Source organism: Balaenoptera acutorostrata, chromosome 5 (genome assembly GCF_949987535.1).
Source record: "Balaenoptera acutorostrata chromosome 5, mBalAcu1.1, whole genome shotgun sequence".
Taxonomy (NCBI): domain Eukaryota; kingdom Metazoa; phylum Chordata; class Mammalia; order Artiodactyla; family Balaenopteridae; genus Balaenoptera; species Balaenoptera acutorostrata.
This window is the reverse complement of record NC_080068.1, coordinates 118,711,483-118,855,661: the sequence shown is the minus strand read 5'-3', so window position 1 is coordinate 118,855,661 and position 144,179 is coordinate 118,711,483.

Here is a 144,179-nt window from a genome sequence, read left to right as displayed (position 1 = left end):
AATCCAAGGTGGTCCCTAAAGCACTGGTCCCACTACAGAAGAAAATGCAGAGTAAAAGCACTCTTAGTCCAGCAAAATAGAATGGTTTTATCAGATATTTATGATAGAAAGGGGGGGGTGGTTCTCAATGTTACAGCATTGCTAAGATTTAGAGAAGTAGATAAAGACTGTGGTTGCTTCAAACATAATCTTACATTGTAATTGTAGACTTTCTCTAGTTTATCTTTGAACTAGGAAATTTCCAAGCAGCAATGCTGATGTACAACTTACATATATGTATATGTAACTTTCGTAGAGTTGGAATAGCTTCTTCTTACATTGGTTGGCTATTTCATTCAAGAATGTATGGTCAACAAAAAATAAGATAATTTATTTTTTGAAATTAAAAAGAAATATCTAAATAAGAGGACATCTCCACAATTCAGTAAAATTTATTTAATTACCCCCTGTCCCTTCTCCATGTCTCTTATTCTGGTAATAATTCTTGCACACAATGTGGCTACTTCCAAAAATTCTTGCTTACCCGTAGTCGAAATTTCTCTGACTTATCTCTGGACTCTTCCTCTGCCTTTCCCTTCCTTTACATTTTCCAATGTAATTCCTCTAGGCTTTCAGTTGATCTAGATCTCCTCTCACTCATTACTTCAACCTACCTGATGAGGCCCTGAAAAAGTAAAACATGCCATCCATATTTGAAATTTTGGGGTGGGATGTTTGTGGAGAATTGAAAGGTAGAAAAGCAATACCATCCTCCTGAGTATGGGGGGGTGGTAGGCAGAAGCTGTGATCAAATGTACTCACCACTAGCAGTGTTCGTCTTTATGTTTTGCATTCATCAACTCATTAATCTCACAACGATCCAGTGAGGTATGTATAATTATTACTCCTATTTTGCAGATGAGGAAACTCAAGTTTACAGAGGTTAAATAACTTGTAGAGGACCCACAGTAAGCAGCAAGACTTACCTCAGGCCTAACTCTAGAAGCCATGCCCTTAAATGCTAAATTATGGTCCTGTGTTAAACTCACCTGTGCTAATATTTTTAGTCCCTGTCACACATGACTGACATGAAACTGAACCAGAACTGGGAAAGAAGAGAAGCATTTGGAAGGGAAGGGTATATGCAGACACTTCTCCCTTACTTAAAGCTGAATGAGGGCAATAAGATACCTACTTAGCTCATATCCTTTACAGTCTGATGTTCTGTGTGTCTTGTCTTAAAGGTAAATATCAAAGTGATTTGCTGAAACCTTAGACTATAAGCATTCTTTCAACAAAAAGTCTCTATTTTGAAAATCATAATAAATCTCTACCCACTCTTCAATAATTGGCAATCAGAAAATTAAAACAATGATTTTAAAAGTTTCTTGATGTGCTCTACCATAGAGAGATTGAAAAAAAAAATTAAGACTTTAGAAAATACATTTAGGATGTTACAAAGAGCCAAGTACGTTAACTCAATGTTTGTATTGGTTTAATTACCACCTTAGAAATAAAACATTCACATTAACCAAATAAGACATTGCAACAATATGCCAAATATTTTTATAATTCACCACAATTTCCTTATACCCAGCTGTTCAGCTTATATTAAAAATTTCTCATGACCATTGAAGCATTTGTTTTAAGGATATTTTTCTTTGTTATGTTAGAGAAATATCTGCCAAGAGTTTGTTCAATTTTGGAATTTTTAAAAAATAAAACCACAAGTGTTAGTGAAAAATATGGTACTTTCTTATTTTAGTAAGAAATACTACCCAAGTGCTAGCCATTCACCTGGCAAAATGTGGGTATTATTGACACTATCAGCTGAGATGGTGAAATTTTGATGTGAAACACCAGGCCTTACTGATGACTAGTAAGAACTGTAAGATCATAAAGGAAAGTAAATATCTATTGATTTGGAGATCAGAAGGTTCTTCCACACTTAGTTAAAGTTTCAATATATCTGCACAGATGGATAAATCTGGTAAGAATTATTACTTATGATTTTTTACCAGTTACATGTTTTTCATGTATCCATTTTTTTTGAGCACCTGTTATGTGGCAGCCTAAGGAGCTCATAATCTATGAAATAAATTCTATGGCATGATGGAAGTAATTACAACATTCCATGAAAACATATCAAAAGGGTACCTAACTAAATTGTTTGATAGATGAAAGCTTCACAGAGGAGAGGACATCCCAAGTGAGTAAAGCGAAATTAGCCATGCTCAAGTCTGAAGTTTGGAAGGCTATTCCAGGCAGAGTCAGGGACATGTGAAAGACAGAGGTGTCTCTGAACATGGGTGAGTGGTAAAAGATGTGGCAAAATAAGTAGAGTTTGATCATGATATTTTTCAAGTCATACTTTGTTTTTTGTGTTTTTTTTTCAGGGAACAATAAGATGTCATTGAAATATTTGCAGCTGAAGAATGAGATGATCAGATTGGCATTTGAAAAAGCCTGATTCAGTGTAAAATGACTGTGAGAGGATCAGCTTGGTACCTGGGAGAACAGGTAAAAATTCTTACAGAGAAGCTTATTCACCTGGAAGAGTTACCTGTCAGTATCTGTCCCTGAGAGGGTTCCAGCAGGTTCCTAGATGTGTGTGTTAAATTAGATTCCATGCTCCTCAGGCCGACACTGTAATATAAGCAGGTGAACATCCATCACTTTAAAGTCTGGGTGCAATCAGCTGCCTCTGAGCTGGGCCCTGGGCCTGGTGAGTCTGAGGGCAAAAGCCCTTTAAGAGCAGCTTCTAAGATCACAAGAGTCTGGTGGGTCTAGGAACATGAGCCCTTTTGGTTTTCAGAGTTAGATATTTGGGGCGCTTATCTCTCCAGTGTATGTCTTAAAAGTTGAAATGCCTGAGGAGCGGGCTTGAACCCTTCAGTCCTCAGGGAGAGGCTCCAGAGTTTGAGTTCCCTCCTGCCTGTGGGACACCGCACTGGGAGTGGGGTATATGGTGAGATTGTTTCCTAGCCTTTCCTACCCACTTTGATGTGATTTTCTTCTCATTTGCCTAATGTGTAGTTATTACTCAGCCAGCCTTTAGGTTTTTATACGAGGAAGTTGTTCCATGTGTAGCTATAGACTCTTAGGAGGAGGTGAGTTCACAGGCATCATATTGGGTTGGCCAAAAAAGTTCGTTCGGGTTTTCGCGAACACTTTATGGAAACCCCGACCGAACTTTTTGGCCAACCCAATACATAGCTGTCTTGAACAGCAACTGCTATGTGTTGTTCTTAAGCAATTTCTTCTTCATTTTCAAATTAACTCCAGGTATCTAAGGGCCTCTTCAAAGCAGTACTTGGCTGGGTTAATTTAGATTGGCTAATGCATATATACATAAGTTGTTTTGTAGCTCTGTTAAGCGTATTTTATAACTTAGACTTAGCTGATTTAGACTGGCTTTGAATCAAAATAAATAAAATGTATTTTATCAGGTTAGTTTTACTAAAGTTGTCCTCAGTTAATTTTCCTCAGAATTAACTTACACTTTTTAAAGAAACAAGTTTATACATGAACTGTGATAAATATACACCAAAAATGTCTCTGTAGGTATTTATTTTGTTTACGTGATGATTATTAACATGTAATAATACCATAATCTTATGTCATAAAATCAATAATGTTTTAATTAATCATTAAATATACTTATATATATATAGTATTGCTAATTATAAGAATTGATAATCCTATTGTAGATTTTATGAGAAGTTTATACCTTGAATTCTGTTAGAATCCTAACATATAAATCCAGAACACAGTGTTTCAAAGCTTTTATCAAAAACTTTCAAGTCTGCATTGCTTTTTCCAAAGACTGCAGATTAATCACCTGGGAAATATTTTTTTAATGTCCTTTAGGTTGTGTATAAATCTTGTAACAAAGTAAAATCCCTATAATTCAAAGAACCAAAACTACTTTCACTTCAGCATGCTGTTTTCCCCTGCAGCCCTATTGTTGCTGATTAATATCTCAATTTAAATTTGGGATAGAAAAATAAGCTTCCCAATTTTAAGATCAACACTGGTGTGGTGAACTCTTCTTACAGGAAAACACAATTTCAGTGAAACTCCAGAGGTTGCTCTTCATTGAAAAAAAAATTATTCTCTCTCTTTCTTTCTTTCTTTCTTTCTTTCTTTCTTTCTTTCTTTCTTTCTTTCTCTCTCTCTTTCTTTCTTTCTTTCTCTCTTTCTCTCTCTCTCTCTTTCTTTCTTTCTTTCTTTCTTTCTTTCTCTCTCTCTCTCTCTCTCTCTCTCTCTCTCTCTCCCCCTCTCTCTCTCTCTCTCTCTCTTTCTCTCTCTCTCTCTCTCTCTCTCTCTCTCTCTCTTTTTCTCTCTGGCTGTGTTGGGTCTTCGTTTCTGTGCGAGGGCTTTCTCTAGTTGCGACAAGCGGGGGCGTCTCTTCATCGCGGTGCGTGGGCCTCTCACTATCGCGGCCTCTCTTGTTGCGGAGCACAGGCTTCAGACGCGCAGGCTCGGTAATTGTGGCTCATGGGCCCAGCCGCTCTGCGGCATGTGGGATCTTCCCAGACCAGGGCTCCAACCCGTGTCTCCTGCATTGGCAGGCAGACTCTCAACCACTGTGCCACCAGGGAAGCCGGAAAAAAAAATTATTCTTAAATACAGGTTAGAAATGAGAATGCATGAAATATTTTTTATTCTGTCAGAAAATACATGTAGAGTATATATTCTTCTTGGGCACTTTAGGGGTAACAGTCATGGCTGTGCATAAAGAACACATTATTGGGAAATAGGAGACCTGAGTTCTAGTCCTATTTCCTTTGGATGGTAGAGGATTAAATGTGGATATCAAGATCTGTGAAGGGTATGAGGTTTGCCTACTCGCAAGCTAACGATATAGCTGCCCAGTCTTATGTATGTTGGCAGAAAATATGAAATGTTTTGGTCTAACAAAGACTTTTACTCAGAACACCAGACAGCATGAGCTTCATGTTGGCATTGGTTGCCCTAACTCCCAAGTTCCATGGGGACGATGTGGAGTTGTCCGGGTGGATGCTGTACATGCAGTGAGTTTACATCACAGCTGAGTGACTTCCAGCTAAGAAAACCTCCCAGTTGTATAGATGGGCTGCTAGCAAACATGCCAGTCAGTGCCCAGGAGGGAGACATTGTTTTTATTAGTTTCATTAGGAAACAAATCTGTCCTCTGTCTGGAGAGAAACACTATTCACTATCCTACTAAAATGTCTGCTCTACAAAGATCCTTGAAAAGATAGTCCAGAAAAAAGCCTGTGCTTAGAAGAAGAGCAGAAACATAAGAGACTCAAGGAGAATTATCTTCCAAGATTAACCACCCCATGTTTCTACACCATCTTGGCTTTAGGTAAATTTTGCCATGAGCACGCTACTCTCTCAGCTACTTTAATTCATCTGTGGAACAGGAGCTGAAATCAAAGCTGATCAGTTTGCCTCAGGCAACATTGAACTAAGGTTGCAATCAGCAGGACTCCAAGCAGCAGGATGAGGCCAGTCCTCAGTACTGACTTCAGCCATGCCCTTCAGAGTCCTGGCTGAGCAAATCTGTGAAACCCTTAACATCCACCATATAAACCCACAGGAGTGTACTGAAAATTTCCACTTGTTCTGAGGATTGTACAGATTCCACCTTGACCTGCAAGGAGGAAGTCTAGGGCAATTCCACCATCCATTAGAACTTTGGCCAGTGAGTTGAGGCTGCAAAAGTGCCTTCCAAGGTTGAGGTGGTATTTCCTTGAACACTTAAAGATCTCTAATCCACGTAAGATGAAAGTCAAGAGAGGCAATTTAATGCCTGATTTTCACACTGAGAGTGCTAAGGAGGCAAAGAGTACCCTTGAAATGAAAGTGCTGTTCACACTTATTGGGGCTCCCCAGGTAGGACTTGCAAAGGGGAGGCATAGGTTGAGAGTACTTGCCACGTGGTCACCCACTGGCTAAAATGCATTAAAAGCTTCAGTTCCTTTTAGAATAGTGAGTCTAATTCTTCCTTTGGGGAAGAAGAATTAGACAGTCAGGCCCACCTGTCAGTCAGGCCCACCTGTTCTGTTTGTCTATGCCACCAGCCAGGTGGCATTTGTGCACCCAAAGGAATGATGGAGAGTGTGGTTGGAGAAGACCTCCATAGGTACTTTAAGCTGGACTATCTCTGCAGTTTCTGATTGTCTTTTCTGCTAAGATTAATGGGAATAGCAATCAAACTATGGTCAGAATTGTATGGCAGGATGGCAGACATAGCAGTCAATTAAATTTACTGCATTTGTACCAGTTTGAAAAAGCTGCGCCATCCACAGAATTTCTTTCTCCATCCACAGAATTTATTAGTAAATTATCACAACAGTTCTCAGGCAATAAAATGTCCCCCATACAGTGTGACTGGCCCATCCAGGAGAGGGTCTGGGAGCACATCCATCCACAAAATAGTAGGTGGCAATGTTTTCATCCTCTAGAGCCCAGTGCCTGTTCCACAACTCTGTTCCACAACTTTTATAAGTGAGCAAGATGACAGGTCCCTTAGAGGATGTGTAACAGTTAGCTCAGAAGGTCCTTTCATCACAGATCCCGTTACCATTCTGATGAAGTCCAGGAGCTGGGAAGAGTCTGTGCACAAGCCTCAGACACAAAAAGGGTTTAACTGCTGCACTGTAATTGGATCCACATGGCCATACATGGTAATGACAGTGCAAATAAACCTGGGAACTCAAGAACTGCTAGATACTGCATTCTTACAAGCATTGATTGTCTTCCTCAGGGACAGTTCTCAAAGACAAAATAACACTAATGGCCTTCCCTGTCCCATATTTCCCAGGGTCTAAGATGTTCCCTCTGCAGGTTTAGGGTTCTTGCTCTACCTCCACCTCCACAAAATCTGGTATTCCATTCTAGCAGGTGTAAATTCACAATTTTTCCAATTATCCTTTATGTGAGCCCAGACCTTTTGTCTGGAAGGGTCACCTTCGAGAGGGACACAGGAACTTTTATAAAACATAACCAGAAATCTGTTTGAATTATCTGTTCTACTTTCAATGAAGCTACCATCTGGGACATGTGCCTACTTGATGCATCGAGTTTGCCAATAGTGGATGAAAAGATGCATTATGCCCAGAAATGGTCAGGATAGTCTCCTGAATGTTCAAAATAGCTTTATAAAGTCCCTCTAATCCCCCACCTTTTTTGTTGTGATCATTATTTATGAAGCAGCCAAGAGAAAATAATCCTGTTATGGGAACAGACACACTCGTTGACTAAATGCCTTTCTAAGGAGTATGTGGACAGGAGAAGGTTAGGGTGGTAGAGTCAGACTATCAGATCTTTGGCAGTTTACGGATAAAAGAGCCATCATTGTCATATTGCAAGTGATCCAGAAAGTCAAACACATGACACAGATTAGATTCAGGGATCACAGTGATGTGATTTGGGTTAGGTGGTCAATTATCTGAAAAAAGTCAATAGTGGTGCTGCACCCCTGACGTCCCCAGAGGACGTCCAAGGTACGATTGGTCAACCTGCTAGGAGGGGAATGGGCAGTGCTCATGTGATGTGTGTCTTTCCCCACCCCACCCCCAACACTGGGAGACAAGGAGGCCAACTTTTGGAAAGGGCCACAAGTTAAGCATACAGTGGATATCTCTGCATTAGAGACATAGAGTCAGGCTTCATCAGTAACTTGATTCCAATCTCATCAGAGAACAGGCCCTTACTGAGTGATGCGGACAGTTCAATCACTAGCCATAATTTTTTACACAGTTTATGGCTCCCTGAAGGGGTTCTTTAATCTACTGGTCTGTGGTTTTCCCAGTGGGAGACCAAACACCTAGACTTTTGGCAACAGCCCAACTGACTATTCAGTTTCACTAAAACTCTGTGTAGCTTTGTTGTAGACGGTAGGGTGGGGATGCATTTTCCCCAGAAGGAGAGTTGCAGTTTTTCATGTAAAGCACTGGTGTCATCAGGACCAGACCAACTGCATTCTTAAATATACTGTCTCAGTCTGGGTTCAATTAGGAAATAGAATCCACATAGTGGGTTAAATATGCAATGTTTAATATAAAGAATTATTAAATACTGACAAACAAATAATGATAAGATATAAGGAAATTCTATCAGGTACCCTAGGAATGAGGGTCAGAACCCAAGGAAGGACAAACTTGGGATGGGACTTTAAGGCTAGGATTTTGACCAAGGTCTGGTCCAACCCACTGGGTAGCAGAGAAATTCACTGTATTTCTCAGATCAGAATTGGTCAGCAGTTGCTAGGCAAACAGGACGCAATCCTCCAGAGTACATACAAGGTGTCAGGGGATCAGGAACTGTTAGTGTAGGTGTGCAGAGAGAATAGGGTTTTGGGGCACACGTGAATGTATACTGATCTGCAGAGATTGGGGTGATGCGTGCAATAAGTTATGCACACGATTCTGCAGAGGGATTGGCTGCCCACTGGGAACTCCTCAGGATGCAAGCCAGCGAGTGGTAGCAAAGTGGTAACAGTGGGGGCCCGGTGATGACCCTCTGGGCCTTCGTCTGCATTGGGAATCATGGTGCTACTGTATCCAAGAGGCTCTCTGTATACTGGTTTCCATCTTGAGAGGGTCACAGGAAGGTTGTTGCTAGGTTAGGCCATAACGGCAAGGTCGCCTAGGGACTGAACATTCTGGATGTGGCGCTGGGGGAGAGCTCCACCAGATGTCCTCACATTCACACCCTGGCCCACTGAGCAGCAGCTGGAAACAGCTTCAGTGTCCCTCCAGTGCCCTTTAGCCAGAAAACTTAGCATGATACACTCTGTAAAGAAAAATATACTGTAGGATGGATTTAGAGCTGAGAGGCAATAAATTGATAACTGCCACATATAACAAGACTTTTGAGACCCTTCCTCCTCTTTTAGTCATTAAGTACAAGCTGACTCACCCCAATATGGAAATATCAGGCCAGAGAGTCATGAGGTCTCTACGGTTTTGGTGTTTGATTTCAACAAGAGCTCAGTAGAAAGCTAATAGCTACATTTCAAAAGAATAGCCATGTCAGTGAGGCTACAAGTCCTAAACACCAAGGGATGGGTCTGAAAGGGGGAGGCCACTTCGATGGAGTCTCCAGTTTGCAAAAACGTCACAGAGATTTGTGTAAATAGTACAATGCACTGCTGGGTCTCCTTTGTGGTTGCTGGAGCTGAAGAGACAACAGTACTTCTACCACTGCTAGAAGGATAGAGTGTGGTGAATCAACCTACATATTCCTAAGAAACTACATGGCAATCAGGCCCCTAAACTTTTCCAGGGTTACTTAGGCACCCTTTCTGCTAAAGCTGTGATAACACCACAGTCAGTAACTTTCCAACCAATAGGATATCATCTATGTAGTGAAAACTTTGGAAATCACAAGGTAGAAATGTTTGCACTAAATCCTGACCCATCGCTCACTGGTGGCAATAGGAAGGGCAGTTTGTCTTACTAACACCTCTATACCTGTAGCTCTTCCCTGGGAGGAATAATTTCCTCTTTCACTTATGGGATGAGGAAGTAAAAGCATATAACACATCAATTCCTACTGTATATTCAGACCTAGAAGCAACAAAAAGAGAACATGGAAGTAGCTTAAAGGGCTCAACCCTCAATGTCATGTTAGCTTCTTCCCATACTGTGAACCCTGCACAAACTCACTGTGTTGAAACCGGTAAGCCCTATACACATGGAGCTGAGTAGGATCATCTGTTGGGTACTTGTATTCAGCAAGGCTATCCAAGTTTAAGTCCTTCCACATACTTGGACAGGCATATATGTCCCATCTTTAATCATCTTTTTTCTTAAAGAAGCTGATGTTGGAATGGAGGGAAAGAGAGAGTACGGTGTACAGAAGGAGGGAGTGTTCTTGTTCCACAAGCAAGATTTTACATTTACTTTCTGTTTTGAGCAGCGCATTGTCTGCCTTGACTTATGTAAGCAAACTTTTCAATCCACATCCTCATTGCTGGTATGATTTATTTCATCTTTGGGGACCCCTTGACCCTTCCTCCTCCTACCAAGAGAATGTGTAATATCTAAAGCACCCCTTGTTTCAATACTCACTAGCAGGTAGGACACTGGAGAGCCCCTATACCAATCCTTTTGTCAACAACTTGGGCAAGATCCTTTGCGCCACGTCCCAGGGAGTTTTCTCATATCTCCTATCTCAAATGGCCATTATTGTTTTTGTTTGAGAAAGCCATTTCTCTTTTAGCAGCTAATGTTCATCACCAAAGCTGTCAAGGACCGGAAAGGGTCTGAGATTTACCCTATTTGCTAGCTAAAAAGTTAGCTTCCCACAGTTTTATGGGCACTGGCAGAGGATACAATAATGTTGGGGTGGAGACAAGGAAGAATTTATTACTCATAGCAATAACTGTAACACTTGCAATTTAATGGAGCAATGGTGTTTATACAGATTTTTGCAGTTGCTTACACTTTGTTTACTTCAAAAAAAAAGAGTGACAGATTCAGGTCAATCAGCTATCAATTCAAGGCATATCTCGGAAGCCAGAAAGTCTTTATGACAACATATATAGAGAGACGTACATCATCCACAGTTAAAGGTCAGATTATGCTAAAAATCATTTATGATTATAAGGATTATAGAACCATGAAACAGACTAAATGCCCAGCCTCAGTATGTCTTCAGTGCTAAAATCAGGTTGTAGTTTCTCCATATCTTATCCAAAACTTGGTACTGTCAGTGTTTTCAATTTTATTCATTCCAGTGAGAATGTAGTGAAATCTCATCCTAGGCTGCTTACTATACAAAATCCTTGAAAAGAGTCTATAATAAAACCCACCAACGCTTTGCTCGAAAGATGAGCAGAAATGCAAGAGACCCTTGGAGAACTGGTTTCCAACAGTGGGCAAGTCATTTTTGCTTTCAGTGAACATCAGTAACTCATTTATCATAAGCTTTAAAATCCCAGCGCTATTTACATCAGAGGGTTGTTCTGAGAAACAATCTAATGGATAATGGAAAGGAAATGACTTTCTTTTACTTAAAGAGTTATTAAAAGGTTTAGAGTAATGATAATATATTTGTATAATGCTATTTAAATATATGAATTCTTTTATTATAAACTTTGACTATTACCCTTAATTTTTAAATTAGCTGCCCCAATCATTATTTTGGCAAATACTAATTTGTGCTGACAGATAAAAGGGAAAAATAAAAATTTCACATAACTTTTGACATGGCTTGAGCTTCATGACTAGGAAAGATATTTAGAGACTTTGGAATAAACTATTTATACAGCAATTTTTCAGGTGCCATAACTATTCACAAAATCTAAGATGGGTGAGCATTGAATGTTCCATCTACTTGTGATAAAAACTAAAATACATAAATATTACATTTATGTTAGAGATTAATAAATAATCACCCAGTTGGATAAGTCACTTTCATGTATTTATGTTAGTAAATACACAGAGTTCTTTCTTTTAAATATTATTCTTTTAAATAATAGTTATCTGGTTTCTTTCTGTTTAGAAAGCATGAAAGTTGATGTGGAGGAAATAGAAAACATTCAAACACAGGAAACAAATCTCTGTTTGAAGCAGCTTCTCTTTTCAGAACAGTTTCACTGTTTTCAGAACAGTGTTAACTCCGTACTTGTTATTTTTATCACAGTGTGATCAAGGAGTGAGATTTTTCATGGCCAAGGTGTTAAATTGACTTGTAGTATCATCTGTCTAGATAATGAAAAATGTTCCCAAGTCAAGATCTGCACCAGTGTGTTGGAAACAGGCTTTAATATGCCTGTGCTGTGGCTGTAGGTTATGAGTGATGGTTTTCTTGCAAGTTTCCGTTTATCTTATAGATTTGCGGAATACTCTTCCTTGCCTGTAGAAAGTTAAATAGAATGACTTAATTTAGATCCAAATATCACAAATTGCAAGAGATTATAAAAAGTATTTTCCTTCAGTATTTGTATTTATTTATTAGATTCTATGTTCATGTTAGATGGAATTACTGACTTTATATGGCATTTTTATTTGGAATATGTCTAGCCCTCATATTTGTATCTTGGACTATGTAGTGAGTAATGAGCTTTAACCTTATGCCTTTTGGCTTTCTTTTCTATAATCTTCCCTGTGCTACTCAAGTTTGGAATGAAATAGCATTATTTAAGAACACTTCCCTGCTCTGTATTGGCTTATAGGCTTAATGGAAGAAGATGAGGTCATACTTATTTCTTTTTAAAATTTTCTTACTAGTCTTGAAAAAATATATTTTCATAAAAGTGAATCATTTAGGAACTATGCTACAGCAGAGCACGATGATAGCACAATTATGGTTTCTGTCTTCTAGAACTGTGAGGTGAAATACGATATGATGGCTGCAGCTTTTCTTCCAGACGTTTTCATGATGAATACGGTAGGTTTCTTCCAAGAATGTTAAATAATTTTTTATAATTAAAATAACAAAAAGCAAGAGTAGACAATGGACTAGTTCCAGAAGGTAAAGTAATAGGAGGCAGATTACTACCTTATAGGAGAATCTTTTTCAATATAGGTGCCTTCCTGCCAAAAGTTACATATTTAAAATGAAAAATTAATTTAGTGTATAGTCATAAGATTACCGGCAATCGAAATAGATAGAAAACAGATTCCAAGGTATATTCATGTCATATTCAAGTAAGGAAGAATACTGTGCCCCTAACTGACTCCTTCTGGTAGCGTAATGCTGGACTCCTAGGACACCACTGGGAAATTCAGTACCTAAGACTTCACCTTTCTTTCTGCTGAGGTTTAGAATGCTTGTATATCACCAGATATATAGCAAGCGTTGCTTGTTTCTTTATTCAAATGATTTGCTACTTAATATTCTAGGCTCTGAAGAGCAGTATATATTTTTAAAAATCCACTTTCAATGCAAATTATTTATAATGATACATTTGTGGAATATATTAGTTTTAGGTATTTCTCTGTTTTTTAGCTCCTTAATCTCTAAAATAGAAAACTAAATGTAGCTGCATCATTAACCATTTGTGACAATTAGAAGATTAAAGTAAAATTTAAAATAGTTTATACACATAAAGCACTTAAAACAGTTCAGAGTGTACAGTAAGTGTTCCATAAAAGCTTGTTATTATTTATAGTGTGATTCAGGAGGGAAAGAATTAATTCTCAATAATAAATATCAGATAGCTATAGTTAGAGTTATTTTTTTAATAATGATGGTTGTAGTAGCAGCAGTGGTTAATTCAAAGTTATGTTTTAAATGGCAGCCATAATAACTAATTGTAGTTATAACCAAATTTATAAATATTATTGAATCTACTACAATAGGTATACATTAGCTCTGAAATGTCATTCAGATGTGAAACCACACCCTTCCTGCAATAATTTAAATGACACTGAAAGGCTAACTTTCTGCACCACAGGCCACCTCCAGGACTAGAGAACACTGAGACTCTTCTAGCTAAAAATCATGTTTATACCTCTCTCTCCTGTAAGACCCCTTGAGAGCAAGAACTTTTCTGATTCAATTTGTATAGCTTTTTTTTTTTAATCAAATTAAGGAACTGCAGTTGCTTATTGATTGAACCAATGACCAACTTTTATTATTTTAGAGAGGAATCAGAAGGATACTTTCAATTGTTCACACTAGCTGAAGGTTTAAAGGTCATTTGCCATTGCTAAAGATTCCCTCCACCATGTCTGCTAGTCTGGGATCCAGTCTCCTCTTCTGTTGTTGGGGCATTTTGCTCACTCCTTTCCTGCTCCCTTCCCTTATTCCCTCATTCCAGGCCTTGTTTATATGAATCTAACTTTCCCTTTAATATTATTGCTTTTTGTAAACTTGAAACAGGAGGGAAGGGGGCAGGGCACAACCTTTAAAAGAATGACATAGCTATAGTACATGATGAAAACTAGTGAGAACCAACTAGGTCAAAGATGGCAGAAGATTCGACTTCCAGTGGACCTTGAGCCTCATTATATGCTCATAGTAATACATTTGCATGTGCTAAATTACACACCCACAGTCGCCAGGACAGTTCTGAGGCTAACCATAAAAGGCCAAAAGGTGGGCAGTGGCCCAATTCTTGGAAATCCCTGCCCCTTCCCCAAAATAATTGGAATAATCCTCCCACTCGTTAGCCTATGAAATTACCCAGCCCATAAAAGTTAACCATGTCATATTTTGAACACTCTTGCCTCTTGCCTTCCGAGATGGCCCACACTCTGTCTGTGGAGTGTGTTTCTCTCTACATAAATCTGATTCTTACCTGTCACTTCATCTCCGAATTCTTTCGTGACGAAGAAAGAACCTTAAATTCACGGGGAACAAACTCACTTAAGATGTCTCACTTGAGATGAAAAGGATAAAAATATAAATGCACAGCACAATAAATTATCACAAACTGAGCACCACTCAGTTCTAGAAATAAAGTAACTCGAGAAACCCAGAAAGTTGCCATCTTGCCCCTTCTCAATTGCAAATTAATATTTCTTTCCTTCTCCCAGAGGTAATCACTATCTTGATTTTAACATTACTTTACACATAATATACATACATATTTATGTGTTATATAATACAGACTATAAAATATACATAGTGCATTTATTATATGTATACGTACATATATACATAAACACATTTGGTGTAGTACTTTTGTGTAATTATACATAAACTACAGAATATACATATACATAGATATAGATATAGCTAATATCTAGCTTTTATGCAACATCATGTTTATGAAATTCATCTCTGTTGTTAAGTGTTGAGGTAATTTTTTCATTTTAATTGTGTTTTAATATTAAAATGAACAAATTTATCAAATTTTATCTATCCATTTCAGTAATAATGAATAATTGGGTTTTCACCAATAGTTCCTTATTGGTTTCCTTATAATGTTGCTATGAACATTCTTGTACCTGTCTGTAGGCGTCTATATACACAAATGTGTTGTCTACCCAGGGGCAGAATTGCTAAGTCATAATGCTTTTATATTTTCAAATGAAGTAAATTGAGTTCAGAAGTTTTCAGTAATAGTTGAATAAATTGCACATTTACATTTCCTTTATCTGTGCAAGAGAGTTAACATTGCTACATCTTTGGCAACACTTGATAATATCAGTTGGTTTATTTTGTTTTGTTTTCATTTTGCCATTCTTGGGGGTTCGTATTGTTATTTCTGTGCTTTTAATATACATGTCCCTGATTACTAATGAGGTTGAACAATTTTTCATATAGTTAGTGGTCATTGGTGTACTCTTATATAATATGTTTTCTCACGCCTCTTACTCTTTTTTCTAAGTTCTCTTTTACTTAATAACATGTTTGAGTTCTTGAATATTATGGAAACCAGTAATTAGTGTAAATATTGAAATAAATTCTCTCACTTGATATTTGCTTCTTCACTTTATTAATGATGTCTTTTGATGAACAAAACTTTGTAATTCTTAAGGTATTGAATTTATAAATCTTTTTATTATTGTTAGGTCTTTTTATGTCGTATAAAGAAATCCTTGCTTATATAGTGGTTATGAGGACATTATCTTGTATTAACTTCTTGAAGCTTTCTTTTACAATTTACATTTAAATCTACAATCCACCTAATTAATATTTTTATACAGTATGAGTTATTAGCTGAAGATTTATTTACTCCTTCATAGGACTATTCAATTGGCGCAGCACTCCTTATTGAAAAGATCATATTTTCTCCACTCATCTGTATTGATAAATTGTCTATATATGCACAGATTGAATTTGCATATTCTTCTGCCACTATCATACTATTTATTATTATAATTTATAATAATTCTTGTTATCTTGTAATGTGTCCAGTCTGATAAAGGATACCTACCAAAAAAAAAAGCAAGTAGCACACTTAATAGTATAGTTCTGAAACCTTCCTTCTAGGATTGGAAATGAGACAAGTAAAGTCTCACCTTTACTTCAAGAAAGCCTTTCTATTCATGGCCCTGGAATCACTACGTAAATACTGTACTAAGTGTGTGCATGTGTATATAAACATGTATACATATGTACATACACACAGAGGTATTTGTATTTTAATAACTGGACAAAGCAAAGTTTTTATACTTATTTCAAAGTTAATTGCATCTTCTTTTGTAGAATGCATATGCTCTAGATTAATTTAAATGCTTGAAATTTAGTTCCAAGAAAATAAAAGCACATGTAGAAACACTGACTTCATGATAAATGGATTTGAAAAATATTGAGCTACCTTATACATATCTGCCCAAACTCTGTTTCTATAAACTCAAAACACTTATACACAAAATATGACAACCAACAAAAATTTTTGAAAGAATATCATAACCTGCTTCAAAAAACTCCTCTGGCCTTACCTTAACAAATCTTAATCATATGTTTTTCACTAAAGCCCATGTTTCTTATCTTTTTATCTCACTGAATTTATAAATTTTGGACCTTTGAAATGATTTTTGATAGGCTCTGAACCCTTGAATTTTCTGACCAATTTATAATTCACTTTATGGCTTAGTGGACTAGCATTACTTCTCATCTTTCCTTCCCATCACATGAATCACGAGCTTTGTCACTGAGATGCTTAACAACTGGAAGAGCTGCAATAAGCTCAATTCTCAACGATGTTTGGGAATTCAAATTATATACAAGTACTTTAAATATTGATTTAATGACATACTAGATATTATCAAAATTAAGTGATAAAAATCCTTGGCAAGTGTATGTCCCATGGCTTAATTCTAAAAGAGTAAATATGTGGAGTGTATATCTTCATTTTGACTCATCAAATGCTTATGCCCTTAACTATCAATATATAATGTAGACACCTATTTATGTCTTGCAGTTTTGATCTTTTCATCTGGTATATTTTTAATTTTTATTTCTATTTTATGATTAAAGTACTGGAAAATTAATCATATGTTTTATAACTCATGGAAACAAATATTGTCAGTATAATTGGTGGAGCCAGATGTATTGATCTATAGCATGGTAGAATGTTAGTGTGCAACCATAAGCATTGGCAAGAGAAAGTAAGCAGAAATGAAGGTTCATAAGTGGCTTCTGAATTAAAACTAAGGAGGAAAAAAAATCAAGAAAATTAAAAAGAATCAAAAGCATGGTATCTAATTGGCATACTTTATAGACCATAATGAAAAAGAAATAAGACAAAAATGTGTATTATTTAGTCATTTTAACAAGGATAGAACCCTTTGAATATGTATATTACGGAATGAAAGAGAAAATTTGTAGATAATAAGATATTGCTTATTCTTTTTGCAGTTTACAAATGTCTGGTGAAACTTTAATTACTGTAAGTTAAAAATAATGGGGGCTTCCCTGGTGGCGCAGTGGTTGAGAATCTGCCTGCCAATGCAGGGGACACGGGTTCGAGCCCTGGTTTGGGAAGATCCCACATGCCGCGGAGCAACTAGGCCCGTGAGCCACAACTACTGAGCCTGCGCGTCTGGAGCCCGTGCTCCGCAACAAGAGAGGCCGCGATAGTGAGAGGCCCGCGCACCGCGATGAAGAGTGGCCCCCACTTGCCGCAACTAGAGAAAGCCCTCACATAGAAACGAAGACCCAACACAGCCATAAATAAATAAATAAATAAATAAATAAAAAATTAAAAAAAAAAAAAAAAAAAAAATAATGTCCCTCAAATCTGAGTCAATAATCAGTGAAATTTGTAAGTGTCTCCTATTTTAAAATGGAAATAGAGTGCATTCTAAAGATTTTTTAGTGGCTTGTTTACCTAGTCATACATAATGTACATATGTGAAATACATGTGTATTCTTGTTTAAGTATGCATAATTATATTCTAAATATAGATTTATACATCGCCCAATAGGTATAAACACATTTGCTATAATAATATATAATCCAATCGTAGCTTTGATTTGAGAAATGGTGAAGCAAAGTAAATGTTTTGATGGAGGTAGGTTTGTATACAAAGGAGTGGTTACAAGCTAAAGTAATAGGTATAATTTGCTAGAATATGGTCATTGCAGTGGGAAATAGTTTATGGCATGCAGATTTGGGTTTCTAATTGTGAAAGGAAGACATCAATGGATCACGTAGCTTAATCAGAGAAAGTCTTCAGAGCCAAGACCCCTCTGGGGTAGAATTTACTCTCATAAAATGGAAGGCTATACTGAATATATTTATCAACAGAACAACAGACTTATTCCTCTACAACATTCTTGAGAGAAAGTCTTCAGAGCCAGGACCCCTCTGGGGTAGAATTTACTCTCATAAAATGGAAGGCTATACTGAATATATTTATCAACAGAACAACAGACTTATTCCTCTACAACATTCTTGTTAAAATATATTCTAAACATATTACTATATAGCCTAGAGTTTTTAATCCTTGGGCCAAATAATAAGGTTGAATACTCTACCCTGATGTGGGTTTCCACACAAGTGGCAGTGACATTGAGAAAAATTTGTCTTCCTTATCAGCTTGTCTCTCTTAAGTCAAGGATTAGATCTTGGTTAAAGGCAAGGCTGGAAGCTGACTATTTTGATGCCTGCATACATGCTCTTTGTTTTTACTTATTTTTCAAATATACTAAGTCTCCCCAAGAGCTTAAACATTTGGAAAGCAAAAACTAGGAAGACTTGCTACTTTTACTTTTTGATCTGCCCTACATTTATCCTGAGGAAATTAAATATAGAGATGGCCAACTTCTTAAATAAGATAAGAGAAAATTGACATTTTTAGGAAAAAAGTAAAGTCCCCAAACAGTATTCATTCTGCCACAGTCATATTTCCTCTTTCCTGAGAAGGTACAAAAGGTATGTCTTTCTGCATGATATCACACTCTTATTCAGTGCTTCCTTATTGCAAGTTTAGGGTAGTTGCAATAGCCAAATATTTTCTGAATACGTTCAGATGTCAGGGATCATATCAAACCTAGTTGCCATGCAGAATTGGAACATGATATATTTTTATATAAATTATATTAGATATAATACTTGTCCTTACCTCCAAGAACATCTAATCAGAGTTTAATTCAAAGGTATAGCAGTAGATCCTATGATTCTTCATTATATTACAGCACTTAAGCACAAAAGATATTTTATTCTTATATTACTTCTTCAAATATGCATGAGTGGTGGGTTGGAGGGTAGGAGACTCATTTTCATTGTCTCGTTGAGTATACTGTGCCTGGTTTGTTTTACTATTTTGATTTTGAAAATCAGAAGCATGAGTACCATTTTCATTGCCATCTTGACATTTGGAATCCCTTTGATTCCAATGGGATTATCTATTATAGTCATTGTATGTGGTGTGTCTGCCAGGAGTAGTAAAGGTCACTTACCAAAAATTCAATTAAAATTTAAACTTTGTTAATAATATGTTACCGAGAAATCCCAACATTTTCAGAAGTTACTTTTCTCAAATCAGGTAGCACAGCATCCAGATAATTAACAAACAAGAAATACAATTTCAATTAATGAGACTGTCTTTCCCTTTGTCTCCATGGCCTCTCCCCCATGACACCTTACCTAATTGTGCCCCCTTCATGAACCAAAAAAGAAAATGAATTAAAACTAAGGAAGAAGAGGAGATGATTTTTTATTTCCTCAAAAGAATATGAACAGTTCCTTTTAGAATTTGAACGTGTGCACTGTGCCAGTTCTGTCTCCTGTGAAGGCTACTACTAGAGAAAGAATTAGACCCACTAATGAGTATTTGTAAAAGACCAATCTAATTTCAATGCCTAAGTCAAATAGTGAAAGGATAGAACAGTAATTTTATAAGATAATTTCTGAGAAATATGTGGCTTCTCCAGCAGTTGGATAAGCCAACTGCTTTAGGAAAAGCCACACTGACATGCATCTGAAGAAAGATATGAAATAGCTACCTGAAGGAGGATGAGAAAAATAATGTCATGCTCTCCTGACAGGAATCAAGTTGTTAAAAAGTGAGAAAGTGTCTCCTGTTAATTTTCAAAGAATGAAGAGCTTTATCCTATTTCTACATTAAGAGTATGATGCATTCACACATGTTCTATTAAATAATTTCTTCTAGATATTTCTTCATATGTAAAGTACAGTAAAGGTTTTGTCCTATTCCTTAAATTTTCTAGAAACCACTTCTATGAAACCTCTGGTTTTAGATCATTTATGTTTCAGATGTAGTCTTTCAAACACTATCCACTAAGGATGAAAGTCCTTATTCATCGTCAAGGCACTTGTAAAGAAAAAAAGTATTGGAGCTTTTCAAGAGAGGCTGTTTACATCATTAGGACAAGTTTAGAGACACAGATGGTCAAGCCTGTAAAGCTTTAGCAATACTACAATAGTCATATTACTCTGAAAAGCAGTGCTCGTTTCATTCTCTGCAAGAGAATGACCAAAGTGCGTCATTATTAAACCACATTTTCCAAAATTGTTGCAGTGAATAGGCAGGGCTTTCAGAGTGTTGCTACTTCATCTACAGTCTCTAAAAAGAGTTCCCAACTCTCCTCAGTAATTTGTTGTGAAGTCTTAAAAACTCCACATTTTTGTCCATGTTTCACCTTAATCACCATGCAGTAATTAGAAGCTATTGCTATACTTAGTAACCTTACTTTTGCATTCAGAAAGAAACAAAAACACTATTTACAGGGTCCTGTTCGCAAATATAATTTATTTTATTTTTAATCTATAATTTGGATTCTTCAATACATATTTTAGATGATTTAAAACACACATACGGTGGAATTTACATATTTTTATGTAAAAAATATTAAACAAAATTTAGTGTCCTCAAGAATAGTTTTATGAAATCTACAGAAAGCTTCTTCAAGTGAGCATTTCTAATGTCTATCATTGATAGAAGTTGAGTTTGTAATATCAAAATGTAAACCTATAAAACCACATCTTGAATCTGAAATACCCATAATTCTTATAAGGAGGATTTAGTCAAGAATGCAGGCTAGTGTAAAAATGAACTGAAACTGAATCTAAATTGACCAGAATGGAAGAATGGTTTCAAATTCAGGTTGATTAAATCACCGTTTTTCTCAAACCAGTTGTGATGAAGCCACACTGCTCTCAATACAGTAAACATGTTGCCTCTCCACCTAAGAACTACCCCATGCTTAAGAAAGAATGCAAAATGAGCAAATTTGTGGTAGAGAAGCAAATAGTAATAACTATTAATTCTTTGGTATTTTTATGTCTGCAGTTGGCACAATTCTAATAATTATTGTATTTGCTGTTTCCATACAAATTTATCTCAGAAGAGCTTAAAGTGTTTTCCTAATGTTGTTTTACCTTTAACAAATCTGGCTAGTGACAATTGCAATGATTAAAATATTCTGTAATTAGAAACAAAATGCCATAAATATAAATATTTTTTCCAAGGTGAGAAAATCTGCAATTCCATAAGGAAATACGGTAGTGGTTGATTTGTCCATCCTTCTTCAATGTCTTATATATTATAGTTCTTAATAACTAAATTAAAAACTAACATCTTTCTATATACTAGATATTAACATGTTCCTGACAATAAAGTCATATTACAATTTTTTAAATATATTGATGATGTCAAAATTATACAGATACAGCATTTTTGTTCTCATATTTTGGTACTTACATCTGGAACTGGGAAGGAAAGGAGGTGAAGGAACTGACACTTAGTGAATATTGGCACAGATTTTACATTTATAAAAAAAATATTCCCATTACAAGAAAGTGGTGCTCATGGAAATTAAATAACTGAATCAAAATCACATTTTAAGAAAATGGTAAGCATTCTGAATCAAGTGCTTCCCATCCCAGGACCTGTACTTTTTCAACAATAGTGCAAAATGAGAAAAGTGCTTAAAGCAGCAATGTCAAGCACTTACCCAGTTTCTTTCTAATCCCTCCTTTGCTTCTCTGATATTAAACATCCACATATGTGGCCCACTATGCCTGAAGATGATGTCACAATTTTCATAAGTGTTCCATATCAATTTATTATAATAGACCTATGATTTGAAACCATTCTTTGCCTAAGAATTGTATAGGTACTTGGAAATTTGAGAATCCATGTCCACCAACGTTCTTGGATATAGGAAGAAAGTTGAAGGAATTTAGAGATGGAAAATCTATCTGATATAACAAAATGATTCAGTCTGATAGTTATGGGGGAAAATGGGGTGTGGGACTAGAATATGAGTTCTTTATCCAGATGGAAGCATCAGATATTCTGGGATTTCAGAGCACCAGATGTTAGCTCTGAAGAATCTGTTACTGAAAACAATTATAGCACTTCACAGATGTTTGTACACTTCACAAATGTGTGCATCACACTAACACAAATGAGTGCAATTTGTAGGGAAATGATTTAAAAAACACTAATAAAGTGTTTGTATTTTCTTATTAATGAAGCTAATCATTTCCCTCTCCATTTTTTGGAGGTTTGAACTAAAGATAAGAATATTTTAGGGAAAATATCTAACTATTCTCCATATCCCCATTACCTGGTGAAAGAACATACAGAAAGTTGATAATTTTACATCTTCGTTTTCCCTTTATTGCTTCTCTTTTGATTAATCATTGAAGCACCTATATTTTGTCTCTCTCAAAATCTTCAGGTCCTAATTCAAGACTTTCTGTACTGTTATCACATTTTCTTGTGCAATATGTCTAATAAATGCTCAGTCACTAGAATTAACTTTAGGAAAAAACTTTATCCCAGACATGGTGTACTAAAATAATTTATAGATACAGTATAGAAACTTTATAGATACATTCTTTTTTTTTTTTTTTTTAATTTTTTTAAATTTATTTTATTTATTTATTTATTTATTTTTGGCTGTGCTGGGTCTTCGGTTCGTGCGAGGGCTTTCTCTAGTTGCAGCAAGTGGGGGCCACTCTTCATCGCGGTGCGGGGACCGCTCTTCATCGCGGTGCGCGGGCCTTTCACTATCGCGGCCCCTCCCGTTGCGGGGCACAGGCTCCAGACGCGCAGGCTCAGCAGCTGTGGCTCACGGGCCCAGCTGCTCCGTGGCATGTGGGATCTTCCCAGACCAGGGCTCGAACCCGTGTCTCCTGCATTAGCAGGCAGATTCTCAACCACTGCGCCACCAGGGAAGCCCTATAGATACATTCTTAATTTACATATATTTGGAGCACTTGGTTTCACTGCTCTTTCATATTTTAAGCTGTGTTCTTGGTAAGTTTTCAATATAATGCAATGCTTAAGACAAGTTAATTTTGTCCTAATGTTATACTGACTTCAATGAAAGACCATGTAACTTAATAAGACTGCACAAAATAGCTCATACTCCATTTACTGTCCTATTTCCCTTATCATCTCCATGGAGTGCCATCACAACTAACTGCAGGGGGCAAAAACCCTATTTCCACATCAAAACCATTTCTAGTTCCCTCTTACAAGCCATAAATTCCACCTGCATTGAGGTATCAGTTATTGAGCCATTGTCTGCTGGCACAACATCACATGTGCACACAATCACATACACACACAGTCTATATATCGCACTGAGATGTGATGTAGCACAGACTTGGAGTTGATCGCTCTGTCACACCACTTTTGCAATATCCCCTGGGTCTTGAGGGGTAGAACAAGCTTGCAGAAAAAGACACTACTCCCACAGGGGTGAGAATTGCAATTTTCCCCACCCCCTGTGTAAACCTGTGGATTAGAGAATTAGGCTTATAATGTGCAAAATTAAAAGAACAGTAGGAAGGAAAAGGCACGTTTTAAAGAGAATTTTAGACTGAATGCAGGCTTATTCAGTGACACATGTAAGAAGACTAAAGTTTAATATTATTAAAAGGAACAACAAAATGCCTCAGATTCTACCATTGTTCAGGTTGTGGGAAAGGACAAAGAAGACACATTCACTTTTGAATGTACTATATTTTTAAGTAGATTTGGTTCCATGTGAAACTGACATTTATGAGTAATAGTTATTGCATTTAAGAATCAGAGAAAAAAGGGGGATTAAAATTGTGATTTCCAATTTTAATTTAAAAGAGTGTCACATAAAGAACCATTCCTTACTTAATCCGTAATTTTCAAGCTGTAGGTGTTAGCACTTTTGGAAGAAACCAGATGAAGAAAATGATAATAAACATCCAAATAGCCTTTAGAACCAAACAATCCTACCTCTGTGTGTGTATGTGCATTAACATTTTAAGGTGCCAAGAGTGAAAAAGAGTAATGACCTTTCCTCCTCATTCAGTTCCAATGAATAGAATAATTAGCCATCAGTCTTATTATTAAGATGTAAATCTAGATAAATTACTTCTTCTAAAATTGCCTTTTTTTTCAGAATTTCCATCTATTCTTATACTCCTAAAATTGAATTTCTTCTAAAACTGTATTTTTGTCTTCCTTTATGTTAAGTGGGCATATATTTGATTGTGCAGTGTAAATATATGTATATGTATAAATATATATTGTATATATTGTATGTATATATGCAATGGAATTATGCTTTTCCTCCTTTAAATTTCTATTCAGATAATTATCTGTATAGAAGTTTGGTTCATGCTTTGGGAAACATTGCCCAGAAAAAGTCTTATATTTTAAGTTCATTCATTACATTTATTTAGCACTGACAGATTTTGGAATAAACTTCTGATTTTTGATATATGGTAATCTTAACCTAACACAACTGACAAAGTGATATGTGGGTAAATTGTATACTTGTTGCATTTGGAATTTTTGACAAACATAATGCAATTAGTTACAATATTTCATACCCACAAAATGTATTCTTCCAAAACATAGGATACAAGAGCACACAAATTCAAAACTGACCATGCATGCAGTGAACTACATAATTTTATCCTTTCTTAATGTTAATCTAGCATGTTCCTTGTATATGTGTTAAAAATGTGAATAATTCAATGATTTTTCACAAGTTTCTCATAAAAAGGACTTTAAAAGTCTGACCCATTTCATGTGTTTTAAAAATTTGAATGATCCATAAAAACAGCTACTGAAAGAATCTACTGAAATCATGTTATCCCTTCACAATGAATAGTATACGAATTTCAGTCATGCTAACAAAATTTTCCTTTCTCATTTCCTATAGATACATATGGAAAAGACTAACTCAAAATAAGTTGAAAAACACTTATCTGGCCTACTAATATGTTTGAGAGTCAAAAGATTTGTTGAAACTACTTTTAGTGGATAAAATATAGGTTCTTCAAAAAAATTTGCTGGTAGTAGCTCCATTGATAGTAAGTTGCTTAAATGTAATTCTGATTCAGACATTTCCTCTTGCAGCCAAGCTAACAGCTGCCTATTTTATTATGTAACCTCATAGCAGCCCTGCTGTTACAGATGAGGGAGAAATTTGCAGGCTCAATTCATAGTTTTTTAAAGAAACCCAAATTGTTATAATGAGGAGTTAGAATAGCTTATCACCCACTATGTGCCAGGAGTACAGCCTTGTGGTTTTCCTATCATTCAACCTCTGGCAAGCAAGAATCCATATTGAACCTCGTAGGACAATTGGGAATTTATTCTGCTGTCTTTATGTATTTTAAAGGCCTGCCAGAGAACTGCTCTCTACTGCTGTCTGAAGTTGGAAATCACTGACTAATTAGTCAGATTTTTCAGAGTAACAGTTGGTCATCTAAGCAAATATACTGTGACCCAAATTCTTTACTTTCACAATTTTGTTAGTGTATATGGCACATGAAATAAAATATAAGAAAAATATCGCATATTTGAAGAAGTCTAGTTTACTGTCTCATGAGAGTTGTATACTGTTTGATCAACTCTTCCAAACTTGGGTTCCAAGAAAGCTAAGATGCTATTAAAACTGAGGCAGTATTAATGATGATTTTATACATGGCACCCACAACTTTAGGTTAGATTTAAGAAAAGTTGACAGAAAATCATTTTCCAATATATATAAATTGTGCTAGCTATAGTCTTGTGGATTTTGTTTTTAATCCTATTTAAGATGACTCAAACAATTTTTTTCTGTGATGTAACTTTATTAGTCATTTCCATCTTCAAGATCCTTTTGGAATGATAATAAAACCTTATTAATCCTTACATGTGTGCATTCAATTGGTATATTAGTCGTAGCCTACATACATTGTGATCTGAAAAAGTCTACAGTATGATGAAATTGCCATCGTTTCTGTGAAAATATTTATGAAATATTTTGTGTAAAAATTAACCATCAAGAATTATTATTTTGTCATTTATTTTTTCCTGCTAATGTAATACTTTTTCCAGGCTTGAACTGAGATAAGCCTAGGATCACCGACATTTTTATGATTCCTTCTTATACATCTATTATTCTAGTTTTCCCACATTTTCCACTGAGAATTGTGTCCATTGCTTCTGCATTTTCTTACTACAATTTTCTCTGGACTCTGTGCAGTGTAGCTTCTCTTATGTTACTTCATTAAAAATTAAGGCGATTGTAATACACCTCTTCTTCAAATCATTATTTATTAAAATTCAGTTCTCCCTTTTCTCCTCTCAGTCACATTTGATATTTTAGCATGTCTTTTAAAATTTTCCCCTCTTTGGTTTCCATGCCAAAACAATCTCTTGGCTCTCTGTTACATCTCTGAAAACTCCTTATCAGCCTCCTTAAGATAGTTCTTTGAAGAATATCATTTATATTTCCCAAACTCATTCTAACATTCTGATCTATGCTCTTTTGTATCTCCACTCAGTCCCCATGTGTGAACAATTTTTCGTTGTTGTTTCCTCTGTAGACTCTCCTCTAATTATTCCCTACTGCATAGTCTTTATATAAAAAAGCCACAATGTCTACAAATTCAATCCAATCTCCTTATTTAAACTACAATCCCACACCATCACAAAGAAACAAAGAAGAAGAATATCTCAAATTGAACATATTTATAAATAATAACATTTTTTCTCTCTTTACACTTGAACTGCCTGTGAGAATGATAGCAGTTCTTTCCTAATAAGCTGTTTCTTTTAGAAGAAATATAATTTCCATTCTTCATATTTGTTATCTTAGAGGTATTTTAAAATCTTTTATTTCTGTTTAACATTAATATTCAAACTTCACATATCTTTGGTTATTTCATTGCCTTTTCCTTCTTATAATCACCATTGCTACAATAGTATAATTTGTGAAATAGTTATTAAGGAATTAGGAATAATGATATTAGTGCCAAATATCAGACTGAACTTTAATTTGAAGTAGAATAAAGTAGAAATTAGAAAGTATGTTAAGGTCTTGGGAAATGATTGGTAGAAAATATTAAAATTATAAATTAAGCTAAATGATAACCCCTTAATATATACTTTACAGATTGCAGTGGTCTTTACATCATTCCAGCTCAATCTATTTGATTAATCTTTATTAAAATATAAGTGAGAACTTCAAATTATATATAATGCCATTGATTTTTTTCCAGAAAATAAGTAGTTTTGGTACAGATTTTTAAAGTCAGAAGAAATGATCTGCACATGTAGCTCAAATCTTGGATTTTTTACAATCAGTTGCTCTGTTATTTGGTCTCTCTGCAGTATTTCTACAAACATTCCCAAGGCTTGGAACCATGGTCCTTAATTGTTTTGTCACAGTGACAGAATTAATTCTACAACAGACACAATATTCCAGCTAAAAATGACTGAAAATGATGTCTATGTAGACACATTTATCAAATAATTTGAGCTGCCAGAAAAAAAAAAGAGAAGATATCTATAAACATATAGGAAACAAAGAAAGTTACCCAATTAAAGAAAAATAAGAGAACAAAAGTAGAACCAGACCTTTTTGCAGTACAGATATTGAAAAAGCTAGAAAAAAATTTTTTTGAAAATGTTTAGACCTAGTGTATCATTTTCACTGCCGTCTTTTACCTGTAAGCCTAAAGGGGAGTTTTAAATAATTTGAAAATATACAACTCATATATTGTTCTTGAAAAAAAATTACTTAAAGGTGTAATCCAACCGACAGAATGAAATAATCAAAATACATAATTACAAAATGAAGAACTGCTTGGCTAAATATATTGGTGGTGATCAGTACACCAATTAAATTTAGAATTTCCTAAATCATTGAAAAGATGGAGACCAGAGGCAATGCAAATATCAGAAATTGCACTTTAAAGGGTAAATAAATAATGCTAGAAACAATATTTTAATTTTAAACTCTAGTACTAAACACATAGATTTTTATTACCAAGACAAATAATTGGTGATGTACAGAAAAAATTTAGGGAATTAGCATGTGTTAATCTCTTTATCATTCATCACAGTTTATAATAATAAAAAGAATATACATTAAAATATTTTAAGAGGAATATACTAGTAAAATTCTAAATATATATAAAGTACATCAAATTAAAGCAGTTATGTCCAAGGTGTTGGAATTAATATTCTTGCACTTTTCTTTATATATTTCTGTATTCTGAATTTTTTATTTTTTATTTTTATTTTTTTTTTTTGGCTGTGTTGAGTCTTCGTTTCTCTGCGAGGGCTTTTCTCTAGTTGTGGCAAGCGGGGGCCACTCCTCATCGCGGTGCGTGGGCCTCTCGCTATCGTGGCCTCTCTTGTTGCGGAGCACAGGCTCCAGACGCACAGGCTCAGTAATTGTGGCTCACGGGCCCAGTTGCTCCGCGGCATGTGGGATCTTCCCAGACCAGGGCTCCAACCCGTGTCCCCTGCATTGGCAGGCAGATTCTCAACCACTGCGCCACCAGGGAAGCCCTGAAATATTTTGAAGATGAACACAAAGCACTTTTATAATTAGAAAACATATTTTTGAAACTAAGTACTAATTTTAATAACTGCTAAGAAGCAGTTATATTAGAAATCTACTAACAGAAAAAATGTCTATTTATATGTCTTTTTTTTTATGGATTAACTTTAAAGTGAATTAATCTGGGCAAAAATTTATGAACTACTCCACATGCTTCCCTAGAATCCAACCACAATGCTCAAATAATGAAAAAGGGAGGATGAGTATTTACATCAAAGCAAAGAAAAATTTACAATTGTAAAGTCCATGCAATAAAGCGTACCTGACAAGTACTTGAAATCTATACTAAATACCAGAGTGGCTGCTGAGAGATAGAAAACTACTCCCTAGATCTTGAGTAAGAAAGAGATTTCTCTAGAAGGAGGTGTCACAATAATAAAAGTCTATTCAGTGATACTTTGACTAATTTGAGAACATGGGCAAAGGTGGGAGCAAGAAAACACCTCTAAAATATCCTCAGAATATATTCCTTCTATTAAAAAAATAAAATGAATCCATAAAACCTAACAGGTTGCTATGAAAAAGAATCAGGAAGAAAGAAAGATGTCATGGAAAATAAAAACACAATTGTCTAGAAAGAAATCAATATGTTACGAGAAAATAAAGCCTAGGGAATCTACCCACATCTGTCTAATAGAAGTTTCTGAAAAAGAAAAGAACGAGAGTGAAATAAGGGAAATAATCAAAATAATAATAGAATACATTTTTACAAAGCTAAAAAAAGGCTTTGTACTTTATTTAAATGGCCCTGTCAAATGTTAGGGCCTTTTAAATAAATATATAGACCCATTCTCTTGAAATTTGGAGATTCAGAGAATAAAAATAAAATCATAAAATCTTCCAGAGTGAGTGGGGAATCATACAAGCTGACAGTGTATGTACACACGTAAGATGTAGCATACACAGCTGGAGACCATGTACTATGTTCTCATTCATACCACTGCCATACACTGCCTCATGCCCAGCTTCCAACTGCCAGTACTGGACCTTCTTTGCCTGAGAACTTTCTCAGCTCATTGCTGTCCATGCCAGGAAATTCAATTCCATATCCAGTGAATTCCACATCTGATGCCTGTCAAAAACTGGGGTATAAGCTCCCTAGTCCTTCACTCCTCAGATGGAATCACTTTGAGCAACATCATCTACACTGAATCCAAGGGATCCTCCGTGGGATTACGCTTCAGTTACCCACAGTGATACCTCACATGATAACAAAGCCTCTATTGGCTGCCTTTCCTTCTCTGTACAGCTTACTCCCTACCCTTCAAGTGTTTTTTAGGTTCACCTCTAAAATCAACTATTTGGAATCAAATTCTTACCTCAAAGGCTGCATTGAGGAAGCCCAAACTAAGAAAAAAGTCTTATAGACTTTTATCAGGCTTTTCATTAGTAATTTTAGAAAAAAAACAAGGCCTGCAGAGTTCTCAGGAAAAACAGTTTTCCACCTAAAATGCTATGCCCCATCAATTGGTATAAGGATAAAATTTTAAAAACTGATACTATGCAAGGACCCAGATACATTTCTTAAGTGGTGAAAAATGACTGAAAAAAAAAAAAAAGCAGAGCTAAAAGGAGGAAAAAATATTGGAATTAAAAATAGTCCAGATATGTATTGAAAAGAGATCCCAGGACAAGAGCCGAATAACCCACTTAAAAGGAAGTCAGTAGAGACTTATCTGTTTTATCAAGTAAAGATGTTTGAGATTTATTATTTTTTTTCTTTTAATAACAAAATTATACGAAATACGTAGGAAACTGGTGAAAGAGGGATTTGGAAGAGAATACGTACAAGAAAGTGAAAATTTTTAAATAAAGTAAATTAAACATTTTGATTGGTTGAAAAAGTATAAGAAAATATACTGCATCTGATTTTGAAATTTGAAACAGTATGCTTTGTGACATACAATAATATTTCCTTCTCTATGGTTAAATCATATTACTGGATTTAGACAAAATGTTTATATAATAGGGAATAATATCTGAAACTGGGAAGATTTAATCAGGTTTACCAGTTTACTACATATAACTGCCTTGACAATGTAAGTGTAACAGGAGAGCAGACAGGTTGAGAGATAAAAAGAGAAAAGAAAGTTTTTTGGGTTTTTGTTTGTTTGTTTTTTAATTTTTTAATTTATATTTTATTATTTAATTTTTTTTTTAATTTTTATTGGGGTATAGTTGATTTACAATGTTGTGTTAGTTTCAGGTGTAGAGCAAAGTGAATCTATTATGCATATACATATACCCACTCTTTTTTAGAGTCTTTTCCCATATAGGTCATTGGGAACTCAAACTCTACAGAGCATTGAGTAGAGTTCCCTGTGCTATACAGTAGGTCCTTATTAGTTATCTGTTTTATATACAGTTGTGGGTATATGTCAGCCCCAATCTTCCAATTTATACCTCCCCAACCTTTACCCCCTGGTAACCATAAGTTTATTTTCTATATCTGTAACTTTATTCCTGTTTTGTGGATAAGTTCATTTGTAGCCTTTTTTTAGATTTCAAATATAAGCGATATCATATGATATTTGTCTTTCTGTGTCTGACTTACTTCAGTCACTATGACAATCTCCAGGTCCATCCATGTTGCCGCAAATAGCATTATTTCGTTCTTTTTTATGGCTGAGTAATATTCCATTGTATAAATGTACCACATCTTCTTTACCCACTCCTCTATTGATGGACAGAAAGGAAAGTTTGAAGGAAGTGTAGAGATGCTATTTTCTTAATTTTATATAGTGGGTAGATAAGAAACAATGTCTAAAGTTGAATGATTGCAAAATAGAGGTCTAAATATAGTATTTTTTAAAAAAGCTAACCAATAGAAAATATTAGATGAAAATTAAGTAATAAATATTGCAGGTTATGGTAAGAGAGATTATTTTAACCAAACAAAATTTTACAAGCTTTTTAGTGGAAAGTTAATTACAGTTAGCTGAGTCTTAAGAATCAAGAAATCAGTGTCCTGTTGGCATGGTTAAGCAAGTAACCCTGGCAGCATACTGACTGTAACCTATGGAAGAGGACTTCTTTCCTCCTTGTATTTTGTTCTTTACAAAATGGGGCTAATAGTACTAGGTACCTATTAGGGCTGTGGTGAGTATTAAATGATATAACACATTTAAAGAATTTAGATGTGGCCAGGGCATAATAAGAAATCAATAAATATGACAAATCATGAATTAGCTTGCTAGGGCTGTTGTAACAAAGTACCACAGACTAAGTGACAACATCAGAAAATTGTTGTCTTATTAGTTCTGGAAGCTAGAAGTCCAAGATCAAGGTGTTGGTAGGGCTATGCTTTCTCTGAAGTAACTAGAGAAGGATCTGTTCCAGGCCCCTCTCCTTACTTCTGCTAGTGTTTCGCTGGTAGAAGCATAACTCTGATCTTGACATGATGTTCTCCCTCAGAAGTGTCTGTATCCATATTTCTCCTTTGCATAAGAACACCAGTCATAGTTGGATTAAGCGCCCATTTTCCTTCACTATGACCTCATTTTAATTACATCAATAACAACTCTATTTCCAAGTAAGGTCACATTCTAAGATACTGCAGATTAGGACTTCAACATATGAATTTGGGGAGGGGGACACAATTCAATTCCTAATAAATCATTTTGAAAGAGTCACATAATATATTATTTAGAATTATGGATTGAACTGTCAGACAAACTAGAAACAGAAAAGGACAAAAGTGAGCTGCAGTTATGGCAATGGCATAAAAGGAGATTTTACTTTTAATATTATGCCCACATAGGTGGTTTAAAATTTAAACATTTAAAATGTACATGCATCTCTTCAATAACTATAAAAAGAATAATATGAAAAATTATTCTATTTAACCAACTAAAGATTAGTGGTAATTATAACATAATCTGAAGATAAACACAATCTTAAGATTTTAACAGCATATTTTTTTTTTTTTTTTTTTTAAACTGGGAAATTTGAGTCTCAGATTTTTTTTTTTTTAATTTTATTTATTTATTTATTTATTTATTTATTTATTTTTGGCTGTGCTGGGTCTTTGGTTCGTGCGAGGGCTTTCTCCAGTTGTGGCAAGTGGGGGCCACTCTTCATCGCGGTGCGGGGACCGCTCTTCATCGCGGTGCGCGGGCCTTTCACTATCGCGGCCCCTCCCGTCGCGGGGCACAGGCTCCAGAAGCGCAGGCTCAGCAGCCGTGGCTCACGGGCCCAGCCGCTCCGCGGCATGTGGGATCCTCCCAGACCAGGGCTCGAACCCGTGTCTCCTGCATTAGCAGGCAGATTCTCAACCACTGCGCCACCAGGGAAGCCCTAACAGCATATTTTTACTCATTGAAATGGTTTGCTTTGCAACTTGATCTGAAAATCTTGTTAAACTAAATCTAATATTACAATCTGTGGCATCCCCACAACTCATATTTTGAAGTCATAGTTTATATTTTGTTTTAAATTTTGACAAATGGCTTTGAAACAGAAGCACCAGGATAGAAGCATCAGCCTTTTCTACTTGGAAATTTGACTGAACAGTTATTAGATAAGTTCAATTTATCTGTCAGACATGAAATATATTTGTAACAAAATTTTTAAGTTGCAACATGGTACTTTTATCACTTACGCCAGTCAAAATTATGTGTTCAAAGGCAACTTACAGTTTTCAAATGATCTTAGCACAATTGGCTTTTCTCATCATCACACAGGCTTTCCTGACCTAAACTGTGTCCTTAATCTAAAATGGTCTCCCCAAATATTTGCAAAGGAAGCAACTGACAAAGGATTAATCTCCAAAATTTACAAGCAGCTTATGCAACTAAATATCAAAAAAACAAACAACCCAATCCAAAAATGGGCAGAAGACCTAAATAGACATTTCTCCAAAGAAGATAATACAGATTGCCAACAAACACATGAAAGAATGCTCAACGTCATTAATCATTAGAGAAATGCAAATCAAAACTACAATGAGATATCATCTCACACCGGTCAGAATGGCCATCATCAAAAAATCTACAAACAATAAATGCTGGAGAAGGTGTGGAGAAAAGGGAACCCTCATACACTGTTGGTGGGAATGTAAATTCATACGGCCACTATGAAGAACAGTATGGAGGTCCCTTAAAAAACTAAAAATAGAACTACCATATGACCCAGCAATCCCATTACTGGGCATATACCCTGAGAAAACCATAATTCAAAAAGAGTTATGTACCACAATGTTCATTGCAGCTCTATTTACAATAGCCAGGACATGGACGCAACCTAAGCGTCCATCAACAGATGAATGAATAAAGAAGATGTGGCACATATATACAATGGAATATTACTCAGCCATAAAACAAAATGAAATTGAGTTATTTGTAGTGAGGTGGATGGAGTTAGAGTCTGTCCTACAGAGTGAAGTAAGTCAGAAAGAGAAAAACAAATACTGTATGCTAACACATATATATGGAATCTAAAAAAAAAAAAAAAAATGGTCGTGAAGAACCTAGGGGCAAGACGGGAACAAAGATGCAGACCTACTAGAGAATGGACTTGAGGACATGTCGAGGGGGAAAGGTAAGCTGGAACAGACTGAGAGAGTGGTAGTGTATATATGGGCATATAAACACTACCAAATGTAAAATAGATAGCTAGTGGGAAGCAGCCGCATAGCACAGGGAGATCAGCTCGGTGCTTTGTGACCAGCTAGAAGGGTGGGATAGGGAGGGTGGAAGGGAGGGAGATGCAAGAGGGAAGAGATATGGGGATATATGTATATGTATAACTGATTCACTTTGTTATAAAGCAGAAACTAACACACCATTGTAAAGCAATTTTACTCCAATAAAAACGTTAAAAAAAACAAAAACAAAACTCAATTGAGAATGAAAAATGATCCCATAACCCTGAAGTTTTTTTTTCCTATAATGTATTATTGCTTCAATAAAAATCTATGTTCTCCAACTGACCTATTTTTCCTTTGGCGGAAATTTTGTCTACTATATAAGCAAAATAAAATTAAAGCCTGGAAAAGGAAAATAAATAAATTAATTAATCAATTAATTTAAAAAATGGTCTCCTCTATCCATCCCCAGATATTTTTTCCCGTTATCCTAATTTTATTTTTAATTTAATTTTAATTTTTACATAACACTTATCACTATTTAAAGTACTGTTACATATTTTACTTAAGTGTCATTGACTGTCTGCCACTAAAATGTAAATGCAACAGGAGAAAGGAAGTAGCTTGTCACATTTCTGTTGGTATCCTCAGATCTCAGAGTAGCATGTCATGTGTACAAGGGCACACAACTATAAAGCACAATAAATAGCTGTTTAATAGATGAACGTCATGCAAAAGAAAACAAATCCTAAGGATAGTTTTAACTAATTTTTCTTTTAATATCCTTATTTTTGTTTCAGTTTTAAACAGATAAAAAAGACAACTTAAATGGCAATATTGTAAGAAAAGATCTTGCTTAATCTCTAATCAAATGTGAGTTATTCAGGTTATTTCAATGATAATTTTAAGTGACGCGAAATCTTTTTGTGGAAATATAAAACTTTATGTTGCTTCTACTTATTAGTTTTAAGCTTATTTTTAAAAACTTTTAAAACTGTTAAGAAAAACTACCACTACACTTGAAAACAAGCCAAAAATCTGAGCGGTACATCTTTACAATATCATATGGGGCAAAAGCCCACTAAAGGATTATGCTTTATAATATGTAAATCCCCTATATGTCATTAGCTAAATATACATCTTACCCTGAAAATCTTATTATAACATTCCTTTATTAAATACACAGCTTCTCAAATACTTTGAATTGATCTGAACATATTTCTGAGTCTCTCCTTCATTAATGAGTTGAGTAAAATTTTTGACACATTTTCAAATTTTATATTAGCATAAAGGTCACAATTTTACCTTTTTTTGAAAATTATACTGCAACAAAATTAGGTAGATATTAAAGAATGTATATATAATATTTATATTAATTTTGAAAGAAATAATGAACACCTATTAAGCCATTACTCAGTTTAAAAATAAGAACATTACAAATAGCATGAAGATCTCTCATATGCTTCTAAATGATGGCCTCTCTCCATCTCAGAGGTATACGCACTACTCTAAATTTTGATTTATGTATTTTCCTGTAATTTCTGTTAGTTAATGTTTGGATGTCATAAGGTTTATTCAAATGAACTCTAAAAAAATGCTTGGTATAAATATTTTTTTAAAAATACACCTTTAACAACATAAGTAAGGCCTTTCACTATTGTACCTAACTTTCACAAACCCCTTAAAAAATGAAAAATACTAAAGACGTCGAGACATGTAATGGAATTCGGTGCTTTAAGAGAAGCCTGGACTAACGTGGACCAGTCAAAAGTGAGCTAAAAGAAGATACAACATGATGTAGTTGCCAAGAATACATACGCTTAGACTGCATTTAAAAATATATCATCAACAGGGTAGGAAGTGACATTCATTTTGTGCTAGATGAATTTTAGTTCACTAAATTTTCACTAGAATAAGAAAAGTAGAACCCAGTCAGGAGCAATGATAATTTCTATATCACTCAGGAAGATTTAAGTTGGAAAATTTATAAGGCAAGAAGATCTCTGTAAAATAATAGCTAGAGAACTACAGTTTAAGAGAGCAGTTAGATTTCTGTAATAAACACACAGAGAATAGAACTGGGAGAAATGAAAGATAGATTTAGGATCAACTTATAGAATAACCCTCTAATAGTGAAAAAGGGCCAACCATGAAATGGCTTGCCTTGGGATTTACAGAATTCCCTATCTCCATATGTTTTCTAGAAAAAGATTGGAATTTCATTGTTGAGCAGGTTTTCATACATTTTATGTAATTAAACCAGATGAAAATTATAAGCATATTAACTCTGAAATTTCCTGTACTTTTGTATGTTTTTAACTTCCTGCCATTGAAGGCAATGTGCTAGTAGGAAGATGAGATAAATTGCAACAAATATATAATAATTTTTATAATATGGTAAAGAAATACATATGAATCCCCACCATTATCAAATAACATGAATGTATTATTCAGAAGTTTAAAAACAGCCTTGTTTTTACTTAGCACTTATCACACACACAAAGTACTAATGTGTTTGCTACGCACACAAAATAATGGATTGGAGACTAAAACAAACAGGACATTTTTAACACAACATTTATAGTAAGCAATCATGTTTTATAAAACGTACATAAAATGGCAGGTGAGCAAACTATAAAATTGCCTGTGGGCAAACTAATGTATATTGCTTCTACTGCAATGACACAATGGCAAAAACACATACAGACATTTTTCTAATTGCATATTGAATCTGTTGATAATAAAGAATTTCACTTAGCATAATGACCTCCAGGTTCATCTGCGTTGTCACAAATGACAGGATTTCTGTCTCTTTCTTTTTTTTTTAAAGACTGTTTAATATGTATATTACAATGGAGCAATTGTTTGAAGTGATGTATAAATCGCATTTCTCGATCCATTCGACAGGCACTTGCATTTTTCATTAGTAATGTACTCTGGGTTTAGGTAAATACATGATGAACCCAAATAAACCATAAAATATTTAAATGTCTGTTTTATCCAGATATGACTATGTGATTATATTCTGGCTAAGGAGATACAGACAGAAGTGGCTTTGCACAACTTCTAGGAAATGTCCTTAAAGGGAAAGGTTAAGGCCCTCTTTCCTCTTTCTTTTTAGCAGCCACCATGGATGTGAGTTGAGCTATTGAATGGCCATTTATGGCAAAGCAATAAAATAAAAGGGAATTGGGAATCTGACTTCATGGAGAACTGATCATACCAGCTCTGACCCTATCACTTCTAGAATTTCAAAACATGAGAAAAAATTTATCTTTTTATCCATGGTTATTCTGGTTTAATCTGTTAAATGCAGCCAAACCTAATCTTAGCTAATATAAAACCCTTTTTAAAAAGGTTTTTAATACTAGGTTTTAATAGAACGCCAGTGATTGTTAAAGAATTAGTACCTCATGACCAAGTAGGGTTTTCCCCAAAGATAGATGGAAAGTATAATGTAAGAATATCTATCAAGAATATCTATCATATCTATGTAGGCCCTTATTAATAGGTTAAGCAATTGTCCCAGATTGCCTGAGTTTACAAGGTTTCTTGAGATGCTGGATTTTCATGCTAAAACTGGGGTAGTCTTGTGCAAAATGGGATGGTTGGTCTTGTCCATTTATTCTGCACAATGTACAAAAGGAAAAACTAGATGATCAGTTCAATATATTTAGAAACAGCATTTACTATAAAACACTCATTCTTTTTTTTTTCCCCAGAGTTTTACAATTATCCATTTATTTTTACTTTTTTAAATTTTTAACATCTTTATTGGAGTATAATTTCTTTACAATGGTGTGTTAGTTTCTGCTTTATAACAAAGTGAATCAGCTATACATATACATGTATCCCCATATCTCCTCCCTCTTGTGTCTCCCTCCCACCCTCCCTATCCCACCCCTCTAGGTGGTCGCAAAGCACCAAGCTGATCTCCCTGTGCTGTGCAGATGCTTCCCACTAGCTATCTGTTTTACATTTGGTAGTGTATATATGTCCATGCCACTCTCTCACTTCTCCCCAGCTTACCCTTCCCCCTCCCCGTGTCCTCAAGTCCATTCTGTACATCTGCATCTTTCTTAATTAAAAATAAACGTCAGTTCTTCTGGCTATGGCAGATTAGTTTATTTCAGACCTATACACTCACTAATAATAACTAGAAAAGCTAGAAAAACAAACAAACAAAAACTTAGACAAAAACACCTTGTTGAAGACCTCAGAGGATGAGCAAAGTGTCAATAACTTGTAAGGCAAGAGGAGAGAGAGAGGGAAATCCCAGAGAAGTGGGCCAACTGGGGCCTCATGCCTGCTGGAGACATTAACAAAGGGTCCAGAAACTGACCCACACTTACACAGATGTGTTATTTGCCACCAAGGTGGCTCTGCTGAGAGAAAATAAGGAAAGGAAGGCCTGGTCACCTGTATAGTCATATGCAAAAATGGTCTGGTCCCAATCTTCTACCAGACACAAAAATCAGCTCTACTGGACTCAGATATTAATATAAAGTAAAACTGTAAAGCTTCTCAAAGATAATATTGTAGACCTTTAGTTAAATAGACATGTCTTAATCACAACCCAGAAAATAATACTTACAAAGGTAGAAATACCATGTTTGGTTTATTGAAAGATACCATTAATAGAGTAAAAATGTAAACCATGACTGGGAGAAAATATTTTCAACACATAAAACTGACAAAAATACTTCTTCCCCCAAAACAAAAAAGAAAGTCAATAAAACAGGGTGAAAAAAGACAAATGATGTGAGTGGACATGTCACAAAGATATCCTAACTGATGTTAAACATTTAAAAAGATGTTTAAACCATTAATCATCAGTGAAATTCAAGTAAAAGACACAGTAAGATATCACAACCCACCAGCAAAATTTCCAAAGTGAAAAAAAGTATGATAATACCAAGTGTTAACAAGGACATTGAGCAACAGGAAAGGAATTTGGTAAAATCATGTTGAGGAATTTCTTGTATGTTATGGCATATAATACTAGGAAATATAATTTCCATTACTAGGAAATTACCTAGTAATTTTTATTACTAGGAAATTGTAATTATTATTTTTAGATATATACTTAACAAACACTTAAGTGTCAAAGGATATGGACAGGCATGTTTGTCTACAATATTTCATTCAAAACACTACTGTTTTTATTTTTTTATGTTCCTTTAAAAATCTTAATCCATATATCTCATAGTTTTAAATATTTAAAACATTGCCATAATGTTATCAGTGTCTTTCCAATACATTAAAATTCAAAAATATATATTTTGGTCACAGATATAATTCCATGTTTAGTTAACAGGGGCTTGCTTTTTCTAGATAGATAAATACTTGTTTGAATTGAAACTTGGCAATTTATAGAATGCATCAAGGTGCTATTATGATACATAAAGTCACAGAATTGTAACTATTTTTACTGGAATTTGTTAATAAAAATTGCTTGCACTCAAAAGGGCAACATGTGATGTTTCCTGACATTATTTTTGGGGGACTTTGTTAATTTAGTTGAAATTATGCTTGTCATTAATTCAAATAAAAAGCCAGCTTGAAAATAGCCTCATGAAAAATGTATTCTTTCACTTGATCAATCATTTACATTTAATGTCTGTCTCCAAATATACTCTGTGTAATTCTACTTGTTTATCTTGGAAATGACTATACGTACTCATAACATTTCATAGAGCCCTGAAAGTCTCTTGTGATTGAATTAGTATCCACTGAAATATGCCAAAATTTGTATGTTTGGGTATCTCCTAAAAAACAAAAGCTTATCATGACCTATTGTTGCTGCCTTTGTTTGAGAAATCTGTGGATTATTACTAACACCTGCCATGCCTTTTCAAAGGTCATGCAGATGTCTGCTGGGGCATTATTTGATAATAAACAAAACTGCAGAAACAATTCAAAATAGTTTTCACAATCCTATCTGCTTCCTGAAAATAAGTAAACATTTCACTGTTTTCCAAGAAAACACAGGTGTGATTAAAATAAGAATATTTGTACCAACACCTTTCCATCTATTCTGGTCCTAAGTTTCAGAGTTCACAGTTCTTCTACAATTCTTCAAATCCTTTAATTAAAACTATGGTATTTTTGTGCATCTGCCCTTATCTGATTCTTTCAAGCAAGCTATCTGATAACTCTCATGCATTTTAATTATTCCACAAATGTTTGCATTAAAAATGTTTATTATCTTTTATGGATCTTTATTTGGTTGCCTCTCAGGTATCTTAACTAAATCACCTTAGAAAATTCAGACTTTTGCACGGAGATATTTGAGAAAGGATTCAACACTTCAGGATTCATTTTATTTTATTTTGTCATTAATCAACTTATAGTCAATTTGTCTTTAAAGGAGAGTGATTAGAACTTCTGGTTTAGTTCCAACGTACAAAAACTGAGAAGTCATCTCTCTCCTCCTCACAACAAGAAAAAGCTAGACAAACTTACATCAGAGACTTTTCTCAAACCCATCAGGGAATTTAGGTCATATGACAAACTACCACCCCAATATCTAGAAAGACAGGTGCAGCTAGAGAGATATAGCAACTGAAATCTACTTACCTGGAGCAAAAGTGACTGGAGCCATGAAATAGTAGGAATACTTACATGGTTATTTTGATGAATTGGTGGACGCTGAATGTGGATTAGCCTGAGAACGATAAGCTCCTGGAGGCTGTCACTTCTTCATGGGCTTTCCCTCCAGGAATCCTCCACCATCTCCTGTGCACCCCAGTTCCTGGTTTCCATGGTAAAGATCCTGCAAAGTTTCCTTCATGCCTCTGACAGTAACCATTGTGATACACTACCAGAGCTCTCTCTTTATTACTATGAAGGTCTACTCTCCAAGGAAAAGAACTTTGTCAGAGAGCAATTCTAAAACGTTATTCCAGGTGAGGGAAGGGAATTCTTTTGCTCTCCAGCTCCCTCCAGTCTTCCTGACTCACCTAAGAGGAAAAAATTAAAACATATCAACAGGGATCAGGGCCTCAAAAAAACAAATTGGGAACATGATAGCCAGGGAAGGGAAAAAAAGGTGTACCACTGGAAAAACACTTATGAAGTACACAACCTTGAGACACAAACCCCCTAAAACTGAGATTTAACTAAAAGGCTATAGAATACTACCTCTACCCCACATCTTATATCATACTCACTGGGTTCCAATGTGATAATAGTGAGTTACAGAGGAAAGAACTGCAAAACACAGACCATCGCTGAAGAAGAGTTTTTACAGAAGCTTAAAGTCAAAAGGGGAGACAAAAACAAGGACATAAAAGGAATTTAAAGTTTCTGGTACCTATCTGGGTCTTTATATTTAAAGTGGATTTCTTGTAGTCAACAAAGAGTAGGGTAAAATTTTTTAATCCACTCTGACAGTTTCTGTCTTTTAATTGGTGTATTTATCCATCCACATTTAAATTGATTAGTAAAACATTTGAATTAATATCAACCATATTTGTAACTGTCATCTATTTGTTACATTTGGTCTTTGTTTTTCATTCCCCCTCTTTATCTGACTTTTCCAATTTTAATTGAGCACTTATATGACTCCATCTTATCTTCTCTCTTAACATATATTATGCTTTAAAAAAATTTAGTGACTGTTCTAGGGTTTACAATAGGCATTTTTAACTAGTCTAAATTCACCAAGAAATAACATTATATACCATGTTATATGTGATACTATCATTTTAAGAAAGTACTCCCAATTTTTCTCTCCTGTTCCTTGTGGTATTGGTATAATTTATTATATTTATCTATATGCCGTAATTGCCCAGTGCATTTTTCTTTCATTACTGTAAGCAAAAAGTTATATTTTAGATCAGTTAAGAATAAGGAGTAGAAGATCTTTTATTTAATCTTCATTTATTCCTAGTCTGATACTCTTCCCTTTTTTAGGTAGATCTGAATTCAAATCCATATCATTTTCCTTCTACCTGATTATCTCAGGGAGGGTGTGCTAATGATAAGTCCCTTCTGTTTTTGTTTGCCTGGGAATTTCTTTATTTATTCTTTATTACTGAAGGATAATTTCACTGCATATAGAATTCTAGGTTGGTGGTTTTCTTTCAACATTTTAGATGTTTCACTCTACTCTCTTCTAGTTTGTATGGTTTTGGATAGCAAATCTATAATTCTTATCTTGTCCCTCTATAAATAGGTGTCTTCCAACTCTCTGGATTGTTTCTTCTAAGATTTTCTCTTTATCTTTCTGCACTTTGAATATGCTATTCAAGATTTCACCTTGACTTCTACTTTGTCTGATAGTGTTTACACACTTGCCCTCTATTTCTTAATATTTGCTTGATACATATTTTTTCTGGTTCTGTATTCTTAACCTTTCTGGGTCATTTTGTTTGTCTCATATTTCTTAAATATAGCATAGAGCTGGATTTTGTCTGTTTAGTCATTTTTAACTTTTCTTGTATTCTCAGAATGTAATATGAAAATATAACCAATTCACACATATTATGATGTTTTTGAGATTATTTTGGATATTTTTCTTATTTTTTTCATGTTTTTCTTCCACCACCTCCCATACTTATTCTTTGAATTTTTCAAGATGTCTTTTTCTCAGTCCTTCTCTCTCTGTGTGTATTTTAAAATCTGTATATATCTATTATTATGCTTTGAGTTATATGTGTTTAAGCTTCTATTTTCTTCCAGTATTTTGAATTAGTAACTATAAACTATAGCCTCTTTTTACTCCATTTTCTCCCACTCCACCACCTACTTCTTTGTCATAAACAGTGATATATTATTGTTTTTAATATTTTGGACTGCTGTGCAACTGGTAATCTTAACTATATGTTTTGATTTTTTTCCATGGTATTTTCTCACCACAATTTCTTATAAAACACATATTTTGGTTTTAGGTTTTTGTTTCTTTGTTTCAAAATCATACTCCTTTAAATATTTTAAATTGATCTGGCTTTGAACAAAGAATTCTATATCCATTATAAACTAGAATTCAAGAGTGAGGGCAAAATAAAAATAGAGAAATAATAACCACTTGAATATGTCTGAGTCTATAATAATAATGCTTTTTGTTTTCTTTAGTTACATTTATAAATTTATTTCCCATTTTATCTATTCTTCTGATTCAGTTGTTTTACTTTTTCAATACTATTTCACTTTTCTCATTGTTGGGATTTTGAGTTTGGAACCACTTTTTCACAACATTGACTTTTCCCAAACATTTGTATTAGTAATCCAGTGTGAAAACATAAACCACACGAGTTACCATCATCATCATCATCATTGTTTTTATTATTTTATTTTGTCTTGCTTTTGTGATATATATATATGATGAGTGCATAAAGTCTAAGAATTATAAACAGAGAGCACAATGGATTTTACATAGGAAGGTACCTGTACAGCTCCATGCAGATAAACATAGAGTATATTTTCAGAACACTGGAAGTTTCCCACATGCTCTTTGCCTGACATGACTTGTAGAAGAAAACACTATTCTGACTTGTCAGCATAGATTATTTTTTGTCTGTTTCTGAACTTAATACAAATTGAATAATCAAATAATAGATTCTGGTTTCTTTCACTCTAGGAAATGTCTGTAAGATTTATCCATGTAGCAGTTGTTCAACATTTTTAGTTGTTGTGTAGTATTCTGTTGGACGTACCTACTGCAATTTTTAATCCATTCTCCTAGGGGTGGAGTTGGAGGAGGATTTCCACGTTGGGGGGATGCAGATCACGGAGGAGGAAGTGCCGCCTTGGTGGCTTTGTTATTTGTGAATGGACATTATGCTGCTGCCAGAGTGGAAAAAAATTGGGTGACAAGGACTGGAGTAAGAAACGCAAAGGGAATTGCATGTTGTGTAATGTCTGGCATTACAGTGTCTTTTCAGAACTCCATATTGGAAAATCCTATAAGGGAACTAGCTGGCAAGGGAGCTTTGTCATTTGGAGAGCCCTAGCCCCAACATCTTAAAGCACAGGATAGTGGATTGGGTTTCAGGTTGAGACAGAAGTATTTAATATCCAGCACTGATGTCAGTAGACTGCTTCTAGTCATTGTTGGGGAGAGATAAGATATGGGGTTGAACAAGCTTGCTTCCCCATCTCTCAGAGTGATTGTAAGTGACTTCAGTGTCTCTCCTAATGTCTCGTTTGTCAGTACAACCTCTCTGGGGAACAGAATGCCATTCTTCTACCTCCTTTTGTTCTTCCTTTTATGGATAGGGTGTGATTCACAAAATTACATCAAATTGTGCTCTTTTATTTTCTTGAGCCTGCAAAACTTATACTACAACACTTCCCAGTAAGTCAGAGAACTTTGTTTGGAAGTCGGGATTGGTTTTACTCTGAAGACAAATGTCATTGCTTCTTCTGCTCAGTGTTAACAAAGGAAGAAGAATGGTTTGACTGACATTCTGTTTAAATTGCTAAGCTTCCTCCTGCCTTGTTTAATTGATGACTTCTGGATTAGAAATTTTCAGGTTATACTTTGGAAGAAAATTTCTTATCCTTGGTCTTTTGTACTGGGATTTTAGCTACACCAGTTTCCATCCTCTGTCTCTTATTTATTGGAATATGCAATTCCCTTGAAATCATCCATTCTTGTCTTTTCAATATGTTCATGCATACACCCGTATGCATATTAAAATATTAACGGATTTTAGTAGGCAGGGGAAGTAGACATTTTGATTCAGATTATCATCTTGATGCATTTACTCTTCCTTAACTTGAAACCACAAATTATAGCTACAAAGGTTTTCCAAATCAACAGCTATGTGAGTAGACTTCAACAATAAGAGCCCATGGATAAGAGAACACAGTGCTATTTGAATTATGGTATATTTCAGATTACGTTGGGTAAGTAAGGTTCTTGATAGAAATAAAAGCTTAAATTGAAAGTTTATAAATTAAACAAAAGCAAACTTCTTAGAATAAAGTAAACATGTTTTCAGGTATATTTATAACTGCCTAGGGCTTCTAATGCTTTGGGCTGATTTTATGCCATAGATTCTCAAAGCTACATCTCATAAAAGAGATTATCTTCTATTATACATGACTTCAGAGGATAGAAAAAGCAACCAAAAGAAGATTAATGATTTTCTTCATTGAAGAAAAGCCTTGATAATTTAGGATAACATTAAACCAGTGGTTCTCAGTTTTTTTGCATCAGAATAACCTGGGGGGCTTGTTAATACACACGTTGTTGGGCACCTGTCTGTGGGTTTTCCATTCCATTCTGAGGTCGGGAGTGACACTGAAATTGCATTTCTGAAAGTTCCCTGGTGATACTGATGCTGCTATCTGGGGACTTCACATGGAGGACCACTGCTGTAAAATAATCTTGCAGAATATATAATGTAAAACTAAACATAAAAGGTTTTGTATACTTAGAAATATGTTAGATATTATCTAATTAGGCTTAATATTACCCTACCTACATGTATACCTATGTGCCTGTTCTCTAACTCTGTAAAGCTATCACGTCAGGATCATTCCCTGATGACCTTTTAAAGTTTCAACCTTAGAAAGCATCTGAGGGAGATCCAATGATCAGTTAGTAGACTGAATAAATGAAAACACAATCCATACACTCTAAAACTATAGAAAATATAGCGAATAAAAAAGCACCATTATTGTTTTATTCATATACAATCATTTTTTCTCTCTCTAATTTTTTCTGTGCCTAGAATCATTATTTATAAAGTCCATGCACATGCCACTTCCGAGAGTCTGAAAGGAGGAAAGATTAGGAAGTACGTGCAGAATGCAAACAGCAACCATGAAAAGAGTGGACATTAATTCAAAGTGGTCTATTCTTAATAGTTTTACTAATAGAAGTAAAGGATTTTTTTTTATTAAAAGGGATCTTTTTCATTTTAAAATGAATGTGGATATTATGTTTTATGTTAAAAATGTCAATGATCACTCATGAACGCTTAGAGAGAAATGTTTTAAGACCTATTGTGGGACAAATCAGGTTAATTCATAGCTACCCTCAAGGGCTGCTTTTAGAGCCATGCATAACTATGAGAAGATTTTTGTCTGTGCCAGTTGGGGTCCAGTTACTTGATTATCCAGTGACCAGAGAAGGGGGAAATCCTCAGGTTTGGAGAGCAAAGCTTTATGTTTTGAGGAAGAAGGACAAAGCAAAAACTGAGAGGAGAGGAGATGGAGAACGAATAACTTGTGACTGGGTGGCCTTAGGTAGGAAATAGTATTATCTAGTAATAAGTATCACTTGAGAAATTAACAGCCTCTTCCACTCTTCTTCCAAAGAGGGATTTGGAAGAAATTAATAGAGATCGTCATTCCTTTTAACAAAGAATGTCACCACTACAACTTGTAAAGTTCTTTTGTGTCCCTGTCAACCCCCAGAAAGAGCAGGAAGGCGTGATTGTCTCAGTTAAATAAATCTGTTTTTCTTCATGTAAGTACAGAGTTTTACCAAAAGAGAAAATTTGGTTTCGTTAATTTATTAGCTTTTATTCCTGCAGGAGAAAAGGAAGTGGTTTTAATAAGTTAACTTATAAAGCAATGTGGAGGGCTTTAGTACTCAGTGGTAGAAATATTGGGAAATGCCAAAGAGAGACTCATTAATATACCCCATAGAACTGGGGCGTAACAACCACTATCTCCATATTTATGCTTCTCATCATCCCAACACCTGACCTCTAACTAAAAGTGAAACAAGGTGACAGTAATTAGTTTTTAATTGAGACCGCATTTTAAAAAATGAAACTTTGTTAAGGGAAAAGAGGAAGAAAATTGCTTAAAGAATATGGTATCTTCCCGTGGAAGAAGTCCAGTTTTCCCAAAGGAGAGCAGTAAAACTGGTGGTCTAAGAACTGAAGGAGATGTTATTGGTGAGGCAGGAAAGTGAGTCAGGAATGAAAGGAGGAAATGTCCGTCCGCCAGAGACTTCTTCAGCCTGAAAGTGTAGGCATTTAAAAAGGGATTAATTCCTGTATAGTTGCAAGTGAAATTCCAAGATACCTAGTATTAAATTGTCCTATCTATATGAGAATTAGTTTCTTTTCTTTAGAAAAGAGTCTTGCACAGTTAGCCCTGAGGAGGCTAAGGGGAGAAAGTAGAGAAGATAAAGGGGAGCAATATATTCAATCCTCCCAGCTCCAGGGACACAGAGGGAGGTCTGTGCCTCTATTACTGTCACAGATTGTGATTACTAAAAGCAAGAAGACTGAGAAAGATCCACCGAGAACAATCTGTAGTCTTAAGGGAGTGCTCTTTTAGGGAAAACATTCATGGGAGATAGTGAAAGAATGTCTTTTGATTGTCCCAAAAATGTATCCAAGGGTTCCCCTGAGTAGGGCCTCAAGAAACTCCTGGGAGAAATAGAGTTTTCCAAGATGTATGCGTGAGTGTGCATGTGTCCTGCATTCTTTCCTGGACCTGGGACACACTTTATCATGGATCTTAGCCTAATTGGGGAAATACAGAAAAGGAAGTTAGGGCACTGCAATACAGAAAAATGAAAGTTAACTTTATTGGGATAAAAAAGAAATGGGAAACATTCTGCTTCTATTGTTTAAATCATTGCTAAGTTGGCAAAAAACAAAACAAACTAAAAAGCCAAGACCTGAATTGTGAACAATAAGCAAACATAAAACTAGAGTTACAGCTTTGCAGGATATAAGACTAAATCTGGGGTCAGAGGCAATGTGTAAGAGCCAGTTCTCAGATGCCTGCATTAACTAGGACCCATGTAGCATGCTCAAATGCTTCCCATCGGTGCCCATTCACTCCCAGTCAAAAGCAAACCTAAAGTGCTCTTGGAATAAATTTAGTTTCTTAGCAGTGCCACAAATTGGGTATAATCTAATATATAGTACCAGTGTAAAAAAATAGATATATCTACCATTTAAGAATATGCCTTATAAATGAGTTTCAGCAAAAACTATAGATTTAGATCTTTAAAGACTTTAGATTTTGGAATTATGTAAAGAATATAAGAAAGCTAAATCCAATGACTTAAAGATAGAATTAAAATAAGCAAGCAAAAAGAGAATTGTCAATTGGAGCACAGAAGTGAAGAAATAAATCAGAATAGAGGGCAGAAAGACGGTGTGATAGAAATATGACGTGAGCTTAGCAATATGGAGGATAAGCAGGGAGATGGGACCTAGGATTGGGAGGAGCACATGGTGAACTTCAAAGTCATCATTGATGTTCTAGCTTTTACACTTGAGGGTTCACAAAGGTTCATGATAATATTATTATCACAGAATATTCCATCTGTAACAGCACAGTATTCTCTCTCTCTTGCTTGCTCTCTTGCTCACTCTCTCCTTCAATCATAATAAAGCAAGAAGGCATAGACATGCTTTTTAAGGAATCTTAAGATTGTTCATTGTTAAATGCATTCTTAGAATATATGTGTAAGACAAAGGAGGAAAAATGACCATAAAATATTAAAAGTTAAGCCAAAAATTTGATTCTGCAGAAGGTGGTTTAAGTTTCTTGATTTTTCATTGATTTATTTCACAAGAATTTATTGAATACCTACAGTAGCCAGACAGTATTCTAATTACTCAATATACAAAAGTAAATGAAACAAGTCCCTAGAAGATTACCTTCTAGGTTAAAAAAAAAAGAGAGGGACAATATAAAAAGGATGAAAAAATGTATAACGAGCTATAAGAGAGTGTAAGTGTTAGAGAGAATAAATAATTATAAAATGAATTGGGTATTGAGAGATATATTAGTCTGCTCAGGCTGCCCTAACAAAATACTGAAGACTGGGTCCTTAACGAACAGAAATTTATTTCCCACAGTTCAGAAGGTTGAAAGTCCGAGATGAAGGGGTCAGCAAGGTAGGTTTTATTCAGAGCCCTTTTCTCTTTGTTTATAGGCAGTCACCATCTCTCTGTGTGCTCACATGGCCTCTTTTTTGAGCACTTGCCAAGGGAGAGAGAGGGGGAATGCTCTCTGGTGTCTCTTCCTATAAAGTCACTAATTTCATCATGAGAGTACCACCCTCATGATCTCATCTAACCCTACTTACCTCTCAAAGGTGCCATCTTTAAATATCATCACATTGGGGGGCAGGGGGAGGGTTAGCATTTCAACATAGAAATTTAGGGGAGATACAAACATTCAGTCCATAACAGAGGGGAACATCAGTAATGTTACTTTAGGAAAAATGAGTCCTCTGGTTCTTTCAGGATTCAACCAGATGTCAAATAATATATTACAAGATATTATTTCTCAATTCCACCATAGAAAAAGTATATTTACTCTAACATGTTAGGAATAAATATTTTTCTTTATTTCTTTATTATGTTCAGAATGCTTAGCAAACCTAATGATGGTATCTTCCAAAAATGCCTCATCATAAAAATAAATATATTGATATATATATATATAAATATATATACACACATTCATTTTTCTTTATGTTTTCATTTTAAAATGAGGAAGAAAAGAGTACAGTTAAATTTAATATGAATATATATGTTTTACTTCATCACACCTATGATTCTTATGAAGCTGTCATGACATCTGAGATTTGTATATCTATTTACTATAATTTACTAAGTCATCAAGAGTTACACAGAAATCAGTGATAAAGTAGACTGAAATCAAATTGTAATAGATGTTCCCTATTTAAAAAGTTTTATAATACTTACCATAAAATGCTGCTTACAGCACAGAAATATGTTTTTCAGATAATGACATTGAAAAGAAATAAGAGAAAAAAATTTGGCTAAGATGATGTTACTTGTGTGGTTGTATTAGATTTTGGATTTCCTTTAATTTCAAATTTCAGATTTGGTGTTCAAGGACCTTGAAGTCCGGGCAAGGAAAGGCCAAATAGTCTCCTGCTTCAGAATGTAACTAAATCCTCTAAAAAATAGAAGGTACCATCCCATGATCTTAGATCAGGAAAAATAAGACAGAGAACAAGACACCAAAAAGGTAGATGAAAGTAACTTGTCAGCATATAGGCAGCCAAGAGTGGATTCACTCTCCCTTGCCTAGATCTTACCAGCAGGATTAGTTCTATTTTTTTCTCCCTGACAAGAACATTTCTCTTCAGTTTAGAGAATCCTATGTTTGCAACAGTAAAAGAGCAGGGCAGAAGGGACTTTTTTTAAGAAAAGTTTTTCCTAATTTTTAAAATGTATGTGATGTTGAAGCGTGATTAATCCCTAAGAGAGCACTTCTTTTTGTGGCATCATAAACAAATCAATTAGGTAAGTACATTATCTTGATAATAGACCTGGCTACCACTTATTGGGCACTTGGTATGTACTAGACACAGCATCACATATTTTAAATGCATTTGCATTTAATTTTCTCAAAAATTCAATGTGTAAATATTATTATTCTCATTTTGAAGGTTATGAACCAAACAATTCAAGATTTAGGGGTGTTAATTATAATGCGCAAGATCACATCGCTAATAGTGCAGTTGAAATTCAAATGCATTTTCAAAAAACCGACTTTATTTTGGGGACATTTTAAGTTTATAGAAAAATTGAGCAGAAAATTCTCTCCCAGTTACCACTATTAACTTTTTCATTAGAATGGTATACTTGCTATAATTGATGAGTTAATATATTACTAACTAAAATCCATAGTTTACATTAGGGTTCACTGTGTTGTACATTCTGTGGGTTTTGACAAATGTATAATGAAATATACCCATCATTATAGTATCATATAGCCTAGTTTTACTACACTAAAATCCTGTGTGTCCCACCAATGCATACTTCCTTCCTTCCCGTGGAATTCCTGGCAACCACCTAAGTTTTTTACTGTCTCCATAGTTTTGTCTTCTCCAGAATTTTATGTCGTTGGAATCATACAGTATATATCCCTGTTCAGATTGGCTTCTTTCACTTAGCGGTATATATTTAAAGTTCCTGCATGTATTTTCATGGCTTAATAGTTCATTTCCTTTTAGCAATGAATAACATTTCATTCTCTGGATGTATTACAGTTTACTTATTTATTTATCTATGGAAGGACTCTTAGTGCTTCCAAATGTTGGCAGACATGCATAAAATTGTTATAAACATCCACGTGCAGGATTTTCTGTTGACGTAAGTTTTTAGTTCATGTGGGTAAAAACCAAGGAGCATGATTACTGGATCATATGGAGTTTGTTTAGTTTTGTAAGAAACTGCCAAACTGTCTTCCAAAGTGGCTATTCCATTTTGCGCACCCATCAGTAATGAATGGGAGTTCCTATTGCTCCACATTTTCACCAGCATTTGGTGTTATCAGTGTTTTGGATTTCGGCCCTTCTCATAGATGTATATCTCATTGTTTTAATATGCGACTCCCTGATGACATGTGATCTTGATAATTTTTCAGATGCTTATTTGCCTTCTGTCTATCTTTTTTGGTAAGCTCCCTGTTCAGATCTTTTGTCTATTTCTTAATTTGGTTGTTTGTTTTCTTATTGTTGAATTTTAAGAGTTTTCTGTATAGTTTAGATACTAGTCCTTTATCAGGTATATGTTTTGCAAATATTTCTTTCTCAGATTTTGTCTTGACTTACTCTTAACAGTGTCTTTTGCACAGAAGTTTTAAATTTTAATATAAGTCCAAGTTATCGATTTTTTTGTTCGTGGTTGTGTTTTTGGTTTGTCTAAAAAGTCATCACCCAACACAAAGTCACATAGATTTTCCAAATATACTTTCGTTAATGAATCTATAGATTAAAAATGTAAATAAGTTATTTCTATCCGTCTTGAATTTTTTTAAATTTAGTTTTTATGTGCTGTTTCTCTTTGAAGTTTATATTATATATTTTAGGCTGAATTGAGAAATTTGAGCGTGTATAAAATCTTCTACAGATGATGTGAAAATATTTCAACTAAAATTTTGGGAACATTCCTACCAAAATATCAGAAATGTGGTTTATATTGAAGGACTGAGAAAACACATAAAAGAATAGAGAAGATTCAAAAGAAATATGTTAAAATATTATGATTTTCTTTCTCTAGAGCTATGTTTACCAATCTATATGAACTGGTGTTTTCCTGGTATATTTCAATCCAGGGTGTGCATTAGGAAGAATATCACCTTCCCAAACTCTCCTGGCTTGGAATAGCCTAAGCTATCTGTAAGTACATTTCTGACAAACACTTGGAGAGTTGATCCCAGCATATACATTGAAGTTTTGGGATGTTCACAATTGACTGTGAAAGTTCACAACTCCTACAATACAAAGGAAAAATAATTAAAACTTCAGTCCCCAGCTTCCCTGGTGGCGCAGTGGTTAAGAATCCACCTGCCAATGCAGGGGACACAGGTTCGAGCCCTGATCTGGGAAGAACCCACATGCCATGAAGCAACTAAGCCCGTGTGCCCCAACTACTGAACCTGCACTCTAGAGCCCATGAGCCACAACTACTGAGCCTATGTGCCACAACTACTGAAGCCCGCATGCCTAGAGCCTGTGCTCCGCAACAAGAGAGGCCACTGCAATGAGAAGCCTAAACATGGCAAGGAAGAGTAGCCCCCACTCGCCGCAACTAGAGAAAGCCCGTGCACAGCAACGAAGACCCAATGCAGCCAAAAATAAAATTAAAAAAACAAAAAACAAAAAACTTCAGTCCCTACTGTATCTTATATATGGCGTAGATATTCCATCACCTTCCCCAAAAGATAAACAACTCAATTCCAGTGAAAACTGTGTTCAAAGAAACTGAAAAAGAGGTGATGACTTATGGAGGTGGTTCCTCATAAGGAGAAACTGATTTTTTTCTCGTAATGAATATGTATTATTCAATTACCAAACTGTTCTGAACAAAACAATAGCTATGAGGTAATTACGTACTTGTGGTTTTGCAATACAGTTTGAAATGTCCTCTAGGTTCTCAAATAATTTTCTCTGTAAGAAGAAACAGACTTATCTAGTGTTCAAGTCCAAAGCCCTCTTCAAATACTACATACTGTACCATTTAGAATTTATGTAATATTAAGGGATCTTACTGAGCTGGAAAATAGAGAGATGCTCTTTTTTTCCAATTTGTTCTTCACTCATTTTCCAGTCTAGTAGCAAAATACTGCTCAGAAAGTGAAAGTCAGTAAAAATGCTGTAGACTGTTCATGGTTTCCATTGGGAAGAACTAGTAGAAATACTTGAAAAAATTTATAAAGTTCTGAGGCGAGGGCATCTTGGTGTCAGAAGTAAAATCTTTTTTAAACTGCTTTTGCAAAGTAACTGTAAATATGCTCTCTCCAGATTGAAAACATGTGAGATACGTTGCATAAATTGATTGAAAAAGCACAATATTATGCAAATTTTTCTAAATTAAGTTCATGGTTCAGTGATCTAAGCACCCCACCAAAAAATTAAAAGACATTCTAAGGAATTCTGAATCTAATGATATATCAGCGAATAACTGCTGGATAGGGCCTTGGACATGTCAGATAATCTTTCTAGGATCTACATTTCTTTACAGCTCAATTTCTTTTCAGCTATAGCCGTGCTCTGACTTAATGAAACAGAATTAAGTGAACATCTTAGTGAGCAATTCTAGGGAGTGGGAAAGTGTGCTTCTCAAACAAAGCATACTTTGTTTGGAGAGGGGGACTCTTTGCCCCTCCCCATCTCCCCTGTAGTACAGCCATCTACTGCAGACAACTAGGCAACTCTGTTCTCCAGACCCAGAACATACTCCAGTCAGGATATCAGGACAATCAATTCAAAAAGCACTCTGCATTACTTGGTACTGAGATACTTAGGGACTGCATAAGTTATTTTTCTGAAAGAAACTATTTTATTGAATAAAGCTGAATTAAGTAGTATGTCATTGGTAGAAAGAGTTAAAATAGCTAGGAAAACCACTTAATTTATACTTACGGGGCAACTTGCATTAAACAAAGATCAACATTTTAAAAAGTCATATGTTTTAACACAGTCTCTAGTCTGCATTTTTCTACACGGTTTATATACTGCAGTGTATTTTTGTAAGTTCAAGTAGGTTGAAGGGTATTAATCTTTTTGTTTGTTTTGATTTGTTGTAATTTGTTAAGTCAAGGTTTTAATGCATATTTCTTGTGACTTAATTAAACATAAATGTGAATAACAGTGATTCCAATTTCAGAATCGTTTGGTCATCAATCCAAACCTCAAGCTTATATCCCTATATAATCACTCACCAAAAACAGAAAAACAACAAAAGGAAACCTGTTTCTATGAAAACAAAATGAAGTACAGTACAACACACCTTAAGTTATCTTTACCCAGTTTAAGTTACTGTTTTCCACCACCTCCTATAAGACTGAGGAGACAGGTCACATATTGATCTTGGATGTATGTACAGTTCTACTGATAGAGCTTAAATGCCATTCTGTGAATTAGCTAAGACTTATTAACAACCCCTCTTTCTGCCTATATAGAGCAATTATGTATGATACTATTAGCAGTATCAATTAAGACAGATAAAGTAATAGCCTAATTGAATGCATGAGGAATCTAATGGCTTTGCTTTCCTTGATAATGGATTGCACTCTATCCTGAAGTACAATAAGCCAGACACAGGATCAATAGAATTTTATGCTTAGGAAAACTACTAGCCTGAAAGATGCCAATACCTAATTTAGGACTCATCATACAGATTTTTAACTTAATGGAAATATGCATAAAATTAAACAGTTATTTCTGAAACCAAAGTTCATGTCATTTCATCCCCAAACACTGAGGCTTTAATTTTTTTTTATTTCTATGTATGAATAGTCCATCTTATAGCTGTAATATTCAATTCAAAACTTTTGTTTTGTGTCTTGCTCTTTATGACGTTTTTTTAGTTTCTATAAAATGAACTTGGGCATGGGCAAGTCAGTGCACCAACATTCCAATAGTTGCATAACTCAATTACCCATAAAAAAAATCTGAGGAAAAATGTGAAGTTATTGTAACTTGCCTGAGCACTCCCCTGGTGAAAGTTAAACTTATTTTGGTGGAGAAACAAACTTTATTTTGCAGAGCTTGTGAGAATATAGTGTCTCATATCAATCACAGCCTTGCATTCAAGTATAAAGCAGCCTTGGGAAAGCTTCGGGCTTCTAGGTATTTTCCAATAATCTTGATAGAGGCAATTCTGGGAAAGCAGAAGGGATGACAAAAGGAATTCAAGTGAAATTTATGTAAGGCAACGCACTCAGATGAAGCTAGAGTGTTTTTAAGCAACTGTAGAGTGAACGAGCTTTGCCTCAGTCCAAGCTTTAACGAAAGCTTTGTAAAACTCATAAGCTTTGCTTCTTTTTTTTTTTTTTTTTTTTAATTTTGTAGGCTGGCAGTCTGAGATTAGGGCGCCAGCATGGTTGCATTTCAGTGAGGGCCCTCTTTTTTTTTTTTTTTTTTTTTAACTTTGGGTTTATTTATTTATTTATTTATTTATGGCTGTGTTGGGTCTTCGTTTCTGTGCGAGGGCTTTCTCTAGTTGCGGCAAGCGGGGGCCACTCTTCATCGCGGTGCGCGGGCCTCTCATTATCACAGCTTTGCTTCTTATACTTCTCTCACCATCTCAATGAATAACAGGATACACCAGCATGGTAGTGATTGCACAGGAAAGAAAGATAAGAGGCTCCTTGTGAGGATAGGTTTTATTAAGCAGTCACAGTCCACATGTGTACCGAATAATGACATGGGAGACTTTTGTTCTCCAAGCACAGAACCAGTGCTCTCACTTAGTGTACTATAATTTAAATTTAGATATTCATATTGTAGTGGACTGGGGGGTAATGCGCATAGTCAAACACTATTAGCTGGGAGTGAAAATTGGTACAAACTTTCTGGAGAGCAATTTGGTACCATGTACTAACATGCAAAGTGCACACAATTGTTGACACAGCTATTCTATTGTAATTACTTTATGTGATTTACTTTTATATATTCATAAAAGTTTTCCAAGATGTATTATAATGTAGATTAGCTTGAAATAGCAAAATTAGGATACAGTTGAAATGCTAATAAGTTAACTGAGTGATTAAGTAAACTATAGTACATGTACATGAGGTATATCTGCATGTGCTGATATGGAATATATATTCAAAATATATTGTTATAATTAAAAACTGAAGTACAGACAAGATATAGTGTATGATCCCATTGTAAAAATAAAAGTTATGAGCAGAAGATAAAAAATAGAGGGTGGGGGACTTCCCTGGCGGTCCAGTGGTTAAGACTTCGCCTTCCAATGCAGGGGGTGCAGGTTCGATCCCTGGTCGGGGAGCTAAGATCTCACGTGCCTCGCGGCCAAAAAAAACAGAAAGCATAAAAAAAAAAGAAGCAATATTGTAACAAATTCAATAAAGACTTTAAAAATGGTCCACATTAAAAAAAAAACAAAAAAAGAGGGTGGGAAGATGTGGTTTATTTTTCTGGAGATAGATGCAGGAATCATTTAAAGCAAGTGAACTTTATTGCTAAGGATTATATTCTCTTCTGGTTACCTTTGTAATTACATCAATATGCAACTTTTTAACAATATTACAACAATATTCTCATGGGATTGTGGGCTAGTATTTCTAATGTACACATCTTTTTGAAAAAGAAAATAATATATAAGTATTCATAAAGTAGCTATGTTAAGATAAATGTTTATTTTCACATAATGTGATAAAATAGATTTTTATCTATTTAGTATGTTTTGGTAACAAAGCCATCTTTAATTATGTAAGCATCTTTGTGAGCATGATTCTTACCTAGTTTAGAAAATTTCAATCCTGAGATATTTGACCATCGTGAGTCTTTGAAAAACAGAAAATAAATCCTTGTTTATCAAAAATACAATAATAACTATTAGGATTATTTTGTTAAATAATTTTAATAAAAATCAATGCATAACATTGTTATACTAATCAAATAATCATTTGGACCCCTACATATTGTAAAATATGTTATAGTAGTGTTATAAAATGGATTTAAAGATATATAAGTCAAATGCATTTTGAAATTACTTTAAAATTATTAGTAGTAATTTTGAATGTTAAATCCATAAAAAACATTAAATGAGATGATGATACTACTACCAAAAATAAATATTTAAGCATTTATTGAGTTGTCAATCAGACAGTGAGCTACACACTTTAAACACAACACTGTGGAACTAAGATGGAAAACATACTCAAAGCAACCTGGTAGAAAGAAAAACTAGAACTTTAAGAATAAGAGATGCTAAAATTAAAATAGGGATTAAAACCTCATGGAATTAGTGTTCTTTTCATTAGTGACATGTTCTGCATCTGTTAGCAATATATCATGTTTATTGAGGTTCTTTCAGCACATGAGGCAAGCAGCATAGAGGACAGTCTTTGATAAAAAGCTGACTAGCATTTCTGAATCATCAAGTCTATCAGGCAGAGTACATTACAGACAGTGTTTCACACAATTAAATCCTCAATTAGAATCTGAAAATCATCTCTACTACCTTAACGTGGAAGATTTAATGCTTTCATAATGGAATAAGTTTTTATATTCTTTGCCTTTCCTCTTTTATCATATCCTAATTAAAAAAAAACTTACTTGATCATTGAGATTAGCCTTCCTTATATTTCAAAATATAATAGTGCCATTTTTAGAACTAGAATATGTATTTGGAAAACTCTATTAACTGTGTTGACCTACCTGCTTTAATTTGTCAGACTGATAATATAAAGCTTAAGTGAGTATTTTAATTTCATAGAAATTTTAATAAAAATATTATCAGAAATTTAATCTTGATAGAAAAAAAGTCTCCTTGTAAAAAGATATTTTATTGCTGAGCACCCAGTACAAAGGACAATACACAGAATAATTATATAAGAGCAATTTTGTTCCCCTGTTATAGCACTTAAGCACATAGCACATATATAAAAATGCTCTTTTTACATAAGAAGTTCTTATTTAATGTTTAAGGAAATTTAAAATATATGGCAAACCATAAATAAATAAAAATTTAAAAATTACTCTTCAATCCATTCTGAAAGTCCTGTGAATTTTTAGCATTAATCTTGACAGAAGAAAAAGTCCTTCAATATTAACTAAAAGTTTTGCAACAATCTGAGGAGTGTTTATTCAAGAAATATGGCTGAATCTCAGAATAGTGATCTTCATGGCATTTTAACCTGCCCTAATTCTATCTTTCTGTCCCCAACTCTGTGATAGCCTTAAAAACCAAGACCTCCCAACAATAACTTTGAAAACCAGTTGTCAAGCAGTCCCTGAAAGGGGCAGAACAAGTTTGGAGCTCCACAAAAGCTCTACCCTCAGATTTTTTTCACTGTTTTACCTATCCAGCAGCTTGCTGAAAAGCTTCCTTCTCAGGACTTGTCTTTATTTCATCTGGTTCAGAGCTTACTCTGTGCAGAAATCTTATTCCAAAAGCATTTGCTGAAAACAATAAGTGGCAATTGTTTAACATCACAGCTGCCTGAGGCATCTTTACCAGCTGGGGCTGTCAAGAGACTGACCAAAAAACTTAAAAGGAAAATCATGGGAATCAGATATCCATAGGACATTCTGAAAAGATAAGGCAAATTCTAGGGAATATCTAAAGGGCCATGTATAGACAGAGGGTATTGCACTTACCCAGGAAAGACTTGTAAAGCCTTAATTTAATATCTCTAGCCAACTTTATCTCAATGCAAGCAGAAAATGAAATATAAGAGAGAAATAAAAGCTGCCTGCTGGAGTATTGAAGACATAGCCAAACACACACACACAGCCCCTTATCAAAGACCAGAAGTCTTATTAATTCAAGGTATTTAAGGAAATCTCTGTCTAATAATTATGTGACCATTAAGCTAATCAGACGGAGACTTCAGTGACCACATATGACAAAGTATAAAGATTTAAAGACTAGTTTAGAAAAGTCTCTAAATAAACAAACAACAAGAATAACAATGATAATCCTTGGGTGAGATAATGCGATGGGGAAGTATCTGATTTTCAGAATTGCTACATTGCATTTTTAATACATGTATCTGTTCCAGAAATGTATAAAGGACACTCACAAGCCAGAAATAGCAAAAAAAAAAAAAAAAAAGAACATAAATAGACATCCTCTAAATAAGATATAGAAATGGCCAATAAGTACATGAAAAGAAGCTCAATATCATTAGCCACCAGGGAAATTCAAACTGAAACAAGATACTGTTTACATGCACTGGCATGACTATAATTAAAAAGACATAATAAAATGGGTTGGTGGTATTGTGGAGAAATTTGAAGCCTTATGCATTCTTAATGGGAATACAAAATGGTGCAGCCTCTTTGGAAAATAGTTTGACAGTTCTTCAAAAAAAAATAAAATAAACATAATTATCATATGATCCAAATACTCCATTTCTAGATAAGAGAATTGAAAGAATATGTTCACACACATACACACAGCTTGCATGTAAATATTCATAGCAATATTATTCATAATAGCCAAAAGTTAAAACAACTCATATGTTCATCAACTGATGAAAAGATAAATAAAATGTGATATATCAATAAATCAATTTTTTTGGACATAAAAAGGAATGAGAATGGTATTAGAAACCGAAATCTAGATATCAGGAGTGTCATCATTATTGAGTTGTTGCTATTTATCCTTTCAATACACAGAGCTTGGAAATATATATAACATGTTGTGCATGTGTGTGTGTATGTGTGTGTGTACATACACATATTTATTTCTATTATCTCTATACCTATACCTATAGCAATATACTAAAATCCATAAGTTCAGGCAAATACCTTCAATGTCAGTCCAGTACTACAGGGTTCATTTCAGTTTATTCTCTTCTCTTATTTGTAACTCTTTTATCCAAAAGTGAGAAATCCGTCTCCTATAATTATCCATTATTTATACTTACTTGATCAATGACTAAAACGATGTTGTATAGGTGGCAGCCATCCACCCACCAATCCCAGCATAAAGATGTTTCCCACTTCACTTTTGTTCTAACATCATTGCTGGGCCACTACTATCTTCACCTCCTGCCCAAATGACCTCTTCACCCAAATGATGCTTCAACCCAGCATGACATGCTGCCAACACATCCTCCCTACCCACAGAGAACCTTCTCACTCTACACAAACTTCAACACACTGTTCAGCTTTAAATACCCCCATGGTGCCATCTTTCTCACCTTACTGGTGTTGCCCTATCCCATGCCAGGCCTTCATTGTCACCTTGCTTCATAATTGCTCTCCTCACCCCACTTAGGCTCCAATGTCCTACTGTAGGACTCCTACATACCATAGATGCCTTTCTCACACTCCTTGATCTCTGACACACAAGACTGGTCATTCTCCCACCCAAATGTTCCCCTCACCCTGCTTTGGCTCTGAAATTTCCCTGCAGATCCATCGCTGCTCCCCCACCTACTGAATGGCTATTCTCCTTACTCTGTTCCAGTTAAGACAGTCCCCACTGGGTCACCATAGCTGTCCCTCACTCTTCTCACACGATAGACATCTTCCTTGGTCTCCGTAAAACAGACTTAATCTATAAGGAAGGGAAGGGAAAAAAATGGAAGGAGAGGTGAACAAAAAGGCAAGTAAGAAGAAGAGCTGTAACTTCATTACCAAATTTTCACCATATATTTGGAACATCTTATTGTGTTTATAAACATGTGTCAACATATTTTAAATATTTTTATAATATTCTGACATATTGACCTATAATAATTTAGTAATTTTCCAATTTGAGGTATGTGTTTATTTCCAATTATTTTTCATAATTAGAAATTCAAAGAGGTCAAATAATTGTATTGTTTTTAGAGCTTTAAATTGTTTTCCTGAACTTTTGGGGTTATTTGTATTTCACCACCTGTATGTAAGAAAACATTTTCTCCTTGTCTTCGCTTGACATTTTGGTTTGGGATATTATTTATTGTATAATATGAGAGATAAAATGTAGCATCTCATTTTATTTTGTCTTTGGTTACTAGTAGGATTTGTTATTGTTTTATATGCATATTTATCATTTGCATTTTTAGTCTTGTGAATTTATTGTGTATATCCCCAAATCATCTTCCCAATTTTGTTTTATTCTATTCATTAATTTTCATGTGTTCCTTAGACAAGATAGATAGATAAATAGGGTTATAAGATTAACAAATGCTTAACTTTTTCCTACCCATGTTTAGTGTGAATATTTTCTGAATTCAGTTTTTGCCATTTCTATAAGGCTTTGGTTATAAAAATATTTTATTTTTTAAGTAAATATTTAAAAGTAATATATTTTATGATTTATATCTGTGATTTAAATTTCTAAAATCCTTCTTTATCATATGAACTTATATAGACATATATATATTGCCTAAAGTTTTTCTAGTTCTTTTATCATTTCTTTTCAAAATATAATTCTTATTGATCTAAAATCATTTTGGCATTGAGTACAAGTAATTATTCATAAAGCATTTATCAACTAATGAATTACTTAAATTGCAAAACACTGAGGCATATTTCTACTATATTTCGTTTGTCAATTTCTATGCCAGTTTAATGTGTTATTATAATGCATATTAATATGCTATAGAAAAAATCCTCTTCCATTAATTTTTTCAGAATTTTCTGATATTCTTATGCATTTACTTTACAGATGAATTTTAGAATGATTTAGTCATTAAAATATTGCACTCACAACTTGATTGGAATTGTGCTAAATATGCATATCAATTTTGGGAGGATGTATGATTATCCTCTGTAAGACATTCAGCCAAAATTTCACTTGTGGCCTTCAATTTTTATTACTTTTTAAATTTGTAAATCCTGTGGATTTCTTATTAAATTCAGCCCTTGTTTTATGTTTTTGGTTACTTTAATAATAGACTGCTCATTTTTCCTTTTTAGTTTTTACCACATTTTTCTTAGCATATTAAAAAGACATTGATTTTTTTGTACTCCTTTTGCAATGTTACAAGTCATCTTAAATTCTAAAAATTCTCATGTTTTTTCAGTCAGATCTATAAATGTCTATTTTAAAATGAAAATATGCTTGGTATATATGATTTTTCTTTTGTTTGGTAACCTACGTTTTTAAAAAATTGTTTCATTATTGACTAAATAATATGTAGTATTTTGCATAATTTTATCACAAATAAAAGTGATCTTTTCACTTCTGAGTATATTTTAAAAAAAAACTTTTTAAGTGCATTCTCTTTACTAGTAACAATCTATCTTACAGAAGAACAAACTTCATGATTTCCCTAGTTTTCAACATTTGGTTAATATCCTTTTGTTTCTTTTCTCTTTAGCTATTGAAATAATTATGTAGAAGATAGCAGTGAAGATTGTATCTTTAAAGTTAGATAATTCTGAGCATGAAACCCAGAGCAATAATTTACTTGTTGTGTGATAGACACATTCTTCAATTAAGGATATTAAGAAGGAAGTACCCAATAGGATGCTTGAAAAGATTAAATGAGGTCATGCATGTAATGTGCTTAGCAGCATGCCTGCCACGTAGTAAATGCTAAATAAATACACACACACACACAGGAAAAGACAAGAAAAAAGTGAAGACCACATGGAGACAGCTTCCTAGAAGTTAAATTAAGGGGTAAAACTTCATAAACATATTTAAGGAATTGAAATATTACTTTAAAAACAAAACTTTTTGAGATAATTTAAAATGTTTTTTGATGTAATGCAGTTATAAGAAATAATGCAGAGAGATTCTGAGAAACCTCTACCCAGTTTCCTCTAATGGTGATATCTTGCAAACTATAGTACAGTATCACAAAAAGTATATTGACATAGATTCAGTTGAGATACAGAACATTTCCATCACCACAAGGACCCCTCCCATTATCCTTTTTGGCTATACACAAATTATTCCCCACATGTCTGTCAACTGTTAATCTGTTTTTCATTTCATACTTTTGTAATTTTAATATAAATGGAATAATAAAGTATGCAGCCTGTACTAAAGCCTGATTGACTTTTTTTTCACTCAACATAATTCTCTAGAAGTTCATTCAAGTTGTTGCAAACATCAATAGTCTGTTCCTTTTTTAATTGCTGAGTAGTATTCCATGGTATGAATGTAGCACAAGTTGTTTATTCACCCATTGAAGAACATCTGGGTTGTTACCTGTTTTGGGATATTACAAATAAAACTTCTAAAAATATTCATGTACAGGTTTTTAAGTGAACATAACTTTTCATTTCTCTGGTATAAATGTCCAGAAATGCAACTTTTGTGTTATATAGTAACTACATGTTTAGCCTTATAATAAACTGTCAAACCATTTTTCAGAGGAACATAGTCCCATCACCAAGACATGATTGATCTATTTTCTCCACCTCCTTTAGAGCATTTGATATTGTCATTATTTTTTATTTTAGCTATTCTGATAGGTTTGTAGTAATATCTCATTGCAGTATTATTTGTACTTCACTAGTGATTGGTGATATAGGACATGCTTTTATATATTTATTTGTATTTGTGTATTTTCTGCAGTGAATATCCAAACATTTTCTTCTTTGGTTGCTACGAAAAGTTCTATAGTTTTGCATTTTAAGTCCATGATCCATTTTGAGTTAATTTTTTATAAGGTGTGAGGTTTATGTCAAGGTTCTTTTTTTTTTTCTTCTTCTTCTTCTTTTTTTTTTTTTGCTTATAGATGTCCAATTTGTTCTAGCACCATTGTTCAAAAGAGTATCCTTTCTCCAATGAATTGTTTTTACATATTTGTCAGAAATCATTTGGTTTTCTTCCCACTGGACCCCTCTGACAGTACCCTGGTAGGGAAATCAGAGCACAGCCTGCTCTGCCAGAGAAGGGTTGCTTTATTCCAGCTGATAGGGGAGGGAATATATTCTCCCTCCTTGAGTCATGGACACTACCAGGCAGGGGAATTGGAGTACTGTCTGCTTCTGCCAGGTGGGGGATGGACAGCCCCCTGAAGATGTGTGAGGGAGGTGGTTTCCATTGGTATTAGTTTGGAGAAGGATGGGTATTGGCAAAAAGGTTTCCTGTCCTTAGGCCATCATTATCCTAGGCATAGGCTTCTTGGAGATTTTTGCCTGTGTCTGTTGGCAGTTCTTGATTGGGGACTTCTGCAGCTTTCTGTCTGGGATATATGGGAGGCAATAATTCCAAGGAATTCATCACCAATATTGTTTATCCTCATCCTGCTCATTCATGTTACTGTCTTTTCATTCTGTATTTTAGAAACATGTCTCAACTTTATCCTTTATATATTTGATTGGACTCTGCAGTGTTAATTCTGTTTACCTGGCTTCTATGTGGATAATTTTTTCTTTTTTATCCCTCCAATATTTTTTCCTGGGTCCTCTTCTTATCAGTTAATTTACTTCTCTCTTTCTTGCTTCAGCACATTATGTTGTTTATTCATTATTCCTTACCTTGTTTAGTAGAGGTCATATCTTTAGTCCTACTTGGGAACATAGAACAGATTATATACATATACACAGAATTTTTTCTTCATTATTAAAGTGCTGTTCTTTTTAGTTTTCAATATAATATTTCCTTTCAAATGTCAGCATTACTTATAAGCCCAATTTTTGATATTTTTCTAAATGACTAAAAGTTTACTGTTTGTCACCAGGCATGGTGCCTGGTCTTATCCATTGCTTGGTTTTAGAATCCTTCCATCTAGTCTTTAGTTTCTGTTGCCTCTAGCAGAGAATCATTAATGTAGTTCATCGGAATAAAAGGTTTTCACCAACCCTTACTGCTCTTTTCTTTAACTTTAAACAGAAGAATGTATCTTCCAAAATATCTGAAAAATCTTAATTTTTTTCAAACATGCAGGAAGTGAAAAGGACTCTTTCTTAATCAGGCTCTGCCTCAACCTACCCAGACCAACAACACCTTATGCTCTTTGATGACAACTTTCAACATGCAGAGTGCTAACATCACTCTTTAGCTATAACCTGGTGATAGCCTAAGAATTGCAGTACCTGGATGGATGATAAAAATATGGATGGCACATAAGACGAAGAAAAGAGGTGAGAAAGAAGCTTAAGAAACGATACTATCTTGGTTACTCAGTAAAGACTGATAGAGTAGGGACAGTGTCACGTTTTTAATTTTTTCATCAAAATCTTCATCTTAATGGAGGGAGAAAAAAGTAGTTAAGGCCAAAATCGTATTATTTCTACTTCCAATGTAATAATGCTGATCTCAAACGTATATATATCCAAATGGGTTAACATTCAAATCCTTCAACACTTTGCTGAAATTTTATTGCATAATCTCACTCTTTTTCTATGGTAGTATTACTTATAGTTTTGTTGTGCTCAAGGACACTGTGATGTGGAAACAGGAGTAATTAAATCAGGATCTGCCATTCTGGTGTTATATTAATTCAGAACTTAATGCACATTTCAAAAGGAATGTAAGAAATATGTTAGAAGTTAGAATCTTTTATAAAAGTACATTACACAAATTCAGATGCATGATTGATTAAGTTATTCCTTACAAATACAAATAGGAGCCAGATTTTACTCTCCTCCAAAAAAACACATATTATTTAATAGCTCATTATGTTAGATTTGTTTATTGCTCTAGAAAATGTCATCATGGTAGTGGAGTCAGGCAGATAAAGCAAAAATTAATTTAAAACCTATCATATACTGACAAATCATATCAATACAGGAAAACTCTTAAGAGACAAAGAAAAATGTAAGTTTGGATATTGTACTGCCATGCTATCAAAATTTGGCAATAATTTAACAAATATCTCAACAGGGAACTGAGGTTTACCTATTAACAGTAAGGTACAAATGCGAGAAAATGCACAGTGTGTGAATGAATGCATAAATAACTGAAAGAGAGGGAGTCTGACATGAAACAAAAAATAAGAATGAAAGTTTTGGTGGGTCCCAATACATATTCAGTATGACAGCCAAAAAACTGTGTCCTTACAAGTTGCCATTTGAGGGCAGTGAGTAAATACCATTATTATTTTATGTTAATGAAAAAATGTGAAGTGATTGGAACAAATAGAGTCCTGGTATAAATAATTGCCAAAGGTTTTACACTTTAGGTTTAAGCATAAAAATAAAATGCTAATTGCACATTTCATTACTACATGATTGCATAGTCTTGGCATTTTAATCTTATTCATGGAATTAGGCAGATAGGCAACTAACTTCATATATTCTAGTAACTTTGAGGAATTCTTTTTTAGATTGTTTTTTAGATAAAAAATGAAAATAGATTTAAAATGTGCATTTTGGAAAAATATATGATAAAATACTGACATATCTGTAGGCAGCATGACACTCCCTAGCAAACTACCGACAGCTGGAGAGCTTCATCAACCCAGTTTGCAGTCAGCTGTTTCAAATGGCATAAATTCTCCACAAAACTGCATAGATACATTTATCAATTTCTGCAGGTTGTGAATTATAGATTCTGTTTAAGACTGTGTTAGGCATGCAAACTCAAAGAAAAAAATGAGCCAACAGTTGAAAACTACTAATTTTATAGTATCTAGAATAGTTGTTAAGCATTCCAACTTAGAGCTAATTTATTCAGTGTGTCAAAGATAACAATAATGAGAAATAGCTTTTATAATATATAAAACCTTAATAAATACAATTTTATTTTATATATTTAGGAGGTTGATAACATGTCATTCTCCATACTTTTTGTTGTCTGGCTAAATCATGAGAGGAGAATATTATGATATCAATTTTCTGTATTTTTCTCACCAAATTCTGTGTGGTTGTGACAGAGATTGCTTGTTTTTCACCAAAATCCTTTTTCTACTCTTTCCATTAAAAAAAAAAAAGAAAAGAAAAAAGAAAGAACTGTAGCTGGATATATACTACTGCTCAGCTAAACTATCCTTTCCAGCCTTCCTTATAGTTAGAAATGGTGAATAAATTTTTGCTAATTGAATGTAAACCAAAGTGATACCTGTCACTTCCATGTTTGGATGTTATAAAAACAGTATGCTAATTCCATACTTCCTTTCACCTCCTTGCCAGTGAAACTCAGACATGGCAGTGACCCAGCTTCAACCATGCAATAACAACATGCCCTAGTACAGGGGTTGGCAAACTGTAGCCTACAAGCCAAATCCCTCCTTCTGCCTGTTTTAAAAAATGTTTTATTGGAACATAGCCATGTCCATTCATGACATAGAGCCTATGGCTACTTACCCACCACAATGGCTGAGTTGAGTAGCTGCACCATACACCGTATACCCTGGAAAGCCTAAAATATTTACACTCTGTCCCTTTGCAGAAAACGTTTGCAGGTCCCTGCCCTAGAGAATGGCAGAACATGATGGAAGCAGTCTGAGTCCCTGGATGAGCACCCTGATTGAGCAGGGCTGCACCACTACCCTGAACTCATCACTCCAGGAGTGTTACAGGAGACAGAAATTTATTTTTTTTAAAACCACTGTATTATTGGGTCTCCTAATTACCAACAGCTTGCTATTTTCCTAAATCAAGCCACTCTGAAAAGGATATGAAAATGAACAGCAGTAAGAAAATAATATAAGTTCCCAAAATAAAAGTTAAATATCTAATCAACACTGTCCTAACTCTACAACATAACATACTTCATTCTGGAAATTTTTTCTCTTTAATAATAAGCATCGTAGAGACAAGTATACTATTTTACTATAATTAATATGCAGGTAGTATAACTAACAAGTTTCATGGAGGATATCCATTTTGCTAACAAATGTTTGTCTTCAGTACCATATGAGAATTAATACACCTTTTAAATTTAATATCCAAAAAATGTATGTGTGCAATTTTAACATAACTGGTCTTAAGTTCTGTAATCAACATCTTTTCATTTGTTCAAAGAGAATATCTGACTTATCTGGTATATAAACCAAGTTATTATTGTCAAAGTTATTACATTAAATGCTCTCAGATCTTGAGAACCATATATCTAGAGAAGGGTCATTGATATTTTTCTAGGTTTTAAGAATGATATAACAACAGAATATGCTGTATTCTGAAAACAATGCAAAAACATGAATACTGATTACTGGAATATCCTGCTCATCTCTTCTAGCTATAGCATCTTCTACAATGAAAGCATGAATTCTAATTTTATCTGTGTACTTGCCAGGTTTTCTATCAATTTGTAATTATACTATCTGTAGTAAAATTTCAACAAGAATAATAGTGTCAGTAACTTCGGCAAGAGAAACACAATGGTGCATGGCAATCAAGGTGAGCTTTTTCTAAGGTACCTAAAATGAAGAGAAGTTATACATTTGAAATTGAGCTAAAAACTAAATATGAGCATTTTACATTAAAAATAGTACACAAAGTTATTTATGAATGTGTGTAATTCATTTGAAGTGTCAATAATTTGCAATCAATATGACTACTCTTCATTTTCCAAATTTAAAAACAATGCTGTAACCAAACATAATCGTACCTTGTTTAAATTTCTAAACTTTTTTCATGTTACTTGAGAAGCTTTAGGAATAGCCTAGCAAATTGACCTCAAGAAAATCTAAGGCCTAAGAAAAATAAAAATTAGCCTCCAGGATTGGATAATAATGAAGTAAGAGACCCTGTTAGTTTTGCTTAAATACAAGGTGATGTTCTTCTCTCTTAAAGCGTGGGTGCTCCTAATCTGGAAAAATAGATACTGAGTTCATCTAAATATCCCCTATTTATTTTTTTTAACCTTTCAATTATAATTTTTTAAAAACAATTATCAACTGAAAAGGACATTTTGCTGGAATTTCTTTAGATGTTCTACTGTTTTGCCACATATTCACAAAAACAGAAAATGATGAAAACTCTACTCCACATTTAAAACTAAAAGTGACAGATTAAAAATGTGGGAGCAATTGATATTAAATGTAAGACAAATAGAACTAGAATAAGAAAAATCTGCCAGCTCCCAACATAGTGCTGATTTGTTTTGTGAAACAGGAATCAGATGAGGAATCTAGAATCTCCTCAATTTTTCCATGTTTTCAGTATGTAGGACTTGGCAAGAACATTACCTTGTGAGGTTAATTAAGTATTCCTCCCAATTTATAACCCCTCCACCTTTTTATATGATATTGTTTGCTGTAACACAAGTGATTTTGCAATTCAAAAAATAAAAATGAAAAGAGTTAGTAACCATGGAATGTTTTTAGAAAATTCTGGGACTCATAATCTCCAAAAGTAAATTTTAGAGCATGATAGCATGCCAATAATAAGCTTTGAGTGCTGGACCTTTTGTGCGGAGAATTGTACTTGTACATACATTGCATTCAGAATATCAGAAAAACAAAACTAGAGACAGCAGAAAAGAACATTACACTATTTTATAAAAGGTATATTACACTGTATTATAAGAGTTATAAAGGTATAAAAATTTAATGGCTCTAGAGGAATTCAGTTCACCTTGCTTGGCTTCTAAAAATGATAACAGAAAATCACAAGTATTCCTTATTAAATAACATAAACTGTTTACTTTAGATTCAAAATCTCATTAGCACCATTATAATATCATCTTGGCAACACTAAGAAAAAAATGATACCGCGAAAAACAGAATGTGTAATACAGAAGACCAGAGAAGATTTCACAGATAGACAAAAGACACAGCCAATAAAAATACTGATTGAAATTAAAAGGAAAAAAATGCAGTGTTATGATATGGGTAATATGTACTCATGACCCAAATAAATTGACCATATACAATGATCAAAATTTTAACAAAAGTCCATGTACCTACTAGTCATGTTTGTTGCTTATTTGTGAACAACATAATCAGACTCTGATTGAATTAAGCAGAAAATACTTTATTGATACTAATGTTGACAGTTCACTGGATCTCTAGAAGGAGGGAGAAACAGGCTTAGAAAGTCAGCAGGAGGAAAAGAAAACTGGCCAGCCAGAGCTGTTGGTCAATTATCATTCACCAAACAGTCTAGTGAAGGCACCAGTTGCCAACAGCCCTCAACACCAGATGGCACACCCTGCGCCATGGAGACCATTTGAAATGGATATTGGATGCTACCATTGGCAATGATGCTGCTGTCTCCCATGAAAACTACACGTTGCTCCTTCCACTAGTGGCAGCATTTGGCTCCAAATGCATTTTTCATGGTTCTGCTTCTTTGCTTCATTAAATCCTGCATACAAGTCAGAGGTAAGAGTCTGAGGCTAAGCAATTTCTGTGTGTTCTAGTTGAAAGGGCAATTAGGGAAGTAAATATCTAGTTTTTTTTGGTTTCATATTATTAGAGTCAAACTCTATGCTTATATGTATAGACAGTTCCCCAGAGAAATGAGGTTATGTGTTGGGAAGCCAAAAAGAAAAAGGAAAAAAAAAAAAGTCCTAAGTAATTCCAACTTTGGTTTCACAATGTCACTATAAACCTTTCTCCCTATCATTTCACTCTCCCCAACTAGTTCCCACTAACATAATCCAATTATCTTCAAGCAATACAAATTACATCTCAAGGCTCATTAGTTCCACATTTATCTCCAAGCTAAATACATCTAGGTGATGGCCATTCTTTTTTTAGTTTCCTAGACTCAGAAATGAAGCTGGAAAAAAAAAAAAAAAAGAAAGAAAGAAAAGAAAGAAAGAAAGAAAGAAATTTCACTACATAAATAGATATAACATATAATAAGATTAAATATGCATCAGAATAATATGTATGTATATTATACTTATCTATGTATGTATTACATCTGTGAAATATATGTACATCCATCTATATGATATATATTGCTACAACAGGTTATATACGATATATATATGCTATACATATATGTGTGATACAACAGGAAGAGATGCTGGCATAGGACACAGTTCTCAGTTCTCACTTCACCTTTCTAACTGGCACTAGGGCATGGCTGTCACAAATGATTTCACTCCTTCATTATTCATTCCTTTTTCTTTTTCTATATCTTCAACTATTGCTTTAGTGCAATAATTTTTTTTATCCTGAGAAACCTAAAATTTTGTCTCATGGATGTAAGCTCTTAATTACATGCACATGAAATTATATTGGTGGTCTTAAACTAAACAGGAAGCACCCAAATGCCCCTCCATATATAGTAAACATTTACGTAACTTTATGCCAGTGTGTTTGTTAATGAAGGATGCATTCTAGGTTCACATTCCTGCCCCTTTCTTCCCTCTTGTCCTCCAGCAAACACTACAATTTCCTGTTTATTTTGAAAACTGATTATTAATTACAATAATCAAATAATCTGTCCCACTTTGGCATCGCAGAGACAAGATATGTGCATTTTGGCATTGGGAAAAATCATCTCATCTGTGGATCATTGACCTGAGCATATTTTGAATGCTTACTTGCTTAGTGTTGGCATCCCTTATTCTTTAAGCCTAGGTATTACATTTGGGTAGTAGGTTATATATAGTAACACCAGCAAATCTATTGAACAATTCTTTCATTTGCTCTCAGATAAGTTCCCAAATGTGAAGCAATGTGGGTAGGCTACCATGATGTAATCAAAGACATTCAATATAACCACAAAAGTCTTCAATAATTCTGCAGAAAAAAAAGGCAGGCATGGAAAGCAAAAAGAAATTCAACATAAGTGTATATTTTCCTGAGAAATATTATAGTCCCATTCATAACAGAAAAGGTTCCAGGGTAATCAACTGCTGTAGGGAATAGGCTGGTCACATGGTGTATATTGCCACAGTGGGCTTGGCTGGTTTCTACTGGAGGGAAATTGGTTCATATGAGGAGAGAAACTTCATATGAGGAGAGAAAGATGTTATTGAGGTCCTTTAATAACTTCCATCCTGCCATTCAATCCACAAATATATGAGTTCTGCTCAGAGTCCTTTCCTGCTGTTCTAATCTAAAACATCACCTGTCCTCATTTCATCTCTATCCCCTTACTCTGCACACAGCACTATCTGACAATATCATATATTTATGTGGTCTATTTGATTCTCTAGATTTTAAGTCAAGGATTTTGCCTGATTTGTTTACTTCTCTATTTCTTGCACCTAAAATAGCTCCTGGCACATTAGAACTCCCCAATAATCCTAATATTGGTTGAGTGAGTAAATATACCCACTGAACAAACATGGCAGAAGATAGGAAAAAGTGTTGAATTAATCATCTGTCAGTTTTTCTGGTGATTTCCAAAAACCTTTTCAGCAAATAGTCACTTTAATGATAACTCATAGGCCACCTATATTTTTGCGCTATAGACTATTAAAATGCCTTTCGCAAACACTCTTGACACCAGTTCAAAGTCCATAACCATCTAACAAAAAAGAAAAAAAAAATGACAGCTTGTAAATAAATGCAGATACTTTTCTCAGGCCTGATCTTCTAGGCAAAGAGGAAACAAAAACAAAAGTACTCCTTGAAGTTCTGCCTACTAGAAAGATTTCCCATCCTAACCGTCCTTCTGGACATTTTTCAGAAGATTTCAACATATTGGAAAAAGGCGTTTGTGGGTACAATAGGAATCAACACTCTGGTATTCTTTAAATAGTTTATTTTACAAGTATTTTTCTAATCTGTGTTAGCTTTTGGCTTATTCTATAATAATGGTACTTACATTCATAGTAAGAAAATAAATGGAATAATTCTACCTAAAAATACCTTTTCCAACTATACTACCCAACTTAGGAACTTTGGAAATAAGCCTGTGATTATTATGGGGTCTAATGAGGTTTACTTGGAGTTAGACTTGTATCAAAACTCCTTTTAATAACTGCCCTACATAAGCCATCACAATGAGCAGCAAAGGATCTTTCTGGATCTGCAGGAATTAGTGTTAGTCTCCCATAATTCTGGAAACACCTGGGTATTTCGGTTTCCTTAGTGCAAAGGTAGCCTGGTAATTATTCCCAGAACCCTAGAGAAGGCTATAAAGAACATTCACCACATACTCTAATGATGTTATTGCAGGGTCCTTCCCTGGTTGTACTAAGATTTTTCTTCATTAAAGGTTTCCAAGGTATTTTTACTGGCTCAGGTCTTGGTAATGGCTTATTACCATGTCAGACCAGTTGTCTCTATGTCCACCTTGCTCCTGCTTCTTCTTAAGTGTCCATTTTGGTCTCTGCCATCCTAGGATCCTAGGAGCCAATATTATGTGGCACGTGTCTCACAGATACCTCCAGGCTATAGGGAATATCCACTAACAAACTTTTTAAATATCTGGAGATCCTTTCTAAAAATGTTTAAATGTTTTAAATAGACTTTATTTTTTAGAGTGGTATCATGTTTATAGCAAAAGTGATTGGAAAGTATGTCGAGTTCCCATATATCCTCTATTCCCACACATGCACAACCTTCCCCACCACTGACATCCAGAATCGCCATGGTACATTTGTTACAAGTGATGAACCTACACTGACACATCATTTTCACCTAAAGTCCATTGTTGATACTAGGGTTCACTCTTGGTGTGGTACATTCTATGGGTTTTGACGAATGTGTTATGACACGTATCCACCACTGTAGCATTTTACAGAATATTTTCACTGCCCTAAAAATTTTCCGGGCTCTATTCATCCTGCCCCTCCCCAGTCACTGAAAACCACTGACCATTTGCCATTTCCAGAATGTCATATAGTTGGAGTAATACAGTATGTATCCTTTTCACATTTGCTTCTTTAACTTAGAAATATGCACTTAATTTCTTTTTTTTTTATTGTTGAATTTTAAGAGTTCATTGGATGATAGTTCTTTGGATAACAGTCCTTTATCAGACATGTGATTTGCAAATATTCTCCAAGTCCATGTTTTGTTTTGTTATGCTCTTGACAGTGTCTTTTGAAGTTTTTGAATCTTAATGAAGAACAGATTATCAATTCTTTCTTTCATGGGTAGTGCCTCTGGTATTGTATCTAAAATGTAAATGCCATACTCAAGGTCATCTAGGTTTTCTGTTATCTTCTAGGGGTTTATAGATTTGTATCTTACATTTAGATTTATGATCCATTTTGAGCTAATTTTTTGAAGCATATGTTTCTAAATTCTTTTTTTCTGTTTTTGCATGTGGCGGTCCTGTTGTTCCAGCATCATATAGATCATCTTTGTTCCATGGTACTGCATTTCCCCCTTGGCTGAAGATCAGTTGACTATATTTATGTGAGTACATTACTGGGCTTTCTATTTTTTCCATTGAATTATTTTTTGCCAATACTATACTGTCTTGATTACCGTAACTTTATAGTAAACCTTGAAGTCACACAGTGTCAGAGTTTTGATTTTGTTCTTTTCCTTCAAAATTGTGTTGGCTATTCTGGGTCTTTTGCCTCTCCATATGAACTTTAGAATCAGTTTGTCAGTATTATCAAAATAACTTTCTGGGATTTTTATTGGGATTCATTGAACATATACATCAAATTGGGGAAAACTTACATCTTGACAATCTTCCTATCCGTGAACGTGGAATACCTCTCTGTTTATTTAGTTCTTCTTTGATTTTGTTGCTCAGAGTTTTATAGTTTTTCTCATATAGGTCTTGTACATACTTTGTTAAAATTTTATCTAAGTATTTCTGTTTGGGGGGTTTTAACATAAATGGCATTGAATTTTTAGTTTCTGATCTACTTGTTCATTGCTGATATATAGGAAAGTGATTGACTTTTATATACTGACCTTGTATCCTGCAACATTCCTATAATTGTTTTTTTAGTTCCAGGAATTTTTCTGTTGATTCTTTCAGATTTTCTATGTATGTATTATCTGTGAACAAAACAGTTTGTTTATTCCTTCCCAGTGTGTTTATTTTTATCCTTTTCTTGTTTTATTGCATTAGTTAAGACTTCCTATATGAAGTTGAAAAGGAATGATGAGAGGAGACATCCTTGCCCTGTTACTGATCTTAGCAGGAGAGCTTCTAGTTTCTCCCTGTTAAGTAGACATTAGCTATAGTTTTATTTTAAAATTTATCAAATTGAGGAGGTTCCCCTCTATTCTGTTTTACTGAGAGTTTTTAATCATGAATAGGTGTTGAATTTTGTCACATGCTTTTTCTGCATCTATTGATATGATCATTTGATTTTCTTCTTTAGCCTGTTGATATGATGAATAACTTTAATTGGTTTTCAAATGTTGAGTATGCCTTGCATAACTGGGATAAATTCCTCTTGGTTGTGGTGTATATTTTTTATAGTTTTATGGATTTGTTTTAAAAAAATTTTGTTGAGAAGTTTTGCATCTATATTCATGAGAGATATTGGTTTGTAGTTTTCTTTCCTTGCAGTATTTTTTGTCTGTTTCTTTGTGTTAGGGTAATGCTGATCTCATAGAATGAGTTAGGAAATATTCCCTCTGCTTCTATCTTCTTAAAGATATTTTAGAGAATTTGTATCATTTCTTCCTTAAATGTTTGGTAGAATTCACCAGTGACTCCATCTGGGCTAGAACTCATTTTTACAAATATATTCTCAATCTTTGATAAAGATAATTTTGTAGATCTATTCAAGAAAACTTAAGGTGCTTAAAAAAGATTGTACATATTAAACATACTTCCACACCCATACTTCCTTACATCTTATGATTTTTTTCCTCTATATAATATCAAGCAATATCTGGAACTTTATGTACATCACCATTCTGTCACTACTGAATCAAAGTTTCAGTCATTCATTAAAGCAAACAGCCTCTAAAGTAGCCCTTTCTACTAAAACTTTGTGCAATGAAAGAAATGTTTTATATCTGGGAAGCCTGCAAAACAAAAGCAAAATAAAGTTATCAATGGCCTCTAGAAAATCAAATAGTATCAGAGACTTACGTTGTTATAATACTCAATATGTTCCAGACACAAATAAAAATTACTCAATGTTAAAAAACAGGGAACTCTGCTCAATATTACGTAACAACCTAAATGAGAAAAGAATTTGAAAAAGAATAGATACATATATATGTGTAACTGAATCACTTTGCCGTACACCTGAAACTAATACAACATTACAACATTGTTAATCAACTATACTCCAATATAAAATAAAACACTAAAAAAAAATAAAAATAAAAAACAGACAAACAAAACTGCTAAACATACAGGAAAATTGAAGAGTCTGGGTCCAGGCCAAATCCTATGTGTGGATTTTCAAGCCCTACCCTAGCCAGTTACAAAGGCTTTACCTGGAAGATCTCACTGGAGAAAACCGCCCTCCCTACACCAGACTTTGTGCACAGTGAGTACATTGAAGTCTTTGAAAGGAATTGCAATCAAGGACTCAGGAGCTAACAGCCCATGGCCTTGCACATAGCTGCATTCTGAACCCAGGTGCTGCCATTTTGAGGCCTCCTTATGAGTGTACTGGGGGTAAGGGAGTCCTGAGCCAAGGCCTTTCCCTAGTACCTCTGCCAAGATCTCCTTATCTGGAGGAGGAAGTAGAGCTTTGAAAATATCTTCTCATCTCTGACTCAGTACTTTTCCACTTCTGGCCCTTCTCCTCTCCCTTCTCTCAGGTCCATAAAAGGGCATGAGCCTTTGTTTGGGACTTCCTCAGCAGGGAAAAGAATCCCCAGGTCTGAGCTGGTCCACTTGCACCTCACTCAGTGCTGTTCTGTGTGGGAAAATGGGACACTGGGAGAACCAATGCTTTTTCCTGTTTGGCCTCTTTGTTTACAGCATAGCAATAAGCAATTAAAGGCTTGACTGTTACCTTCATTTTGCTTGTTGTTTTAATTGAACTTCTAGATACCTGGCAGCTCAGCACTCTCCAGTTCAGCTCTTGACAATTCTCTAGAGAAAATACAATCAACAAATGCAAATCCCATGATGACAAGGTCTTTAAAGTAGCTGTTATAATCAATTACTGTGAGATAAATATAAACACTCTTGAAATGAATAGAAGGATAGAAGTTCTCAGCAGAGAGGTAGAAACTATAAAAAAAAGAACATGATGGAAATTTTTAACTGAAAAATATAATATCTGAAATACTAACATTTTTGGATAGGCTGAATAGCCTAACAGAATGGAGATGACAGAGGAAAGCAATGGTTAATTTGAAGATGGATAAAGTTAAGTGGCATTTGCATGATCACAGTCCCAGCAGGAGAGAAGAAGGGGCTGAAAAATATTTGAAGAAATGACTCAAAACTTCCCAGTTTGGGGGAAAAATTATACATTCAAAGAACAGAAAAGTTCAAACACAGTAAACTCAAATAAAACTACACCCAGTTACATCATAAGTAAACTGCTGAAAATCAAAACTAAGGGGAAAAAAATGAAAGTAGTCAGAAAAAAAAATGATACAGTTCATATAGAGGAGCAAGTGTTAGAATGATTGCAGTTTCCTTTTGGAAACTATGAAGTGTAAGGATATCTTTAGTTGAAAGAAAATAAGTAGCAACCAAGAATTCTATATCCTTCAGGCATGAAGGGGTAAAAAAGGACATTTTCAGAAGCATAAAAACTAAGAGAATTTGTCAACAGCAGACCTGCTCTGAAAGAAATACTAATCTAAGTTCTTTAGGCTAAAGAGAAGCTATCAGAGGGAAAGTTGGAACTTCAGGGATGAAAAGCAAAAGAAATGGCAAATATCTAGGTAAATACTAATACTATTTTTCTACTCTTACTGGTGAAACAAAATTATAATATTTTCTAGTGACATTTTCAGTGTATGCAGATGTAGTACATATGTCTACTATAACACTATGTGGGCAGGGGAAAGGGATTATATGGTTGTAAGTTTCATATATTTTATTTGAAGTGGTAAATATAAACTCTAGGTAGACAGTAGAGGGTTAGATGCAACAATCTACACAATCACACAAGAAAGAAAAATAAAAAGAGATAGAGCTTGAAATCCAAGAGATAAAACGGATTACTAAAAAAACATTTAAATAATCCAAACACAGAAAGTGGAGTAGAGGGAAAAAAAGAAGGGCAAACAACAAATAACTAATACAAATAAAGACTTAAATCCAACCATATCAGCAATTACATTAAATGGAAAACAGTTTTACAGTTTCTTATTAAGCACATATTTACAACATGATGTAGAAATCCCACTCCTAAGTATTTAACTAAGAGAAAAAACTATGTTTACAAAAACCTGCATGTAACTGTTGATAGTAGCTTTATTCGTAATTGCCGAAACCTGGAAACAATTTAAATGTCCTTCAACTAGTGAAGATATTAAAAAAGAAAATCTAGTAATTTGTATAATTCAATATTGATAGATACAACAATATAATTTATCATGCTAGTGAAGGAAACCAGACTCAAAAGGCTACATATTGTATGATTACATTTATCTGACATTCTGGAAAAGGCAAAACTATCGAACCATTGGGTAGTTACCATGGGTTAGGAGTGAGGGGATGGGTTGACTACAAAGGGGAATCACGAGGGACTTTTGGAGGATATTAAAATTGATCTATATCTTGAGTGTGGTGGTGTTTACATGATTCTGCATTTGTCAAAGTCAAATGAGCCATATACCAAAATAAGTGCATTTTACAGCATGTAAAATAAAAACAATATTTTGTAAAGTGCCCCACAGAAATAATTAATAAATGTTAGCTATAACTGTTATAATTATTTCATGTTAGTAATAGTGTTTTAGTATATTTGAATACAGAATGACATGTAAGTCCAACCATATCTATAAATTTACCTCCATCTAAAATTATGTTATTTGCCTGTACTTCCAAAATCCATTCCCACATATATTTGTCCAAATTTTGTGTATATAAAAAAAGTCTTGAAATACTTTTGTGAGGCAAGTCTCCTACTTTTGCTCTTAACTTTATAATTCGCCCATCAGAGCGCTGAGATCCTGACTCTAGTTGTGTGTGCAGAGGTAATGGGGCAGCGTTGGAAGAGGAAGGTTAGAAAGGGAGATTTTTCGAAGAAGGAAAATGGGCTTTCCCACACATGTAGTTTGCTTACATTAAGTTATTGAACAAACTTCAAGGAATGCAAGAAACCATTCCTGAATAATAAGGAATCAGTCCTTCAGGTGGCAATCCCCCACGGGTTTTGGGAGATGAATTACCAAGAGTTCCCTTCCAATTTTTAGTACCCCCCTCTATCTTACCCTCATTTTGTTTCTAAAACCTTGTGAGACAGTAAATCCTACTAACAATTACAAATTGGCAAACAACCAATTAGGACTTTACATATGGATTTTGGCAGCTCTAGCCTTATGGCTGCATGAATTAAAAGAGTTATAGGAAGCCCCTGGATTCAGTCTGTTTTGAGATTAAATTGTAGGTGTTTGAGCTTGTCTTTCTCTTTCTTCTGGTTATTTGTAAATATTGAAATTTACCCCCAATCTTTATATTCTCCTCCTCTAAAACAGGTGTGTTATGTTGTTTTATTGTTTATTAGTTTTTATCAATTTCTACTTGATTTTTCAGTGTTTCCTTAATGTACCCTTCAATTCTGGATGATCATATATTATTATTTAATTAGTTGTTTTACTACTGCATGCTCTATGCTGCCAAATTCTAATTATGCAATACCTGCTGGATTTTTAATTGCTCTCAGTTCCAACTGGGGCCAGATAATCAGTATCATATTACCATATTTTAAAAAAAATGTCTGTCTACAACCAGCAAGTATTCCTCATACTTAATCTCTATATCTGTTTTGGTAATGTCAAGAAGTGCAAGCTAAATCTGATTTGAAGCAGAAAAAAAAAGTCAGTGAGTGTCTGGGAAATCTGGAGAAGTAGGCTGCCCTATTTTCTAGAGTTGAGAAGAATTTTGGAACATATGTACTAAATACCTAAGATGTACAGAATACAGATAAAGGGGCCAGAGAAATGAACAAATATGAAAAAGATATCTATATAAGAATTTGGTCAAAATTGCAATTTTGATCAAAGTCAAGGAAGTATTTCAGTCCAGATTTTGCAATTTTTCTACTACTGACTATTTCATGATAAAAGGACAAAAATACACAGTTTTGAGACATTTTACCTAGTAAGGCTTTTTAAGCACTGTTTCATCTGTATTTTATATTTCATTTTATTTAGGCAGTTTTTTATTTTTTGACTTTTTTTTTAATTAATTTATTTAATTTTGGCTGTGTTGGGTCTTCATTTCTGTGCGAGGGCTTTCTCTAGTTGCGGCGAGCGGGGGCCACTCTTCATCGCGGTGCGCGGGCCTCTCACTATCGCGGCCTCTCTTGTTGCGGAGCATAGGCTCCAGACGTGCAGGCTCAGTAGTTGTGGCACACGGGCTTAGTTGCTCCACGGCATGTGGGATCTTCCCAGACCAGGGCTCGAACCCGTGTCCCCTGCATTAGCAGGCAGATTCTCAACCACTGCGCCACCTGGGAAGCCCCTAAGCAGTTTTTATAAAGCTTTTTCTATTTAGAAAAATTAATGAGGTAAAAGAGTATTTGTGGCGAGAGGTGGGTGGTAAGGGTCCCAAGAACGTCTTTCAAATTTTAAATGCTGCTGATACTTGATTATGGAAGAGGTAAATAATACTTGACTGGTGTATTTCACATATACAAAGTATTACAATAAAACCTCAATTATTACAAGAACAAAAGTAGAAATGTAAAGGGTATAAACACTACATTGAAAGGAAAAGTATTTTTGGCCATAAGGAGTTAGGATACTTCCTAAAAAGACTACTCTTAAGCTGGAGCTGGTAGTTAGAGATAAGATGGTAGTTAAGGGTATCAATTCTGGAAGCTTATTGTTTGGGCACAGATATTAACTCTGCCACTGTTATGAACTGAATGTTTGTGTCCCGCCAAAATTTATATGTCGAGATTCTCACCCCAGGTATTATAGTATTAGGAGGCGTGGCCTTTGGAAGGTGATTAGTGTCCCTTTAAAAGAAACCCCAAAGAGCTTACATGTCCTTTCTCCCATGTAAGGGCACAACAAGAAGATGGCCATTTATGAACCAGGAACTGGTCTTGCCAGACACCGAATCTGTCTGGTGAGATCTTGAACTTCCCAGCCTCCAAAACTGTGTGAAATAAATGTTGTTTAAGCCACTCAGACAATGTGTTGTGTTTTTTTTTTTTTTGCTTTTTGTTTGTTTGTTTGATTGTTTGTAGCAGTACAAATGGACTAAGGTAGCCACTACCCAGCTGGGTGACCACCAGCTGTGATTTTTCACTGTGCCTCAGTTTTCACATCCATAAAATCAAGGTGGTGATGGTAACTATTTCATCAGTTTCTTTGAGGATTAATGACTTAACAAACATAAAGCACTTAGAACAGTGCCTGGAACAGAGTAAGGGGAAAATATTTATTATGATGAAATAGAAGAGGAACTTGTATTTTGGCGTGGGCATGATGGAAGAAGGGATGCTATGAGCCATATCACAGGCTGAGAAAAGCAGGCCAGTTTGGAGAATAAGAATCATGGAATCATTGCTGTTTTGCTGTGATGACGTGCAGAAAGGTAGTAATAAAAGATCCATGAAATACAGGGAATACAGGGAGTATGTTAACAATCACAAGGAACGCTTCATAGGTGCAGTGGGAAGCCACTACAAAGGTCCTTAGGCTTGCAAATTGTGACGTGTTTAGTTGCGATTGTTGTAAGGCTTTTAACGTCATTTTAAACATATATAGTAATTACAAAATAAATGTTGTTCCACTCACAAAGTTTAAGCATAATAAAAACTGATTATTTGTGTACACAAAAGTATCTAAAATATAGGGTACCTTGCAAATCTAACTACAGAGCCACAAATAGAAGAAAATTGTAAACTTTTTAAATTAATATTAAAATATCTAGCTGAGAAAGAAGTAATTCAACTTCCTCACAATACAAAACGCAAAGATGCCCGATATAAATAAATAAATAAATAAATAACACCTAAATGCATATAATTTATATTATATATTTATATATATAAATATAATGCATATTTAAAAGATGATATCATTTCAAGGGACATGAAAAAACCTAGCATTTAGGAGATCCCAAATTTAAAGGCAAGAAGATAATACAAGGAGTTGAGACAAATAGAGAAAAACACATTAGAACATAATATAGTCTTTTAACAATAGATCTAAGATTCTCTGATTAAACCTAAAAGACTGTTTATTTCTCGAATGTCATTTTAAAATTAATAATTGAATGTTTTTTCCATATCCTGAAGGAAGACTAGGTCCACATTAACCATAGTCAATAGGAACATCTATTATTTATTAGGCATATTGGATGTTCCAATCACTTGGTAGCCTTCAGGCATATTTCTAATGGAAAGAAGGATACTATAGGGTTTCAAAACGGTGTTAATTTGCAGATTTAAGTATAGAAATGCAAAGGTTAACTTGCCTACAAAGACAACATTTTTATTTACAGATATATCTAATAACACTGAAAGTGGCACTTGCAAAAATACATTTATTTCTGTGTTATTCTGTTCATATAGCCACATTAAAAAATAGTATGAGCTCAGAAAATTCAATGCCCAATTACATCGTGAATGTCACTCACCTGGGAGAGCTGAAAGTTATAGCCCTGCAGGGTAAATGTCAAGTGAATGTGTTTGGAACGTGGCCATATCTGATTAGCAAAGCTGTTTTCAGCATATTCAACTGCCAGGCATGTGTAATTTGCCCTATGTTCCTGAAATATAATGGGAGAAAACAGGGTATTCTGTGAACTCTGGACAATTAAGGCACTGGGGGTGAGGATTCAATTCCAATTAATAACCATTTATTGAATATCTAAAATTGTCAATAAATGGGCTAAATTTTGTCAAATCCTTTTATAAAATGTCCTTCAAGCTGCTTCAGCTCTCTATGCAAATATTTGAATTTTTTCACACATATTGCCTATTTTATGATCAGATACTTGACATATTGAGTTAGATACAAGTTGTTTATTGATACACGTCTTCTCTCTGTGACTGGATTTTAAAAATGCCTGTCAGTGAGGTCATTACTAGGGTCTTACATGTTTCCGTTCGCCTTGTGCAGTGTAATACATATAATGTAGATACTAAAATAATTCTTAATTAAATGAATTAATAGACAAATAGATTTCTAATTCTTGCTTTTAAGTATGAAGCATCACTTACACAATAAATAACCTCAAGAAAAACACCTAGAAATTTTTCTGGACTCAGAAAAGGAGAGTAGGATTTGGATGTATTGAAGGAATGCATATTAATAAGCTTTTCAAAGGAACCAATGTGAGACCTACGAATAAGATTGCTGTTGTCCAAAAGTGACATTGTTAATTTGGCTGAGAAAGTTTGATAGCCTTGAATTAAGCAGTAAATGATTGACTCTTTCCCACTAATAGTGATAATGAGAAACGCTAACTCCAGAAGTCAAGATTTAACTTTTCATATGCTACATTGCTGAATGATCTTTGATGCAGTATCTCTGGGGACATCTTAGAAATGTAAAGAGATCGCTGTGACCTCCTGGAAATACTGTGTGGAGGGCAATCTAGTTATCTATGCAGAATTAGTCTAAACTGTGAATCACAAATGGTAATCTAATCCCTGACATTAAACTCTCTAATGAATGCTATTCAGTTTTATAACTTCTCAAAAAGCTAGTGAATTTGTATTCTGATATTTATGGCTCAGGAAAAAAAAATAGAATAATGCACAAAACGTACTTAGTATGACCATAATCTGTTTGATACTGAAATATTTTTATTATTTTTTGTAATATAAATCATCCATAAATGGCATTTGTTAGGGTGTTTCACAAATATCTTTTATCAGTTTTTCTATAGAAAAAGAAGAAAGGGAAAGAAGAGGAAATGCAATACAAGTGACATTTCTAAGACTTCATTTTTCAGTGTCCACTGAAAGATTGGCTCCTGCCCTGAAGTCATGGTTGGGCTCATGAATATATGCCCATCTTGCAACATAAAGCATACCCTAAAATGTAAAGTCACAACTTTATCTCTACAATACTTTCCTCCTTTTCTCCCTATTTTAGAGAGTGTAAATTTAATTTGGGTAATCTTCTGTTTACCCTCAATGTAAACATATTTTTGAAATAAAATATATTCAAAAATTTACATTTTCTTTAAACAGTCTATGCTTTAAGCATTTTAAAGTAATAAAGGCCATGCCTAGGACTGTCAGCTGTTTCTTTGTGATTACAGAAGCCACTTCCCAGTGGTAAATGAGGGCAGCTACTCCTAGTGTACAGTAGAATACATTTGCTTGACCTATCTATAATGTCTATAATCAACAACTTCCTAAAATATATACAAAAACTGGCAAATAAGAATCTTCATAGAAGAAATATAAGCTAAATATAATTAGTATGATCAGTTGATGAGTCAGGAATAATCTAATTCAACCTTAGCAAGCCTATTCATGACTCTTTCCAGGTCTCAAAGGTAATAATTGTAAATTAATTCTGCCAAGATCCTAGCACTTGATAGGAAGAACTGTTCAGCTTTACTTAGGAAGACATAGACATAGAAACATCGATTTTTAAAAAGACTCATTCAGAGAACTAAGAAGAGCAAATTAAGACTGAGGAACAGCATTCTATTCATATTTTTAAAATAGAAAAAAGGTTTTTGAAAGTACGAAGCAACCTCATAAATTATCCTACCTTTTTCCTATGAGTGGACCTGGTGTTGTCACAACTAAGTCTTTGTAAAAAGATGAAACTGGCCTAATTTCGTACTTTATTTTTTATTTTTATTTTTTTTTAAATTTTTATTTATTTATTTATTTATTTATTTATGGCTGTGTTGGGTCTCCGTTTCTGTGCGAGGGCTTTCTCTAGTTGTGGCAAGCGGGGGCCACTCTTCATCGCGGTGCGCAGACCTCTCACTATCGCGGGCCTCTCTCGTTGCGGAGCACAGGCTCCAGACGCGCAGGCTCAGCAATTGTGGCTCACGGGCCCAGCTGCTCCGCGGCATGTGGGATCCTCCCAGACCAGGGCTCGAACCCGTGTCCCCTGCATCGGCAGGCGGACTCCCAACCACTGCGCCACCAGGGAAGCCCTAATTTCGTACTTTAAAAAAAAGAAGAAAGAAAATTCACCAGAAAAATCTCATCATATGTTTAATTAACCTTTTCATGGCTATTGGGTTTTGCTTTCATGTATCATGAAATCATATTCCTGGTGCGTGATGTGCCAACTCGTATAGGACGAAATCATATTGATGGTACCATTTAGAAATTAAAGAAATGTCATCTCTCTCTTCTTTCTCCGTAGAAGTAAATGGTTTATCCATCGTTTTCATTGATTTAATTCAGCTTACTTCCTGCGCAATTAACATTTTCTAGCGCTCCCTTGAGTTTTCTGTGCCCTGGGTAGTGTGTAAAGGAGATTTTCTATAGCCGTGATCTCTCCTAACTTTATAACTGGTTAAATATTAACTTACATTTAAATAAATGTTCAGTTATTTATTTATAAATTATATACCTATATTATTATATCAACATATGATATACATATTACATGTAGATAATAATTGAAAGAGTAACGGAATAAGACAAAATAAATGTGATAAAAGTTCTAATACTGTATTTTCTTCTCACACCAACATTGAAAATCCTCTTGGGTGTACGTGTTTTAGAGTCAGTAGACCATGAATATTCATGTACTTAAAGAAGTACTTAAATGCACTTAAATCACACTATTTTTTTTTTTTTTTTGGTTCTTTTTCTGTAATTGATGATGCCATCCTGTGAAGAAATTAAATTTCAAAATATAGACATCATTATTACTTTCCTTCAAATACTGCCAATTCTCTATAAATCTTGTGTTGCTCAGTCCCAGAACTAGTAGTAATATTCTAAATAGTATCCTATCAGTGGTCAGAGTAGCCTAACAAAATAGATCTTAATTTTATTTTGAGAATCAAGGTTCTTAATTTCTTAACAGATATACAGAACTGAATTATATGTAACACAAAATCTTTTTAACAGCTTGATTCCTTTTTTTTTCACATCTTTATCCATTAACAATCACATTTATAATGGAAACAGTTTTAATATTCTTTTATATTCACAATGAACTATATATATTTTTTTTCATTTTTTGAAACTTGGAATAAATATCTTTTTAGTGATTAAATGTGAATGGCATCTCTAATTCTTTTTTTTTTTTTTCTTTTTTAAAGCAGAGATTCATTATAATAGTGATAGGTGGAATTTCCTTATATCAGGGAGTTAAAATGAGGAAAGGTAATCTGATAATATGTATCCTCTGAAAAGCAATTCAGAAGCCACTCTCCATAGAAAGAGGGAGGGAAGCTGTGGGCAGATGCGAAAGACCCTCCCCTGAGGGCAAAAAATGTATACAGTGTAAAGGTAAAGAAAAAGCAGAGTGAAAGGTATTCCCAAGTGTATGTTCCCCATCCACTCGATGTATCTTAAACAGTTTGCATTATATGGATATTATTTATTTATGTGTTATGTTATATTAAGGACATATGTTATGTTTTGCAATCAAAGTACTTTACTGGCCATAATTCTAGGCCATGTGGATTGACAATACTTTCCTGGTAAATGTGTCTGTGTTTTTTGTTGTTGTTTTGTTTTTTGGTTTTTTTTAGTTCAGAATATAGGATGCCAACTTTCCCATATTAAGTTTCAAAATATATCTAAATAGCATTTCTAACCTGTAACTCAAAATTATTAGTGTTAATAATTAATTATTAATTAGCAGAGCCTGGGGACAAGTGTGATACAAGGTAAATATTATTCAACACATTGTATAGATGAGTAAGCCAGGCCTAAGTGTAACTGTTGATGATCAATATCAATCCTTATTCATAAAAATGAATAATTTCCAAACTTGTAAATTCTAGAGGGAAAGGGGGGCAAATTAAGATCACGAGTCCCAAGCCAATTAACAAGTAAGTATTTTTAAATTGACCCAATTACTGCACTTCTCAATGTATGCTCAGGATTTAAATAATGATGAAAAATCAATTATTTTATGATTAACCTCTCCCCCAATGGCTTTGTCCTCTGTTGTTTCCCATTATTGCCTTACAATAATGAATGCAGTAGAAAATGTGCATTTAGCTGTTGCATTCAGCATACTAGCATGCAAGGACCATAGTAGTATTGAATGTCAGTATGTGAAAGATCCTTGGAATGGAATAATTGTGCAAAGTGGCTGCATGAAAGTGGGAAAATGATGCAGTGGGAACAACTGTTCCTTTTCATTGTAATCCTGAATTTATTAAGAAAATGTCTCTTGAAATACATAAGAATGTGTGTGTATGAATCAAGTGTAAAAGCAAATAGAAAGCGGAATGACAGGCTCTCCTGGTGGTGCAGTGGTACAGGCCCGCCTGCCAATGCAGGGGACGTGGGTTTGAGCCCTGGTCCGGGAAGATCCCACATGCCACGGAGCAGCTGGCCCCGTGCACCACAACTACTGAGCCTGCGAACCACAACTACTGAGCCCACGTGCCACAACTACGGAAGTCCACACGCCTGGAGCCCGTGCTCCGCAACAAGAGAAGCCGCCGCAATGAGAAGCCCGCGCACCACAACAAAGAGTAGCCCCCGCTTGCTGCAACTAGAGAAAGCCCGCGAGCAGCAATGAAGACCCAGTGCAGCCAAAAATAAATAAATAAATTTAAAAGTGGAATGACTGTAAGGCAAGTAAGTGGAAGTCACTATTAGGTCTTTTTATTTCTGTCCAATTTTATAAAGTGTAAATTTGGGAAATTAATTATAAGCTAGAATTTTACCTACACGGGAAGTATATTTAAAGTGCACTTTTGCAATCTCCTTTCTATTGTTGCACTTGAGAAAGCACGTGGAAGAATAATTATAACTTATGCTAACATCTATGAACAATTTCCTCCTCTCACAGTCCTTCTGAATTCTTGCCCCCCCCCATTCCCTCTGCCTGAACTATCCTCTCTTAGCCCTAATGTTGCCATTAAAAATACTAATATACTTTTGAATCACAGATTCTAGTCTTCCCTGACCTCTTCAGCCCCTAGTAATCTCTTCTCCCTTAAAACTTCTATATCTTTTATTTCTATACAAGAAAAATACAGCAAAACGTCTTAGATTCTTGTTTTAAGTATTTAATTAGTTTTTTTCGTATACTTTTTCCTTTAAGTAGAATTGAAGCTCTCTTAAGGTAAAAATGCTGTCTTGTGTTTGCTCATATACATACCAAAGAGTACTAGAGCTATAATTTGCTAAATTAAATTTTAATTTTGCTTTATTTATTAGTTTTTGACAAATAATATCACATCTCTGAGCTCCAGTTTTCTCATCTATATTTAGAGAGTATGTTGCTCACTGGTTGGTCAAAGGTTAAGCAACAGGGTAATGAGTTAGGATAGCACCTTAGTATTAAGCTGATCTTCAATAATTATTACTTAAGTCAAAATTCACATCCTATAGTACATATAGAACATGGTAGATATTCTATATATGTATGGAAAATACAGATATAGATATGTATATTTATATATAGGAGTTATAATAACAGGACTTGATTTATATATCACATTTATATATATATATATATTTTTTAAATTATTATTTATTTATTTATTTATTTTTGGCTGTGTTGGGTCTTCGTTGCTGTGCGAGGGCTTTCTCTAGTTGCGGCAAGCGGGGGCCACTCTTCATCGCGGTGCGCGGGCCTCTCACTGTCGCGGCCTCTCTTGTTGCGGAGCACAGGCTCCAGACGCGCAGGCTCAGTAGTTGTGGCTCACGGGCCCAGTTGCTCCGCGGCATGTGGGATCTTCCCAGGCCAGGGCTCGAACCCGTGTCCCCTGCATTGGCAGGCAGATTCTCAACCACTGCGCCACCAGGGAAGCCCCACATTTATATTTTACAACCAGAATTGTATATAATATCTCATTTGATATTCAAACTTCAAAGAAAGGTGAGACAGCTATTTTTTCCATTCTGCATAGTGCAGCTGAGAATTTTGTGTGTTGAAGTGATGTCCTCACGTACTTCTGTAGATTCTGAACTTGATTCTAGATCTTTTGATTCTTAACTCCGACATTTTCTTACGTAGATGTTGAATTAAAGCATAAATAGGTTTTATGTAAAAATTTCCATTTTCTCATAAAATGAAATGCAGAGCACTTGTTTACGCTCACCCACTATGAGTAAACAGCACACCTTACAGTGTATTTACTCTGTTGTCCCTGACCCACATGTGGCTCCAAATTAGAATAAATAAATACTTGCACACTGTTAGTTCGCTTAAAATGAAAAGGTGAAAAAAGCTATATTTCCTTATTTTCTTATTTGCATATATTAACAGAGGAAGAAATATATTATCAAAGTAAAAACTTATCTAAATGCCAAACTCTCTTAATTAAAATGGCCTGCTTTGACTACCCCTCTATAAATCATATACATTTTGCATTTTGCTTGTGATTTAAACAAATAAATGGAAATGTATTTTTGCTTAGTCAAAATGTGAGCAATTTGTATGGTACAATGTGGGTAATAATAAGTAGAAGTTATGATGTTATTTTGTTAAGAAGCAAGACTATATGTTTATGGCTTGTACTTTTCATTTGCCTCACTTTCTCACAAAAGTGGCGTGACAGACACTGAAAACAAAATAAGGGAGAACAGATTTCAGCATTTGCTATTTGCTATTACTGCTATGAGAATGCAAAGGAAAAGCTAATGAGAAGCTGGGGTAAAGAACTGCCTTCCTGGTCCTGAATGTGGCATTGGTTTCTTTGTGCAGTAATGATTATACTAAGCATTTTTGTTTCTCTCACTGTGCTGACAGGAACACTATGTAAAAATATGCTTGCTTCTAACCTGCAATGTTCCTTGGTGTTAATATCCAAAATATTCAGTCATAGGAAACATGGAACTGGGTTACACAAGAAAGTGTGGGGACTAATGTGTTTTTATAACAGTGTAAAGATTATTTTCTCATGCATTGAATTATTAATGTGAATAATTACAGGAGTTGAGAATAGGATTATAAAGAGATTTATGAAGTTAAATTATGCCTTTTTTCTTATTTAATTTAAAGATGGTATTATGTCTTCAAAAATATAATAAGAGATGGTGGTTATTAAATTATACATGTTTAAAAAACCAAATATTTCTAATGAGTTAGAAGTAGTCAAGTCCACAATAATTATTCTGTTAATCACACCTAAGTTATCAAGAACATAACTTGGTTTCCATGAATGTGTATGTGCACATTCCACCCCTGCTCTTTAGAAAAGGCCAAAGCACTCTTCCAAAAGATGGATCCTTGAGTATTGAGGAACATACTATATTCTCTTTAACACTTTGCTGTTTCATTCTAAGCATTCACATATCCTTGCATAATCATTTATGTGTCACAGATTCCAGACACTGCATCTTTTTTTTTCTTCATCTGAGTCCCCTAGTTAATCAGTATAACATTTAAAATGGATTCTCAAGAAATGAATATGGTAATTCAAATGTGTGAACTTACATTGAAATTATCACTGTTCTTGACTTTTGTAATACAATAGCAGATACTGTTCACTGACTGTTTAACACTCATTTACCATTTTAAATTGCTAAGAACCTTGACTTTACTAATAGTATCCCTCACATATAACTCACTGCTCAGGGGTAAATCCTGATGTGTCTAAACCAATTATAATGGTCCCATCCTGTGGTGCGCTGATAAATATTTAACAGTCATCTCTATAGATTAAGGAGAGAGAGAGATCCTGATTTTTAGTGTGTACTGAATATTTTGGTGTAAATATTGTCAACATAGAGTATGATGTTTACCCATCCTGATCATTAGGAAGATAGATGATAGATAGATAGATAGATAGAAATAGATTACAAATTTGAATTTCAAACATGCATACTTATAATTGTGTGACCTATAATTAAGATATTTTCATATTTACTGAGAGCTATTTATATTGTCCTATAAACTTAATTTTTTTAATCAACACTACATCTTGTTATTAAAGATTCTTTCAGAGGTGGCAATCTGTTGTTTAAAAAAATCTCATGTTTAAAAATGTGCTTGACTTGGAGCCTCTTACTTTAATTACACATAAGTCTTCATTTACCTTTCTCTTTTGGTAAAAAAAAAAAATATTAACTGCATTTTTATTTCTTATTTGCTGTTGGGTTCCTGCTTATGTTAAGTTATAAACACTTTTGTTATATAAAGGATGTAAGCCCTCCAACATATACAGCAAATATTTTACCTAGTTTATCTAAAAAAAGGCTACAATAGTTAATGTTGCATTTTTCTCTTCTTATGTTACTAGCTTTTGTGAAAGTACTTCTAACATCAAAGTTCTTCACACTAAAATAATAAAAAAAGCCACACATATTTCTTAATATTTTGTTAACAGTTATTCTTCCAGGGTTTGAATAATTATGCAAAAAAAGAAAAATTCTCTTCCCATGGTCTCTACTCATCAGGAGGGAATAGGGAGGCTCTGAGAGATGGCATGAGACACAAGCTTGAGGTAGGGTTGGGGATGTCTCCTGAGTTTGTACTTGCTTTTTTCCATTTTGAGTTGTCCTTCGCATCTCTTAGGCACCCCATATTAGCTGTATCAAATTGTCTGTGGCAAAAATGTTCTTTTTTATTAAAGTGTATAGCACCTCGGGGCATTTAGAATTGCACAGAGGAAGCTGGAGACCTTAGAAATAAATTCCCCCTTCTTCAGAGATTTTACATAAATTTAATCTTGAATCGTAGTTTTAGATGGACACTCCCCAGTAATGATTGTTTTCTCCATGGGAAGGTGATCTCAGAAACATATTCTTTTCTGTCTATTAAAGGCATTATCCTTGCTGTTTCTCCCGCTTAGCACACACCATTTATTCGTAGTATTAGAACTTGGGAGAGAGCCTAAAATCCACTCTGCTAACCTCAGGCTGACTTTGTGCTTTTACTTCAAATTAAACCACCACATCTACTGGTTACACAAAAGCATAATCAGCTAAGCCTGCTGCTCCTCCAGTAACAATGTCATGGTTATATGTTCCAAAATAAAATTTCTACCTTCCTTGGCTTTCAGCTATCCCCGTTGTTTGAGTTTATTGGTTCTTCTTCAGTTGTTCACACAAAGTGCTATTTTGGCATAATGCCTGTTGATCAAATTGCCATATTAACTCCTCAAGTTCCCTCTCTTAGTTATTCTTCTTGACACATTCACTTAAAAACAAAGAAGAGGAAAAGGGAACTTCTGTGAATATCTGCAGACTTTTCCACACCTACTCTTGGCTTGAATTAAAAACGTTCATTGTGAAGAATTGCCATAAAAATACAATTAAGTGTATACATTTTTTAAATGTCCATAGCTCTTTTGCTTTCATTTAGCACGTTGTACCTTTTTAATGTTCTAGCTTCATGAAGACTCGAGTCCTTCTTCTTATAGAATGAATGAATGTGATTTTTTAAAATGTACATGAGGGCAATTATAATATATACAAGTACATCTTTTATTGTCTTCAAATAAGCATATTCATAAAATGGCTATGGCAGACAGGTTCTCTTTAATCGACTTACATCTGCGCTTAAAATAATCTCTAAACTCTGAGTGAAATGTTCTTTTGTCCATCATGTATGTTTCTATCTTCCTTTTAAATAAATAAGTTTAATTTTTCTCTTTGGGAATATCCATTTCCCTACGGAGACCCTATGAGTGTCCATTCTTCTTGGATGCTAGGAAGACACCAAGGAGATTGGGGTTCCCAAAGCAGAGACAGTATCTATTCTTCTTAATTTCCTAACACCTAGCACGGTGCTTAGTGTATACATAAACATTCAATAAATGTTAGTAAAGTGAATTAACATAGATTTGCTGGTATGCTACAAATATTCCAACCTCAGCCAATTTGTGCAGTTCTTTGTAAGAATGTCCTTGGAGAGCTTTTAAATAAAGCTCCAGTGGGTTTGTGGCAAGAAAATGTGATCCAACCAGTGAACAGGTTTATGAGAATGGGAAAGGAGGGTGTTGTAAAGAGAAAAGACAAAACAGGAGTGAAATCAAAGTCCAAAAAATATCAAATCAAAGAATCAAAAACACAGCATATCAAAATAAATGGACAAATATGTGTTTTGAGGCTACAAAAACTGGGGGGAAAATACCATTCAGACTAATCAGCATTAGGAGCAGGTCCTAAAGGAGACTTAAATTCAGGGGAATTATAAATCAGCCTGTACTTGGTTTTACCTATGTTGATCCTGACAAATCTGTCTCTCTTTCTTCCTCCCAAGTACATATTTACTCAAGATAAATCAAATGGAATAGAGAAAAAGAGTTTGAAGGTAATTCAAATGTGGTATTTACGTTTAGAATTTCTTCCAGAGTTCAAGGAACTTTCCATAAGGAAGTCAGTGTTTGTTTCTCCAGTTCACTTCTCTGTATTACTACACAGAGCTAGCCCTGGAAACAAACTGGAGATGACATTGTAGGTGGAGTGAGCTGTAACTAAGGGAAAGCTGAAAGAGGTAGGGAAGTGAAGACTTGCTGTTTGCCATCATCAGCAGAAAGGAGTTGGGCTCTACTCACTGCATCTTTCATTTAATCTTTTTTCTGCCCTGACACAGAACACATATTATTAGTTTACCTATAAATGTATTATTCCCTTAATATGAGAACCAAGGTATATAAAAAAGATTTAGAATAACGGTTCTGCTGAGGACCTTGCTGATATTTTCTCTCCGCCTCCAGCTCTGAAAAGCAATGAATGTTCTTAAAGCCTCCAGTAGGCTCTGCTGACAGCCATGGTACTGATTCTAAAAGAAGGAAGAAAAATAAACCTGCTACTGTGTGTGCATGCACTAAGCTATCTGGAAGTAGGAGTTATCTATGGAAAATGTTTGTATTAATATTATTTACAAACCTAATGCCAGAGGGAAAATATGTGAACAAATATATTGCACAGCATAGAGCATAGGTATAGGTAACAATATACAGCAAACAAATATCTCGATCATTTCCTATGTTTAATAAAGCTAATAATCATCTTAGATATTAGATAGCTTATTTGTATCTTTCCTTAAAGGAGACAATAACAGAGATTCCTGAGCAAATATTGATAAAATACCAATTTTTAACATTAAAAGTATATAAACATAAAGAATAAAACTAGAGATTGTCATACAATTAATTTAAATATATCCAGATATTTTAATTCCAGATTCAAAAACTTCAACCCAATATATCTTATATCTACATGCAATAACCCTAACTTAAATTCTTGGAATCCTTATCTAGATGACATGTCAGGCAAGATATTTTATCACTCTGGTCCTCACCTCAGTCCACTCACGGAGAAAGTGAAACATTTGAGCCAAATTATCTCAAAGACTTCTTCCAACTCCACAGTCCTGGTATTTACACCCTTTCTTCACCTTTTACTACTTTTATGTTGGTTTCCCAATGTGTCAGGGTGCTGTAGTGTAGAAGAGGTCATCTTGTAGAGCAGTTAGGAGGGCAAGAAGACCTAGTCTTGCCAACTCTAGATCTGTGGAACTGGGTATTACTTAAACTTTATATGCCTAATTTGAAAAACAAGTAATTAATAGAATACTTATTCCTTATGAGAATGAAGTAAAGAATTCATACAAGTTATCAGAATGTCTGACATTTATTATGTGTGTGATATGTATTAATTATAGAGTTACTGCAGAAATTATGGAGCTTAATAGGGAAGCCAAATCAGATTTGAAGGCTGTTAGAAGATATTAATGTTTTTGAGTTTCAAATTTATAATAATTTAATGCTCTACACATATCTAATTAAAATTTTTAAATGTTCATTTTATGTCAACTGTAGAAACAAAACTTTAATAAATTTATAGACCTATAGATTTGACTGAACACATACACACACACACACACACACACACACACACACACACACATTCATACCATACACAATTTCTATGAAGAAGAAATGAAAGGGAAAAAAGTCAGGGTAAGTAAAGTAACAAACTATGAAAAAAGGTACAAAATATACTGCAGAGAAAGATTTAATATATTAGTAAAAAACAGAAACAAGCATCTAGTAGAAACATTTCTAAAGATAAGCAGCTCAAAAAAAGAAGCAAGTGTTTATCTCAAAAATATACTAAATATGAATATTAAGATGACACTGATATGCTATTTGTACATTTCAATTGAGATAGCTCATAAAGTTATAATAACATGTGCTACTTAGCATGGATGTAGGGGATAAGACAAAAAACTATCCAAAGATTACAATACTCTGTATTGCTTACCATCACAAAGATATAAACAAGTTGAAATAACACATAAAGAACTAAGCAAGAAACTTAGCTAGGTTCTGTGCCAGGAGTATTCGTTTTTTAACTTCTGAAATAAATTTTGATAATTTCCATGTCAAATTTGATTGTGAACTCCGGATCTGAGAAAAAAAAATACACACACACACACACACACACATATATATATACATATACACACACAGATATCATATATAGATATATGATAGCTATCTGTGTATTCTATTGGGGAAATCTGGGAAATTTCTTGACAGGCATCAAAAGTTCTATCAATTATGCATTATCTTTGACTCAGAAATTCTACTTCTAGGAAGGTATCACATGATTATCATTGTCTTCATAACACCTAATATTTATTGAGCTATTTCATGTTCCTGTCACTGTACTTAAGATTTATTAACTCATCCAGTGCTCACAACAACTCCATGAGACAGCAAACATTTATCTACATATTCAGTTAAGGAAACTAGTGTACAAAGAAGATGAGATAGCACAGCCCAGGTTATTCAGCTTGGAAGAAGTTGACCCACTGTTCCACAGCCTATATTTTATTCCCTATGTCCTGTAGTTGTTATGTTCAACAATAAGCTATTTTATTACTATTGTTTTTCTAAAAGTCTCCATTGGGGAGTAGAATAATGCTATTAAAAATAGAGTTACACAAGACTATTTTATGACAAGGCAAGATACGAGACAAACTGTAAAGTGAAGGATAGAATTTATCAAATAACACTATGATTCCAGTCCTGGAGGGTAGAGGGGAAAAGGGGAGAATAAATATACACCAAGCAATGATGTTCACATCTATTTGGTGGGCTATAGGTAATTATTTTTTTCCTTTTGCTTATATTTTCTTTACATATTCTACAATGAACCTCTTTTATTCTTGTAATATCAAAAATACAAGAATATTTTGTTTTTGTTTTAGTGCTGGTTCCTCTGCAAGACTTGAGAAGCTGAGCAAATTAGTCTTTTCTGAAAGGATTATTTACTTTGGCTGAAACCTTTTCAGTCAGTGGGAAGTAGTCAATTGCCTTATAGGTAGGTAGATAGGGAATAGCCTATTATTTTAAGTATGACTCACAAGACTGAAATTATTTTTTTAACCTCAATTTTTTGATTTTGTGTTTGTTGTGTTTTTAATGTGTAATTTTCACCCTTAGAAAAGTCACTTACATTGAAGCTACCATAAATTACTGAGTATTACCTTACAATATGAATATTTTCTCAGGATTCCAATAAGCCGAAATTCAACAATTTCTCTGAAGCTATTTAAAATCCTGACACAGATTTAATATTTCTTTCATCCATATTTCAAACACTCAACATCTAAATTCCTACTTTGATATACTCAGATTTTAATTTCTTTTAAATTCCCCCCCAAATAGATCATTTTTCTGGGTTTGTTTTTAATACTAAGTGGTGAACAAAAATTGTTTTATGTAAATATCAAAGACCTTAAGTAAACATATTTGTTTCACCTATTATAGCTGTTTAAAACCCAGGAAAGCAGTGATGATATTAAAGAAATTCTAATTATGACTGCAGACTCTCTGTGGTGTATTTAAAAGCAAGAGTGGTACCTACAAATCTCCTTAAAGGACACTGAGGGAACTTTCCATGTAACTGAGAATGGGGTGGATTTTTGTAGCACATGCTATTCTTCCTTCCAACATTTCCTCACCCAGATTGTTGACAGAGGTATAAATAAAGAGTGCCCAAATACACATTTTAAGGTTATGGAGAACTCATTCTGAATCAGAAGAGGCAAAGTTCAACAAAAGTACTGTCAAAAGGCTTCACCATTTTATCATTGAAAATAGGCAGTTTATCTCCACTCTACTGTTGGGCTGTCTACAATCCTGCTCATTAGTACATTGTTTAAAGTAAAGTAGACTCAGAATTAATTACTTACTGGTACGTCTTGTCTTCTGCAGGCTTCCATATGTAGGAAAAGTGAATTCTAGTGCAGACATTAAAATGCAGATTATTATGTGCCACAGCCAGACATTCTGATTCAGTAGGTCTGAAACAGATGGTCAAAAAAAACCAGTTCAAAGAAAAGTGGTTCATAGAGCACGGGATTTGAAGCCACAAAGACTTAAATTGACTTAATAGTAACTTTGACTCAATTTTTTTAAATCTCAGATTTCTCATTTTTACATGAGTATAATTACAGTATCTATCTCACCTGGTAGTTAACAAAGAATAACTAGAGGACTGCATGATAATCACATAAAGAGTAATTATCTACCAAGTAACAGTATAATTGCTCAAAAGTGTAGTATCCTTATCTTTATTATTGTTGTTTTTCATGAGTAAAGCATTTCTACACAGTAAAATCTTTTTCATTCACTTTTTAGTTTTGACTATATTTTGATTTGCATTATTCTAAATTCAAGGTTAAATTCTGATTCAGGTAATGATGAATAAAGATCAGATTTTACATCATTTCACTATGTGTAATTCTCATTTAACTTGGAGATGCTAGTTTCTAATCCTGTAATAAATTTTATTTTTGTCCTGATGTGCAATAAAAAGTTTTGTACGAGGACAGCTCTGCTCCTAATTTTCTTCCATCTAGAAAATATGCATTTTAATTTAGTAAAATAAATAAGTAAAACTAGGAAAATCTGATTATCTAAAAGATAATCCTGAGGAAAAAAGTAGTAGATAAATACTAATAGAAGAGTTATGAGAAAGATAATAAAAACATACATTTAAAAATAGCAAGCATATAAAAGTAACCCTGCATTGAATATAGTGGGTATTATAAACTTTATTATAAATCAAAGACTAGCTTTATAACTTTGCTTAGTAAAGATATGTCTTAAATGCTAGAGGTATGAAGTCTATAAAATGAAGGCAGAATCACAGCAGATCAGAAAGGCAAAGAGAAAAATCATCATCCTGAACCATAACTAGTTATGATTTCTCATTATACAAATGTGCCTCGAATTTCCCCATTAGTGGAGGGTTATTACACCCAGTAAATATTGACCTCTAGGTCACAAATTAAAATCAACCAGATCTACAACTCCATTTAGATTATAATGTACTTCTCATTTCCTGGAAGAATCTCATCATGGAGATCATAATTGCAAATTGGCCAATATACACATTAGAGGTACTTAGATTTAGTTTAAATTAAAAAGTAGCATCTAGTATATTCCATCAACATAATAGAAGTTTGTTTATAGCACATTTTAAAAATTAAGTTTGAGCATTTCCTTACCTACTGTTAAAAGAATATAAGGTACATATTTAAATTAATAAATGGATGTCTTTCAGTTGAAAGTGCACAGAAAACAAGTATAGTAACAAATACAATTCACCTTTATTCTCTTTCCATAGACTCTTAACTAAAATATAGTAAATATAATAGATCTGCTTTCTGTAAAATCTATCTTTGACCAAAAGGAAATAAAAAGGCCAAGACAAATTTTATTAAATAATAATAATAAAAATAAATGGGATCTTATCATGCTCCTACTTGCTAATGAAATTCCATGTGAATCACTTTCTTTAGTAATGACATATTTTAAATCTAAAATAGTCACTTAACATAACTAAGCAAATAAGGGGATAAGACTCATAGTAATATTCTAAAAACATAATTTGCAGGTGGGAAATTGAAGTGGCCAAATGACTTTAAGAGAATAGAAAGAGCCATTTATGCTCGTCACCTGCTTTACAAGAATTCCACAAAAAATTTCCAACGAGGGTAATTATCTGCTGTTATCTGAAGTATCTTCAAAATAGAGATTATTTTCTATTATAGTTTTAGCCTGAGCCTCATAGTCAGTATACAAAGTAGTATTTATTTCCTAACATAAATCCATTTTGTGAGAATGTAGATTTATTGGGTTTTACCAGAATTTTACTGGGAATAAAAATTGATGATTTGCCAACTACTCAGCCTAACTCAGGCTATTTACATGGCTCAGTTCCCCCTTAGAATAATACTGTGACATCACCACGGTTCCTAATGTGTCCAAATTTCTAGCGAATTTAACATCAGTTAAGGGTGTCAGGATCATATGCAGAGCATGCTAAATAAAATTTTAGTGTGTGTTTGTTTTTTATCTAAAGATTAAGATAAGATAAAGATAAATCCCCCAAAGCTTTTAATAAGCGAATTTGAGGAAATTGGTTAATTTAGATTTAACATGTAGTACACTACTAATTGCAATAAATTTAAATTGTAATTTCAGTAGCATATTACTTTGCTTACATAAAGAAATAATTTAAAAGCATTTAAAATAATTTAAAGATCAAAGGAAAAAACACTGAATGCCAGGATTACTATTTAAAATTATATGTTCTTTGTTCTTAACAAATCTTTAAATTCCTCATTTTGAACACTTAGAGTCATTTTTTTTGGAAAATATGTTTTCTTTTATGATTACTTTGATAAAACAGCCCTATATATTAAATGTAAACTATTATTACTGTAAGTCTAAGTCATTTCTTATTTGTAAGTTACATAATTAAGAATGAGTGTTAACAGATTTAGTTTGATTCACCACAATTCCCTCTTTACTACTGAATCTTTCCTATAGGCATTTAAACATACCTTATTTTTTTCTGCATTTAAAGTAAATAAATACACATATGAAAAAAAACCTCTTTCTAAGCCCAAACCCACCCTCTGCCCCTGAAGCTATGATCTCATGCCTTTAGTCCTCTACATATTTTTTCTTAAAAATGAAAATATTGGGATAGAATTTATTTAATCCAATCAAGACAATTAAAACTGGCTTTGAGAAAAAGTGGAACTGAAATATGGAGCTCCATCAGGACTATCTTACTGCTTCCCTTCTGCCTTTCTGTTATGAGCATCACACAAGAAAATGCTTTTAATAAATGTCATATTTTCTTTATGCCACTTAATAAAATTTAATTCATTCTATATATTATGCCACCGGAGGAGTATAAAACTCAGTGAAGTTGTTGGAAGACTTCTACTACCAAATTAAGGCAAAGGTCTTAGGGGTCATATAAAATCCCAAAGTGGACAGACATAGGTTGATATTTGTATCTACCCATAAGGATTCTTGAGAAAAGAAAGCTTGAAATTAACATCTTTCTGAAACATATCTCTCTATGGGATCATGTCTTGAGCATATACTACTTGAACATTTCAAGTCTGCTTCCAAGTTTAGAGGGATTCATTCAACACCTCTCCTTGGACGGTTGCTTCTGCCTCTTCACTTTCCAAATCCCAGAACCCATTTCTCCCACATTTGTGTATGAGCTGAGGCTAGAGATTCCCCAAAAATCCCTTAAGGGTCTTAAGACTGTTTTGTTTGGAATAAAGAATGTTTAAAGATTGATTAATTAAGTGCCAACATTTAAAATGCAGGTGGCTTCATATAAAAATCTGGATTTATAGCTTCTCCTGAAAAATTGAACATCTGGCCAACACTGGGCCTACATTTCTTCATGTGAAGAGTGCTGAGTAATGACTTCCTAATTTATAAGACTTCTCTCCAGTTAATCACAGTGCCTAACATCTTTTATTCCTTTCTTTTTTATCCTTAGTTACCTTTGTTGACAAAATGTTTTGAAGTAAAATGCAGATATCATGCTATTCATCTCTAAATGCTTCAGTGTGCTTTTCTAAAAAAACTAAAAGAATTTTTTCTATATAGCTATGATTCCATTATTACACCTAAAATTTAGCAATAATTCATTAATATCATCTAATACTGAGGCTGTATTCAAAATCTCCAAGTATTCCCCCAAATATATTTTACAGTTAATTATTTAAGCTGTATATTCATTTCTTAAATATGACCAAATTTACTCATTTGGTTTACTTACCTAATTCCAGTTGGCATTTGAATTTGTATAACTGACTTAAGATATTAGGGCAAAAATTAATTTAAAAAAACATGTTCAGTCTTCTTTTGGAACAAAGGAAACTCTAAGACTTCAAAACCTAAAACTGACTAAATTAGATCCCTATTTACCTTTTTTGGGGTGATGGTAGATGGAAAGTATAGCTGGAGGAGGGAAATTAAAACCAATAAAAAAAATAAAAAGCTTCCTATTTTCCATGATTCTTTTATAGCAACAAGCACAACTTAGTATCTCTCCAAGTTTTCCAGATACATTTCAATATGCTTTGATAGCTAGTCTATACACATGTCAGCACAGAGAAGGGCAGATGTACTCTAGGCTTAAGGAGTAGAGAATCAGTCATAAAAGAGATATGGAGAAACTTACCTGAAGTCCTGGAAGAGAAAGAACACTTCAACCCCTTCCTGTGGTTCTGGGGATAGAATCGAAATCCATGAATGTGGCTTATAATTAATTCACATCATGCTTTGTCTGTAAGACTGCTTGCTCTATGAACTGGAGCCACCTCTGGCTCATCATCATTTTGTCTTCAGCCCTTGTGTGGTCCAAAGCACATAACAGATATCCAATAAATGAATTAAAAAAAGGTATAGAGTTACAGTGTTATTCTAAGACAATTTTTGTTAAAAATTTAAAATGAGCTCATCAAATACACTGTAAAATGCATTGCTTACACTTCAAAACAACGTCTTCTTTCTTCTTGAATGTGCTTCACTGCCATAAATAAAAGCCTAGGACATATTCTATAATAAGGAGGGGAGCTTAGAAGAATAATGTCTTAGCAGATAATTAATGTGTTTTAGTTTCGTTTCTGTATATCGTCAGTTCATTATGCATTTCCTGACTAAACTTTCACTTCCTCCATCGCTAAATTACAAGAATAAGACTCCATTTCTATTATACATCTCGTGATCAAAGAGGAGGAAGTTTAGACATCATAATTACTAAAATATTGATTTTAGACTATAAGAAGAACTTAGAAACCCACAAATGGTAAAATTGCAGGCTTCAAATGGCTAAATTCACAAAAAGATCACATAAAACAGTTATCAGCACAGAAGCAAAATTTATGTCAAGCCAGTGTAGTAAAAAAAGTGAAAAATGTAATATGTTAATTACAACATTGAACAAATTATGTAGTATTTTTTGCTAGTAAGTTATTTTTGATTCTAAAGTGGAATATCATGGCTCAGGCTCTGGTCATGGGCTTTTAAATGCAGTTATGCCCCTCCCCAGGGTTCTGTGACCTTGTGCAAATATCTTACCTGTTGTGGTCTCATTTTCTTTACTTGTAAAATAAGGGTAGATTGTCTCTAAGGTCTGTCTTATATTGAGCTGTTCCTATTTAAATTTTTTCTCTCTGCTTTCAAAGTCAGCATATCAGAGATAGCACGTTTACTTGAATTAATGGGTGGTCATTTTACCCCTTTTGAAATCCTCATATACATTCAAAAAAGTTTATAACATAATGTAGCATTTTTGTTTTCATTATCTCATTTGAAACCCAAACAAATATTTATTTATTTATTTACATTTCCTTTTTACATATAGGGAAACTGAAGCTCAAGAACTTTAGTGAGGTGGGCTTCCCTGGTGGCGCAGTGGTTGAGAATCTGCCTGCTAGTGCAGGGGACACGGGTTCGAGCCCTGGTCTGGGAAGATCCCACGTGCCACGGAGCGGCTGGGCCCGTGAGCCACAACTACTGAGCCTGCGCCTCTGGAGCCTGTGCCCCGCAACGGGAGGGGCCGCGATGGTGAGGGGCCCGCGCACCGCGATGAAGAGCGGTCCCCGCACCGCGATGAAGAGTGGCCCCCACTTGCCGTAACCGGAGAGGGCCCTCGCACGAGCCGAAGACCCAACACAGCCAAAAATAAATAAATAAAGTAGCTATTAAAAAAAAAAAAAAAATTAAAAAAAAAAAAAGAACTTTAGTGAGGGACTTCCCTGGCGGTCCAGTGGTTAAGACTTTGCCTTCCAATACAGGGGGTGCTGGTTCAATCCCTGGTCAGGGAGCTAAGATTCCACATGTCTTGCAGCCAAAAAAACAAGAAAACATAAAACAGTAGCAGTATTGTAACAAATTCAATAAAGACTTAAAAAAATGGTCCACCTCAAAAAAAAAAAAAAAGAACTTCAGTGAATTGCCCATGACCAAGTACACATTAAGTCATATATACTCATACTCATAGAGTCTATTTACCTTGACTCCACCTGTATCACTTTAGCCCCACATACAGGCTTGCCCTGGTTTCCATATTGTCCAAATGCTAGCTGTAGATGTCTCTGCCAAAAACACATTAAAGTCACTTTCAGAAGATGTTTAAATATAAACAGGAGGCGTGAAAATGGAAGAAGTTAACTATATGCATCCAGTCTAAATTTGATTATCACCAAAGCTTGCTTGAAGGGCAAGCTTCCAGAAGAATTTGTGATTATTCCAAGAGTAAGAAGAAACATCCTTAATAATACAAAGATGATGATCATAATACTGATGACAAAGTACACTGAAAGACTGTCTTAGTACCATACAAACATTTTATTTTCACACTTCCAGATGCAATGTATATAATAAAATATCCATTGAGAAGAATTAATTTTATGGAATCAAGTCAGATCTGGAGCTAGTTTTATCCTCTAACACTCACTTGATTTGAAAAAAGCTTTGAACAAGTTTAAATATTTCCATTTATTCTCAAAATTATTGATTTAATGGGTAAAACCTCTTACTGAAGATCTTTGTGACTTACGAAATGCATGTCATGAACATACAAATCTCTCACCAGATCTTTTTTAACTGAAGCAACATTCTGACCTATGAAAATTGAGTTTGACAACTTTATTAAAATGAGATGATTTAGGGATGTACTTTCCATTACTCCGTCAAATCTGTTGCCTTGCACTCACAGGTTTAATTGCTTTTAAGAATGAAGTAATGGGAAGATATGTGTTAAAAACAAAAGAATAAGATTTAAAATTCATATTTGCTATTCTTCAATTTTTCAAAGTATTTTAAACTGCTTCTTATGTATTTTCAAGAGTTAGGAGGAATCATTCTACCACCTTAAGTATGATGTTAGAAAAAGTATGATTTCAATTATACCTAGAATAGATCTGCAAAACCGAATGTCTCGTGAAAGCAAGAGGTTAACTTTGCTGTCTATGGTATGAATAAAAAGTATTCAAAGGGGTTTCTCCTCAGATAACTGACTTGCACACAAATCTTATCCCACAGATTTTCTAACAGGCAAGGCAGGTGCAACAATTCCATGCTGTTCATCCAAAAGGACACTCAAACTACATTACCGAGTGAAAATTATTTGGCAGCTTAGATATACATGACATCTTTTAAATATGGGTGGAGAACTAACTGGATCCCAAATTATTCTTCTCCTTTCTTTGAGGGTTTGGGAAGAGGTAAAGAAAAGGTCTTTCTTTTATCAATTATGATAGTTAAAAGTGCTTGGCATATATATAATGGTTGTTTATTAGTACTAAATTTTGGAAAACACGCTTTTCTGGATAGCTTCATTATTTCCATTGATTCCTTTGAACTGCTATTTCTTATTCTGCACTTAGGATCATTCCTTTTTTCCTCAATAGTCAACTCACTCAAAGTTTCTTTCCTTTCATGTCTCTGATCACCAGGCTCAATTAATATTCAACAAAACGTGTATATTATGATTATACATTATACTTCCATAATATTTTTATCATCTCCCATCTGGATTATAAATTAAATGGGACTGATATTTCATTTTTTTTTCTTTTTTAAACTTTCTGTAAGGACTTAAGCATTTTTTTTAAATGGGAAGATGAGGTTATTTGGGAAGGATGGAGGAAGATATGAGTGAAGAGAAGACATCAGGGTACTTATGTTACTTCATGATCCACACATATAAATCAACTAAGTAGACTTGGGGGGGTTATCATCAATCAAAACTGAAATCTGGACAGATCATGGAGTATGTCAATAGATTTAGGACACTTTCCAAGGAAAAAGTGTCCTATACTTCAGAATAGTGAAGTACAATCTGGTAAACTAAATACAACCTATATTCTATAATAAAAGATAAACCTAGAACACATTCTAGAATTGATGGTCAAGAGACAGATTTCAACTCACAGTGAGTTGAATGCTTTTTTAAACTACCAAAAGAAGAATTATAATACCTGGCATGGCTGATTCTGGATTCCTTCCTTGTTTTCCAGTATAGCTATATTTTCTTTGTGAAGTTACATGTATTTCATTGGCCATAACCTTCCAACAGAACACCTTATACATATTAAGCACTGAATAAACATGACACTCTGATCATTTGCACCGTATTTAAGAAAAGAGACATCATCTTTCAAAATTGTGTCCTTAAATTTAATGTAAATTTTTTGGGTGCAGTCCAGGGATATTTATGTGAATCTTTCATGAATTCATTTAAACAAGAAATATTTATTGGACATGTAAATCTGTCAGTTATTAATATGCTGGAGATACTGAAGTAAACAGAAGACCCATGGCCCCTGTCCTTTTGAAATTTACCAGATAATTGTAATATACAAAGAAGTAAACAAAATTATAATCCAGTGTGATAAATGCTAAGATAGGAGAATTCTTTGGTATTGTGAGGCCACATAGGAAAGTTACAAAACCCCAACTTGGGCATAAGGACAGAACAGCCTGGTGAAAATGTGCCCTTTAAGAGTCCTCCAAATTTGTAGCCCCTTAAATTTGTAAGAGATAATAGAAATTCCCTTCACCTAAATTATAATAAGCTCCATTATGTAATTTGGTTATAATTCATTCTGGTTTAATGAGTTTGATATGTTTATAAGATAGTTTAACTCTTAGGTTATTTATTTATTTAGTTTTTGTTGTTGTTTCTTTTATTTATTTTTGGTTTTAGTTGGTTGATTTTTGTCTTGGAAAAAACACATGCTTGTACTTATCACACAAATGATGGAGGTCTCCTCCTATGTCACTAAATTGCATAAAGAAAATAAGTAAACTTGGACACATAATCTTCAATGAAGGCTTGGAGAGTTCTTTGCTAATAAAAATAACCAGTTACCGGGTTCAGGAGTAACTCACAAAGGGTGATGAAATAACATAGATGATATCTATTGAGATCCAGTGTTATTAGTTGAAAAAGGGGGTGAGGAAAAAAGACCTCTGGGCAATACAGTATCACCAACTCCCAACAGACCAAAGATGTGGAATGACAAAGCAGGCATACAGAATCACTAAAGGACTCAGTTGAATTTAGGGTGGTAGTGGAATGTATATTATTTACACTATACTATTTACAATAGAACATATAGGGTATAGAGTAGACTCTATTTACAATAACTATTAACTTCTAAAACACAAAAGAAAGTCTTTCTGAACTCAGTCTTTGCAACTGGATTGGAACCTTGGTACTCTATTGGATTGGCTATGAACATTTGGAAATGTTACTTATTTTTCTTAGAATAAGTTATGTATTTCTCAGAGAGTACTCCACTGTAAAATAGAAATACAAGTCATACCTTGCTTCAAATGTTTGTGGTTTGATTTAAAGAAGATAATATATGTGAATTACTTAGCAAAATGCTTGGCTGTAGGCAAAGAGCGCTAACCTTCAGCAATACCCAAGTTCTTCCTTTCTTATCTAGTAATAATTCTAAACTATATTTTCTAATAACCTAGCAGATAGGTGGGATCATTTGACACTATTATGGGTAATACAGCGTGACCACAAATTTTATATATAACTTCCAAGCCTTACATAAAATATTCCATGAACACTCTTAAGCAGTTTCCATTTATGAGGCTAGATATAATGCATTTGAAAATCACTAGATAGACAAGCCTGTATCTTTGAATGAATGCATGGAGCAGAGACCTCGGTCCTCAACCCACACTGGCCTGTGACATGGCTAAAATAAATATGCATCTGCTGAGTTTGCTTTAGGTGATGAGGTTGGAAAATGTGCTGTTTGTAGTGTGTGTAGATTGTTATGAGCCATATTTAGTTAGGTATTCAATATATAGGGGGCAGACAGGGAGTTCTTAAAAATCTGGTTGACAGTATTACCTGCTTTCTGAATATTACTGCATTAACTTCCTATTGGTACTATGGCAGATTATCACTAATATGATGACTTTAAACAACCCAAAAATATTACTAGTTTTAAAGTTCAGAGGTTTCAAAATCAAGGTGTCAGCTGTTTCCTATGTAAACATTCTTCAAAACATAATCCAGAACAAAGGGTTTTCAGTGCCTTCCTTTATAAGACATGCAGAAACATGACAGATCCCTGGAGGATTCTCTCTTGACCCCAACACAGCTATTCTCTTTCTGGTCCATTTTCAAGCATTGGGCTAATAACAAATCTAGGTGACTGTGGTAGAAAGAATCGTGCTCTTCCCCTAAAGATGTCCATATCCTAATCACAAGAAAATGTGAACATTTTAGCTTACGTGGCTAAGGATCTTGAGATGGGAATACTATCCTATATTATCCTAATAAGTCTAGCATATTAACAAGAGGGTCCTTATAAGAGAGAGGCTGAATAATCAGAATCAGAGAAGGAGGCATCACAGAAACAAAGGTAGAGAGAGAGATTACTATGTTGAAATCTTAGATAAGTTACGATTGTGGCTTATTCAAACACAGTAGCTATGGAATTGATGACAAGTGTTTGTATTTTGGATACATTGATAAAGTATAATCCATGGGAATTGCTGCCACATTGGGTAAAAGCTGGAAGAGGGGATGAATCAAGGGTGATTCAGGATGATTCCAAAGTTTTTGTTTTGAGCAAATGCAAGATGGACTTGAAATCAATTGAAATGGGGAATACTACATGTGGCACAGGTTTTTGAGGAAGATCAGGAATTTAGTTTTGAATATGTTGTAATTTAAGCTATCTATATTCGATATTCAAGTGGAGAAGTAAATCAGTATGTTAATTATGTAGAGATGTAAATTTGGGAGCCATTTACATGTAGAGGGGGTTTGACACCTTGGGGCTGGATAAGATTGCTAAGACAGTAGGCATTGACCGAGAAAAGAATCAGAGAAAATGCCAATCTGGATTTAACTTATTTCATAAATCATAATTGCCAGAGAAAGAAATACTGAATAGAATTAGGCTTTGGAAAAGATAATTCTTGTAAGTTCTAAAGGGAAAAAAAAAAAAAAGACATCATACTATAGTCAAACTCAAGAAAGAATGTGATTATCAAAGATAAAATGTTGTCATTGATAACACAATCAAAAATTAAGGCAACGTACCTACAGATAGCAGTGGGGCTATACACTTAGTTGCTCATTAATGGATTTACATCTTTATAAAATCTTTTCTAAAAGATGGAGGGAGAGAATAAGTAAAATGCCAAAAATTGCATTAAACTAGAATAACATTGTCTGAGAGGCTAAAGGATAGAATGAGTTGATCTTTGAGAAACAGAAACAAAATAATTACTTGGACTAGAGCATGAAAGAAAAAAGAGAGATAGACTGAGACTAGACAAATAAAGAACACCATGTCTTTAAATTAGATTTCATGACATCTAAGCACACAATCAGTCCTCAAGCATTTGTCATATATACCCATTCCAGTTCATTTTCATGGTCATTATTTTGGCTCAGATATTGATCATCTGGCTCCTAGCAACCAAAATTGAGTGGAATTTCTGTCTCCTTTCTCTGTATTCTACAAGGGATTCTACAAACAGCATTTCTTTACTAACACAAGAAATCTTTATACAGAAATGCAGATATTTAATAGTCCACACACGGCACATTGGCTTGTTTCCTCACACAGCAAAATAAAAACCAGCATTCCTGTCTACTTGCAGGGTATAAATAGTTAATTGTCTTTGGTCAGCCAGCAAGAACTTTCCAAAGTTCCCAAATAGGTTTAGTGTTTTAAATGGTTTTTTCTATTCACTCTTTTTCAATAGATATTATTCCACTAGGGGACTATCTTTCTGCTCCCCACCATTTTCCCACCAAAATCTATCAAAGACTGTAGAAAGGGTCAGGTGTCTCTTAGTAAGGTAATATTTTCAGGATAGTATCTCTTCAAATCAGATAATTTATATAATTGCCCTTGACTATGAGTTACTTTGTCGACTCCAGGAATGCCTCAGGGTTATTTTTCAGTATGAAGGTCTTGAAAATTCTGAAGAAAAATTTTGCTATGAGCAGAATGTACAGCTTTCAGAGAACAAATGCTGCTGTTTAGATTATTAGTAGACTAATTCAAAGGAAAATCATGAAAAAATAAAGCATATTTACTACCATGCTCTCATTTCTAGTTGGCAGTGGAAATAATTTTAATTCATTAGAATGGAAGTGTATCTTCCGTCAACTAATTATGCAAATATATAGTAAGATAAACTTCAGGTATATTCTATGAGATATACAATTTTGATGACAAAAGAACATTAACATTCAGGCCATATTATTTCCCAAATACACCTAATTTTCCTAATGTAAGACAAAATAATTAGGATATTAAACTTGAACTGTAAAGGATATATGAAAAAGATCAGAGATATATTGTTTTGAAAATACCTTATGAAAGCAGTATAATTATTATTGTCTGTTGATAATAGTATTCCCATTTTCTTTTTATCACTTACCTCTTTCTTAAAAAAAAAAGTATGTGAAGTTTCTCACCATAAAGTGCAGCTCAATGAAAGTGACATTATAGCTGACTCTTTTGTGATCCCTAAAGCTAATAGGATTCAAATGTATAGTTATTCAGTTATTTATTTACTTACTTATATTTAGCTGTATTCTAGAAGAGGACAACCAATACGTTGAGTATTGGTTGGGTAACATTCTTCCTCAACTGTCACTTTCAACCAACAAAGTTTCTCAAAGTTGAGAAAAAATTAAATAAATGGGGATTAAGAAAAAAAAATCACAGTTATTATACTTGTCACACCCAGTTCTTCTTGTAATGATACATAAAGTGGTTATCGCCTAAAGATGGGAAGAGAGGTAGTTAAATATTTTAAGTTGTGCTTCAGTCATATAATTTGTACTCTATTTGTTTGAGATTTAGATTCAAAATATGTTTAAGTATTTTGCAGACATTCAATATATTAATTTATCTATCAATAAAACAGATATTTTTCTTTCCTAATAGCATACATATCACTATAAGTTATTAGAAATGGTACTGTTGATTATTATCATGATGATAATGATAGTTGTGTATTATTCAGTTGTTTAAACTCTTTCTTTATACAGATTCTTTCCTTATTAACAGAAACTACAAAACTATACTGCTGTTCAAAAAATGTATTCAGTGTTTCTTGACATTGGAAATAGCATTTGTAATCGACATAATTCTGTAATAAATGACAGATCATTAAGTATAGTTTTAAATTTTGAAATTTGTGTGTGATTTGCTCTTGTGGCAAATCTGAAATACAATATAAAGATAGTAGTTTCAGGGGTGTATCAAACAAATGAAGAAGAGACTCCCAGGAAAGTATAGATTAATGAAATAGCTTCATAGTTAATGGTGTATTTGATTTTGTGTCATTTTTATCATTTTACTTGGAGATTTAACATATTATTTCTGTAATATTAAATTAAAATTAAGAGTATGGAGTTATGCTTAGAGACATTAAACCCTGACGGATATAAAATACTAAGCAGCTGTATCATCTATTTTTGTTAGGGTTTATCTTTTCCTGAGACTTAAATTTCAAAATTTATTGGGCATCAAATCCTTTTCTATAGCCTTCAGGACTCTGTCACCAGTACTCCAACATTTTGATTAAAGTGCATATGCTGCTGTTTGCTATCTGGATGCAATTTCCCTCTGTGCAGATTGGAGGAAGGAATGTAGCTTCATGTCAAAAATACTTTTGTGTTTTACTTTTTCAAATGTAGGCTGAAGAACTGGAAAGGAAATACATTACACACAAGGATTCTGAGTTGTGTTCTACACTGAGTTTTATTTAAAAGCTCATAGATATTTTCAATTGCTATTCTGCTCTTTTACTTTCACATATTTCATTGATCTTTTCATAAACCACTTATTCTCTTTTATTTTCTTTTGATATGGAAAGTTTGTATAATAATGAAAATAAAACACCAGATAAACTATGTCCTGGTAAGAATAATAGTGAATGAATATAACCTTTATTTTTCAAAAGGGCATTGTTGGCCAACAGTAGTAATTACTACTCATTGAGTGTTTACCATGTGCTGGCCACTTTAATAAACACTTTGTATACACTATCTCATTGTCCCTTCTAGAAGAAATATTTTCCATTTCACAGATGGAACTAAGACTGAGATTAAGAGATGTTATATGGTGGGTGATGAAGCTAAGATTTGAATATTAGTTTGGTACAAAATCTATACTTTGCCATATGATTCTTCACTCTATTTTTCTTTTTTTTTTTACTAGTCTTATATTTTACTACTAACACACGTGTGCAATTGAAATTATACACATTGGATGTGATAAGTGATTGGCTTGGTATTATTTTATAAAAGAATAAAATTAAAAATGAGCAAATTTATGTTCTTAAACTTTTAAATAAGCACAGTAACACGAAATTTCTTTTCACCAGTTTAAATAAATAAGACCAACCTTATACTCCAACCTAATTACCCTCTTAAAAATATATTGCTGAAATATTTTCTGCACGTACAGAAAAGGAAGAAGAAGCAATGTAAATTACAGGCACAGAGAGATTATCCAAAATCCTAGTGCTGAAAAATGAAGCTTAATGCCAGTTAAGCTGTCACTAAGTCAGAGTTATGAGTATAGTCAGGTAAAATTCTTGATAATTGCTTATAATTTTCAGTGTTTGGAAAACAATTTCCTGGGCAGATATTTTCGCATTGTCCTAAATGTTCCTGTCTCTGTAAAGTGTTGAACATTTTCTCTGGTTTATGCTCCAATGTGTTAATCTTTTCCAGTCTTTCAAGATGATTACCTGGTAACATTAACATACAAATGTACAGTGATCACTATGCTATTATGAATTCCTTACACTCTGCACACTTGAAAAAAAATCAAATTAGTCTTTGTTAGGTGGTGTGGTGTCTTGTTCAAAAACTGAATTTATCATTAAGTCACTGACCTTGAAAATTAAGTATTAATTGCTCTTGGACTATTAGAAAAGTATCTCAGAAAAACATAATTTAACATGTAATTCCTTTAAATTTGTGATATTATGAATGAGGTTACTGGGCCAAAAGCTTGTTTATGCCAATGGGATAAGTTACTTTTGTTGCTATTGCAAAGAGCAGTGAATGCTTATCAAACCTCCCTTATCAAATTTCATTTTAAATTCCAGACGTATTAACTAGTTAGGAATTAATTATCCAGTTTATGATTTCTCTGAACCTCTGTTTTCGTTTCCTTGTGTAGTTCTTTTTTTTCTGTAGCAATCAAAATTCCAAAATCTTTAGAAAATGGGGAAAGGAATATATGTTGATTATTAAGTTTTATTAATTCTACCTAGTTCTAAAGAAAAGTTTGATAGAGATTATATATGGTTTTAATAAAATAAGACTGGAAACCTATAACTTTAATTTGTTCTGGTTATTTATACGCTAGAATAATGAAGGATTGTGTGATGATATTTTGAACTAAAAACGAAGTTAATCCTAAAGGAATAAATACTAGTTAATTAAGAAAGAATGGTAAATAATTTTAAAACCTTAAAACCATTCTTTATGACATGATTTTCTCATCACCATTACTTTCAAAACATAGTCAATATAAAATGATCTAAACAGTAACAATGTAGAAGGTATCCTATGTAAACATTTTTATAAATTATACTTTTTCCAAATTAGTTCAGAAACAAACCTATCTAAATGTTTCCGAAAGAATCTCAGTCTTTCCTAAGAAGCAAAAATTAGTTCTGTTGACTCTCTCATTACTTTGTTCACTGGAAAAATATATATATTTCAATGTTCTAAATACAAAATAAATTCTACCTTAAAATGAAGTATCAGTATTGGCAGTTCTTTAAGCTGTTTATCGCTTTGCTGATTCATTTTAAGTTAAGAAACAAACCAAAATAAAAACACAGAACAACCATCAGCTCCACCCTTCCAGTCTCAGTTTGGCTCCATTATCAAATCCTATTGACTCTAACTTCAAAGCATATTCAGCTTTCCTTACCACTACATCTCATGACTTTGCTCCAAACCATTATCATTTCTCACCTAGATGATTGCAGTATTTTAGAAGATAGTTTCCTGTTTACAGTTCCACATGAAAGGAGCTTGGAAGTTACCATTCCATACTAACAAGTAAAAGCTAAACACATTTAAAAAAACAACAATTCTTCTCAGATCCATAAGAGAGGGGAGGTCACAGGGGAAATCATACTATCAGTATTGCCCCTTGGTATTTATGCAAAGGAGTTGAAAACTTACATCCACACAAAACACTGTACAGGGCTGCTTACAGCCGCTTTAGTCACAGTTTCCAACACTTGGTAACAGCCAAGATGTCCTTTAGTAGGTGAATGGATAAATAAACTAATGCATCCAGACAATGGAATATTATTCAGCACTAAAAAGAAATAAAATATCAAGTCATAAAAAGACATGGAAGAACCTTAAATTCATGTTGATAAGGGAAAGAAATCAATCTTAAAAGGCAACATACTGTAAGATTTCAACTATAAGACATTCTGAAAAAAACAAAATAATGGAGAGAGTGTAAAAAGATCATTGGTTATCAGAGTTTAAGGGGTATAAGTCAAATTGGTGGAGCACAAAGGATTTTTAGGGCAATGAAACTACTGTATGGCACTCTCATGATGTATATATATATATCACTTATACATATGTCCAAACCCATAGAATGTACAACACCAAAAATGAATTGTAACGTAAACTATAGGCTTTGGGCGATTATGACGTGTCAGTGTAGGTTCATCAATTCAGTTGTAACAAATGCGCCACTCTGGTAGGGGATGTTAGGACTGGGAGGAGGTATGCATGTGAGGCAGGGGATATATGGGAAATATCTGTACCTTCCTCTTAATTACACTGTGAAGTTAACACTGCTCTAGAAAATTAAAATCGTTAACTAAAAAAGGAAAAAAATCATTTTCTTATTTCTATCCTTACAGGAATCAGTGTATTCGGAAACCAGAAGGTTCTTTTTAATATGAAAATAAGATTATGGTAGCTTTTGTAGCCCAAAACTCAATAATATATTCATATACTACTAAATTAAAAGCTAAAACCTGTAACATACCTCAGTGGGTCCTCGTGCTCTGTGCCTCCCCACTCCCCAGCTCTCTGCCCTCATCTCCTCCCAGGCTCCAAGCCCTCAGCTCACTCTGCTGCATCCATGTTGGCCTGGTGACTGTCCCCAGAATCCACTCGGCACGCTCCTGGCACAGGGCCTTGGCATGTGTTTTTGTCTCTGCTGGGAAGCTTTTGTCTCAGATGTGCAAAAGGCAAACTGTCTCACCTCTTTTAAATCTTTGCTCAGGTATCACTTTCTCAATGACTCTTCTTTTTAAAATTGCTTTACCACGCAAACCATATTCTTTTTGCTCCTTTATTTTCTTTTTATCTTCTATTTTAATACCTTTTAAAACACCCTATAAGTCAGTTGTACTTTCTGTGTCTGTCTCTCTCTTAATATAGCATAAACTTGCTTTTTTTTACTCCTGTATACCTACAGTCCTACAAAAGTACCTGTCTACTAATATGTACTCAATGCATATTTGTTAAATAAAATGTCATCAACAGATTAAAAGTTTTATTAAAATAAAACATAACCAAGGTATCAAAAGTAAGCAAAATGCCTTAGGAAAGGATTTAGATATTTACATTAATGTTAAATTTCCAAAGAATTTTTGAAGATCAGTAGGGATGAAGCAGCGTATTAAATACAAAGCACGGGGGAAAAAAGATTTCAGTCTTCTCACAAAAACCACTGCCTTTGAAATAAATACTAATATTGCTTGTTTCCTTTTATGTAATATAGCAAAGCAGGAAGTAATGCAATTATTAAATGAAATGAGGGACCAATTAAAAAAGAAATAGAGAGAAGGTTCACAAATTTAGATTTATCCATGAGATCCTCAGAAAAGTATCTGCCTAGGAAATGTGTTACGTATTTACAAGCATAAAACTACAGCCTGCATCTAGGTGGTAAACTGCAGTATTGCATCAGAATCAGCTTGTCCTCCCAAACGCAGAAAGTCAAAAGGAATTAAACTTGGAAGAGAAAAAAAAAAAATTGCCTGTGCTTACATAGAAGCTATGAATTTCACAATCACAAAATTACTATGACTTCTTTATTTATAATGAAACTAAGCTTTTAAGGCTCCTTCTGTATTGACTATAAAAAACAAATCTGCCAGCGTAAAGTAACTCTGTTAGTTATGGTTTACACTCTTTGAAGAATTGTTTAATTCAGGTCTCTTCTCAAGATTTTCGGCCTTCTCCTTCCCTTCTCTCCAAGCAAGATCGAACTTAAGTGTTGGGTTAAGAATGCTGCTGTGTGTGTGTCTCTGGTCCTGGATAAGGACCTCATGAGTCAGCTGGTCTTTGGTGGACTTCAGTCCAGGTTGGCATCACTGAAATGTGCACACTTTATCAGCCTTTTGGCATTTGTCCTTCCTGCCATGGCTATTGGTCATCAGATTGTTATCCTCCTGATCCAAATAACCAAGCTACTGTCTTTTTGCAAGTTTGCCCTCAAGGGGACACCGGAGTTTAGTACATGAGTGTCACGTTCTGCCACAGGACATAGGAGTGGTTCCCTTAACACCTGACAATTGAGGTTCTTTTTAAATTCATCGTTATTAATTTTATCATAAATGTGCCTATGAGGTGTTCTGGATCAGAGACAGATTTCTTATTAATTATATTACAGCAAATAATAAGCACATTGGCTCTCTTTGGCCCAGGCTTTATTCTGCTTCAACATGAAGAAAACCAAGTCAAATATCCCACAAGAGTGACTGGGCAGCATAGGTAATGATGGAGAATAGCAGAAGGTCTCTGTTTATGTAAAGGAGAGAGAATTGCCCTTCATCCCCCAAAAGAATGAGGAGGGACGTGCTTCTTTGAGATGGATGGAAATGATTCAGGTTCTCAGCCTAATATTTTAGAATGTAATACATCTTTCTAAGGCCCAAATAAACCCCAGATATCTGTGGCTTTAACAACCTAGGGATTTCTTTTCTCTTTCTGACACCTTGGACTTAACCTAGGCACCTAGTCGGGGCTGGAACCATTTGGCCTTCCTGAGTCAGAGCAATTAACTAGACAAATGGCTACATCTAATTCTCATGGTATTTAAAGATTTAGATGTTCCTGGTGAAGTGAAAGCAAATATTCCTTATCTTTATGTTGTATGCATTTCCATGGCTCATGAAGCCAGAACTCTTTATCAAAGTGCTAAAATATGCAGGGAGTTTTAATTCCCCACATTGATTCAGGGATTTCTGCCAGGCTGGGGCCCGGCTCCAGGTGTAGCTGCTCTGGGAGGATCCATGACAGGAAGTGAAGGGCAAGCTCACTGCTCTCAGATTCCCACAGAACTTCTCTGTGGCCCGTCATGGGGTGGGCAAGACCTTTTCCAGCACCAAGCAAATGTCCCAGCTCCAGCTCAACTCTCTTACTCTCTAGTCTTTCAGCTGATGAAAATTGAGTGCCTTTGGGACAGAAATTAGCTTGTACACGTGTTCTTCAAATCCCTTATTTATTATGTAAACTGTTTATTTTTAATATTCTGGCTAAAATTTATGCAATGTCAAAACACCTTTTCTCTAAAGAGCCCAATTTTGACATTTGAAAGGCTTGGTTTTCAAAACTGTTGGTCATTACTATGGGCTTAAAAATATGTCTATTAGGAAAAGGGGGGTGGGACTAATTAAATTATCATCTAAAAATTCTATCCAACTTCACCTACTTCAAGACTCTGTTTAGCAGCCATGGTCTTGGTTTTTACACACAGGTATACAACGAGGAAACTTTACTGAAATTTTAAAAGAACTGAAGTTATTGCCATGCCTGGAAAAAGCTGCGTAACAGCTCTTCTATCCACCTGTGTAAAGAACTTAGCTCCTGTAGGTATAAAAATAGGGTGGATGTAGAACCTTTTAATTATCATTAACATAATCCAGGAAGTAAATCTTTTAAAGAATAGACCTTACATTTTTGAGAGGCAGAGCACTTTTATTATCTGATAAAGTCATACTCTCCACCCACTAATTAACATATCCTCATAAACACAAAACCTCTTCAAAATAACTCAAAGCTAGGTCCATGGCCCAGAATGTCAACTGTCAACTCCCTTTTCAAAAGACCACCAAAATAACCTGTTCCTCAAGTTTAGCTAAGTTTATTAGACCTTTTATTAAGGGATAATACATCTCGACAGAATCTTTGTCATTTTGGAGAAGGGAATGGTTAGGAGAGAACACAAGGTTTTGGAATCTGGGCTCCTGTTGTTTCATAGTGTCAGAGGGGGGGAATCAAGAAAGTATGTTTATAGGATTTTACAGTCTAAGCTCAAAGCAGAAAACTAATTGGGCTTGGCCAAAGTTTGTGACATAATAAAGTGAGCAAGTCAATGAATATATAAGCAGTTGTCTGTTTGCATGGGTGAACAATTTGTTGTCCTGATAGGAGAGGTATTTGCCCAAATGACTAAATTGTTTAGAAGTATGGTTTGACTCCTAGTAGCAGTTTCTAAGATAACTGAGTAACATGAATAATTTAGTTTCCAAAATAGTTTTAAGTGTTAAAGTTATCATTTCAAATGTTAAAAACATGACTCTCGTACATTAACAGAGTGAGTGTATATTGATTATTTTATTCAACTCATTGATTAATGAACTAGTAAAATGGTGACTCCATAAGCATTTAAAGAACCAGAATATACAGTCCGCTGTGAAAGGCCTTTTTTAAAAAGAGAATATTATAAAAAGTTTGCTAAGTTAGATACAAACCTAGTTAATGTTCATGGCCCTTGGAGCTATCTTTTCTACCAAAAAGAAATGTATATATTAACATGAAACTTTACAGTGAATGGGCTCTAATCAAATAGCAAATAACAGGTGAATTATCCTAAAGAAATGAATAATTTTCAGATGGGCTTATTAAAACTGCCATAATACTCCCTTTTTAAAATTTTTCATAGGTTTTTATAGTTTTTTGTATCAGTTTCTCCATTTTGATCATAAATAATCTTAAAGGGTACTTGGTTTAACAAGAAGGCTAATCTCATTTTGTTTTGTTTTGCATGTTTACAACTAAAGATATTAACTATGTAAACCTCCTTGGATACAAATTATTGAGCAGGTGCTAAGGCCGTAGAATGAATTTCTATCCTGAACTTTCATTAAGGAATACAGGATTAGACCTTCTAAAAGCCTTTGTTACTTCACTGGCAGTGCTTGTTGATTTTGGAGAATTTCTGTCTACTTAGGGATCCCAAAATATACTGAGGTCTTTGACTTGCCAGGAAGTAAGGCCAAGGTCCTTTAGATGTAAAACAGGTAGCAGGTCTGGATTTTTTTAATATGCATTGCCTTTACATATAAAATACAAACCCTCTTATTTAATAGAGGGGTTTTCAGTTCTGATTCAATGAGATTTATTCTCAAATATGACACAAAGTATGTCTTGGTAGTACAATTTATGCAGGTTAAATAAGGGGCAGGGGCAAATTCTCACTGAATGTATGCAGATACCCACATTGCCATAAAAATTAAGGGGACAATAAAATATTTATTTTCCTGAAATCTGAAATCAAACATAGTGGATCATCAGCAAAGAAAGAATAGATTCAGTGTTTGCAAAGCAGATATTCCTGTACCTGTAATTGTTCTATCAATACTGGTTTGTTTTTTTTTTTTCCTCCTTGTAGGGCCAAATCACTTTTTGGCAGAAAAAAAGCCAAAATGTTAAAGGGCAAATTCAATATGATTGACTCAGTTGTACAAGAAAACCAGGAAGTTAACTTAATGATTAACTTCCCATTGCAGTTTCAGTTGAACTTGAATATTTCTTCGAGTTGCCTGCAGGTATATAGCCTTGTAAAAGATTGGATTTGTAACCAGCTGTGAGCTTTCGGGACAATGTTTTGGGCTGAATGAATTAGCAAATACCTTCAGCCAGACAGGTTAATGTATGTGTCTAGGAAGACTGCAGCATGTTTAATACATTGGTTTTCTCTACTGCATTTTGCTTATTTCATTGTACCTGACTTATTTTTGGAAGACAGAAATGCACATCCGAATTAGATGTAATGGCTCAATAGAAGCTTTGATCATATATGGCTAAGACACACCTTATAACCCTCAGATCTAGACATGAGATAATCACCATATTTTTTGTTAAATGTTTATTTTCAGGCTATTCCAATGCTTTATGTCAAATTAACTATGTATGTTTATGTGAGTTTTATGTGACCCTATATAAAGGAGATTTAGTAGCTATGTATAATAAAGCATAGCCATTGATTTTCCAAAGTCATGATTACTTATTTCTCAAGTTAATGATATTTTATACCCTCCCCCCATCCATTTATTTGGTCCACATAGATTGACAGAATTTTAGAACTAAAGCTATTTTATAAATCATGAAACCCAAAGCCTTTCTTGTACACATAAGGGAATAAGACCCAAGAGTTTATATGACTCACTCAAGGTCCTATAGCTATATGTAGGAACTTCAGCTTGTGACTCTAGACTCTTAATCCAGTGTGCTTGCCTCAGTATCATTCTGCTATAATGGAAAGATTAAATCGAAAAAGTTTGTTCAGGTAGACTTATAGAGAGTATCTTGGCCTCATTTAATTTTAATTTAATAGCCATTTTGTGAGTTTGATGAAGCAGTTAAATGAAAGTAGACTTTATTCTTCACACTGTCCGATATTGTAGGTGCTAGCCACCCGTGCGTACTGAGCACTTGAAATGTGTCTTGCCCAAGCTGAGACGTGCCATAAGTGTAAAATACACATTGGAATTTGAAGGCTCACAATAAAGAAATAATGTAAAGCAACTTATTAATAATTCTATGTTGACTATATAATATAAATAATATTTTGGATATATGGGCTTAAATAAAATGTATCAAATTTAATTTCACCTGTTTCTATTTTTAATGTGCCTCCTAGAACTTTTCAAATTACATGTGAGATTCATATAATTTATCTGTTGGACAGTGCTGCTCTAAAATGACTTTGAGAGCAAACTCACAAATTTAATTCTGTTGATATCTGAAGACTATACCTTTATGTTCAACTAAATTAAAACTTCTGTTTAAATAAACTCTTTAAGAGGGATGGTCCATTAACACCTATTTTTACAAATGGTTTTTGTCTGAAATAAATGACTTTATATAGCACTAATATTTACCTTCGCATTTAACTCTGTCCACACTCAGTCCCTTACATTTTGTTATTTTTACATGATTACATTATGTCTTAGTGTAGCCATTGTAATTTATATCCCTTAAGGGAAGGTCCAAGAATCATTTGATTTGTGGCTCATGTTACTCATATAAGAGGGCACAGGCTTTGGACGTTTAAATATTAACACGGTGAGCAACTGCAAACAGAATACAGAGAAGAATCTGGTTAAGGATAATATCAAACAAGTATCAAAACATTTTGACTCAGCCCAGTGGGAGAAACAGATTTTGGCTCCAATTGTAATCTAGATTTTGCTCTTTGTAGTTCAACAGAATAGAATGAAATCTCTCTCCTATTGTGGCAACTGAACAGAGAAAAAAGGAGATTGATATAATGTATAGATATTGAATGCAGACATAGAAGCATTCGTGGATACAGAAGCTATTTAATAGGGTTGGCAGGCAGCTCCTCATGGGCCTCTCATGTTTCTGCATGTCTTACAAGCAGAGGCCCTGACTACCTTTGTTTTAAACTATCTTTCAAGACTGTTTTTATAGTGAACAGTTTGGAAGATAGAATAGTGTCTCCCTCTGGAGTTAAGGCATCCCTACTACAAATTATATGCAAGTTCCCCAAGATTAAGGTTACTCTGCTGTGAGTGCAGGTACCATTTTGTCCTCTTAGTGTTGCCTTGTGAGAACTGGAATTTAGGGAATCACACAAGGAAATGCTGATACATTTGGCTAATGTTATTGCTGTGAGTAATGAACTCCTTTGTTTCTGACCCAGTAGTCTTTTACTTTCTTCAAGAATCTATGAAACTCTGTAGCAAATTATCTTGTTAGCTTGCAAGTAGAGCAATTCTCAGACCCTTCGTAGTTATTGTCAGGGAGGTAGTACATACACTCTATTTTGCTTTTTTAACGATACTATTGAAGAATTTAGTAAGCCAGACAATACACGTGCTTAAAATGAATTCTGTACTTTAACAAAGACTCAACAATTTCTCCAAAAATTTTGAAGATCTTTTATAAGAAGACAACTCAAGGCTTCTCTCATTATGATGCCACTCTGGCTCACGTGGTTGCTCCAGATTAGTGGGTAGACCAGATTCTAAGTTAGAACAAATCCATAAAGGGCAAAGGACAGATAATTTTTTAAATCTGTGACTCAGTGTGTTTGTAAAATCATGTTTATAAAAGATGTATGGAAAGAAAGGGACTGAGAAAATATTTGAAGAGATTATAGTTGAAAACTTCCCTAATATGGGAAAGGAAATAGTTAATCAAGTCCAGAAAGCACAGAGAGTCCCATACAGGATAAATCCAAGGAGAAACACGCCAAGACACACATTAATCAAACTATCAAAAATTAAATACAAAGAAAACATATTAAAAGCAGCAAGGGAAAAACAACAAAAAACACACAAGGGAGTCCCCATAAGGTTAACAGCTGATCTTTCAGCAGAAACTCTGCAAGCCAGAAGGGAGTGGCAGGACATATTTAAAGTGATGAAGGAGAAAAACCTACAACCAAGATTACTCTACCCAGCAAGGATCTCATTCATATTTGATGGAGAAATTAAAACCTTTACAGATAAGCAAAAGCTGAGAGAGTTCACCACCACCAAACCAGCTTTACAACAACTGCTAAAGGAACTTCTCTAGGCAGGAAACACAAGAGAAGGAAAAAGACCTACAATAACAAACCCAAAACAATTGAGAAAATGGGAATAGGAACATACATATCGATAATTACCTTAAATGTAAATGGATTAAATGCTCCCACCAAAAGACACAGACTGGCTGAAAGGATACAAAAACAAGACCCGTATATATGCTGTCTACAAGAGACCCACTTCAGACCAAGGGACACATACAGACTGAAAGTGAGGGGATGAAAAAAGATATTCCATGCAAATGGAAATCAAAAGAAAGCTAGAGTAGCAATTCTCATATCAGAGGAAATAGACTTTAAAATAAAGACTATTACAAGAGACAAAGAAGGACACTACATAATGATCAAGGGATCGATCCAAGAAGAAGATGTAACAATTGTAAATATTTATGCACCCAACATAGGAGCACCTCAATACATAAGGCAAATACTAACAGCCATAAAAGGGAAAATCGACAGTAACACAATCATAGTAGGGGACTTTTAACACCCCACTTTCACCAATGGACAGATCATCCAAAATGAAAATAAATAAGGAAACTCAAGCTTTAAATGATACATTAAACAAGATGGACTTAATTGATATTTACAGGAAATTCCATCCAAAAACAACAGAATACACATCCTCCTCAAGTGCTCATGGAACATTCTCCAGGATAGATCATATCTTGGGTCACAAATCAAGCCTTGGTAAATTTAAGAAAATTGAAATCGTATCAAGTATCTTTTCCGACCACAACGCTATGAGATTAGTTATCAATTACAGGAAAAGATCTGTAAAAAATACATACACTTGGAGGCTAAACAATACACTACTTAATAACCAAGTGATCACTGAAGAAATCAAAGAGGAAATCAAAAAATACCTAGAAACAAATGACAATGGAGACACGATGACCCAAAACCTATGGGATGCAGCAAAAGCAGTTCTAAGAAGGAAGTTTATAGCAATACAATCCTACCTTAAGAAACAGGAAACATCTCAAATAAACAACCTAACCTTGCACCTAAAGCAATTAGAGAAAGAAGAACAAAAAAACCCCAAAGTTAGCAGAAGGAAAGAAATCATAAAGATCAGATCAGAAATAAATGAAAAAGAAATGAAGGAAATGATAGCAAAGATCAATAAAACTAAAAGCTGGTTCTTTGAGAAGATAAACAAAATTGATAAACCATTAGCCAGACTCATCAAGAAAAAAAGGGAGAAGACTCTAATCAATAGAATTAGAAATGAAAATGGGCAAGTAACAACTGACACTGCAGAAATACAAAGGATCATGAGAGATTACTACAAGCAACTCTATGCCAATAAAATGGACAACCTGGAAGAAATGGACAAATTCTTAGAAATGCACAACCTTCTGAGACTGAACCAGGAAGAAACAGAAAATATGAACAGACCATTCACAAGCACTGAAATTGAGACTGTGATTAAAAATCTTCCAACAGACAAAAGTCCAAGACCAGATGGCTTCACAGGCGAATTCTATCAAACATTTAGAGAAGAGCTAACACCCATCCTTCTCAAAATCTTCCAAAATATAGCAGAAGGAGGAACACTCCCAAACTCATTCTACGAGGCCACCAACACCCTGATACCAAAACCAGACAAAGATGTCACAAAGAAAGAAAACTACAGGCCAATATCACTGATGAACATAGATGCAAAAATCCTCAACAAAATACTAGCAAACAGAATCCAACAGCACATTAAAAGAATCATACACCATGATCAAGTGGGGTTTATTCCAGGAATGCAAGGATTCTTCAATATATGCAAATCAATCAACGTGATACACCATATTAACAAATTGAAGGAGAAAAACCATATGATCATCTCAATAGATGCAGAGAAAGCTTTTGACAAAATTCAGCACCCATTTATGATAAAAACCCTGCAGAAAGTAGGCATAGAGGGAACTTTCCTCAACATAATAAAGGCCATGTATGACAAACCCACAGCCAACATCGTCCTCAGTGGTGAAAAACAAAACCATCTCCACTAAGATCAGGAACAAGACAAGGTTGCCCACTCTCACACAGTTATTCAACATAGTTTTGGAAGTTTTAGCCACAACAATCAGAAAAGAAAAAGAAATAAAAGGAATCCAAATCAGAAAAGAAGAAGTAAAGCTGTCACTGTTTTCAAATGACATGGTACCATACATAGAGAATCCTAAAGATGCTATCAGAAAACTACTAGAGCTAATCAATGAATTTGGTAAAGTAGCAGGATATAAAATTAATGCACAGAAATCTCTTGCATTCCTATACACTAATGATGAAAAATCTGAAAGTGAAATTAAGAAAACACTCCCATTTACCATTGCAACAAAAAGAATAAAATATCTAGGAATAAACCTACCTAAGGAGACAAAAGACCTGTATGCAGAAAACTGTAAGACACTAATGACAGAAATTAAAGATGATACAAATAGATGGAGAGATATACCATATTCTTGGATTGGAAGAATCAACATTGTGAAAATGACTCTACTACCCAAAGCAATCTACAGATTCAATGCAATCCCTGTCAAACTACCACTGGCATTTTTCACAGAACTAGAACAAAAAATTTCACAATTTGTATGGAAACACAAAAGACCTCAAATAGCCAAAGCAACCTTGAGAAAGAAAAACGGAGCTGGAGGAATCAGGCTCCCTGACTTCAGACGATACTACAAAGCTACAGTAATCAAGACATTATGGTACTGGCAGAAAAACAGAAATACAGATCAATGGAACAGGATAGAAAGCCCAGAGATAAACCCAGGCACATATGGTCATCTTTGATATCTTTGATAAAGGAGGCAAGAATATACGGTGGAGAAAAGACAGCCTCTTCAATAAGTGGTGCTGGGAAAACTGGAGAGCTACATGTAAAAGTATGAAATTAGAATGCTCTCTAACACCATACACAAAAATAAACTCAAAATGGATTAAAGACCTAAATGTAAGGCCAGACACTATCAAACTCTTAGAGGAAAACACAGGCAGAACACTCTATGACATAAATCACAGCAAAATCCTTTTTGACCCACTCCTAGAGAAATGGAAATAAAAATAAATGGGACCTAATGAAACTTAAAAGCTTTTGCACAGCAAAGGAAACCATAAACAAGATGATAAGACAACCCTCAGAATGGGAGAGAATATTTGCAAATGAAGCAATGGACAAAGGATTAATCTCCAAAATTTACAAGCAGCTCATGCAGCTCAATATCAAAAAAACAAACAACCCAATCCAAAAATGGGCAGAAGACCTAAATAGACGTTTCTCCAAAGAAGATATGCAGATTGCCAACAAACACATGAAAGAATGCTCAACATCATTAATCATTAGAAAAATGCAAATCAATACTACAATGAGATATCATCTCACACCGGTCAGAATGGCCATCATCCAAAAATCTACAAACAATAAATGCTGGAGAGGGTGTGGAGAAAAGGGAACCCTCTTGCACTGTTGGTGGGAATGTAAATTGATACAGCCACTATGGAGAACAGTATGGAGGTTCCTTAAAAAACTAAACATAGAACTACCATACGGCCCAGCAATCCCACGACTGGGTATATACCCTGAGAAAACCATAATTCAAAAAGAGTCATGTACCACAATGTTCATTGCAGCTCTATTTACAATAACCAGGACATGGAAGCAACCTAAGTGTCCATGAACAGATGAATGGATAAAGAAGATGTGGCACATATATACAATGGAATATTAGTCATAAAAAGAAACGAAATTGAATTATTTGTAGTGAGGTGGATGGACTTAGAGTCTGTCTTACAGAGTGAAGTAAGTCAGAAAGAGAAAAACAAGTACCGTATGATAACACATATATATGCAATCTAAGAAAAAAAAAAAAAGGTCATGAAGAACCTAGGGGCAAGACGGGAATAAAGACACAGACCTACTAGAGAATGGACTGGAGGATATGGGGAGGGGGAAGGGTAAGCTGTGACAAAGTGAGGGAGTGGCATGGACATATATACACTAGCAAACGTAAAATAGATAGCTAGTGGGAAGCAACCGCATAGCACAGGGAGATCAGCTCTGTGGTTTGTGACCACCTAGAGGGGTGGGATAGGGAGGGTGGGAGGGAGGGAGTCACAAGAGGGAAGAGTTATGGGAACATATGTATATGTATAACTGATTCACTTTGTTATAATGCAGAAACTAACACACCATTGTAAAGCAATTATACTCCAATAAAGATGTTAAAAATAAAAGATATATGGAAGCCAGAAAGTCATCTATAGTTCCAAAAACAAAACTCTTAATAATTCCACAAAAGTTTATTCTTTTGTTTTGTTTTGTTTTTGTTTAAAAATTATGACTACCTCTTATGTTAACATCTTGTGAACACCAGAGGGGTTTCATCATGTTTATTTGTTTGTTCTCAAAAGTTGTTCATATTTGATTACAGTTTAGAAAGCAAATATTTGAGCTATTGTAGAATGAGAGATACTGTAGCAATTCTCAGATATCCAAACTGATTTTTTTTAAGAGTAGTTTGTGGTCTTATTTTATTTTGATTTATCAATAAAGAAATTATTTTACGTTTGAAATAGTATAGCTCTGGAGAAATCATTTAAAAACTTCTTTTGCATTTATTTATGATACAAAGTATAAAACCACTTAACGCAAAAAAATTTTAATCGAATTTGTGTTCCGCATCATGTATTGTATGCAGCAATGTGAAATTTAGAAATAGCAGTTTGACAAGCAGGGAGAGAAAGTGTTTAAGTAGGACAGCATTATGTAGAAAACAGGAAATTCATGACTAAGAGCAAAACAGGAAGTGGTAATTTATATAACCCTGTACAAAACCACTAAGTGTCAAAAGACCTCTGAACAGTGGGAAATTAACATGCAAAAGGTAATTTTAAGATTTTTTTTCATGATCTCTGATGATAAAATTGCATTTTTTTAATAATGACTAAATATACTCGTTGCACATCAGGCTGAAATATTTTGTTTTATTATTATTTGACAGTGACACTAAATTACAGCAACATGGAATTTGGCTGTGGTCCAGAGGGAGTCATTGCTTTTGGGTTTCATTTATAATCAGAAGAAATTAAACTTATAAGGTCTAGCTTATATAAAAACTACCAGGTAATTGGACTCATTTCAAGAACATAAGATATTGAAAGCAGTTAGTATTAAGATTGAATTTTGAATTTTTGAAAAAAGTTATGCCTGAAAATTAATGTATATTTATATTGAAATTATAGGAATATGTCTGGATATTAAATATGCCTAATATAATAAATATTTTCTTATATGTTTTTATAACTCTGCCTAAGCCAGAATCAGAGTAAAGGTCAATTTTCATATTCAAGACATAACTAAGTACAAGCCTAGTTAGGTTGTTTGTTTGTTTTTGAGAAACATATTACTGGATTAAAAATGCAATTCTATACCTGACTCTGTATGAAAACAAATTTTATGTATTGACCAAGAGGTCCCTAACATACCCTCTACTTGAATAAACTTTAGGTAGGTTTTTTCCTGATTGTGGTCCCCGAGACCTCCCTTTTCTTAGAGCGTTTACTTTAGAAAACTTGCCATTGAAAATTCTTCCTCTGTCCCATGAGATGTAAATCTTCTACAACCTAAGGATATCTTTATAAAGGATCTGAAAGTCATCCCTTTGAAATGTAATCATCAAGAAGATAGGGCCCCTATCTTCCAGTCTCTGTGTGGAGGGTAGGACCCTAACTTTGTTAAGCCAATTAGCAAACACTGATGACCTAATCACATGGACCAAACTCCATCCCTAATGTCCTCCAGTACTTTTACATTAGCTCACCCGATTCTTTAAAAATCCTCTTGCCTTTGGTTTCAGTGAAGTTGAGTATGGCCTCTCTCCCCATTACAATAGTCTTGACCTCTATTGCAATAGTCTTGAATAAAGTCTTCCTTGACTGTTAAACTCTATCTGGTGCAATTTTTCTTTGACAGTTCATATAATATCCTCAAGAATAGTTAATTGTTAACTCATTATTCCCAAATGCCCTTCCTACTGTCTTCCCTCCCAGAATTAAAATATGCCAATCCACCATGTCAATAATTGTTGTTCCAAAAATAATTTGGGGATAAAATGCAATAGATAACAACATAAGGCAACTGCTATAGTTTGTGTTTTCAACCTATTCTAAAAAATCGTTGAGGATAACTTAAGATATCTTGCCATAAGATACCTATGTGTTTTTGAGAATTCCATACTACAAATACTGTTCATTAAACTCTTACTTTTAACACCACTATTGGCAAACATCTCTAAGGAATGTTGAAATTATGTGTTAATAGTAGAAAAAACTAAAATTCAAAATAAATATAGTACTTGAGGAGTATAATTTTACTTAAGTAATAAAATTTTATTTAAGAGAAGAAGAAAATACAGCTTTACATAGTATCAGAAACTTAAAATCAAAATAAGATAAAATATAAATGACTTGATCATTTAAAATAAAGTAAACAATGTCTAAAGAACCATCCAGCATGAAACTTGCTGGTGAGAACCGCAGAGCCACCAGATAGGATTGATGCAACTGAGTCATTCTTTCCTCAGTTTTACATGAACTTTAATTTTGAATAAGTCTAATCAAAGTTTATCCTTCCCATAACTTTCTAAGTTTCTAGAAACACAAGAAGATAATCCAAGTGTGAGATAAAAGAGCACTAAGAAGTGAAGGTTTTAGTAAATTAGGCATTGACTTTGCTTAATTATAAAGGATTCTAAAAAGAAAAGCTAATAAAATAACCATAAAGTCAATGGCTACTTAATTAAAAAATGCTAAAAGAGTTTTAACTCTTTGTATAGGGTATTTTCTCAGGTTTTCACATAATGAAAGCAGTAATAGTTCTTTGTTCTGGGCCTTTAAGCATTGATTGCCAAGTGTTAAACTGACTAAGGGAGCTGTTTCTGGTTTGCAGTAAAGAGGCAAAGAATAAGTAGGCTATTAACAGACATTCTCTGGAGCAAACCTCATTCTAGGCAAATTCAACCTAAATCAGAAAAATGTTCAACCACGGGGAAACCAGCAAGAAAAACACATATCAAAACACAGTACTCTGACATTACAGAGAATTAATGCTCTACCACTATAAACAGCGATGTGATGGATCTCACAAGCATAATATTGAGACAAACTCAGAAGAGTACATTTTGTTTTGAACAGATATGCAGCCATATTTTCAGTAAAAACACATAAAAGAATGTTCACAGCAGCACAATTCATAAGAATCAAAATTTGGAATCAACCAAATGTCCATCAACATTAGAATAGATAAACTGTGCTATATCCATGCAATAAAATATTACATAATAATGATAATGAATAATTACTGCTAGATATATAATATCAAATGAAAGAAGCCAGACACAAAAGCATATACCCTGCATGATTCTATTTATACATAGTTCAAAAAGGGCACAAAACTGTGCAAGGGTGTATTGCTAACCGTGTTCTCTTTCTTGGTCTGAGTGCTGGTTACATGAGTGGATTTACTTCCTGAAAATTTGTAAAGCTAAACTCTGATGATGAGTGCACTTTTATGTTTATTTTTTAAGTTTACCTAAAAAATTACACAAATATATAATACGCTTCCTTTTTTAGCATAATTTTAACTTGTAAAGAGATGTCTTTTCACAAAGCCAAATATGTGTTAAACAAATAGGTTTGAAAATACATATTAATTCAACTTGGACAACTTTTGTGGTTAGAAGAAAATTATTATTCACTTGGCTTCTGCGATTTTTTTCAAAGATGAGGACAAAATAGCTACAGACAAAGAAATAGTTAGAATTCACTTGGCTTCTGTGATTTTTTTCAAAGATGAGGACAACATAGCTACAGACAAAGAAATAGTTAGAATATTTGTTGTATAATTCATCAGAAAAATATCTAATGGATATTTGAGGTTGTTCTTTTAGTGACATAATTTGAATTCTATTATTGAATGTTATATTGTAAAATCCTAATTATTGACTGCTTATCTTGCGCCTTACTGTGCAATGAGGATCACAAATATTATATAATTTCTCTTAACATCTCTATGACATATATTTAAGTAAGTGTTGGGGCAAATATTGTAATTAGGTTCTGTCTGATACTGAAATCAGTGCTATATGTGCACTAGACTGAAATTTCTCTGAGAGTGGATATGCATCTTACTCAATATTTTGGCTGCCTCTACTACTTTCTTGGTTGGTAACAGGTAATATATATCTACGAAAAGCCTACTAAAAGAATGGATGTACTAAATGATGAAAAACATGACAACTTTGAGGGAATCCCTTCACATGAGGATATAAAATTACAGGATCTCCAAAATTTCCAAACGAAAGGGTTTCAGTGGTCTTGGATAAGAAATGATTGTTTATTCTAGCATAAGCAGCATCATCAATGACTGATAAGGTTAGAAAGGGTTGAGGTTTACCGAGACGCTGTGTTTAGGAAGAATATTGAGGAATCCAGCCAGTAAGCATTAGCACTGATTAAGTTCACCTCTCAGAGTAATCATAGTTTTCACAGTCTTACCTAACCTTTTTTATTAAGCCCATTGAGAGATGGAACATCACTCACTAGTTTATTTTGTATGCAAAACTACTACTTAGTTTATGTTATGTTTAGTTATGCATATATATATATAGTCATTTATCTATATGTATAGATATAGATATGTGGATATAGATGTATTGATATATATAGAGAGGTATTTGATTGAATGGAAGTCAACATTTTCATTTCCCTCCTTTAAACAAAGGATGCATTTCTAGTTTTATAGTACAAAAATATGAACACAAATCACAAGACACTGAATTCACCTTAAACACTTCGTTTTACTTAGAAAATAGAGCAGGAAATTCATTGATAGTTTCCTGAAGTCAGATTGTTCTAAAGGCATGGAATCACTGCATTTCTAGGAGCATGAGGCATAATTATTCTACCTTTACAAATACGTTGGTCTCAACAACTTTCACAAAACCTTTGTGAGGAAATGGTGTAGACACTATATTAGTTACTTGCATTTGAAAATTTGCTAAAACTGCTAGAACAATTTATGAGTAATGGTGGAAATGCTGCAGTGCCTTGAGCCATCACTCTCTTGTCCTTCAGAGTACAGTTCAGGTACCCCACTTTACCAGGATATCATGACCATCAGCTGCCAGGTGTTTTTCAGCTGCACTGAGAGCACCTGGGCTTCATGGTAATAGATGTTCTCCATGTGAACTTCACCTTGCAGAATCTGTGTTCTAAATTCTTTTTTTTTTTTTAAACATCTTTATTGAAGTATAATTGCTTTACAATGGTGTGTTAGTTTCTGCTTTATAACAAAGTGAATCAGTTATACATATACATATGTTCCCATATCTCCATATCTCTTCCCTCTTGCATCTCCCTCCCTCTCACCCTCCTATCCCACCCCTCTAGGTGGTCACAAAGCACCGAACTGATCTCCATGTGCTATGCGGCTGCTTCCCACTAGCTATCTATTTTACGTTTGGTAGTGTATATATGTCCATGACACTCTCTCACTTTGTCACAGCTTACCCTTCCCCCTCCCCATATCCTCAAGTCCATTCTCTAGTAGGTCTGTGTCTTTATTCCCGTCTTGCCACTAGGTTCTTCATGGCCTTTTTTTTTTTTCCTTAGATTCCATATATATATGTTAGCATACTGTATTTGTTTTTCTCTTTCTGACTTACTTCACTCTGTATGACAGACTCTAATAAGTCCATCCACCTCACTACAAATAATTCAATTTCGTTTCTTTTTATGACTAATATTCCATTGTATATATGTGCCACATCTTCTTTATCCATTCATCTGTTCATGGACACTTAGGTTGCTTCCATGTCCTGGCTATTGTAAATAGAGCTGCAATGAACATTGTGGTACATGACTCTTTTTGAACTATGGTTTTCTCAGGGTATATGCCCAGTAGTGGGATTGCTGGGTCGTATGGTAGTTCTATTTTTAGTTTTTTAAGGAACCTCCATACTGTTCTCCATAGTGGCTGTATCAATTTACATTCCCACCAACAGTGCAAGTGTTCCCTTTTCTCCACACCCTCTCCAGCATTTATTGTTTCTAGATTTTTTGATGATGGCCATTCTGACCAGTGTGAGATGATACCTCATTGTAGTTTTGATTTGCATTTCTCTAATGATTAATGATGTTGGGCATTCTTTCATGTGTCTGTTGGCCATCTGTATATCTTCTTTGGAGAAATGTCTATTTAGGTCTTCTGCCCATTTTTGGATTGGGTTGTTCGTTTTTTTGTTATTGAGCTGCATGAGCTGCTTGTAAATCTTGGAGATTAATCCTTTGTCAGTTGCTTCATTTGCAAATATTTTCTCCCATTCTGAGGGTTGTCTTTTGGTCTTGTTTATGGTTTCCTTTGCCGTGCAAAAGCTTTTAAGTTTCATTAGGTCCCATTTGTTTATTTGTGTTTTTATTTCCATTTCTCTAGGAGCTGGGTCAAAAAGGATCTTGCTGTGATTTATGTCATAGAGTGTTCTGCCTATGTTTTCCTCTAAGAGTTTGATAGTGTCTGGCCTTACACTTAGGGCTTTAATCCATTTTGAGTTTATTTTTGTGTATGGTGTCAGGGAGTGTTCTAATTTCATACTTTTACGTGTACCTGTCCAATTTTCCCAGCACCACTTATTGAAGAGGCTGTCTTTTCTCCACTGTATATGCTTGCCTCCTTTATCAAAGATAAGGTGACCATATGTGCGTGGGTTTATGTCTGGGCTTTCTATCCTGTTCCATTGATCTATATTTCTGTTTTTGTGCCAGGACCAAACTGTCTTGATTACTGTAGCTTTGTAATATTGTCTGAAGTCAGGGAGCCTGATTCCTCCAGCTCCATTTTTCGTTCTCAAGATTGCTTTGGCTATTCGGGGTCTTTTGTGTTTCCATAGAAATTGTGAAATTTTTTGTTCTAGTTCTGTGAAAAATGCCAGTGGTAGTTTGATAGGGATTGCATTGACTCTGTAGATTGCTTTGGGTAGTAGAGTCATTTTCACAATGTTGATTCTTCCAATCCAAGAACATGGTATATCTCTCCATCTATTTGTATCATCTTTAATTTCTGTCATCAGTGTCCTATAATTTTCTGCATACAGGTCTTTTGTCTCCTTAGGTAGGTTTATTCCTAGATATTTTATTCTTTTTGTTGCAATGGTAAACGGGAGTGTTTTCTTAATTTCACTCTCAGATTTTTCATCATTAGTATATAGGAATGCAAGAGATTTCTGTGCATTAATTTTGTATCCTGCTACTTTACCAAATTCATTGATTAGCTCTAGTAGTTTTCTGGTAGCATCTTTAGGATTCTCTATGTATAGTATCATGTCATCTGCAAACAGTGACAGCTTTACTTCTTCTTTTCCAATTTGCATTCCTTTAATTTCTTTGTCTTCTCTGATTGCTGTGGCTAACACTTCCAAAACTATGTTGAATAATAGTGGTGAGAGTGGGCAACCTTGTCTTGTTCCTGATCTTAGTGGAAATGGTTTCGGTTTTTCACCATTGAGGACAATGTTGGCTGTGGGTTTGTCATATATGGCCTTTATTATGTTGAGGAAAGTTCCCTCTATGCCTACTTTCTGCAGGGCTTTTATCATAAATGGGTGTTGAATTTTGTCAAAAGCTTTCTCTGCATCTATTGAGATGATCATATGGTTTTTCTCCTTCAGTTTGTTAATATGATGTATCACGTTGATTGATTTGCATATATTGAAGAATCCTTGCATTCCTGGGATAAACCCCACTTGATCTTGGTGTATGATCCTTTTAATTGTGTTCTAAATTCTTGAATCTGCAAGTGAAATATTGATGAAATCCTCCATGGCTGAACATTTCTCTGCATATATGAAATGAATAGAAAATTTTCTGAGTTCCTTTGGTTTCTCTACAATACTTTGTAAACAACATGCAATTGGAAGCTACACCTTTGAAAAGAGACATCTAGTGATGCAATGTTACTTGCTAGTTTATTTTCTTGGGTCAAGTCACTTTTGTTTCAGTCAAGAGATGCCAATAAGTATTCCAATTTGAAACAGCATGTGATTAGTGGTGCTTGATAAAATCTTTTTCATTTTCCCAAGAAAACACGTGAAGACAACAAAAATCAGAATGCTTCAAAAATTATGAATTGTTTTCTGTTAAGTAACTTATTTGTCAGAAATAATATTTAGTTTTATTGTGAGAGTGTGATGACTTGAATCACGAAATAAAAGTATTTTACAGGACAGAGCCATGAACGTTCTAGTTAACAACATTGTATAATGCTATGTTGCAGTTAGAGGCAAAAGATAAAGCCCGCTTTAGATATCTTCTAAAGAAAGAATTAGCTTATTCCATATATTTTGGACACAGGTATTTGCATTTCTTTGTTGTTGCTGTATCATAGTGATATCCACTGACCTCTGAAAATATCAATAATAAATATCATTGTTTGACATTTTATATAACCAGTGGAAGTACTTTCTGTTTTCTTCCCAAGACTACATGTTTAAACTCCCATGAGAAGTTTGAAAAATTACACTTTCCTCCAATTCAGACTGAAAATGCCAAGAGACTATATCAGTTGTCAACTGAAAGCAGCAGCATTATTTATTCTCATGTCAGTCAGAGTTCATGAATGATATCTGAAAAATGCAAATCAGTGGAAATGGAGTTAGGAAAATTGTATTAAAATGGATATTTGTCTTTACAATGTGGGCATATCTCTACTGGCCTCAGCACAATTTAGAAGGAGTGTCCAGCAGTGGCTTAGACTGTAAGTTTTGGAGATAATGCAGCTGTGTTCAAATCTTGAGTCTCTTTCCAATTGATGAGTTATGTGATTTATAATCCCCAATTTTATCATATACATAATAAAAATATTTAAAACTTCTACCAAATAAGAAATAAGTGGGATAATTGGTGTAAAGCACTTAGTTAAATGCATATAGTAAGCACACAATAATTGTTAGCTACTATTATTACTATTAGTAATAATAGAATCATGACAAAACTCTAATACATAATATTGAATTTATTTAGGGTTTTACAAGAATTTTCAGTTGTGATTTATAATCATTCTATATCAAATGGCTTTTTTTCCCCTCTGTTATATTTCTCAATCATTGGACACCACTCTTCAATTAAGAAATATTTCAAGTATTATATAACTTAAAAGATTATTTTTGTTTGTAGCAAAAAATATAAAATATTTTTTCACTAAATCAAAAATTTTAAATATAAAATTTGAATTGAACATAATTTTTTTTTTCCTCTGGAATTTGGAGGTGGTGGGTTGTCATAAATTCTCAAAGGAAGACTAACCCCGAACATAAATTTGTTCTGCTTGAGTCTTCTCCCAGGCGTCATAAATTCAGTGTCTTCAAGTTTTTTGCACAGAGGACACAGACAGTTTTTCATTTTCCCTAAGATGAGTTATCTCATACTTCTTAAAAAAGAAGCATAATAATAATTCCTAGGACCTAGACAGATGGAAAACCATTCTCCCTATAGGTCAGTATGGGAAGGAAGACAGAAGAACATGAGCAGTAGCTTTTATACCTTGATGCTTGGGGAAAAGTGTACGAAATTTCTATTTTGTTCAAAGGATAGAATTATGTCTCTTACATCTTTTGAAAAATAATATCTGAAATAAACATCTGATATTTTAAAAATCTTGATATACTTAGTTAAGACAGTAATAGCAGAGGATGTTGCTCACATTATTCCTATATTTCAGACTCTGGCACTCTCTATTCTAAAAGGTGCTCAGCTGTCTTTCATACGAATTTCCATAGAAGCATTTAAAAAAATCTTATCTGCACTTCATGATAAATCTGCCTTCAAGAAAGCAGCAGGACTTCAGAAAGATTTGCTTATTCACTCTTCTATCTTTGTGAAGCATCGTCCTTCGCGAGAAGAATACTACTTATCCTTCATTTTGAAAACTATATTGTACATATCATTTTCTCAAAAAAAAAAAAAAAAAAGGAGAGGAAAGAAGGAAAGAAGGGGAAAGACCTGGCAAAACTAAAGAAATACTTTATTGTTTGCCTTTAATTAAATGTTATTCACTAAATCAAATGATCTTAAAATAACTAATGTGGCCTATTGTAAGGTGGCAGTTAATAATGTTAGAAGGTATGTTTGCATTGTACAGTAAGTCTGGACAGATAAGCCTGAGTTGGATCTTGTATTTATTAACTGTAACAGTGGAAAAATTATTTAAACTCCCTAAGCTTCATTTGTTCCATAAGCAAATCATAGTTAATACGTACTGCCAAGGGTTTTGGTAAAAACTAAATTATACTGTTAAGTGAAAACTGTATTGTAGGTGGCCAGTAAACTGTAGCTATAATCTACAGTTTTATAATTACAGGTTTTGATCATAGTTTTAATGTCTTTTTGAACAAACAAAATGCTTTCTTATTGAATTTTCATGCTCTCCTGAAAGATTGATTACCAAAGTATTATATTATTACAGTTGTATTTGTTATTAAAAAGTGAAATTGAGAGTTTCTGTTTTCATAACTCCCTTCTTCCATTTAGATACAATAACTCTAGAAATAGTTCATTATTATGTACATAACCCAGTGATTTAGTATGCATCTAGTTTTTGCCATATTGCTGATTGAGACACTGAGACACAGAAATGTGATATTTTGATATGAGTTTTGTTTTCTTTTGCCTAAATTATTCCCAGATCTCAAGTTAAATGAGCAAAAAGAAATATTTACTTGTACAATTCACTATAAAACTATTCAATGAAGATAGTGATGTATCAGTGATTTGGAAATATACAATGATAAATATTTTAGGCCTGAGTCTGAAATGGAAGAAAAAATGAAAATAATTCTCAAATAACGCAAAGTCAGTTCTATCTCAGTCAGTCAAAGGCTGAATAAAATTACTGTTTATTGTGGAAGAGACGCTTGAATATTATAAATGCAGAAAACATAAAAATCTTTATCAAGACCATGCTATGCAAAAGAGGACAGTGAAATAAAAGAAAGTAACAACTGAACACTGGGATAATGCCTTAAAAGGTGAAGGTAGATCAAACCAACGTGCAAAGTGAGAGCATTAAAAATATGTGTGTGTATGTATGTGTGTGTGTATATATATATATATATGTTTATAACATATAAATATATTTTTCAGGTAGAACAATTAATAAGAATTGTTGTTCTGCCCTATTCTATTTTTTAATTGATTTACTTGTAGCTTGTTTTTATGCTTTAATGAATTTAAATCTCCCTTTTAGATGGAAGAGCAAGAGAAGGAGACAGGGATACCAGTTTAAAGGGTCCTAGAGGGGTTCTGATTCTGAGACAAGGTGAACTAGATGCATTTCTCTCTATTCCTCTTGCTAAGTACAGATAATAACCCTGACTATCATGTAGAGAGCAAACATAAGAAGCCTTTGAAATTTGTTAAGAGGATAGATCTCATGTTAAATGGTCTTACCACAATAAAAAAAATTTTTCAAAAATTAAAAATAAATTTTAAAAAAGAAAATACTTCCTTCCCTAGAAAAGGACTAGGAAGAGGGCAGATTAGCAAGACACAAACCTTTTGGACAATAAGCATCCTACTTCAGCCTCGGATAAACCAGTGACTCCACGTTTACACCCTTCAGCAAAGGCCCTTACTCCTTACTGGGGTGATGATAAAAGTCAGATAAACCCAACTGGGGACTTGGGACTTTATTTCCGTCAGGCAGGAAAGAGGCAGCCCCACACAATGCCGTGGAAGCCATATGGAAGCAGTAACAAGCTGCCCTCTTCCACCGCCACCCGGCACTACTGAGGCACCCTCCCAACCCACTGAAATGTCCTCTGTTGACATGTCAGAGGACATTTCAGCGTCTCTGATAGGGGACCCTTGACTTTTATTCCCACAAAGTAGTAATGAAGCACCATCTTCTTTACCCTACCAGTGTGGTGCCAGTAAAGGCCTGCTAAGACAGAAGATTTAAATATGATGCAGAGTCTCATAACATAGTACCCAAAATATCCAGGATATGATTGAAAAACACTCATCTTAGCAAGAACAAGAAAACCTCAACTTGAATGGTGAAAGATAATAGACAACAATGAGATAACAGAGATGTTGGACATTAAAGCAGCCATCATGAAAACAGTTCATCTAGCAAATTTAGATACACTTAAAACAAATTTAAAAATAAAGTCTCAATAATGAAATAGAATGTTTCTGGAAAAAATATAACTAAGAACCTAGTAGAAATTTAAAATTAAAAAGGACAATAACGAAAATAAAAAATTCATAGGTTGAACTCAACAGCAGAATGAGATGATAGAAGAATCATTAAACTTGAAAGCAGAGCATTAAAAATCATACAGTCTTAACAACAGAAAGGAAGCAGCCTGAAAATAAATGAACAAAACTTTAGGGACCTGTGAGACTATAGCAAAAGATCTAACATTTGTGTCAACTAAGTTCCAGAAGGAGAAGAGTAAGAGTGTAAGGCTCATAAAATATTTGACGTAAAAATGGCTAGAAATTTGCCAAATTTGACAAAAGACATAAACTTACAGATTGAAGAAGTTGAGAGAATCCAAAACAAGGTAAACCAAAAGAAATTCATGCTAGGTGCAATACTGAAACAGGGAACATCTCTACACACCTTGAAGACATCTAAAGGAAAATAAGGTAATACAATTCTGTATACATAAATTTGTTAACAAATGAAATGGAAGATTCAACAGTAAAGGTAGTTCTCCCCAAAATGATGTATTTTAACAGAATTCCAATTAAAATCTCAGAATATTTGTATATACAGGCAAGCTTATTCTAAATTTACAAGAAAGTGCAAAGGAACTAAAAAGGCTAAAACAATTTTGAAAGAGAAAAAAGCAGAATTAATCAACAAACCTAATTTTAAGACTTATTAAATGGCTACGATAATCAATACTCTTCGGTATTATCAAAAGGGTTGACGCGTAGATCAGTGGAAGAGAGTAGAGAAACCAGACCATGGAATGCTATTTAGCAATCAAAAGGAACAAACTATTAGAACATACAACAGCTTATATAGATCTCAAAGTTATAATGCTCAGTTGGTTCACTTAAGGCCAATCTGCAAAGTTCACATACTGTATAGGGATGATAACAGATTCATGATTGCCAAGGGTTAGGTATAGTGGGTTGGAATGGGATGGGTGTGACTATACACGAGGAGCATAAAAGATTTTTGAGGTGATGAAATAGATCTGTGTCTCATAATATAGGAATATCCTGAATATTTATGTACACATGTGATAAAATTGCATAAAACCATATACACACACATTTCACCAATGCCAATTTCCTGGTTTTGATGTACTATGGTTATGTAAGATGTAACCAGTGAGAGAAATTTTGGGGTACATATACATGGGACCTCTCTGTACTATTGCCACAACTTCGTACTAATCTATAATTTTCTCAAAATAAAAAAGTAAGAAAAATTTTCTACTCACAAAATATTGTTTTTTTCAATGCTTTAAATAAAAGTTTTAAAAGTTTTGAAATTTCCTAAGGTTTAAAGATAACATTTTCTTCACTGAAGGGTAAATCTCAAACATGTGAACGTTTTTCTACTTCATAACATATTGTGACTTATTACCCTCCAGTCAGAATTTGATATTGTGAATTAAGAACCAAAGTTCTACATTTGTGTTTGAATTAAGAAGAAAACACTGTTATTATTCTTACTCAACCTTACACATTTAGTAAAGACTTTGGGGGTTTACGTCTTAAATACAAATTTCACAAGATAAGACACCTGGAAAAAAAAGTCACTGGTTTATTTTTAAGTTTATTTTGATCTGAGATGATACCTCAATAATTTAAAATGCACTGAGACTTGTTTTATGGCCAAGTACTTGTAGAGAATGCCCATTTTGCATTCATAGAGTGTAGTGTTATATAATTACCAATTGGTCAAAGTGGTTGGTAGTGTTGTTCAGATTACCTGTGTCTCTATCATTGTTTTATTTATTTATATTCTTTTGTCTAGTTGTTTTTTCAAATGTTGAGAAAGGAGTTTTACATTTTTCTAATATAATTTTTTTTAAGTAATTATTTATTTATTTATGGCTGTGTTGGGTCTTCGTTTCTGTGCGAGAGCTTTCTCTAATTGCGGCGAATGGGGGCCACTCTTCATCGTGGCGCGCGGGCCTCTCACTATCGCGGCCTCTCTTGTTGCGGAGCACAGGCTCCAGATGCGCAGGCTCAGTAGTTGTGGCTCACGGGCCTAGTTGCTCCGCGGCATGTGGGATCTTCCCAGACCAGGGCTCCAACGCGTGTCCCCTGCATTGGCAGGCAGATTCTCAACCACTGCGCCACCAGGGAAGCCCTTCTAATATAATTTTTGAATTGTCTATTACTCCCTTTAACTCTGCGAATTCTTATTTCATGCAGTTTGAAAGTCTGTTATAAAAAATAATATTACAATTATTCTATCTTCCTAAAGAATTATCCCTTTTTTTTTGGTGATAATCTTTCTCTTGAAGTCTATATTATGTCCTATTAATATTGCCACTCCTGCTTTTTCATGATTTCCATGCTTATGGAAAGTCTTTTGCCATCTATTTACATTCAACCAATCTGTAGGTGAATATTTAAAGTCCATATTTTGAGGATAACATAATTGAGACTTACATTTTTATATTCTAGGAATCTCTGACTTTTAATTGAAATGTTTACTTTATTAATGTTTAATGTATTTATTGATATGTTTGGGTTTATAATTACCACTTTAAAAAAATTATTTTCTCATTATTCCCTTTGCATTTTGTTTTTCTAGTCTTGTTTTCCTGCTTTCTTTTGGATTACTTCTAAGCAATGCATTGAATAAATTTCTCTGTTTTAATTCAGTATGATAATTTATAATAAAGTTGAATAACTCAACAAACTATATATTGGGTACCACTGATTTCAAATAGGGTTAAGTTTACTCATCCATTCTTTTCGAATGCATTTTATATGTTTTTAATTTCCCAGAATTATATGGGGATAATTTATAAGATGCTGCATTTCACTGAAGTACAAACATTATTCAGTTTTTCATTAAATTTCCCAAAATGCCTCTTTCTAATAGCATGTCACCTGTCTGTCTTTGATATTCTCAATACTTGATTTACTGGCAAAAGCTGTATAAGTTAGGATTAAGGGCTCTCTTCCCACACCAATTGGATTCAAAGTCTGGCTCTATAACTAGCTTTAAGCATGTTACAAATATTACTTGGCATTTTAATTGTCTCAGTTTCCTTCTCTGATTTACAGACCAGAGTATAGTTGCATAAAACTTAATCCATTCAAGATTTAAGAAGAAAGCAATCCATTTTAGGGATTAAGTGTTATATAGAAGTGTGCAAGAACCGGAGAACTTACTTTGACCAATCAGGAAAGCCTCCCAAGACATACTGTAAAGCTGGCTTGGCAAGGGAACTGACAGTTCTGCTGAGCTAAGAACCATTCTACATCTTTCACAACCAAGAAAGCTTTAAATCAGGAAGCAGCCATTGTGGATACTTGGCAACATTGAATGCAGGGACTCTTTGGACACTAGAGCCACTAATATAGCTTTTTCAGAAGGAAAACAAAACACCTTGCTCAAAGATTTCAAGAGACCTATGCAGTTGCCACTTTAAAGGGGTCACTTTTAACTTCCATGACTCACAAGGCTATGTGTGCTTGGTATAAGCTGGGTTACATGCAAAGTCTAATGTAAGGAGATCTTTACAATGTATACTTTATATTTCCAGGCTTGAGTTTATAGGGATTCAAGCTAAAATAAAGGGATAAAGAGAGGTTGAAGAGTCAATTTGCCATATCTCTTTCCTATGTAAACTGGCCATAATACTAGTACCTACCTCTTAGGGTTAGTTGTTAAATGACATTAAATGCCCTAATGCATGTAACATATGTGGTATATTCCCTGGCACATAGTTGTTGATGGGGTGTTTTCCTTCTAGATTCAAGAGATGGTACCTTTCTTATTTCTGCTAGGGCTAAACAAAATTTTGATAGGAGAAAAATGGTACTCTTAAAACTTTAAATATAAAGATACATTATTACCTAAAATAAATATTATATTAAAAAATCCAAGTAGATTAGTTGTGGGCTTAATTTTGGGGATAGAAACATAATTTATCAATATAGTTTTTACTCTGGAAACTGTTCGGTAGAGATTTTCATCTCATTACAGAGATACAAAGAATGAAATATTGTAATGATTTTTAATACAATACTTTGACAATCAAATCGTTAAGAGATATAGAAAGCAATAAATATTTAGTGAGATTTTATAATATCATTGTATGATCAGGATGCCCTGAATGCATATTTATAGGATGCAGAGTGTTCCCATAAAGGAACAATCAGAATTAATTTACTATTTGTTCATCTATTTATTAATAAACGTGACTTTTGTTTGACCTTGAATAGAGGCACTCTCAATTTTATGTGATACAATTTGTAGTTTCTATTTGATTTTAAAGAGACTATAAAACACTCTAAACTATCAAGTTAGCTTTGACCTTTTAGGTGTAGAAATGAATGTATATGACATTACATATTAAGGCATCTTTGCAAATCATATTTATATTCCATAATATGCGTATTTTGGGTAAAATATGAATAGAAATTATATATTCAACTTTATCTGCACACTATTTAAAGATTCAAATTAAGTATTAAGAGTAAACCTAATGTAAGTATATTAATCTCATTAAAGTCTTGAAATGTGTGCACCTACAGTTTGATTTGATTTTAATTGATTTTTGTGCTGACTCGGATGACTTCCAATAAAAAATTGTTGTATTCACCAAGGTGATTTATGATGGCAGACTTCTCTGTTATATAAATAATCTTCAAAGCATTAGTTATTAATGTGGTACCTTATTTCATTAAAATAACAAATAAATCAATTTAAATCATGTTTATATATTAGTTGAAAGCAAAGAAAGTTCCTAACTTCATGGTCTCAGAATTTAAATTGTATAATATAATATGGTTTAAAGAAAGAACTAGTATTCTAAAGTTTGTACCCCTACCCATACATGCATGATATCTTATTTAATAAATTGGCCATATGACTTTATGAAAATATATACATAAATATCCACTAATTAAAATGCATTCAAATAATTAGCTTTAACGCTATGTAGATTAATTTAAACAGCTTTCAGAATTTCAATGTATCAACCCCTTGATTAAAAGAAAATTTTGAAGATAGAAAAATATAACATTTGTGGCCAGATACACAAAGGGATCCTCATACTGCAGATTATGCACAAATTGGTATTTGAGACTCACAGGAAAGAGGAGAAATCATAAGAAGTGATCTCAACCAGTATTGAGCTATGAGCACATGTAAAAGGAAGGGTTGCTCTAAGCGTGTTCCTGGCATCAAGGAGAGGAGCCACATATCAAATATCACATTGGACTCTAAATCACAGGGAAGCAAGAGCAAATCTCCTGTGGAAAAAAATCACATCAATTTAGACCTCCACATTTCCCAGTTTGTGATCAAATTATATATGAGCGCAAAATCAAGAATCAACTAATATACAATCAAGCAAAATATCATTAATGAGAATTAGCCCAAAAAAGGACAGATTTTAGACTACTCAGTACTTTGGATATTAAAGTTATCTGAAATGTGTGTATATACATTCCTATGAGTGGATGTTTAAGAACAGAAAATTAGAATAACAAGTGAGCAGTCAATAAGCATATTTGAAAAAGAACAAAATATTCTTAAATAAAAAATACAAATGTTGAAAAAATACTTAAAATATGAATTAAATTGCAATGGTTGATATAGTTGAAAGAGAATGATTCAATTGAAAGAAAATTCTAAAGAATTTACTCGAAGTGGACTTAGAGAGACAAAGAAAGCTATTTTTAAAAGTGATTTAAAGGTATAGAAAATAAGTTC